Below are 144179 nucleotides of genomic sequence, written 5' to 3'. Positions count from 1 at the left end.
AGGGGGTTATGTAATGTATTGGGAGAGGGGGGTATGTAATGTATTGGGGGGAGGGGGGTATGTAATGTATTGGGGGAGGGGGGTATGTAATGTATTGGGTGGAGGGGGGTATGTAATGTATTGGGGGGAGGGGGGTATGTAATGTATTGGGGGGAGGGGGGTATGTAATGTATTGGGGGAGGGGGGTATGTAATGTATTGGGTGGAGGGGGGTATGTAATGTATTGGGGGGAGGGGGGTATGTAATGTATTGGGGGGAGGGGGTATGTAATGTATTAGATAGGGGGGACGGGAAAGATCTAACTAGGGAATTTGAGATGAGGCAATGATTATATTTGTGACATTTATATTTGTGGCCCAATGAATATTATATATATATGTGTGTGTGTGTGTGTGTAGAAGGAAATGTAAATAGAGGGGGCTACAGGGGTGAGGGAATTATATTTGTAATATATTTATTAGGAACTGTGGAGGGAAGGGGGTTGGATGAGAGCATTAAATATTATAGCATTAAATATTATATTTATGGGGTAGGAACTGTATTATATATTTTTGGTTTAGTGCAGGGGTAGGTAACCTTCAACACTCCCTTTGTTTTTTGACTACATCTCCATTAAGGCTTGCAAAGCATCATGGGAGGTCTAGTCCACAACATCTGGAGTGGCAAAGGATGTCTACTCCTGGTTTAGAGCATAGGTGTATAACCATTTGGCTTCCCCAGGCCAAAATAACCCCTTAAACTCTTAAAGGATCACTATAGTGTCAGCAAAACAAAGCGGTTTCCCTGACACTTTAGTGCCCTGAGGGTGCCCACACCCTCAGGGTCCCCCTCCCGTGGCGCTGAAGGGGTTAAAATTCCTTAAGTTACTTACCTTAATCCAGCGCCAGGCTCCCTCGGCGCTGGTGACCTCTCCTCCCTGTCTGACGTCAGCTCCCCCGTCCGACGTCACTGGAGCTGAATGCGCATGGCCGCGCGCGCATTCAAAGTGTCCATAGGAAAGCATTTCTCAATGCTTTCCTATGGACACTCTGCGCGATGGAGGCGAAATGTGCCTCCAGCGTCGCAGATGCGCCTCTAGTGTCTCTCCGGAAGACAGCCACTAGAGGCTGGATTAACCGCAAATGTAAACGTAGCAGTTTCTCTGAAACTGCTTTGTTTACATGTGAAGGGTTAAAACCTGAGGGACATTGCACCCAGGCCACTTCATTGAGCTGAAGTGGTCTGGGTGACTATAGTGTCCCTTTAACGCTGTTACGGCGTTATATGCCGTCCACATTTTAATGGGCTGTTAAGCTGAATTCTGATGACTCCGCAATGCTATGGGGCTGGTATGTAATTTTTTCCAGGGCTGGTTTTCATACCCAGTCCGGCCTTGCGTATTCCGTCTATCTATTTCCCTTTGACCTTGGTTTGTCTCTTCGTATTCCGTCTATCTATTTCCCTTTGTCCTTGGCTTGCTTTGACTATTCTTTTGCATAGCCCGGCCATTCTAAGGACCGGTATTGCAATTCTGTCTGTGCGTTAGTGTAAGGAAACCAAGTTTAGCCAAACCGAGTTCGGTAGTTTCCTCCCGAAAAGTCAGAGCCTAAGGTAGTGAGAGTTCGGTTCGGTAGTTACAGGAAACGAAATCCATGCGGAATATAACAGCTGCATAAGATAATTCCCTTGTTACAGCATACGAATTCCAAATAACAGTCAGAGTCCAGGTTCAGGATACAAGCAGAACTAACTTTTATTCACATACATGGCTTTTTATGCAGGTCCCCATGCAAGGGGACATCCCACAGGGAGGAGTAACATTTATCCAATCCTGAACAGTAAAATTATAAAACACACCCAATACAAACAGGCAGTTCCCTCCCCTAGTCCTGGAGATAATCAGGTCTGATATAGTAACAACCTAATTATCTCCAGGCTGAAAATACACTGTTTTCCCCATTTCTGGAACACCCCTTTATACCTGGGGTATCCCCACAAATCTTATGTCCCCTGATAGCCCCGATCTGGGTGACCAACATATCCAAATTTCACCCAGATCGGTTCAGGGGTTCGCAAAAACTATGGAAGTCCTTTGTGACCGGTTCACTGTGGGTGGGCTGCCCAAAATAGTTCCAGAGATTCGTGAGGTTTTGCCGGTCACTTTAGAAAAAGGGAAAAAACGAACAAAAGTACCGAATGAATTCCCCTGGCTCCTAGCAGCGATTGTTCCCCTCATTCGTGTGCATATTTGTACCGAATAGCGCTCTCCTAGCTAATCGGTATCACTAGTTCCAGCGTTCGTATGATTGAGACCGGTGTTTGGGAAGTCGAGTGTCCGATTTTAGTTCCAGACACTCGACGACCAAGTCCCGCTGCCTTTGTTTGACGAAAAAAAGATGGCCGCGGTTTTCTCTGCCACGTGGCGTTCGACAGTACGAACGCTGACCGCACACATAGAGGGTGAAAGTGATGGCGGCTTTGAAGTTAAGTGAGCCAGGGGTGGTCTCTGTTCGGCAGTCCCATCTGCCGAATGAAAATACACAGAAAAGCAAGAACTATGCAAAAAATACCGAACAATATAGTCATTTCTTCACAGTTAGGTTCCCTCAAAATAAAAATATATAAGAAAAAAAGTGTGCTGTGCTTTTTTAAATAGTAGCTCATATATACATCTCTCTCTCTCTCTCTCTCTCTCTCTCTCTCTATATATATATATATATATATATACATAAAGTGAAAATGAATTTTGTGAAAGTGCAATCGCAAATAGACTATAAAGTATCAAACTGGTAATTTTTATCCCAAAAATATTGTGTGCCCCTAACCCATAGTGCACTGTGTGATAAAACATAAGAAGAGCACTTACTCCTTAGAACTTGAGATAAGGGATTAATCAATATACCCTTCCAAATATAGGTAGTGCAGATCAGAACATAAAAGGAAAAAGATAAAAAATATATAGTGTGAAAGCATTAGAAAGTAAGGTGCCGGGGGGCGTGGCCTGAGGTCCGAGCAGCATGGCCGCCTAAACCCTGAGCTCCTCGCCACCGCGCTCCTAAAAGCCACTTACCGCACGTCAGCCGACTCTGATGGGGCGCACAAAAAGAGCGGAACACCCGCAGACCCCCAGGACTGCACCCCAGGCATCTTCCGCGGGCCCGATGGACGGGTTCCTTCAAACCCCGCTAGGGTCTAGCCGGGCCGCGCACGGCTCCAAAATGGCGCCGGTCTCCCCTGCCTCTTCAAACTCCGATCAGGAGCAGCCCACGCTGGCTGATATAAATGCCGAGATCAGGCGCCTGGCCAGTAATATGGTCACAAAGGCTGACCTGCAATCTCTCACCTCCACCCTTCAAGCCTCCCTTACCTCAGCAGTGACTGTACTGAAGGCTGACATGGAAGCACAGGACGGCCGGATACAGGCCCTGGAGGCGCAGGCCCAGACCACGCGACGCCAAACATCAGCAGCTGATACAGCACTCGCAAGACAGGGCAACATGCTACTGACCCTGCGCCGCCAGATGGAGGACCTGGACAACAGGAGCCGCCGCTCCAATATCCGGGTAAGAGGGGTACCTGAGCGGGATGGCGCAGAAAATGCGGAGGTCCTACTGACCGGGCTATTCCGGCACATATTAGGGGACGAAGCTCCAGCGGATATACGCTTTGAAAGAGCGCACAGGGCCCTGAGACCCCGAATCCGTGAGGGGGACCCCCGAGATCTCATTTGCTGCCTTCACTCCTTCCCACTAAAGGAACGTATAATGCGCACCGCCAGAACGCGCCCTACATGGCAGTACCAGGGTGCTGATGTCTCTCTATACCAAGACCTCTCCCCAGCCACGTTGGAAGCACGACGTGCCCTCAGACCCATAACAGCTGCCCTCAGGGAACGCAATATACCGTACAAATGGGGCTTCCCCTTCAGCATACAGGTGCGCCACCGCAACGAGTGGGTATCTGCACGCTGGCCAGATGAAGTCCCGCACTTTCTGCAACGTCTGGATCTACCGCCTATAGCTGTGCCGGACTGGATCCTGGAACCGCTGGATAGGGAACCCAGACCCCAGAGGCCACCCCGGCAACCGCGGAGGGATTCCAGGGAGAACCGCCCAGGCGGTCTGCCCGCCCACCCGACTAATCCAGAAGAATAAATATCTGCGACCGGGCAGAAGCCCACCTGTGACCTGCTGGCTCAGTAGGCCTACACAACATGGAATTCCAGTGAAAGGTTGCCCATAAGCTTCGCCTTAGCCGTGGCTGGCTGGCCGACCGGCGCGGATGGGCACCTGGCCCGCCACCTGAAAATGGTTTTCTCCTTCTTTTATTGTTTATTCTTTTTTGTCTCTTTGGGTGGGGGATGGGAATAGGTCTCCAGCTATTGCCGCCATGGACCGGACGGAAGGTCCCCTCATCCCACTGCGGAGGCCGGGTTACGAGCCTAACACCGCCATATGCCTCCCCTAATGCAACTTAGCCTTCAATTGCCCCCATGTTGTTTTTTGGTTCCTTTTCTTCTCCCTCCTGGAACTGGCCGGGCTGTTTTGGGAGGGGAAACTGGGTCGGGCATCACTGACTTGGAGGGGTCCTGCCATCCGCAGTGGTTGGCTGAATCCGACACAAGACCTGGGACGTCTACCTTTAGCGCTACACCCGAGCCCCCCAAGCTATCGGATACACCTGGCCTGCTCGCATCTGGTTTAAAGCTGGAATGCAGGACGCTCCGCTACAGGTCTCTGTGGGTGTGGGGGGAGTGGGGGGGGGGGCATTGTGAGGCTTGACATGCAAGGGAGTGGGGGAGGGGGAAGACATACAGGAATCACTATGCTTTAATATAGTTTTGCAGGGGAGGGGAGGGGGGTGAGAGGGGAAGGAAGGGGGGAAGGAAAGGAATGATAAAAAGAGGGGGGGAAGGGGGGGAGAAAAAGAGAGAAAGCAAAAAAAAAAAAAAAAAAGAAACGAAAGGGGGGGAGGGGGGAACAAGGGAAATGTCTCAATTCTAGGATTACATGCTACGGGGGGATTTATTGTGTTTTATGCATTTAACCATGTTCATGTATACCGGCATTTCTATACCCGACTGTCTCATGTTTAGGCATCAATGTGATAAATGATATGTCTTATCTGTTATACCTTTTTCCAATGTGATACACCTGGGCCTCCCCCATCCCGAGTACGCAGCTGATGTTAGTCCAGCCAGCTCCCTACACCACTAACACCCCTTGTCACACAGGTGACGCTACACGAGCCACAGCTGTTGGTGGTGACTTAGCCTCCTCCCAGCGCCCCCCAAGCTACACTGGACCTTATGTTGGGCGTGCTCAACTTGACCGGCCGACACCCCTGTTCCTGGACATTAGTCCCCCAGCCCGCAATTATGCTGTACTTCCACCCCATCCCACGCCCCAGCGATACCCGACGACCTACTCTGACTTGCCCCCGCCAGGACCCCGCTGTACTTCCCAAGAAGGCGATTTAAGACCCTCTTCACCCAGGTTCCCTTGTGCCACTGACACAACTTGCTAACTAAACTATCCCATGTAAGTGACTGACATATGACTAATGACGAGGAGGAATCTTGACTGCCATGGGGAAAGGCAAAAAGGGGAACAATTAACAGATAACAGGGGTGTGGGGGGGGGGAGTTGGCGGGAGTGGAGGGACAACCCTGGTAACTATGCAATACCTGGAGGCTATTATTTAACCTATTGTCTCAACTCTCGGCCTGCATGCTACGGGGGGGGGGGGGGGGGGGAGGGAGGGGGGGAATGTATTGTGTTTTCTGCATTTAACCATGTACATGTATAGCTGCATTTCTATACCCGGACGTCCCATGTTTAGGCATCAATGTGAAAAATGACATGTCTTATCTGCTATGCCTTTTTCCCACGTGATACACTTGCGCCTTCCCCATCCCGGGTACGCATCTGATGTTAGTTCAGCCAGTCTTCTAGTCCACTAACACCCCCTGTCACACAGGTGACGCTACACGAGCTACTGCTGGTAGTGGTGGCCTGGCCCCTTCCCGACACCCCCCAGGCTATGCTGGACCTACTGATGGACGTTGAGCAAGCTCAACTAGACCGGCCGATACCCCTGTTCCTGGACATTAGCCCCCCAGCCCGCAAGCATGCTGTACTCCCACCCCATCCCACACCCCAGCGATACCCGACGATCTACTCTGACTCCTACCGCCCTCACAGAAGACCGTGATATAGGTGAGGCTCGTCCCCTGCCTGGTCCCCACTTTACTCCCCCACCCCAAACAAAAAACGACGTAAGACCCCCTTCACCCAGGCCCCCTGGGACCGCTGACACAACTTGCTAACTGCACTATTCCATATAAGTGACATATGACTACTGACGAGGTGGTGGAGCGCCCGTAGGCTGCCCACGACCCTAATCTACCTCTTCATACGAGAGAGGTATCACCCCAGGTGGTGATGCTTGCCGGACACACCCACTAACCCCGAACATATTCGTGTGAACAAACCCTTCCCGCGGGGAATCGGTAGTTGGACGCGGCTGGACTTGCTCTGGCAGACCCGACTGTCGCTTGCCGCCGTGGTCACACGAAAACACCCTCCTAAGAGGGTTCCTCTGCACCTACATCTAGGTGTAGTTGCCGTCTCTCATCTGAGGCGTACACTCTAACCCCCGTTTACTACTCTCAACTCTAACTGAGGTAACGTCACCTGGGAGGGGAAAGGGAGCTAAGGTGTGACTGACGCCCCCTCCATTCTCTCACGCTCTTCCCTAACTCCTTCTTCTCATTCCCCCCCCATAAGTTTATTCATTTATTTTTCTCTTCTCCCCGCCCCTTACCCTCTCCCCGCTCCCCCCCCTGCCCGTGCGGACCACGATGCCGCGGGGAATGGCCGCGGCCTCTCGCCCCCTTGCGACCTATGAGCCCGACCCATACCGAGTTTTATCTTTGAACTGCCACGGTCTCAACATCCCGGAACGTCGGACGCAGCTCCTACGGGACCTCTACGCTAGGCGTATATCAGTAGCCTTCTTACAGGAGACGCACTTCAAGGAGGGTGCAGCCCCAATGCTAAAAAGCAAGCACTACCCCAACGCTGCCTGTAGTAACCACCCCACGGGCCGCAGGGCTGGGGTGGCTGTCCTCCTGGAGGCGAAGCTTCAATTCCGCGAAGCGGACCGTCTATCGGATGCAAATGGCAGATACCTCTTCCTTAAGGGAGATATTCACGATAGACGATACACTTTCGCTACAATCTACGTCCCGAACAACAATCAAGCTCAATACATACGCAAAACCCTCCTTAAGCTCTCTTCCTTCACGGAAGGAACCCTGATTCTAGGCGGCGACTTCAACGTACCGCTATACCCCCTTGCTGACTCGTCTACAGGACACAGCTGCATCACCCAAGGTGCCCTCCGCAACATACTGAAATCCTTACGGAACCTTCGGCTTGTGGATTGCTGGCGTGCACTGCATCCCGATGACAGGGAATACACACACTATTCTACGATCCACAAACGCTACTCGAGAATAGACTATATATTCATGCAACAAGAACGATTGTCGACAATTCAAACAGCGGAGATAGGGGCTGCACAGTGGTCAGACCATGGCCCCGTCACTATGACGATAGATTCCCCAAGGATGCGCCCGACCTCATGGACATGGAGGCTCCAAGATTCGCTACTACTAGACCCGACAATCAGGGAACAGGTGTCCGAGGAACTCAATACATATTTTACGCTCAACACAACGAAGGACCAACTCGCGACCACGATCTGGGAGGTGCATAAAAGCGTTATCCGAGGCACACTAATGCACATCGCTTCCAAAAAGAGGAGGGAATCACAGCGACACATGACCGACCTTCTGGACCGCATATCCACACTCGAGGCACAACATAAGAGATCACAACTCGAGTCGACATACGCGGAATTACTAGAAGCCCGGAGACAACTACAGACGCACATGACGACCTGTCATTATCGTTCATTGCAACGCTCGAAGGCCTTCTTTTACCAGCATGCTAACAAAGGAGGGAGGCTACTGGCCAGGATGCTTAAAGGTCCACAGGGACTAGCCCAGGTCAACAGAATACGGCAAGCTGATGGTACTACTACACAATTCCCGGATAAGATCGCCTCGGAATTTCGGACGTTCTACTCCTCACTGTATAACATTCCGCAACCGACGCAGCCACAGGAGATAGCGGATAGAAACGAAAAAATGCGGCACTATATCGAGACCTATGTGGGGCCGAGATTGCAACGAGGGGAATCGGAGGACCTGGAGATACCGATCACAGAGGCGGAGGTAGCAGGAGCGATCAAAGCAGCTAAAACAGGGCGCGCTCCAGGTCCGGACGGCTTCACCTTAGAAGCAAGTTCCAGCACATCCAGCAAGTTCCAGCACATCTTAATCCCAAAACTCGCTAATGCATTCAACGCTCTCATCGGAGACGCTCGATTCCACCAGGAATCACTGGCTGCTACCATCACGGTTCTCCTGAAGCCGGGGAAGGATCCCGAACTCTGCAGCAGCTATAGACCTATCTCCCTACTCAATGTAGATATAAAACTGCTGACCAAGATACTGTCCATCAGGATCGGAGGCCTTCTGCCGACATTGGTCCACCCAGACCAGACAGGCTTCATACCCGGGCGTGAGGCCAGAGATAGCACTCTCAGAGTCCAATCCATCCAACATCTGGCGTGACGGTCAAATGATAACCTTCTATTGCTCTCCACGGATGCTGAGAAAGCATTCGACCGGGTAAACTGGTCATTCCTTACGGCTACGCTGCGGGAGATGGGCTTTGGGGAGAACATAATGAAGTGGATAGGTGCGCTGTATCATTGCCCAAGCGCCAAAGTAAGAGTAAACGGTGCACTCACCGAACCCTTTCAGATCCGGAACGGAACGCGGCAGGGATGCCCGCTCTCCCCCATGCTCTTCGCCCTCACCCTTGAACCGTTCCTGGAAGCTGTGCGCAGATCGGATGAGATCCTCGGATTTCCCAACAAGGACGTCACCCACAAAGTGGCGGCGTATGCGGACGATCTTTTATTCATCATCAATAAGCCCGAGACCACCCTGCCTCACTTGATGTCGGCATTTGAGTCCTACGGGGAGATATCGGGATTTAAACTGAATATACCTAAATGTGAGGTACTTAACATTTCGGCCTCTCCGGCGCAGGTCGACGCACTGAAGCGCCAATTCCCGTTCAGATGGTGCCCGAACCACATGCAATACCTGGGCATCGCCCTTAATAGGGATCTAGGAGACATGTACCGGACAAACTTCCTACCCTTGCTGCAAAGAATAAGCCGGGATTTACAGGCGTGGTCGTACCCATATATTTCATGGTTCGGCCGCATAGCCATCCTGAAAATGAATATATTGCCCCGGATCCTATACCTCTTCCAAACGATACCTCTAGCCCTACCGACGGCGTACTTTCAATCGCTCCGGACCGCTATGATACGATTTGTGTGGAGCGGAAGACAGGCGAGACTCAGACAGGAGATCCTATGCCTGCCACGAGCGTGGGGTGGAACTGCACTCCCGGACCTTCGCAAATACCATCATGCTACAGTGCTACAACGGGTTTTGGAATGGCATACTCATCCAGCACACAAACAATGGATTGAACTAGATAAGAGCCACATGGGGTCGTCTCTTCTCACTACGGTATGGAACTCGAAGAGACCTCCGATGTCGCCCCATGACTGCCCCTCCACAGTGGCACAAACACTAAAAACATGGGACACCATCAGAAAACTACCGCAACTGTCTCCAACGCCGAGCCCGCTGATACAGCTGTCACATAACCCACACATAGGAGGTGGACTACCACCAGCATCCTGGAGTATCCTAGGAGGGGAAGAATCCCTCTCCATCCATAGATTGCTGAATAACACAGGCGTAATACCATTACGGGAATTGATAGACAACGACCAACCGTCCGCAATGCAAATCTTCCGCTACACACAAATTACACATTTTTACCAAACCCTACCACACAGAGAATCTCTACATAGAGACCTGACGTGGTTTGAGACACTCTGTGACCGACGGACCAACCTAGCCAAACCCACGTCCCTCATTTACCAGCATCTCCTTACAGGCCATCTGGAGAACGCGGACACCTTTCGCCGACGCTGGGAACGCATCCTGGGTATATCATTCACCGCGACTCAATGGGAAAAAATCCTGGTCCTGCACCACAAATGCTCCTCTAGCTCCGGCTATCAGGAAACTAATTATAAGCTCCTCTCGTTCTGGTACAGAACGCCCGACAGCCTACACAGGATCTTTCCGGCGGTACCTGACACTGACGGTATCAGGGAGCTATCTACTAAAAGGCTGAAAGACCTAAATTGGTCTTTCAGCCAAATTTACTAATACTAAGTAAAAATTACTTAGTATTAGTAAATAATATGCCCCTACTCGCTATACCGCGAGTAGGGGCATGTCTAGTAAGCAGTGAGCAGCCTGTGGCTGCTCACTGTAAAAAAAACAAAAACCTAATTTAACCCCCCTCCCGCCTCCACTACATCCAATTGACCCCCTAGTCCCCCCCAAATGCCCCTAAGCCCCCCACATTACCTATTTTTTATTCTTTATTTTCTGCCCCGATCTTTATTCAGGGCGCCGCCATCTTTGTGTGGGTAGGTGAAGTCCCTGGGGGACACGTCATCTGCCCACACTAGATAGACTGTGAGATTCCCGCACATGCCCAGTGAAACACCTGGACATGCGAACAGGAATTTCATCTATTCATTCATTCAGCAGATAGACGAATGAATGAATAGAAAAAATCAGACGAACAAACTAACACTGAGTATCAGTGTTCGTTTGTTCGTTCAGTTTATTACAAGGAGGGAGCTACCGGCGTGCAGCTCCCTCCTTGTAATATGTAAAGACAGAAGCGGCAGGGAGCAGTGCTCCCCACCACTTCCTAATCCCCCCATGTCCTCCCTCACTCTATGGGGGTCAATATGAACCCCATAATAGCACAAGGGAGATTCAAATCTCCCCAATGCCCCTACTCGCTATACCGCGAGTAGGGGCATGTCCACTAAACAGTGAGCAGCCTGTGGCTGCTCACTGTAAAAAAAAAAATGGTAATAAGGGGGGGGGGGACGACCTACTGTCCTCCCCCCTGGCCCCCACCCCTGCGCGGGGGGTGGAGGCCTTAATAAAACACTAAGGGGGGGCCCTACTGTCCTCCCCCCCTGGCCCCCACCCCTGCGCGGTGGGTGGGGGCCCTAAATGAACCCCCCCCATCAAGGTGACTAGGGGTCCCAAGCCCCCACCCGAAACATTCTATCCCCTACCTACCCCCCTCACCCTAAAAATAGTGAGGGGGGAATAAAATAACTAACCTGTAAAAAAAAAAATTTAACTTACCATTTGACGTCTTCTTTTTTCTAAATTCTTCTTTCTTCAGCCCCCAAAAAGGCCAAATAAAAATCCATCATACCCGTCGCAGTAAAAAAAAAAAAAGCGAGCATAAAAAAAAAATAATCCATGTTCACCCATGGAGGGCACGCCGCGTACTGAGCTCCGCAGGGCGGGTCAAGGCTTATAAAGCCTTGCCCCGCCCTGCAATTAGGCTTAGAACACTCTGATTGGTTGGTTTAAGCCAACCAGAGTGCTCTGTGTCATTTTACACAGCATGGGAAAATTCAAAAGAACTTTCCCACGCTGTGTAAAATGACACAGAGCACTGTGATTGGATGGTTTTCAAGTGCGACGGGTATGATGGATTTTTATTTGGCCTTTTTGGGGGCTGAAGAAAGAAGAATTTAGAAAAAAGAAGACGTCAAATGGTAAGTTTAATTATTTTTTTTACAGGTTAGTTATTTTATTCCCCCCTCACTATTTTTAGGGTGAGGGGGGTAGGTAGGGGATAGAATGTTTTGGGTGGGGGGTGACTATTGTTTTATTAGGGCCCCCACCCACCGCTCAGGGGTGGGGGCCAGGGGGGGAGGACAGTAGGTCCCCCCCCTTATTGTTTTATTAGGGCCCCCACCCACCACGCAGGGGTGGGGGCCAGGGGGGAGGACAGTAGGTTGCCCCCCCCCCCTTATTACCATTTTTTTTTTACAGTGAGCAACCACAGGCTGCTCACTGTTTAGTGGACATGCCCCTACTCGCGGTATAGCGAGTAGGGGCATTGGGGAGATTTTAAGGGGGGGGGGTTTGAGGGGGGGACCTGGGGGGCTTATGAAGTGGTGGGGAGCTCTGCTCCCTGCCGCTTCTGTCTTTACATATTACAAGGAGGGAGCTGCACGCCGGTAGCTCCCTCCTTGTAATAAACTGAACGAACAAACGAACACTGATACTCAGTGTTAGTTTGTTCGTCTGATTTTTTTCTATTCATTCATTCGTCTGTCTGATGAATGAATGAATAGATGAAATTCCCGTTTGCATGTCCAGGTGTTTCACTGGGCATGTGCGGGAATCTCACAGTCTATCTAGTGTGGGCAGATGACGTGTCCCCCAGGGACTTCACCTACCCACACAAAGATGGCGGCGCCCTGAATAAAGATCGGGGCAGAAAATAAAGAATAAAAAATAGGTAATGTGGGGGGCTTAGGGGCATTTGGGGGGGGGACTAGGGGGTCAATTGGATGTAGTGGAGGCGGGAGGGGGGTTAAAAAAAAAAAAACGGGATTCGGCATGACAGTGCCGCTTTAAGAACTATTCCAACATGTATTGATATTGTGTTTTGTGTTTATACATTTGCTTATCTAATGATTTATTATAATTTTATAACATGACAGGAGGCTTCGTATTTGCTTAACTCCACAGCAGCACATTCACACAGAGAAAAACAACCAATCAGAATAAAGTTAGGTACTATAAAACTCCCCTCCCCATGCATCATTTCCTCTTTCTTTGCTGCTCTGCAGTCAGTACAGGTCAGAGTACCACTGCCTCCTGCTCTTACTGGGTGGCTTTGGGATAATATTACTATTTATTCTCAGTATTTTATATTGTCCTTGAGAGATTTAATTGCTATTTATACTCAGTATTCTATATTTTCCTTGTGAGATTTTATTGCTATTTATACTCAGTATTCTATATTTTCCTGGTGAGATTTTATTGCTATTTATACTCAGTATATTATATTGTCATTGTGAGATTTTATTGCTATTTATACTCAGTATTTTATATTTTCCTTGTGAGATTGAATTGCTATTTATACTCAGTATTCTATATTTTCCTGGTGAGATTTTATTGCTATTTATACTCAGTATATTATATTGTCATTGTGAGATTGTATTGCTATTTATACTCAGTATTCTATATTGTCCTTGTGAGATTTTATTGCTATTTATACTCAGTATTTTATATTTTCCTGGTGAGATTTTATTGCTATTTATACTCAGTATTCTATATTTTCCTTGTGAGATTTTATTGCTATTTATACTCAGTATTCTATATTTTCCTTGTGAGATGTAATTGCTATTTATACTCAGTATTTTATATTGTCATTGTGAGATTTTATTGCTATTTATACTCAGTATTCTATATTGTCCTTGTGAGATTTTATTGCTATTTATACTCAGTATTTTATATTTTCCTGGTGAGATTTTATTGCTATTTATACTCAGTATTCTATATTTTCCTTGTGAGATTTTATTGCTATTTATACTCAGTATTCTATATTTTCCTTGTGAGATGTAATTGCTATTTATACTCAGTATTTTATATTGTCCTTGTGGGACTTTATTGCTATTTATACTCAGTATTTTTATATTTTCCTTGTGAGATTTAATTGCTATTTATACCCAGTATTTTATATTGGCCTTAGGGATTTAGTCTGATATATTCAGTATTGTATTTTACCCTTGGGATTTTATTCTTATATATTCAGTTTTTCTTATTGTCCTTGGGAGATGTTCCCTTATACATACAGTATTGTATAGTCCTTGTGGGATTTATTTACTACTTATACTTCAAGCTATCACTGTTTTATTATCTATATTTGGATTTGTGGGGTCCTTCGGTCACCCTTTTCCCTTGGCCTTGGCCCCCTGTCCGTTTTCCACTTTGTGTATATTTTTCATCCGCCTTGTCATGTTTCCTGGCGGAGTGTGTACCGCTCAGGGGCTTCGGGAGGCTGACTGCGAGCTTCAGGACCACGGAATTCACCTCCGGCGGTCCAGTTTGTTCTCCGGTCACGCGGTACTCGTGAGCAAACACGAGTACCCGGCGGCCGGATCTTCTTCCTCACGTGGCCGCTTCACCGCAGCCGCCTCCGCTGCGGACCACGTGTGTCCGACCTGGCGGGGGAGGGCGCGACCGCTCACGGCCCCTTCCCCGTAGGTACCTGGCTCTGTGAATGTCATTTGAGGGGGCTCTCTCCCCTTCTGTGACTCGGGGCTGGAATCAGTCCACGGCCTAAGCTATTAGTGCCCTATGAGGGCCCCACCACCCTACTCAGGATTTATCTACAGCCCAGGGGGATACCATATATTTATGTATATATATTTTTACTGGGCTGGAGAATAGTCTCTGTACAGTACACCCTGCACTGCTCTGGGGTCCCTGCAGTTCTCTGAATCTGACCGCAAAATTCTAGGTCTACCAGTTCCCTGTACAGTGCTATAGGCACCCTGCCAGTGGGTTTAACATTGGAGTTATTTAACCCTAGGTTCCCCTGTTTTTTCATTACACATATATAGAGGACTCTACCCACGCAGATTGACCCTTGCGGCTGTCAGAACACAACACCCGGTACGGCCGGCTAGGTCTGTGCCCCATTGATTGGCCTGCTATGTCTGTGCCCATTTGATTGGCCTGCTATGTCCTTGCCCTTCTGACTGGCCTGCTCTATCTGTGCCCTTTGTTCGGCCTGAGCTACTTGGGCCCGAAACCCCTTTTTGGCCGCAGGCCTGGGAGGATATCACTGAGAAAAGCCCAGTACCCACTATTGGGTGTCCAGGCAAGCACTGCTGCCTTACTATCCAAGAGGACACCAGTATACGGGCACCTCAATATGATTGGAAGGGTGAAGGCCCTAAACCTCATGCCCTGAGGGGCAAGGTTTTTTATGAGGATCCCTGGGCGCGCCACCACGGTTTACACCAACCCGGCGGCGGCACATCTCCAAAGAGATTTTCGTACAAGCAGGGACCAGTGCCCAGACGCCAACAGGGGAGCACGGTTGCCTTGCCTTCAGCAACTAACCATTAAGCTGCCTTCCAGGTATACATCTTAGGTATCGGTAGCTAGTCCTACGTCATGTTTAGCTCCTGACCCTTTCAGTTGGGTTTACTTGACTTGCTGTTCCTATCTGCTATTTACCTTCTCTCTGAGGTACATATTTACCGTTATCTACATTAGTTGTTGTTTCTTGGTTTTCGAGCCTTCCAATTGTCCTATCGCTCGGGTCGTCGAGAGGCCTGACTTGACCTCCTCCGACCTCCCGGGCTTTCGTGGATTGCGGAGAACGTCTCCAGCTTTCCTCATGCTACCGACGGTCATCCTGGACCCCACGTGCGCGCACTGGATCCGGGCGGTCAGTTGGTAGTTTCCATCATTGTTTCCGAAGGTTCCAAGGATGTATACTATTCCATCTGCCATCGGTCTGGTTTATTACCAGTTGATTCCATCTCACAGAGAGGTCTCGTGGTCAGAGAGAGACACACCTCAGGACCTAAGTCTTATGCGGATATTAGTAAATGGTGTACCCCTGCAGTTGGTAACCCTGAGTCTCTAAGGGACTCTAGTTTGGATCACAAGAGGATGCGGCCCTCCATCACCTCGAACCGAGAATGATATTTTATTTTCACGAACAGAGAGCGTACCCCTCTCATATTCGGAACCAGACACTGATTTGTTATTAAAGGGCGCGACCCTCCCTCAACCTCAGCCTGATACTGAACTGGATACAGAGGACATGTTTTGAGTGACACATTCATGTAGAGAGAACCGGTCACGGATGTAGACTCTACTGTTTGTTTGGTTATTAACGGGTGCGGCCCGCTCAGGCTATCAGCCGTACGCTGACACGGAACATTATTAGAGAGCGCGGCTCTCTCATACACTCAACGCTTGTACAGGACAACGTTGACTGCATAGAGAGGCAATCAATTAGATCTAACGACCGTGCTACCGATTTCGTTATAGAGGGCTGCCTGATCATGCAGGATATACATATTTAGACGGGATCCCTCTATTTCATCTCCTGTAATGAATCTACTGGATCCGGACCACTGTACCACACACGAGAAATACTCGGGGGGAGACTCACGCTTATTTACACATACTCATGGAGATGGTACGGCTAACGGATGAGCCTCAGGTATTACAAGAGTGCAGGTTTTGGTATATTCTGCGCTATAAAGAACAGACAATCGCATTCTGTTTTAGATATCCGGACCATTGCGAACAAACGGCGCAGACAGTTTTTCCCATATTGAGATGACATGAGATACTGAGACCTTCATGGAGCAAACGGACACTGCTTTGCTCGGGTAATAAGACTAGGGAAGGCCCACTACCCGGTCTGCAGGTACACCGTACGCATGGATCGCATGGAAAGACCGTAAAAAAGCCCGGTTGAATTGAGTGCCCTGGTCATTACAATCTTGGGATAAGATGACAGGACTGCCCTTACTCCTCTGAGCACATATCTGGAGAACATGGTTTGGAGATGGAGGGCCCTCCATCTATACTCTATATCCCTCATGGGAACCGTCTTTGTTTGGGTTTGTGCTAACCCACCTTTTTAACTACCATTAAGGAGACCTACGAGACACTACGGAGGAACCCGGTGTGCCCCGACTCCTACACGGACGTCAAGTCGGGTCACAACCTACCGCTGGAGTACAGCTCAGGATGTGTAGCAGACTCAGATAGGGCTGCCGACATTCTCAAATGGGACAACACATGATTCGGACGGTTGAAGCTAGACCCTTATTTTTTCCTTATATCTGCTCTCTGGAGTCACCTGTCGTGAGCGAAGGGACCTTACACCTTGCCGGCGTATTGGAGAATGCTATGTGTTCGCGGGACTCCAATCTAAGAAGGGAGGTATCCCTCTATAGGGAGACTTTGACTTCGGTTATCAAACTCTCATTCCCGGGTCCCTTGACCTAGGGTCTACTCTGGGAGATACGTGCCCGGACAGTCAGGGGTACTGGGACCTAGGGGTCTCACTATATTATACCCTATCTTGTAGGTGGCGTGTAGACCAGGAACCCCTACACAAATTTTGACAGGTTGGGCATGGAACAGGTTCGTACAACGGGTAATCAGACTATTTCAATCTCTCACTACAGCACGTGAGGAATCTTCGTTGTCATACAGGTCCCTATCACCATTGGATCTGTAAATCTTATCACTCTTAGACGATGACATATCTGGATGGAAATCTCAACTCCGGTTTACGTTTCCCATCCCTTTGAATATTTCCGGGACTCACTATTCCCAGAATAGTCGACCACCGTTCCACAACACAAGTTCAGTTTGGGACACTGGTCCTTTTGGAGTCCTTTCTCTGCCGCAGCCGAGGATTACACAGTCCATTTGGAATATTGGAATCATTTAGTATATGGCTAGTTTGACCACACTCTTGTCTGCATAATAAATTTATTCTCGGATGAGACATCTCACCGGGTAGGCCGTGAGGGAACGAAAGATCCTACTCGGTTCTACAGGGAGTGCAGAATTATTAGGCAAATTAGTATTTTGACCACATCATCCTCTTTATGCATGTTGTCTTACTCCAAGCTGTATAGGCTCGAAAGCCTACTACCAATTAAGCATATTAGGTGATGTGCATCTCTGTAATGAGAAGGGGTGTGGTCTAATGACATCAACACCCTATATCAGGTGTGCATAATTATTAGGCAACTTCCTTTCCTTTGGCAAAATGGGTCAAAAGAAGGACTTGACAGGCTCAGAAAAGTCAAAAATAGTGAGATATCTTGCAGAGGGATGCAGCACTCTTAAAATTGCAAAGCTTCTGAAGCGTGATCATCGAACAATCAAGCGTTTCATTCAAAATAGTCAACAGGGTCGCAAGAAGCGTGTGGAGAAACCAAGGCGCAAAATAACTGCCCATGAACTGAGAAAAGTCAAGCGTGCAGCTGCCAAGATGCCACTTGCCACCAGTTTGGCCATATTTCAGAGCTGCAACATCACTGGAGTGCCCAAAAGCACAAGGTGTGCAATACTCAGAGACATGGCCAAGGTAAGAAAGGCTGAAAGACAACCACCACTGAACAAGACACACACGCTGAAACGTCAAGACTGGGCCAAGAAATATCTCAAGACTGATTTTTCTAAGGTTTTATGGACTGATGAAATGAGAGTGAGTCTTGATGGGCCAGATGGATGGGCCCGTGGCTGGATTGGTAAAGGGCAGAGAGCTCCAGTCCGACTCAGACGCCAGCAAGGTGGAGGTCGAGTACTGGTTTGGGCTGGTATCATCAAAGATGAGCTTGTGGGGCCTTTTCGTGTTGAGGATGGAGTCAAGCTCAACTCCCAGTCCTACTGCCAGTTTCTGGAAGACACCTTCTTCAAGCAGTGGTACAGGAAGAAGTCTGCATCCTTCAAGAAAAACATGATTTTCATGCAGGACAATGCTCCATCACACGCGTCCAAGTACTCCACAGCGTGGCTGGCAAGAAAGGGTATAAAAGATGAAAATCTAATGGCATGGCCTCCTTGTTCACCTGATCTGAACCCCATTGAGAACCTGTGGTCCATCATCAAATGTGAGATTTACAAGGAGGGAAAACAGTACACCTCTCTGAACAGTGTCTGTGAGGTTGTGGTTGCTGCTGCACGCAATGTTGATGGTGAACAGATCAAAACACTGACAGAATCCATGGATGGCAGGCTGTTGAGTGTCCTTGCAAAGAAAGGTGGCTATATTGGTCACTGATTTGTTTTTGTTATGTTTTTGAATGTCAGAAATGTATATTTGTGAATGTTGAAATATTATATTGGTCTCACTGGTAAAAATAAATAATTTAAATGGGTATATATTTGTTTTTTGTTAAGTTGCCTAATAATTATGCACAGTAATAGTCACCTGCACACACAGATATCCCCCTAAAATAGCTATAACTAAAAACAAACTAAAAACTACTTCCAAAAATATTCAGCTTTGATATTAATGAGTTTTTCGGGTTCATTGAGAACATGGTTGTTGTTCAATAATAAAACTAATCCTCAAAAATACAACTTGCCTAATAATTCTGCACTCCCTGTATAATGGAATTGGTGGTGGACTTAACCCCTTAAGGACACACGACATGTGTGACATGTCATGATTCCCTTTTATTCCAGAAGTTTGGTCCTTAAGGGGTTAAGCGCATTCCTTGAGATTGGGGATCTACTTGCAAGGCCACATCGCCGGGTGACACTGGCACGATCGGAGGAGCCACCTTACACATCAAGAGTTAAGACATGGTGGCAGTGTCTTCTTGTGGCCCTAATTCCGCAAATGACCATCAACATTTTACAACTACAGGAAAATGGCTCATAGGTCAGCTTGGCAGCTCATGAACTGGCTGCTAGGAAACAGGTCGCAACCCACGTACAATAGATCTATCAGCGGATGGTGTTTTTTTCCGTACTTGGGATGCTTCGTCAGCTGGCATCATCATCGATCCGTCTGCTGTCATTTATCGCAGTTGGGAAGTCCATTTAGGATTGCTTTGATAGCTCCCGGAATAGGTACCAGCGAAACAAACAGCGTTGGATTTGTAGACTGAGCGTTAAAACTTTTTTCTGATTGGTTGTTTTTTTTTTGCTGCTGTGTTCTAGTAAAGAGAGACTTAAGCAAATACGAAGCCTCCTGTCATTAATAAAATTAAGATTGTAGGTACACTAAACCTAGCATAATCTACAATTTTCAATTATTTGCACATGCCTATATTTTTATATAAATATTGTGTCGTCGTGATTTACTTTGCAAAACGTCCTGGAACTTTTCAGTACATCACAAATTCCTGTGGGTTAACAGAATAGCTTTTTATTCTGATATATATATATGCTGGACACCCATAATATAATGTTTGTTATGAATTATGAATTCATCATTCCAAAAATCCCCCACAGTAGTGTCTAGCATGGAAGTAAGTTGATAAATAGCACTTATCATTTCCATTTTTTTTTTCTATGGGAGATCTGAAAATTCAGACTGCAATCACCTAAGGATATTATGGCGCTAGAAAAAGTGCAGAGGCGGGCTACAAAATTAATAAAAGGAATGGAACATATCAGCTATGAAGAAAGGTTAACAAATTTAAACCTATTTATTTTAGAAAAACGTCGCCTGAGAGGGGATATGATAACATTATACAAATATATTCGAGGCCAATACAAACCATTGTGTGGAAATCTATTCACAAACCGGACTTTACATAGGACACGAGGCCATGCGTTTAGACTGGTAAAAAAAAAAAGATTTCGTCTAAGGCAAAGGAAAGGTTTTTTTACTGTAAGAACAATCAGGATGTGGAATCCTCTGCCTGAAGAAGTGGTTTTATCAGAGTCCATACAGATGTTCAAACAGCTACTAGATGCATACTTGCAAAAACAGAATATTCAAGGATATAATCTTTCAATGTAGGGTAATAACTGCTTGATCCAAGGATAAATCTGACTGCCATTCTGGGGTCAAGAAGGAATATTTTGTCCTAGCTTGTTGCAAAATTGTGCTTCAAACTGGGTTTTTTTTTTTTTGCTTTTTGGATCAACAGCAAAAAACAAATGTGAGGAAGGCTGAACTTGATGGACGCAAGTCTCTTTTTAGCTATGTAACTATGTAACCTCGACGTTGGTAAATACTGGCTATTTGCCAATATATTAATGATTAGCATCTTGTTGGTAAAACTTTACAACATTGCATATGATGGTATATGGTAATAAACACACACTAAGCACCATAACCACTGACATATTGTAGTGGTTATGGTTCCAGGAGGGCCATGGCGACCCCCCCATTTTACAACAGTTTGGCTTATTACCTGGGGTCTGCTGGGTGTCACTCTCTGTTTCCACTACTAATGCCAGAAAGCTTGAATCTCCAAAGCAGGAGTTCCATTAGATCTCCTGAGCTAAATCCCACAGCGTTGAGAGCACAGCATGTTCTCATAGTTATGTTGATTGGAGTATTTCTTTAATATTATGATGAGGTGCCTAAAGGGACGCGCTAAAGGGACGCGCTAAGCACCTTAACTGTAGTGGTTTTTGTGCAAAGAGCAGACTGACAATTGTACATGCCGCTTTTTCTGTCCCTAATGCCACCGATAGTGCCTGCCACTTAGACAATCAGTCCCTCAGAAAGCCTCGTTACAGTCCTGCAATCTTTGAAGTATCAGCTTTCGCCATCTCCATGCTGTGCACGAAGACGTCGAACACTCTACATAGAGCTTCTCTGAGCCAATTCATCTCTATGAGGAAAAGCTGATTGGTGCAGGACAACAATTGCCATGTATGTGTATTAGCCCCTCTCCTACCTTACTTACTAAGTTGTAAGAATATATCAGGCTATGTAAATATATTACCAGTTTTGATAGTTTTGCCAAAGACTCACATTTGAGCGGCTAAATTCATTGAAAAGTGATGAGTGTAGAATGTGTCAAGACGAATTTCGGATAGTGTCTAGATAAAGCACCGATGACATTTAAAATAAAATGGTCCAAACAATGCAAGCATGTTTTGTCATTTATTTATTTATTTTTTTTGAAAAAAAAAAAATCTAAGAAGCGAGCATGTAAGTCTATACACAGATATTTCTATATATAATGCATCCTGACAATTTCTTCAGTGGCACACAATGTAATGGACACGATAATTCCAAACACACTCATTTAAATGCACCTCCTTCATCGAGATACATTATGGATCTTGGTTACAGAGGGACAGAAATTCCGAGACTCTTCGACAAAATCTTGGATAAATCTCTCAACCATCTAAATCATTCAATAAAATGGATACAATCAATCATTGTTTATTTTGTAATACTTAAAGAGGACCTTTTACTTAGCCAGGAACTGTCACTTACCCCCTCTATCCTGGAATCAGATAACTCCATCTTTGTCTATTGTCAATCATTGTTACAAGCTCCACACATTTTCTGTCATCTACTTGTGCATCTATTAGTCAGGACGAACATGATAAGAGGAGGAACAGAAACACAAAGGTGGAGATAAACAAAGTCCAGGAGTAGTTTGTGATTGTAGGAAAAACATCGCGGATGAGGACATATTGATGATGAGGAGAATATTACTAGTGGCCAGCAAGGAACATGGTAAATGTAGGTAAGAGATTTCCGATTCTCCTCTGATTCAGTGCGTGTCCAGGCTGCACTAGGACCGAACTGCAGTGCGAATAGCTAAATCTTTAATATATGTTTAAAGGAACTATCCATCTAAACACCATAACCACTAGAGGCCACTGTAGTGGTGATTGTTCTAGGAGTGCCCACAGAAATGTTTAAACTGTTTGCTAACCGTTTGCAGTGCAGGGCTTAGTTAATTGGCTGAGAGCGATTAGCTGAACAGCGGGCTTAACTCAGGAAAGTAAATGGGAGCTTCAATGCACTTCATAAAGGCAGACCCTGACCAGGTAGTTAAACTGTTACTAAATGGTTTGAATGCTTACATTAGATGGAGCAATGGCACCATAACCACTACAGCGCACTGAAATGGTTATGGTGCTTGGAGTGTTCCTTTAAACGATAATAGGGCATCACAAGAAAGAAAGAAAGGTTAATACAAATTATTGGTTATTGTCGTCAATCTATACTTCAATAATGTCATTTGCAAAGCAGTGACGGTTCCCTTAAACAGAGAATTCCGTACTGAGTAAGTAAGTTGTTCTATGTTGGCATCATTTAAAGAATCTTGTTTTACAAATACAGTTCCGATTACATCACTGTTACTATCTGCTTTACATAAACTACACATTATTCAGGAAATGATTGCAAATTATCACGTGATCCCATATATAATAAAATCCCAAAATTGCATCAATTTGATTTTAACCCCTTAAGGACACATGACGTGTGTGACACGTCATTATTCCATTTTATTCCAGAAGTTTGGTCCTTAAGGGGTTAAGTCAATTTACTTTTTATTCTTAATCTCCAGATTCTGCTAATATATTTTTCCGCTAGTTTCCAAGTGCCTCGCCTCCGCTTTTGAACCCACTTTCCATTTTATAATCCATTTTCATTTTTAAGTGCTAAATTCTAAAACGTTATGTTATAACCTTTAAAACATGTCTTTATGTTTAATTCAAATCCACAACTAAGCACTAACTTGCTTTAATGGTATTAAAAAAGGTACACACTTTGTTTCAATGTGTATTCATTCTGACATAGCTTCTTCATAGGAAGACACCATTAGATTATTTCAACATTTTTAAGATAAAGTAATTTCACACAATTTCACTCCATATTTCAGTATGTTTATAGTTTCCTCATAATATCAAAAGACAAAACATATTTTTAGGTTAATCTGCAAAGTTTTCTGGATGGATTGAAGCGGTTTAACTTACAATGATATTTCTTTAAAAATACTGGGTTACGTTACATTAAAAATATCCTAACAAACTGTTTAACAGCATTATCCTTTAAAACAGTCCTTTGTTTCAAAATGTAATACATTTCAGATATTTAATTTACAATTCTTCTCCACTGATGTTTTCCATCATTAAGGGATTAAGTAAATTTATGAAACTCAGGTATATCGACGACATACCTCCATATTTGAATTGTAAGAAAGCTGTATACAAAATTAAGACCTTATTAAGGTACTTGAGGTCAAACCTACAATTCTTCTCCACTGATGTTTTCCATCATTAAGGGATTAAGTAAATTTATGAAACTCGGATATATCGATGACATACCTCCATATTTGAATTGTAAGAAAGCTGTATACAAAATTAAGACCTTATTAAGGTACTTGAGGTCAAAACTTTTGTGCCTAAAGAAGGATAGACATGTCCATTAAAACATACGGGACACACACGGGATGTATGTGACAGAAAATCATTTTTTACTATCATAAGCAAAGCATTAAAGTAAAGTAAAACATGGTACAATCCGGTGGAATTTTCCCAACAGAAAAATAAATGTGAAAACAGTTTGTACCCTGCTTATATCCACTTTATCCCATTATAAAGTCATTTTATGTTTGTTATACGGCAGGAATCAGACGTTATATTTTTGCATTTTTCCATTGTCAGCCTCTTTTTCTAATTCACTGTGGGGACTTGGTTCCTCTGTAAACTGTATTCTTTGGCTTTCAGCCTCAGATTGGCGATGCTGTTGGCCATGTTCATGCCCTGGGAAGGATTGGAATTGGCACAAGTAGAAGAGTAAGTAGCCATGGCACTGGTTGAAAAAAAGAGAATGAAAACGTTACATCATTTAAATTGATTTCTTACTATTTTTATTTCAACCCTCATGTTTCAAAAAGATCAATTTGAATTAACGTTTCAATGGCATGTGTTAGTTTAGGTGACCATCGAATGATTTTGCAGTAAAACCATTGAGATAATCAGATTGCGTGCTGCAACTCAAGAGGTAGTATGGCTAAGTATTCAAGGGTTACTCCAACCACTATGACCACTTCTGTAATTCTTGGCATATTTAGCATCTATTGTCAGTGTGCACTATACGCTGGCAACAGATGTAATCTGCCTATAAACCTGATGGCAGAGTCTTATGTGTCTCCACCCTCCCACCTCCTGGTCCCGTTGTTTAATGTTTATTCAGCCTCTCTCCCTCCACACTCCCTCTCCCCTTTTCTCTCGCCTGCTCTCTGAGGCCGCTAAATGATCAAATCAAAGCTTCTGTATGTGACTGTCGACTGTAACAACGTCAGGAGGATGTGTGTAAAGCAGCGCCAGGTAAGAAAAACTTGTTTAAATCGACATATATTTATAAGGGTTGGCGTACCCTTTAAAGGGATACTATAGTGCCTGGAATTCAAAGCTGCCACTAGAAATAATGGAATTATTGCAGTTTTTCAAAAACGGCAATGATTTACATTGCAGGACTATGGGGGACATGGACACTGCACCCAGACCATGTCAATGAGATGAAATTGTCAGAGTGCCTATAGTGTCCCTTTAATATTAACAATAAATCAGATCTAATTTATTTATCTCCTCATTCAAACTTTTAAAACAAACTCAATGTTTATGAAGAATATAACCGTTTGTATTTCCTCAGACAATTTGTTGAATGATGTAAGTGTAGCAGAGACATAGTACCAAAGTATAAAGACTGATTCTACTTTTTATTTGAGAATAGTTACGTTTAATGCCAAAAGATTAGTCAAGTCTCTGTCCTCCTAAAAACGGTGCAAAATCCGACAAAATCCAAGAGGCAGAAAGTCATCCTATTGAGCAGGTATTAGTAGACCCTTATTGCAGGAAGTAATGACTCAACTTGTCACAGTACTGCTTGATGTTCTTCTAGCCAGCAGCCATACGAGGAACACGTAATGTCAACCCATTTCTATGGATTAGTCAGTCTCTCCTCCCTTGTCTTGACCCACCGCCAAGTGATGTTTACGGTGATTTGACTTTTTGCCATCAGTTTGATTTTGTTCAGAGAATAGGTTACAAACGCTTGTGTTATGGTTAAGTATTTAGGACATTTATGGTTAGGGATTGAAGATTTTTTTCTAGATTTTAGGATTAGGAATTGCAAGTATTTAGAATTCGGAATTTTAAATCACGGTTAGAAATATTAGGGATTTCATGGTTAAGAATGGATATTAATAACGATTTTAAGGAGTGGAGTAAAGAATTTAAAGTTAAAAAGGACACCAAAGCAATGTTATATTAAAGGGACACTATAGTCACCAGTGCAACTACATGTATTCCTAACCCTATATTGTTAACATGACCATCTAGCCCCCCCTGTGCCCTTCATGCCTCCACAAATATAGTAAAAATCTGACTGTATTCAAGCCAGAAGCTGTAAATCTGCATGCTGTTAGACTCAGAAAAACAAGCAGTCTGCTGACATGTGGTAGTCTGATCCAATAGGATTGGCTGAGACTGACAAGGAGGCAGACCAGGGGCAGAGCCAGCATGAGTCAAACACAGCCCTGGCCAATCAGCATCTCCTCATAGAGATGAATTGAATCAATGAATCTCTATGAGGAAAGTTCAGTATCTGCATGCAGAGGGAGGAGATACTGAATCACAGGATGCTGTGCACAGTGCTGCTCTGTGCTCTGCTGACAGCAGATCTGAGTGGATGGAGGTATATTATGTCCCTCTGGTTCACTCTGAGTGACTGCAACGGGAGGTGGTCCTAGCGTTCAATGTAAACACTGTATTTTCTCAGAAAATACTGTGTTTACATGAGAAAGGCTGCAGGGAGCTATAGTTCTCACCTGAACAACCTCATAAAGCTGAACTTGTTCAGGTGACTATAGTGTCCCTTTAATTAAGCAGATTTGGTGTATAGATCATGCCCCCGCAGTCTCACTGCTCAATTCTCTGCTATTTAAGAGTTAAATCACTTATTTTCGTTCATGCAGACCTAGCCACACCTCCCCTAGCTGTGACTGACACAGCCTCACTGGCAGAACTAATGTGGTCGCAGGGCTCGTCACTCCAAGGTGCCCGCCAGCATTTTGGTGCATCATTCCACCCCGGCGAACGGGTGCCCGACAGTATTTTGGTGTGGCCCCCGACCACGTGTAAAAAACGCAGGGCCGCATTAAAGGAGCCCATCGTGTGGCCCATGCTCTTGGGCCCACCCGATGGCAATGGATTTCTTGGGGAAATCCTTTGCCATCCCAGCAATATCAGAGCTGGGAGAAAGCTTCCTCATAGCCAACAGAGCGCTGCTCACAAGGAGAGGAGGGAGTCAGAGTCGGAGCTCTGACTTCCATCAGCATGAGGCTGCCACTGGACCCCGGGTAAGTCACTAAATAGTTTTTTACAGTTTGTGTCTGTCTGTCTGTATCAGTATATCTGTATGTGTGTGTGTGTATATGTATGTTTGTGTGTCTACATGTATGTGTGTCTGTATGTGTATGGGTCTTTGTGTGTATGTATTTGTATGTGTGTATGTGTGTGTGTCTATGTCTGCGTGTGTGTGGGGGGGGGGGCGACGTGTGGGGAGATGTACAGGGGGGCTCAGGGCAATTTTTGCAGCAGGGCCCCATAGTCTTTACTTACGCCTCTGCATGCTTTCATTATCAATTGGATGTTAACTTGCTTTAGAAGTTTTTATCTCCTGCTTAGTAAATTGAATTGTAATCAGACACATAAGGCTCCTGCAGGGTCTAGCAGAATTATAAGAATTATCAGAGCCAGAGATAATACATTCTAAAGTAAACAGACTGTGCAATAAAATAAATATTAGATCTCTATTTACAGGAAGTGTTTAGGAAGGCTGTATAAGTCACATGCAGGGAGGTGTGACTAGGGCTGTATAAACAAAGTGATTTAACTCTTAAATGGCAGAGGATTGAGCAGTGAGACTGCAGGGACATGTTCTATACACCAACATTGCTTCATTAAGCTAAAGTTGTTTAGGTGACTATAGTTTCCCTTTAAGCTTAGAGATGTTCACATTTTAGGATGTTAACTTCTGAATTGGCATTTTAGGGTTTGTTTATTTTTTCTAACGGCCTGCCTCACCTAATCCTAAAAATGAACCAAGAAGAAAATGATTCGATTTCTGCATTATAACTGTTTTCGTGGGGGGCGGAGCCTGGCATCCAAACGGAGCGGTTGTGCTGCACCTCAGCTCCTGCTCAAAACGGCACCAATTGGGGAATTTACCCCCAAAAAATGACACAAGAACATGCTGGAGAGGTGCCACTAAGTAGGGAACACCCGGGTGACACTTGGGTGCAAAAACGAATCGTGTAACCCATCGAGACCCTGCGTTGCCACCTGAGGCCTACCAGACATCGGGCAGTGGAGAGACGGCCGCTCACCACGCTGCAGACCTGAGTATGGACTCCCAGGGGTTCCCAACGCCTACCCCCCCCCCCCCTTTGGACCGATGGGGGTTATCTCGGTCCGGCATGGACAACCGGAGAGACAAACAGAGCCTGAAATCACAGCTCACGGGAGAGAAACTAAAGAGCTTCCAAACACATGGCCCACTTAAAATGGCGCCGACAAGCGAGACAAACCACACACAAGGGACAGTCATAGCTTTACTCCCGCAGCCTTGGGAGAACACAGCGAGAGCCACTGACTACCTTGCCGAGCGAACAGATTACTCTGCAAGGCTGGATGAGATATTCGACAACTTCTGGAGAAACCTGGCCCTGCGTCAGCGACAACAAGCAAAGCCTCGGCAGGCTGACAGCCCTCCTCACGGCACACGCAAAATGGCCGCCACGCCTAATGGCGGTCCCAAACGCCTTCCTGGGCCGAAGACCACCCGGAGCACGCCTCTGAGGCACCGACCACAACGCCGCAGGCTTGGCCGCTGCAGGCAGCGGCAGAACACCCAAGCTGATAGCGGCGCCCAAAGACGGGAAGACCCGGCCTCACTGAGACACCGAGTCAGTGGAGAGCAGGTGCAGGCCTTCACAACGACCTGGGGCTGGCTGATGGCCACCGGGCAACGGCGCCCCGCCGCCTCCCCGCGGACTCCCCTGGATGGGGGTGTTACCTTGCCAAGCAAGGGCATCGGCTAATAATGGACTCCCGACCCCAAGGACACTACACGGCTAAATCAGCAGTGATCAAACCGTGCAACCGACCTTGTAACGTACTGCAAGAACTTACCTGTACTAGCATAGCTAATTTATCTTTACTGAACCTACTCGTCTATGTTTGTTCCCATCTACTAGTAATCTGATGCATCATATAGCTAAGACACTATAGTTCAGATATGTCTTCGTGTTTCTTTCGGCATACTGTCTACCCTGTCTACTGCCTTACCTACTACCTAAACGTTTAACAATTTTAGGCCTGAGCTTAGGATGTAAGTGTCTGCTTAAATCCCCTTGCACACACTTCTTGATAGGGAACTTAAGCCTGCGTATGAAATGCTCACATATACACATGTATGTCGAGAATTAACCTGTTCGCAGTTCACTTTATTTGTTTTTGTTGCTGGATAGAAACAGCTGAACTGTCCCTGTATAAATGCATAATATAGAACCTACCTAACATGTGCTTCACACAGCTCTGTTAAATTAACATGTTACATACTAGACTAAACATCCCTGAGAAATTCCTGATCTTAAGTTTGGCGTTAATTCATAGCTCGTTTTAACCCATGCCTTACCATAATAATCACTCACCTGTTACTGCTAAGAACCAACGTTACTGAGTCATGTATATCATACTGAATGCCTATCATCTTGATCATTTAACTCTATTTTATACTCTGTTAAGCTTGTTTATATAATATAAAATGAGGCCGTTAATACCAGGAGATATTGCAATTTACCATGATGTGTACAACTTGTATAACCTCTGCATGTCTCCCTCTCTTTATTCTGTACCACCTTAACCATATGCCTCAATAAAATAAAGATTGACAAAAAAAAAATAACTGTTTTCGTTGGTAGTGCACAAACAGAGAAGTTATAAAATGATAAAATGAATGAAAAAATCCTCAGACACTCACTGTGATGTGTTCAAGGCAGTTTTTATTGGATCTGCAACGTTTCGACCTGGACCCAGGTCTTTATCATGTTTTAGTTTTTTCTTATAAAATGATATAATGACATTCTTGAAATTGAGACAAGTCAAGATGTACCCATTCTGGTAAAATATTTCATAAATATACGTATAACCCAAATAAAGAGAAATTGAGATTTGGTTTGACACAGGAATAAGGAATTAATAATATGAGCTTAACCAATGATTTGATAACACAAACCATGCAACTCAATTACAATGTTTTATTCAATGATGAGATTTCCCCTTTAAATCTTCTACACTTTAACCAATTACCAGTTGTAATTAACTGTCTACTCACTAATCAGAAATAAATCGAGATTTCCTGTTTGATTCAATGCTAGCAGACCTTGCTATTTCAGATCCTGCTCTTCAAAAAATTGCCGAGGGAAAACTACCAATCACGAAAAATTTGACCTGGCTTCCCCAAGGAGATCACGGACAACCATACTGACCTCGCAGATTAGCAGCATGGCCCCACACTATGCAAATGAAGTAGAGGGTGCATTTGTTTAGAGTGGGTCTATTTTTTTTAATTCTGTTTATAATTTATTACAATGTTACAGGTTTAAACCCACAATATGTTAAATATACTCACCACATATGAAGTAATTTGAAGAACATGTTCTCACCAGTCCTGGAAAAGGTAAGTTCTCACTTTGGGAGTTTGGCTCCACCCACTAGAAAGCAGGAGGCAAAAGAAATCTGCTGTCAGTCTTCGATATAGAAAGCCAGACCTTCCCTACATCATAGTGAGTCATTTTCATAATTTAGGTAAAATAGTAACTAATGAAAACAGTAATAACTAGCTATCTCCATGCAAATCCGGCCACCGGTATTATATCGGTCTGTAGAAATATCTTCAGATTACCCCATGTTCGCCCCTTGAACATTCAGTTTTCCCAAATCTAATGAGAAACGTTCCCAGTTCTCGCAGACTCTCTTCCTGTCCCATGTCAGATTTCCAATTTCCTTTTCATTTTTTTCCCAGCTTTTATCCCATCTCTCTTTCAAGGTATTGGAAATCTACCCTCCTCTGATTCTGCAGATTTAAGCCTCAAAATTTTGGGTCTGTTATGGAGACCATCAGCAGTGATCAAGTATGAAGAGGAAGCCAGCGTGTCTTCTGCAGACACAGCAGGAAATTCTATCTATCTAGCAAATGTATAGACTGGGAGAAAAAATTGACTTAAAAACGAGTCTCTCTCCCATCTGCCAATCAATCACTTGGCATAGAGTCTGTGAGGAAGAATCGAGTAAAGGGAGAGCAGAACAGACCTTGTTCTCTCCAAGCATAGCAACCACAGCAGGTGCCACGGTTACTGCTCGCACTGGCTAGGGAGTATAGGAATGTTGCCAATGAGTCCAGCGTATTGTGTCTTGCTTGAGTAAGTGCCCCCAGGGCAATCGAAGACAGGAGGTGAGTGAGGACGGACAGGAGGTGGGTGTTAGAAGCATAACCTCTGGCGGCACTGGATCAGAGATAAGGGGAGGTCAGTCCTTGCATTGGCTTCCTGTATCCAATAGGAGTCAATTCACCCATTGTACAGTGCTACGGAATTTTCTGGCACTATATAAAAATTCAAGGTACTAACCCCCTACCTATAAAGCACTGAACAAATCTAGCCCCTCTTCTATCTCCTCACAGATCCATAGGTATGCCCCTCCTCGGTCCCTCCGCTCTGCCCGTGACCTTTTCCTGTCTGCTGCTCGCACCCGTACGGCCAACTCACGCTTGCAGGACTTCTCACGAGCAGCTCCCTTCCTATGGAATAGCCTGACTCTCCCCTAGTCTTCAATCGTTTAAGAAGTGCCTTAAAACCCATCTCTTATATCCTCCCACAGTAACCTCTACCTCACATACCTGTCTCTTACTCTCTCCTAAAGGGCAGCACTCTACTCTCTCCTCCAGCTCTGCTTCACTCCCACCTTATTTGATTGCGAATTCCTGTCCTATTGTGTTTTATACCCCACCTCCTATAGACTGTAAGCTCATCTGAACAGGGTCCTCTTCATCATATTGTTCCTGTAAATTTTACTAATTGTCCTATTTATTGTTAAATCTCCCCCTCTGATAATAATGTAAAGCGCTATATATGTGGCAATAATAATAATATTAACATAGGCTTGTTCAGGTAAGCGACGTCTGTCTATCTAATCTTTGATTTCCACATTGATATGGTCTATATTGTTTGAAGAGACGGCTATAAACTTTAGGAATATTAAAACAAATATCGGCGTATACAAACGCCCATGTTAAATTAATCAATTTGATGGAGGAGAACAAACAGAGTACTTGTCTACTAAACAGAGAGCGTACGGAGAATTCAAATTGCTTTTCAAATTTAGCTAAACCGGAAGCAGAACCGGCTGAGAATTTCTCCAGTTTGTCCATTTTGACCTTAAATTTGGAATTCGCTTTAACGTCTCTCACATTAGTAAATAAACGCCTTAAAGGTCACGTCTCACTGACTTGGCATTGTTTTTATAAAATTCAAGAATTGCAAACGGTTCACAGTACAGAGCTTAATACGAGTTGGGTAAAAGCACTACCAGAAAATAGTAATTAGAAAATGGGCAGATAAATGCACATTATAAAAGGTAGGTTCTAATTAATAATTAGTTAATATACTGAAATATCTTATAGATTATACATTTATAAGGGCTAATGTTAATTAAAACTATATTCATTTAAATAATTGCCCCTTGCCACCCAGAGTAACGCCTCTTGCCAAAGACATCTGACTGTGTAGGAGAGTATTCTAAATGCGAGGGAATGTCTGGCTTTTATATAACCACAATGACCAGCAGATATCTGTTTTGAGCTCTTTAACTCAATTAGAGAACTTACCTTAGTCAGGGTTTACCCCGCCACCCCTCCTCCTCTGCATTAGGAAATAATCACTAAATTCACTAATTATCACTATCAATTAAAATTCACTTTGATTTTAAAACCATTCCCTTTTTAGTTAATAACCCTGTGGTCTTCTGACCAAAGATCCCAAAGCTCTGGCACACCTCAAACATCTCCTCTGGCAGAGAAGGGCATCTTTACTCGTCATTGTATTGATATTATAGTGGCACTCTCAGAATTCTTTCAATGAATTGGTTTAAGAGAAAAAATGCAAATAAATGAACATTCAATAAGTAAATTACGGCCTTGATTTAAAAATTTTACATACGCTTTGTCAATCGAATGAATATATTTGGATAACGTTTTAAAATGATTTCGTTTTTAAAATATTAAAATAACAAAATGTATCAAAAACAGCTAAATGTTTTTTTAAAAACATTAAATCCTTTTTAACGTTTACCTAAAAAGAAATAAATAATTTGATAACCTTATCCGAAAATATTTAAGTGAGGCCTTAGCTGGAGATGATGATCGGTCAGCGTTTTAACATGGAGGTTACTGTGACGGAACGCTGGTACGCCGTCACTTGGGCATCAAGGGCTCCTTTATTTGGGTGGGCTCCAGTGGGGAGCGGCCATTTAGACCGCACAGACTTAGACTTAGCCACAACATTGAGAGACAAGATGGCGCCGAACCAGAGACTGTGTGACCACGTGGGTGGGGATTGGGACTTACCCCTGTGTGACTCACGGAGCTGAGTCACCTATTGTTGACTGTTTGTTAATCCCTTTACCTAATGCATAATGTTTTCCTGTGTATGCAAAGTAGGCGTTCTGTGATGTTCTATTGGTTATTAATGGGCTTAGTGTGATTGGCTGTTTGTTTAGGCCCAGTTTGATTGGTTGCTGTTCCAAACCTATGTGTGTTTACTAAGGAGTTTACTTGTATATCTGGGTATGTCTAAAAAAAATTAGTTCCTGTTCTACCCTCAAACTGTGTGTCTGCTGTTCTTGGGGGTGAAGTGTTAGGTGACTGAGTCTTTGTGAACGGGCTGACATCTGTGGTTTGGTGGTGGGAAGAAGCTGTTCGGACGGGTGTGCTCAGTCGGGGCACAGGGGACCCGTCACAGTTACCATCTTCAAATAAATCCTAATTTTCAAACTGACTTCAAACAAGTTTGATGAGAGCATGTGATGCCAGCAGCCAATCAAAGTCCACAAGGATTAAACACTATTTAACATGGTGTCTGATGGTCCATAGACTGTAAATTATTTTTGATGACACGTAACCAGGGTAAATAAACCTAACATGCCATTTTTTATATTAATATGTGCATGACAATGCCAACTGTGTTTAAAATATTAGCTATCCATGAAATAAGAAAACACAGAATGTGACGGCAGATAAGAACCATTCGGCCCATCTAGTCTGCCCAATTTTCTAAATACTTTCATTAGTCCCTGGCCTTATCTTATAGCTAGGATAGCCTTATGCCTATCCCACGCATGCTTAAACTCCTTTACTGTGTTAGCCTCTACCACTTCAGCTGGAAGGCTATTCCATGCATCCACTACCCTCTCAGTAAAGTAATACTTCCTGATATTATTTTTAAACCTTTGTCCCTCTAATTTAAGACTATGTCCTCTTGTTGTGGTAGTTTTTCTTCTTTTAAATGTAGTCTCCTCCTTTACTGTGTTGATTCCCTTTATGTATTTAAATGTTTCTATCATATCCCCCGTGTCTCGTCTTTCCTCCAAGCTATACATGTTAAGATCCTTTAACCTTTCCTGGTAAGTTTTATCCTGCAATCCATGAACCAGTTTAGTAGCCCTTCTTTGAACTCTCTCTAAGGTATCAATATCCTTCTGAAGATACGGTCTCCAGTACTGTGTACAGTACTCCAAGTGAGGTCTCACCAGTGTTCTGTACAATGGCATGAGCATTTCATCAACCCTGTTACATATCTTAGTATCATCAGCAAAAAAGACATGCCTTACCATCAAGACCTTCTGCAATATCACTAATAAAAATATGAAAGAGAATGGGTCCAAGTACAGATCCCTGAGGTACCCCACTGGTGACAAGCCCAAGCTTTGAATATACTCCATTGACTACAACCCTCTGTTGCCTGTCACTCAGCCACTGCCTTACCCATTCAACAATATTGGAATCCAAACTCAAAGATTGCAGTTTATTGATAAGCCTTCTATGTGCAACAGTGTCAAAAGCCTTACTGAAATCTAGGTAAGCAATGTCTACTGCACCACCCTGATCTATAATTTTAGTTACCCAATCAAAAAAATCAATACGATTAGTTTGGCATGATCTCCCTGAAGTAAACCCATGTTGTCTCTGATCTTGAAATCCATGTGTTTTTAGATGTTCAACAATCCTATCCTTTAACATGGTTTCCATCACTTTCCCCACTACTGAAGTAAGGCTTACTGGCCTATAGTTGCCCGACTCCTCGCTATTACCTTTCTTGTGAATGGGCACAACATTCGCTAACTTCCAATCTTCTGGGACTACTCCTGTTATCAATGATTGGTTAAATAAATCTGTTAATGGTTTTCGTAGTACACCACTAAGCTCTTTTAATAGCTTTGGGTGTATTCCATCAGGTCCCATTGACTTATTTGTCTTTACTTTTGACAGTTGAAGTAGAACCTCTTCCTCTGCAAACTCACATGTAATTTGTTTATTTTAATATGTTAGCATAACAAAACTTAATTTGAGTGTGTGTGTGTGTGTATATATATATATACACACACTAGTAAATTGCTGTCAAATACAAAAAACATGAAGAATGCCTTACCTATATGGTGATGCTGTTCCCCAAGATAGGTACTCATTGGGCCTTGGTGCCGGACGGGGGACGATTGGCTGTTCAACTGCGGTGACATCTCCTGCGTAAGATTTAAGGAGTGAAGCATTTTTATTTGCTAACATGGCCCTTTCATTCCTTCTGAACTTTGCTCTTCTGTTCTGGAACCAAACCTGCAGGTGAGAGAATTGGAAACAGTTAGTTTATAAATGAATCAACAGGAAAATACAGTAAAAATTATTTTTGCTTGTTATCTAATATACCCAAGAGAACATCAACATTTTGAAAAGGTTTTTTTTAAAGATTTTACCTTTTTTTAAGATGCTATTATTAAAGACACATTCACAGTTGCATTTTCTCTTTCTCAGACTGTTTTATTACTAATCTAGAAACAGGACATGGGAATAAAATGTGTACCCAAACTACTATTGTATTCCCGAAGCTGATACTATTTCTATGTACCGCGGAACTTGGAAAGATATGTTAACAGCACAAAAAGTCAGATTATTTCATGTAATATTGAGTCAAACTGGTTTGAAACCGAAAAAAATCAGCAAAAACATATTTGAATGCATTATACAGATCATTAATTAAAATAACTGAAATATATATATATCTACATAGTTACAGACCCCTCCCACACCAGGAGTAAATGCTCCGATCAGATGCCTCTCACTCTGCTCTACGAGGATTCATCTCGGATTCCATATATATAACTCTTGTTCATTAGGAATTTATGGAATAAGTCGTTTATTGGAACGGAATTATAAACGGATAGAATTTTTACTGTAGCTGTTATTAGTTTGCAAACAGCTTTGCTGTTTAGTGAATCAGGCTGTGTTTTACTATTGGCCCGAGCCGCAAATTCCAGAAGGACACAGCCAACCGCACATATGGGCAACATAGATAAGGCAAGTGTGACAGAAATGGGGCCCCTTGAATTAAGTTATTCTGAACACAGATTTTGTATCTTATTTTTTTATACCATGTACATGTGTGTTGCGCTCTGTAAAAAGAGAACATGATGTGTGATTAAATCCACATCAATTAAATACAGCATCCCAACATATATTGTAAGTGAATGTGCATGTATGTACGTAGTGGGCATTGGATAGCATTCCCTTCATCCTGCATAAAACCATAACTTACACCTTTAAACAACGACAGACAACTTCTTGGAGAAAACAGGCCACAGCATTTATTAACACAACCAAATACTGTATAACTCCTTTTAACATATAACGAAATAACAATTATCATAAATTAACATAAACTATTTGCATATAGTCATACAGTAACCAAAGAAACCGTCCTTGCCAATCTAACTTCCCCAAGGCTCTCACCTCCCCCCCTCGGCATAATAAAAACATCTTCCTTTTCAGGGCTCCCCACCCACTCGGTGGGGCCCAGCCATAATGCTCCCCACTGGGCGACTTACAACCCAGTGGGGACACGTCCAACCTGGTACCTCCTCCAGGTTCACCATAAGAGACAGGGGGAGGATGAGACCCGGCCATTATCCCCCTTTTTCATCTAATCTACCAAACCATCCCTTATTTGGCAAGGACACACCCCCGCCTCGCTGTGACAACTCCCCGGGCCCAAAACAGCAAAGGGAGGGTGGGCGGGAAACTTGTTGCTGGCCCGGCTCCTAAGTGGCACTGAGGTCAGTCTAATCTGTCACCACCCACTTCCTCACATCTCACACTCCCACATGTAGCATATAGCCAATCATGCTTTATCCATCCCACACTCATACATGTGCCCCTGTCCGCTAAGCTGCGCACTCTCCCTGGGGCCAACACGAGGACATTTAGCATGAACGACCGTTCGAGTTGGAGAAGTTTAGTTTTGTCTGATTTGGTACATCCAAAAAAATAAAGAAAAGTTCAACACATCAGATTTTGTTATTAAATACATTTGGTTCATCTGAATTTTGTTAGATAATTAAATCCAGATTGACTGAATATTTTTTTTAACGGATGCTGGCAGGATGAGGGTGGGGAGTTGTTTCCTAATCTCATTCAGTGGGCTATGAGAGAGGGGGAATTGAAGTCTAAATTGGGGAGGGGATTCAGTCAGGATTGAGCGGGCTGTGTGTCCGCACCCTCTTTACCTCCAGCTGACGGGACCACGTGTCACCCTAAATTACTGGACCCCAATCCCACAGCCTAGAGCCGGAATAGACAACCTTCGGCAATCCAGATTCTGTGGACTACATTTCCCTTGATGCTTTGCCAGTGCAAGTGTACAAAAAATCCGGAGTGCTGAAGGTTGCCTACCTCTGGCCTACAGTATGGGAGGAAGAGGCTGTTTCCGTTTTTAACTCTTGCTGGCAATGGGGGAGGGGTTAGCGGGGGTACAGAATAACTGAATGCCACATTCATAATCACAAACAATGGGGTGAGTAGCTCCTGATTTTAAAAGTAAAGTAAATGGCAAGCAGCGAACTTTGGAATTAAATGATCTATTAAGGATTTACACTAAGGAATTCCATCCATTAAGCAATTCATTTTTTTATTTAGACTAATGAATCGCTCTTCCTGGGGAAATGCCCCCCTTGGGGTCCTGTTTTTTTTTCCACCTCCACGCTTTGTCTTTGTGGCTGGGATAGCGTTTGCAGAAGTTGTAGTTTGGTGTTTATAGTGGTCGAGAGATACATTTCTACTATTTGTTATATTTGATTTTTAACAGCCATTCATCACCCCAGAGATGTCCCTGTCCATGTGTCAGGGGGTCGTATCCCATAGAGGGAGCTATTGGGGGTAGAGACCAGCCCGGACAGCTAAAATCCTGGTAAATTCTGTCTTATGACTCGTGCCGTTCCCAGGAACAGGAAAACAAAATAGTCTTTCAGTGAGAATGTATTACCAATCAATCACATCCTACCCTGCCCTATCCCACTAAAACAGTCCCATAACTCCTATCACTCGTTTCAGTCCTATCCTACTAATCCTATCACTCCTATCCTACTAATCCGATCAGTCCTATCACATACCCTGCACGTCCGGGGCAAATTAGAGCATTGGAAGCGATCATGATCGTTTCCACCCGCTCTAAGGGTATTTCAGCGATGCCTCAATGTCAAGGAATCCTGCAATAGCCCCCCTCCCTGCCAGGCTGCTGGGTGATCACTTCCCCGGAGCGATCACTTCCGGGTTGCTCCACGTGGCGTCCGGCAGTAAGGCAGAGCATCTGAAGCCATCAGGCAGGCTTCCGATGCTATGCCGGAGCTGAGTGCCTTGAGAGTTCGAGGCTCTCAGTGAAGATTAAAATAATTAAAAATATATATAATTAACCCCTTCCCTCCCTCCCACCGTTTCCCTCCGTCCCACCATTCTCATGTACTTACCCGATCGAAGCAGTTTCCCCGCCCGTGACCGGTGTTCTGCTCCACTGGGGGAACTGTCTGACAGCCCAGACAATTACCCCCTCTGAAATAAAGTACCCCACGAGCCATGTGATCCGAGAGATTAGAGGTTATAGCAATTCTTCCTCATTGGCCAAGGAGACCTTGGTTCCCACTAATTCATAGCATGAAACTAGAAGATCCATTAGAACCAGCAATCCAAAGGAATCTCTTGTCACAGAGTCCAGTTCTCCATGATGATCCTGCCAAATTTAATTTGAAGGCTTGGAGATTGAAAAGAATGTCCTTAAATGAATGTCAGAGAGGGTAGTAAGAAAACACATCCAAAGTGTACTATAGGATTTGGAGAACATGTGTGGATTGGACAGTTTCCCTGGGTAAAGATTCAGTTTCAATAAACCTTCCTAACTTGTTAGAATTTTTACAAAAGGGACTAGACAAAGGATTGAGTCTTAGCTTCCAGGAGGTTCAGTTATCTGCCTTCTCAGTTATATTGTGATGGGATTCCAGCATGGTCAAAATTTAGTAGGCCGAAATCTCCACATGGCATATGCTAATTAGTATCTGGTGACAAACAGTTGGATGAGTCATCAGTATGCTGAGCATGTGTGGAAGTGGATAGTAAAATCCTTTGTCTTCAACAAGCCATGTGGTCTGCCCATATAAGGTGATCCTGAACATCCTGTGTGCTGATTGGTATGAGGAATATAGGAGGGGTTATACTGTATGGGAGGGGATATGCTGTTAACAAAAGTCCTATGCACCATGCTTTTGGTCTCTCAGATATTTTTGGAACAGGAGTTCATCTGAGACCCGATCGGTACGTGAATAAAGGCCTCTTGCTTCCTGAAGACCTGTGTCCATATCTCTATGTGTGGCTTCTGCGGTTTGTTCCTGTTATTCCTCCGGTAACAATATCTAATGTCCAATGGACTCTTGACCCTACAATCAAGCGATTTATAAAGGGAACCATGAGAATCAGATCAATAATTAAAAATGTCATTCCAGCATGTGATCTACCAGCAGTGCTATACAGTTTTATCATCCCTATGGGACTTCAGGTCGAAACATGTATTTCTTATTGCAATCACATCTGCTAGAAGGGCTTCTGGACTTGAATAGCCATTCAATCAAATCTTGTAAGATATGGCAGCTCTGAAAAAGGTTCGGGAATTTACTCCTAAAGTCCTCTCAAAATTCCATCTGAATCAAGAAATGATACAGTATTACCTTCTTTCTATAAGAATCCTTCATCTAAAGAAGAATCCTGTTTGCACACCTTGGATGTGGTCAGACCGCTACAAGTATATCTTGACCAAACTAAGGAATTTAGAAAAACAACCAGGCTTTTTGTTGTGTCATTTGGTTACCATAAAGGAACGGCTGCCTCTATCTATACAATTCACAGATGGATTACTTCTGCAATTTAGAAGGCCTACAAGGTGGCCGGGAGGAAGGTACCAGAGGGAATCAAGGCTCACTCTACCAGGACTGTCTCAGCATCTTGGACTTCTTTGGCAGATACTTTAATGGAGGAAATTTGCACCTTTAGATGTTACCAGCTCATCTATTTCCTCTTTTGGGAGGACATTACCCTTTAGATGTTACCAGCTCATCTATTTCCTCTTTTGGGAGGACATTACCCTTTAGATGTTACCAGCTCATCTATTTCCTCATTTGGGAGGAAAGTTCTTGATTCTGGCATAATGTTTAGATTAAAATTAGTTTTGCATTGATTAGATGCATTTGGTCCATTTATGTTTTATTCCTCCCCGTCGGTAAACTTTGGAAATCCCATCGGTGATACTGACATGGATAACAGCCAGTAAAAGAGAAATATCGTAAGTATGACGTTCTGTCGTTTCTCTTTGAGAGGTGTTTCAGTAGCTGCTAATTACCAGTCATTAAAAACTTACAGTTTTGAGAATTAAAATAGATTTTCAAACGTAAAATCAAATTAGCTAAACTCTATACATCTCCAAGTCATCTTTCCGTTTGGCTTCTTGGCCTTAAATTTGAAATTGACTTTGAATTCTTACTTTAGTGAATAACCCGGTTAGTAAAGAGACGTTAATCACTAACGATAAGAACTGGGATTTGAATCATTACCGACTTGCATTGAGTAAGGTCGGCTGATAGCTACAGATTTTGAGAATGGGAAATTATTGTCAGAATATGAATATTGGTGAAGGTTCACGGAGACGTGGACAATTTATTAAAAAACAATATTGAATGATTGAAAGAAAAGCAGTGATCCCCACGGTCTATGTTATTTAAACAGGGAAGGCTTCAACATAACGGCTTTGTCTCTTATAATATTTTTGCTTCTAGTTTCTTCAAGACAGGAAATTTAAAAGTTGCGTATCATTTAAGGCAAAGCCAACATTCTAAGCTGGGTCCTGAAATATTTCTTCTTCAGAAATCCCTTCAAGTCTTCATAGCGTTGGTTACAAAAATACAGTCTAGGTACGGGTGCCAAAACATTCAGCAGTTACAAAATAATATGGGTTAAAAGAAAAGGCTCAGGTCCATCAACATTTTCATTTATTGCATTTTACAGTTTAAAATAAATACGTATATAATTAGAAGCAATTAAAAACAAACGTAATTTCAAATTGCATTACGAGAAAATGGAAAAAAAAAATGTTCGACATGAGAGCAGAGGTCAAATATGTTCCTGCTTCGACAAGGAATCAGAGACAAAAAAAAGAGTGATTGGTAAACTCCCATATTATTTACTAATGTGAGAATTCAAAATAAATTTCAAATTTAAAGGACCACTATAGGCACCCAGACCACTTCAGCTCAATGAAGTGGTCTGGGTGCCAGGTCCCTCTAGTTTTAACCCTGCAGCTGTAAACATAGCAGTTTCAGAGAAACTGCTTCACTGAGGGTTAATCCAGCCTCTAGTGGCTGTCTCACTGACAGCCGCTAGAGGCGCTTCCGCGATTCTCACTGTGAAAATCACAGTGAGAACATGCTGATGTCCATAGGAAAGCACTGAGTAATGCTTTCCTATGGGCGGTTTAAATGCGCATTCGGCGCTGACGTCGCCAGGTAGAGGAGAGGTCGCCAGCACCGAGGGAACCGAGCGCTGGATTAAGGTAAGTGGGTTTTAACCCCTTCAGCCCAGCGGGAGGGGGGCCATGAGGGTGGGAAGGACCTAATAACCCCATAGTGCCAGGAAAACGAGCTTGTTTTCATGGCACTATAGTGGTCCTTTACAATAAGAGTAGCCATAGTTAAAGTACATCTGACTTAGAGAATTATTCCAGTTTAGCGACTTTGACCTTAATTTTACCACATGACAGAAGGCTTCATAGTTTGCATAACTCCCTTTACTCCAGCAGCACAGATCATAAACAGAACAACCAATCAAAAAACAACTACACATTCCACAAAAGGCCCTGTCAGTCTAAGTTCCTCCTCTTTCTTTGCTGCTCCTGCTTGCACAGGACAGAGTATTTGTCCTTGTGACATCTTTCTGTATTTATCTTGTTTTTATATTGTATTGTCACAGTTAAATTGCCTTATCTGCTTTATATTTCTGTTTATTTAACCCCCACTACGGCCTGCCTTTCCTATATATCACTTTTCAAGTTTGCCGACATGTAGGCAATGTGTGGTTTGGACACGGGAGAATTATTTTGTGTGTTTTACGATAGACATTCTTCTCATGCTTCTTTCACTTTTCTAAATCCTCAGCATGAAAAATGCTAAATATGAAGCCTCCTGTCATGTGGTAAAATTGTAGATCATACTAACGTAGTGTACCTATAATCTTAATTTTACTAATGTCAGGAGGTGAACATTTTCCCACCCTTGGCTTTCTTTTCGTTGGTTAATTTCAGGATACTGTAGATGCCCAACACGCAGAACTTAAGTAGAACGCAAGAAAATACCTAGGACGTATTACTGGGCCTTAGAATGGCCGGATTTAACGCATAAAGGTAAAATGCCACAAGACAGGGAAAAGACAAGACGAAGAAATAACGTAAACGATGAACAAGCCATGAGTCAAGGAACGGAGAAATCAGAATAGTCAGGAGCCAAGCCAAAGGTCAAGGAATACAGAGGTTGGATAGTCAATAAGGGAAGCCAAGGTCAGATACACAAGAAATCAATACAAGGTACGCGCTCTCGGATAACCAACTGGAAATCACGACAGGGCAGAGAAATGGACAAACTAGGTTTAAATAGCTAAAGGCGTTTCCTGTTCCTGTTCAAAGGCTGTAGGGAAACATGTGATCAAGCTAATGTGTGTAACACACCCATATTAAATTAATTGATCTGACCCTTTAACCCCTTAACCCCTTAAGGACCAAACTTCTGGAATAAAAGGGAATCATGACATGTCACACATGTCATGTGTCCTTAAGGGGTTAAGGGTTAAACAGGAAACCCTTAAATTATTCCCAGCTGCAGCGAGCGGCGTCCTTAATGATACAGACCCGGCTGCTGAGAGAGGAGAAGTCACCTCCGGTTAGTGTTTGGCAGTATTCCCCTTAGTTTGTGGGAATACTGCTTGTCACATCCTGCTCTGCTCTGTTCTGATGTCTGGACTTGGCTTCTGGTATCCAGTACTCTTTTTGCTATTCTTGCTTGGTTTTCTATTCTATGTCTGGTTTTCTTGATGCTGGGATTTCTGGGTTCATTCCTATAGTTCGTCCCTGGATTTCCCAGTCTCCAGGTTTCCTTTAAATGTTTGTTTTATTTGCCACACCCGTTTGTTTCCATCTTTCAGCAGGTAAGTACTATAGATGTGTTCTGAATCTGTGGATGTTTTAGTATACATTAGGCAGTGTAGGACCTGCCAGATATGGGGTACATTGGCGTTGTGGCAGGCTTATGCAATGTATGATCATATAGTGTGACTAAACCCCCATGATTTCCATATGTAGTACTTAGTTATTTCTCCTCTTGTTTTGCCTATGTTATCTTGTCTTGTTTTAGTTTGTATACCCAGTCCATGTAGAGTCCTGTCCAGTCATGCCCATGTTGTGTTCATGTTTTCCTCATGTCTTGTGTATATGCTCTGGGTTTAGCTTACTATCCTTCTCTGGTTCTGGGTTCTTCTAGTTCTGTTAGTCATGATTTCATTGAACTGTTTTGGGCATAGAACCATGTGCACGGTCTGTTAAATAACTGACTTTCATGAAAATCCCAAAACCCTGAACCGATCTGGGTGATTTTTGGATATGTTGGTCAACCAGATCGGTGCTATCAGGGGATGATTGTGTGTTTTCTGTGCCTGGAGATAATTGAGTCTGTACAGTTCCTGACTCAATTATCTCTCAGGCACAGGGGAGGGATTACCCTGTTTTGTGTGGGAGTGTCCTGGGTGTGTTTGCTGTGACTCTGAATTGTATAAAAGCAGGCCATCTGGCCAGATTAAAGCATTCCAGTTTATACTCCCAAGAACTATGTGTTGTGTGGTTACTGGGAGGGGAAAGGGTTAATCACTAATCACTGTTTCAGTATGTAGGATTCAACTGGGAAAGTCCTTGTAAGGAGTTGAGCTCCCAGGACTGAGTGTCGTCCAGTGCCTGGGGGTGGGCAAGTTCCCTATTCGGCTCCAGGAGGGAGCGATTCCAGGACCCCAGTCAAGCCACGGCGACTTTGGGCAGAAGTGCTGCGGTTAGTCCCCTGTTCCAGCTAGGAAGAGGTCCTTGGCGGAGGTACCCAGTCAGGGTACAGTGAGCTCCATTACAATGGACAACGTACCATTTCAGATGCCTTCCACTTATTTTTGTTTACTTTCAGTGTGATCAGTTACTTCCATGGCAAGACCCACTTCTGCTCTAGACAACTCCTCATCCGGGTTTAGGCATTCTTTTTCATAGTTCCTTATGACATGTTTTACTATCTCTGACTATATTTTTATTACTGTCACTACAAAGAAAGAGGAGGAGCTTAGACTGGCATGGCGTTTTATGGAGTGTCTAGCTGTGTTTTGATTGGTCGTTTTGCTTATGATCTGTGCTGCTGAAGTTATGCTAAATATTTGTGTCATTACTAAAATTAAGGTTATAGGTACACTATGTCACTCTGAATTCTCACATTAGTAAACAATCTTGCCATGCTTCCATATTTATGTAAGATATCAGAATATTTCCCAGTAAATCCACAGATGCCGGTATTAGGAATGAAAGCAGAAAAGAGAACGCAGTCCACCGTCATTTGGTTGAGGCTCAACATGGCTTCTATTTGGGTAGAATATGCCACAAATTATTAAAAAGAGAGATTTCTATATACAGTCTATTGAACTCCTTTGGACTAATTGTTTCTTGTAAAAGTGCACCTAGAGCAGTAGTTGTAATGAGACATTAAAGCATTAAACAATATATTTTTGATAATGGAAGGAGTGCCAGGAATGGCTGTTGTTTTGCTATTGTTTTAACTTTGCGAATTGAGTTTCAGTATGTGAAGGAGGGTTATGGTGTGGACGATGTAATCAGAGAAAAATGTGTTGTGATTTCCTAAGAGAGCACAGCACTGCTAGCCAGCATTACATCTGGCATTTTCGCTTTGTCAAAAAATCTTCTATCCAACATCCAGCCTTTTAAAGTTCCTGTAGTCAGTATGAAGTTCAGTCCTCTGTGGGTTCTTAAAGGATAAACAGATCTACCGTGAGAATGGTTATTGGAGGCTTCCAGGGTTCAATGAAGAAACATGTAAGAGTGGATTCTGGACTGCCCTTTGTCCCTTCCAGTCCACGTTCATAAGTACAAGTGGCAGACATCTGGTCCCCAAATGCATTTGAAATGATGTGAGAAATTATTAATAACTTTCCTTCCTTAATAACCAGACATCTCCTAAACGTGTCTACTGTCTTAGAAGTAACTGTCGCTATAGAGCACAGGGGCAGTGAAGGTCGATTGTCCTCCGAGTCTCAGTCATCAATTTGATTCAAAAAGGATATGGACTTGTCTTTTTCTCCACAGTGGATCTCTCACTTTTACTCAGGTTCAAACAAAAACTTACTCAATCCCTGTTTCCCTTTACACCCAATGATCCATCCCTTTCCCCCACCACTTCATATCCTAAAGCCTCACTTCTCCCTTTTTGGTCTCCACCTTCTGTATTTTGCAATTATATCCCTCCTTTATTGCTTTTTTTGCCTTCAGTAGGAGGATATGATTCTTATCTCTAGAATAGACACCTTCATGGTGTTCCCCAGTTTTGGTTGCAACAGATATATAAAATACAAACGTGATACCAAATATTCAAAGTACAGATAGAGGTCTTCATATTCCAGTCAATTAAAAAGCAAAAACTCGTATTTACCCCAAATGATATTAAAACCTTTCTAATAACTTCCATACTCAAGTATCCTACTGTCAGACTCGTTATTGGTGGCATCTCTGCGATATCATTTGTTAAACCGAGCTGTTCTCTCATTGATATAATTGCTAAGGCACTAGTCTTCCTTCGGCCTCAATATGGGTTGGCAACAGCTGTTTAAAAAAGGTGCAATGTATTTCTTAGTTTATGGCGTTTTTAATATTTATTTCTAGCCCTGGATGGCTTGCGGAACTTTCTGAAGGTATCCTGTGTCTGCCGCGTTTTTGTTTTATTTCTAGGTTTTTATCTAGATTTGTAAAATTGAAAATTAAAAACGTCACAAACAATCCTACCTTTTTGATTTTGCGATTGTGATATTTACAGCCATCTTATTTAAAATAAAGCATTATAAATATATAAATGATATAAAACATTTTTATGTTGCATCCTGTTTTAAGCACGATAAAATAAGGTATACATTTTAAGAAACCACCCATTTTTTCCTATTAAGGTTAAATCAATAAATAAAATATTATCATTGTGTAAACTTACGTGTTTTAGAGGCATTTATTTTGTTTAAAGTTAATAAGCCACGCATCCCTATAATTCAACTAAATATTCGGTTTAGAAAAATGTAAAAACATGGCAATAAAACAAGCACAGATATAGATATATTATATTACTTGAAAATGATAAAAATAGGACATTTCACAAGAAAAAACGGGCAGCAATTAACGATATAGTAAATTAACTCAACTCCAGCGAACCCGCTGAAGTTAAAGTAATTCGAGCAAACTTTAAGAGCCCCATCAAGTAATCCCAGTGAAATTTACAAGCTGATATTAGAACATCATTCACGATGCAAAAGTTATAAGGGATTGTAATCACTGTAACCGGACACCTTCTCGGGTTAGATTCATTTTCAGTCCTGGTCGGAAAGCTCTGTAGGATGATAAAATGCCTCTCCCCATACTGCCAACCCAACATATCTCAAAGCAGAGCGCTTTCACTAAAATACAATGTTTTCCCGACTATCAAATCTGGGGGCAACATGGGGACCATTAGAGTACCGCTCTCGGCAGTTTGCCAAAGGTAATCAATTCAAGCTGTACAATGCTACTCATTATTTAACGGTTTCATTCCTGTTTTTACCAACACACACACACACACACACATACACACGCACACACACATATATATATATAATCACAAGAGATAGCTTTTTAGGTGCAAGGATATTTTGAAGATTTTTGGAAATACATACCAAACACTTCAAGTGAATTATATCAGAGGATTAATATATCATGAAATAGTTTAAAAAGGCTTTTTATCATTTATGCCGTATATATATATATATTTTGTGATATAAACTATTATGCTTTATGAACTCACATCTATTTGTGGAATGATAATCTATAGTATGTGATGTTTTAGATTTCATAGCAGAGATAGTAATTTATTTGTAGGAAGAAGCATTGACTTTTTTAGACGATGCAATGACTATTATTGGGATTTTAACGAGCCTGCTCTTCAGAGACCAGATTTGGTGAGCGAAGTTACAGAAAGCAGACGCTCAATATACACATTTGGCACGTGGTTCATGGTTAATGAGGTAGACATATATTTATTGCTTCCTAGCCTGCTAATGAAACCACTTCTTTAATCCTTTTATCGCCAAGAATAAACTTTTAGAAAACAGAGTCTCGTTCTCGTAAGTCGGCTATTGATTGAAGAAGTAAAGTGTTGAACTAGAATTTTTTAAAAAGTTGCTGTACCCGTAATACAACATGGCTATGCTGAACCAACACTTAATAAGCTTCTGGGACAATTCCAGTAATCAGAAAGAAACTAATCAAACTGGCATACTTTTACGGGTTTTTGATCGTGCATAGAAAATAACAATGAAGAGAATGAGCTGAGTAAGATCGGACATTAAAAGAATTCTCCGCTACGGCATGTTTTAGTGGTTATGGTGACAGGAATTACCTGATTTGATTTCTAATGGGTCCTCCATGCACTGATCACTTCCTCTATTGAGTTGACTTAGCTTGTGCTAGGAGCTTCCTATAATTCTCCTGAGCTATAAACCCTGACTGCTCTCAGCCAATGAGCTGTGTGCTGTAGAGGTTATGGTGCGTGGAGTGTTCCTTTAATAGCATTTATGAAATTTGGACTATAGTCATTTTTAATGATAAGCATACTCAAATGGAAACGGTAGTTTCAAAATGGGGAAATTATTGCAAAACCTGATTTCTGATATTATGAATGGCTAGCTTTGCCAATGCCAGGAAAGCTAGCGCGAACACCTGAAAAAATGTAGGCATTCCTTAAAAATAAAGTCCAATAAAAGAGAATCGGAATAGAGTTCCATAAATGGTGACAACTGAAAAATAGACCTCACATTGACACAGAATGGTCAAGCAGTATGGAGCTTACAAAGTAGATCATAGGGCTTATAAAATGGATCATAGGGCTTATAAAATGGATCATAGGGCTTATAAAATGGACCATAGGGCTTATAAAATGGATCATAGGGCTTATAAAATAGATCATAGGGCTTATAAAATGGATCATAGGGCTTATAAAATGGATCATAGGGCTTATAAAATAGATCATAGGGCTTATAAAATGGATCATAGGGCTTATAAAATGGATCATAGGGCTTATAAAATGGATCATAGGGCTTATAAAATGGATCATAGGGCTTTTAAAATGGATCATAGGGCTTATAAAATAGATCATAGGGCTTATAAAATGGATCATAGGGCTTATAAAATGGATCATAGGGCTTATAAAATAGATCATAGGGCTTATAAAATGGATCATAGGGCTTATAAAATAGATCATAGGGCTTATAAAATGGATCATAGGGCTTATAAAATAGATCATAGGGCTTATAAAATGGATCATAGGGCTTATAAAATGGATCATAGGGCTTATAAAATGGATCATAGGGCTTATGAAATAGATCATAGGGCTTAAAAAATGGATCAAGTAATAACCCATTGTTAGAAGAGCATTGCAAACTCTAAACTGGGATCCTAGTATCAGGGGCGTACCCCCCCTCCCCCCCCCAACACCCAACCCCCAACTTTAAGTATAAAAAACAACCCCAAAAATGTTTAATGTGTTTAGCACTGAGCACTGTTTGTGTGTGAATGTATGCATGTTTTTGTATGGAGTATGTGTGAGTGAATGTAGGGGTGTGTTTGTATGTAGTGTTGGTGTTTGAATGCAAGCATGCATTTGTGTGTTGTGTGGTATTTGAATGCAGTGGTATGGTTATATATATATAATGGTGGGGTTTGTATGTAGTGTTGGTGTTTGAATGCAAGCATGCATTTGTGTGGTGTGTGGTATTTGAATGCAGTGGTATGGTTATATATATATAATGGTGGGGTTTGTATGTAGTGTTGACGTTGAAATGCAAGAGTGTCTGCACATTTACACATACACGGACATACACACATGCAGACACATATACACACATGCAGATACACAGAAAAACAGTCACACACAGATACACATTGACACACGTGCAGACATCGTGGTGACTGTAGGAACAATATATAGGGGGAGGGGGGGCACATAAGATACCACAGTCAAAACAGGGGTGGGCTGTTTTCTGCATGCTGGCATCTGACTACACATTTGCATATAATTCATTGACACCTCTCAATTTCAATCTCCTCTAGTTGCTATCCTTTGTGGGATTGCCATATTTAAGGACACCAAATAAGGTGCTATCTGCTAAACAGCACCCTCATTTGGTATCTTTAACTATGGAAATCTCACATACGGGCACCAATTCAGGGAATTATCTATTAAACAGCTAAAGGATCAAAATTAAAAACGCCCTTTTCTTATCATCAGTTGTTTAGTAGATAAATCCCTTATTTGTTATCCTTATGTGGGATTGCAATATTTAAGGACAGGAAATAAGGGAGCTATCTACTAAACACATGCGCAGAGATACACACAATCACACACATAATCACAGATATACACAAACACAATCACTGACCCACACACATACAATCACAGACACACAATCGCATACACACACAAACATTACATACATACACACATTTAATAATTAAGAGGTCCACCCAGCCTCGCTACCTTGCTCTAGAAGGGCTGGAGTGGATCCTCAGTCCTTGGTGACTAGTCGTTGCTGCTGGGATCTCTGTGCTCTTCCTGCACAGGTCCATCGCACGCCCTGTAATGACGCAGAGGCCGCAATGACATAATATCCCGGCTGCCGGCTCACTGCAGGGCGAAGACCGTCAGACACAGTCAGATGCACACAGTCTAACACAGTCACTCACACAGATTACAGGCAGACAGTCAAACACACAGTCACAGGCAGACAGTCATACATAAACACAACACAGTCACAGACAGTCACACACGCACACACAATCACAGGCAGACAGTCACACACGCACACACAATCACAGGCAGACAGTCACACACACACAATCACAGGCAGACAGTCACACACATACACAATCACAGGCAGACAGTCACACACACACACACACACACAAAATCACAGGCTGACAGACACACACACAATCACAGGCAGACAGTCACACACACACACACACACACACAATCACAGGCAGATAGTCACACACACACACAGTCACAGACAGTCACTCACACACACCCACAATCACAGGCAGGCAGTCTCACACACACACACACAGGCAGACAATCACACACAGAGTCACACAGACACTCACAGGCAGACAGTCACACACACACACACACACACAATCACAGGCAGACACACACACACAGTCTCACACACACACACACACAAAGACAGTCACAATCACAGTTACACACAGCACACACACTCTCTCACTTACAGTCAGCTTGGGCCAGATGAGGAGTGGATTCAGTCCCTGCTGTGGGAAGCAGGGACTCCTTCCTGCTTCCCCTCTGTGTGAGCAGTAAGAGGCTGCATTTAGCTGCGCCCCCACAACCGGCTAGAGGTTGGTGTAAGGATGTGGATGTGGCTTGAAAAATACCTCATTGAGGTCGAAACGTTGCAATAAATCTGCTTGAAGAACAATCACAGTGAGTGCCTGGGATTCTTTCCATTGGTGTAAGGATGTGGGTCTGAAAATGATCAATCGGTTTTAGTGAAAGAATTCCATTTGTACGTAACTGTAAAACACTGCTTAAAGGACCACGATAGTGCCAGGAAAACATACTAGGGGGTGGAAGGGGTTAAATTTACCTCTTTTTCCAGCGCCGGGCGGGGAACTCTCCTCCTCCATAGCGACATCATCGGCTGAATGCGCATGCGCAGCAGGAGCCGCGCGCGCATTCAGCCAGTCCATAGGAAAGCATTCTCAATGCTTTCCTATGGACACTGGCGTCTTCTCACTGTGAAAATCACAATGAGAAGCGCGGAAGCGCCTCTAGCGGCTGTCAATGGGACAGCCACTAGAGGCTGGATTAACCCTATTATAAACATAGCAGTTTCTCTGAAACTGCTATGTTTACAGAAGAAAGCGTTATTCCTAGCTGGACCTGGCACCCAGACCACTTCATTAAGCTGAAGTGGTCTGGGTGCCTATAGTGGTCCTTTAATGTAGTTGTTCTAGTAAGTATAATCATTGCCTGCAGACATTGTCATTCAGAGAAAAGGCAGTGTTTACATTAACCCTAGGTACACCACTGGAGGGGCTTCCTGGCTCAGTGCTGCATAGTACGCAGCACTGCCGTTCAGCGTCTCCACGCTCTGCATGGGGACACTGTATTTTCCTCATAGAGATGCATTTGGCCCTGCCCCCTTGCCGAAAAATGGGAAAGCATTGGATTGGCTAAAAATCGGCAATTCTGATTATGTCACCTGGGGGGGCGGGACCAGCAGACCCGCATGGCCGTAGATATAAGGTGAGTTTTAATTTCTTTCAAAGGGGCAAGCCACCTAAATGGTGGGTTTAGCACTACAGGGTCAGGAGTACATGTTTGTGTTCCTGACCCTATAGTGTTCCTTTAAATTAATTGGGCTAAACAACCAGGAAGTAACAGAACTGAGTGTAACAAGTTATCTTTATACAAGTGTTAATTTCTACTGAAATCTGTACTTTTTGTAAAATAAATAGAGAAGACACATAAAGCATTGCAACAAACTGAAATGTTGAAGGGTGTGAGAGTGTGTCTTTAAGGATCCCATTTGGGTTCCAACCCTAGTTAACTGAAAGCAGTTTTTATCAGTTTATGTTGTGGTACCATGTGGTTATGTGAAGGTTGATGCACTGAAAGTTGGGATAAAATCTGACATTGAGTTATACAATTATACCAGTAGATTGCTAACGTTGTAAAACTGTAGAGTTAAGAACAGAAACACGTGCAATTACCTGGACTCGGGCTTCAGTTAGATTTACTCTACGTGCTAGATCTTCTCGTACAAAGGCATCGGGATAATGCGTTCTCTCAAAGACTCTCTCCAGAGCCTGTAGCTGACTGCTGTTAAATGTAGTTCGGTTCCTCCTTTGCTTTCTCTTTTTCTTCTGTTCTGCATTCAACTGTTCATCTGTATAGTACAAAGAGTGCAACTTAATAAAAAAATATATAAATATCATGGCACATCGACAAAATCAAGTAAAACTTGCTCAAAACAGAAAACAGGCAGCTTGAGGTCGCTATTCCATATGTGGATGCTGATCCATTGTTGGATTTATCCCCTTGAGCACTACAATTACAATTATATAGCACCAACATATTCCTTAGCGCTGTACACTAGGTAACAGGACAAACATTTCATCCTAACAAAACATGTATGACATGTGGGAACAGAAGGTGAAGAGGACCCTGCCCCAATGAGCTTACACTAGTACGATATACAAAGACACAGACCTTGGTGTTGTACGTGGCTGGGTGGAGGAAGAGACCTTCAATGACATCAGTGAGGACAAGGAACGGGACATGGCTAGCTTGGTATCCAACCTTGTGCAAATGGGGAGTTTGCGGTTGTGCAAATGGACTGTTTGCGGTGCGTTAAACGGGGAGTTTGGTCTCGTCACACCCCTTCGCGTTCGCCATTTGTGAACGGAAAATTTTATGTTCGCGACATCACTATTGGGAAGTAATCCAATTATCTCCAAGGACAGAGGCAAAACTCCATTAGCCACATAGAATGTGACGGCAGATAAGAACCATTCAGCCCATCTAGTCTGCCCAATTTTCTAAATAATATCATTAGTCCCTGGCCTCTTATAGCTAGGATAGCCTTATGCCTATACCACGCATGCTTAAACTGATGGTAGCAAAAGACAATAAAATACATAAAAATATATAACTGTACAGCTATTGCATTAAACAGGTACATTCAACATATCCCCACATAGCTTAGATCTGAGCGCACATTATTACTGAATGGCGCTCAGATCACATACATACAGTTCATTTGCCATGGAGCCAAAGTCTTTCATACAGTCTTTCATTATACAAATGGGCTCCATGGCATAGCTATCTGGGGTATCACCGCTCAAACAGGGCAAGTACCGAATGACCCGGCTTTCGTGTCTCTGCAGGGGAAAATCAAGCGTTTCAACATGGGGCCATAGTCTAAAGGCAGCAGGTGGGCAACCAGGCTCCTCCAATGCACAGTGGTGGGGTTGGTCTCGTCACACCCCTTATAAATCAATGCACAAGCATACAAGGGTTGAACACTCCTGGAGGCATAAAAAAGTTAGCTCTCTTTGTGGACGACATCCTCGTATATGCAACACATCCAGTTACCTCCATACACCATCTTTTAGATCTCCTGACAGCATATGGGAGGGTGTCATACTATAAAAAATAACACATCTAAAACCCAAGCTTTGCCTGTCAATCTACCACATCCTGAGGTGTCCCAATTGAAATCACAATATGCTTTTGACTGGTGTACGTCATCCCTCTCATACTTAGGCATAAAGTTGGCTAATTCAATTACCTGTTTAGTGAGTTGAAATCAAAAAACTGAAAGAAAGTGCTCCTAATTATATTGTATTCTGTGTTCTGTTATGAGGATTTTGATATGAGGATTTTCCCCGCTGGCCCAATTTAGTTCTCTGATGTAGCGCATTCTTTAGATTTGCTTGTGTTGTGCAGTGGGTACTAGGACTATACAGAGAATGCTTCATCATGGCTGTCTGCCACGTCCTGCAGGTTGCCGGTCGTCCAGACATAACCCTTCAGTCCATCAGTAGACAGGCCCAGGTAAGTCTGTTACTTTTATGGCCACCTCTTTTTCTGTGTGGTCCTTCCCATTATACACTTTATTAGTGATGTGAGTTGTGGAACCCCACACCCACTCATGCCCGCCTAAACAAAATCTTATACTTCCTATACCTCCTATCTTTCTTCAAATCCTTCCTTGTGCTTACCAACCAGGAAGTAACAGGACCACTTGTCTGATTGACAGCCAGGGGGGCGTAACCATGTTCATTTATGAAAGTGCACTTTCTATGGGAATCTGCACTTTTTGTAAAATAAAAGAAGGACACACTCTTCACACATAAACATTTCTGCAAGATAACCTGCTTTAGGGTCTGTAGATTAAATTGTAACAAACTGAAATACAAATTCAGAAATAGTCGAGCTCTATTGCTTGAGATGACATTTTAGGGGGAATTTTAAATGTGGTTTGTTTAAAAGCAGTTTATGAAACAGAGATATGCAGAAAGGAGATTTTAAAAAATATCTCACTCATAGATATACAAAAGTAAAATGGACACAGCTTACAGGGAAAAATAAGAATACAACATATTCTTGAAACAATAAAACCAAACCGGCGATTTCAGCAGAGAAGTTCGGAAAATAAGGACATCAAAGAGAAAGAGACCAGCGTTGATATTGCTAAACCATGAAGGCCACACAGCAGCTAAAGAAAATTTGTAGTATAAACCAATCGAAAATGTCAAACCTTACCTAATAAAGGTAACGAGCTACAAAGAGGGAAAAGAAGAGACCAAGATAAAAAGGTTAGTGAGTTTGTTAAGCAGAAGGAAGAAGAGAAAGAGGGGTTTAATTCTGTTCACAAAAAAACTCAAGATATCAAGTAAGGAAAAAAAAAAGTATAAAACAGTATTTGCAGTCGGGGACAATAAGCCAAGTTATGTCAGCGGTGCATAAGTCTCTTGTGGTGTGCCGAAATCAAAGTTCGGGGTAGGCCTGTAAAAAGAGGGCCCGCCAATTTAAATGACTTGATAAAGGGAGTGGTGGGTGGGCTGAACCAGACAGTGTAAGCCCAGAGGAAGGGGCATAGGCCGGAATAACCCCTCCCACAACTACAGGCCCAGCCGTTCATCTATCTTGAATGGTGGGTGATATATAAATAAACATTGTATAGTAGTAAATAAAGCAGAATTTATATACAGAATTAAGTTAATTCATGTTAATAAATCACATATTAACTCACAGTCCTGGTGAGTTTGATAACATTGAATTCTTTCTACTTAAAGGGCCACTATAGTGCCAGGAAAACATACTCGTTTTCCTGGCACTATAGTGCCCTGAGGGTGCCCCCACCCTCAGGGAGCCCCTCCCGCCGGGCTCTGCGGAGAGGAAAGGGGTTAAAACTTACCTTTCTCCAGCGCCGGGCGGGGAGCTCTCCTCCTACGATCCTTCTCCTCTCCTCCCATTCGGCTGAATGCGCACGCGCGGCAAGAGCTGCGCGCGCATTCAGCCGGTCTCATAGGAAAGCATTCTCAATGCTTTCCTATGGACGCTTGCGTGCTCTCACTGTGATTTTCACAGAGAGAATCACGCAAGCGCCTCTACCGGCTGTCAATGAGACAGCCACTAGAGGCTTTGAGGGCTGGATTAACCCATTTATAAACATAGCAGTTTCTCTGAAACTGCTATGTTTATAAAAAAAAATGGGTTAACCCTAACTGGACCTGGCTCCCAGACCACTTCATTAAGCTGAAGTGGTCTGGGTGCCTAGAGTAGTCCTTTAACATTTTTCTGATTGTGTTTTTTTTCCCTAAACTTTTAATTTACGAGGCACGGAGAATTTCTAATAAAATGCACTTCACAAAAGAAACATAAAGCCAGACCACCTAGGAATTCATATCCAATTAGCTGGAGCTACCAATCGGACAGATCTGCTTCGTTCTTCTGTTACTTTGTAGTTGGGCAATTTCCTGACCCTTGACCGCTCTGTGCTCTGACCAAACATCCTGAACCCATCCATCAATCTCTGACAGTATTGGGAAATGCTCATTAATAAACAGCTTAAAGATAATTCATTTCCCAAGAGAGATATTTACATAACTTTTTAATAAAGCACTTTACAACGAATATAATAACTATATTATTGTTGATTAATGATATCATATCTATCAATGTTCCATGACACAGGTAATTTCACTCCTGATTTTTAATATTACGCTTACTTATCCCCTATATTTAACGAAATTAAAATGTATTTTAAATTAAATTTAATTTAGAAATCCACAGCTCTTTATCCTAGAACTGGACACCTCCATCGTAGCTCCCTGTCAATCATTGTTATAAGCTCCGCCCTTTACACCTGGCAGTCAGTATAGAGAGAGCCACCTCCATCTTAGCTCCCTGTCAATCATTGTTATAAGCTCCGCCCTTTACACCTGGCAGTCAGTATAGAGAGAGCCACCTCCATCTTAGCTCCCTGTCAATCATTGTTATAAGCTCCGCCCATTACACCTGGCAGTCAGTATAGAGAGCCACCTCCATCTTAGCTCCCTGTCAATCATTGTTATAAGCTCCGCCCTTTACACCTGGCAGTCAGTATAGAGAGCCACCTCCATCTTAGCTCCCTGTCAATCATTGTTATAAGCTCCGCCCTTTACACCTGGCAGTCAGTATAGAGAGAGCCGCCTCCATCTTAGCTCCCTGTCAATCATTGTTATAAGCTCCGCCCTTTACACCTGGCAGTCAGTATAGAGAGAGCCACCTCCATCTTAGCTCCCTGTCAATCATTGTTATAAACTCCGCCCTTTACACCTGGCAGTCAGTATAGAGAGAGCCACCTCCATCTTAGCTCCCTGTCAATCATTGTTATAAGCTCCGCCCTTTACACCTGGCAGTCAGCATAGAGAGAGCCACCTCCATCTTAGCTCCCTGTCAATCATTGTTATAAGCTCCGCCCTTTACACCTGGCAGTCAGCATAGAGAGAGCCACCTCCATCTTAGCTCCCTGTCAATCATTGTTATAAGCTCCGCCCTTTACACCTGGCAGTCAGTATAGAGAGAGCCGCCTCCATCTTAGCTCCCTGTCAGTCATTGTTATAAGCCCCGCCCTTTACACCTGGCAGTCAGTATAGAGAGAGCCACCTCCATCTTAGCTCCCTGTCAATCATTGTTATAAGCTCCACCCTTTACACCTGGCAGTCAGTATAGAGAGAGCCACCTCCATCTTAGCTCCCTGTCAATCATTGTTATAAGCTCCGCCCTTTACACCTGGCAGTCAGTATAGAGAGAGCCGCCTCCATCTTAGCTCCCTGTCAATCATTGTTATAAGCTCAGCCCTTTACACCTGGCAGTCAGTATAGAGAGAGCCACCTCCATCTTAGCTCCCTGTCAATCATTGTTATAAGCTCCGCCCTTTACACCTGGCAGTCAGTATAGAGAGAGCCACCTCCATCTTAGCTCCCTGTCAATCATTGTTATAAGCTCCGCCCATTACACCTGGCAGTCAGTATAGAGAGAGCCATCTCCATCTTAGCTCCCTGTCAATCATTGTTATAAGCTCCGCCCTTTACACCTGGCAGACAGTATAGAGAGAGCCGCCTCCATCTTAGCTCCCTGTCAATCATTGTTATAAGCTCCGCCCTTTACACCTGGCAGTCAGTATAGAGAGAGCCACCTCCATCTTAGCTCCCTGTCAATCATTGTTATAAGCTCCGCCCTTTACACCTGGCAGTCAGTATAGAGAGAGCCACCTCCATCTTAGCTCCCTGTCAATCATTGTTATAAGCTCCGCCCTTTACACCTGGCAGACAGTATAGAGAGAGCCACCTCCATCTTAGCGCCCTGTCAATCATTGTTATAAGCTCCGCCCTTTACACCTGGCAGTCAGTATAGAGAGCCATCTTAGCTCCCTGTCAATCATTGTTATAAGCTCCGCCCTTTACACCTGGCAGTCAGTATAGAGAGTCACCTCCATCTTAGCTCCCTGTCAATCATTGTTATAAGCTCCGCCCTTTACACCTGGCAGTCAGTATAGAGAGCCATCTTAGCTCCCTGTCAATCAAATGCTGCTCCTTTTGTCTCTGAAAATAGCCGAGGAGGAAACAATGTTTCTGCTTCTCCTCATTTGCATTGTGTGCCATGTCTGTGCCTTGACTGAACTGGATTGTAATGTAATTTGCTAAATCTTTACTATATATTTTAAAATAAAATGGATTATCACATGAGAAAAATAGCACAAGATATAAGTGATTCTCAATGCTTTATTCAATGGTGCATCTTCCTGAGAAGTCACATTTCTACTTTAAACTGGAACACTTGAACAGGTAATTATTATTATTATTTTATTATTTATAAAATGCCAGCAAATTCCGCTAGACTGTACAATGGGATGGTGTCTGCGTTTCACTCATGCGTTACTACAACTTTTCTAGAGAGCTGAATTTTGCCCATGTGGTGGTTTGGCTCATCCGAATTATATCATCGAAAAAAGTTCAGATTCAGATTCAGAAAGTGAAATATGGTCTTATGTATTATATTGTGAAGTACACTGATAGGAACATTCTTCTGCCATTTGGTTCACAGGTCAAGTGAGAAGTGACCGATTTAGGGAAAAAGAGGAGTAGTAAATCTATTAAATATATAATAAATCAACATATAAATATGGATTTATCTTTGGTCCCTCTCAAGGCCACTTCTCACTTGATCTGTGAATAAAATCAGCATTTACTCCTCAAGCTAACCATTATCCCATCAATTATCTCTTTATTTGCCTCCACTGGGCAGGATTGTGAATCACGAATCAATAGCATGCCCCGTCCATTGTGCGTTTCGTTTGGTCAATGATTCGGCCACGTCGGATCAGAGTTTGGGAATTTGGACAATCACCCAATCGGTTCAAATTCAGACGAATTGCAGTTTGGAGCAAAATGAATCTCCAAGTTTAGTAACTACTGTATCCATCTGGGCAAGAGGTCTCTATCGCCCAAGTATCTGGCATGACAGTAGGGAACCAAGAGAGAGATCACACACTAGACAACATTAAAGATCACAAGGGGGACAGAGAGAGGGGAGTCTCAAATTGGACAGCTATCATCAAGAAGGACACATGGAGAGGATTAACAATCCAACATCGTAATCTGCCTTACTTAACCCATTGACCAACCATTAAAATGTTCTGTATTGTTGGAAATTCAAAGAGAATTTCATATCATGGACAAAGTAACCGAACTGGACAAATATTCCAAGTAAGCCATGCGCCCAGTTCCTGCACTGTGTATTAAAATGTCACGGATATGCGATAAAATACATTCTGAATTCCCAACAATTCTCACATTACCGAATAACCCTGTTTGTTTTCTCTGTATTTGTGTTATTTTAGTGAGGAGATACATTTGTTTTTTTGAGATTGGTTCTGTTTTCCGTGTTTATTGTACCATCATGTTTAGTCTATTTGTTATGTTCGTTCTTCACATGTATTGTTTTTGACGTTCAGTATTTAAGTCCCTTGTTTTATGTCAAACTGTAGTGTCTCCACCTGTACTATCGGATTGTTACTTATTCATTGTTCAGTAGCGTAGAATCTAATGTTTGAGACTTTATATATGTTTTTATGATCTTGTATATGTTTCCCGATTGACCTTTTATCCTTAGGTCTGATTGGTTTTACAGTGAATGCTGTGTAGACTAACCTTTCCTTATACTTATTCAGGTGATACTCAAAAAATTAGAATATTGTGCAAAAGTTAATTTATTTCAGTAATGCAACGTAAAAGGGGAAGCTAATATATGAGATAGACGCATTACATGAAAAGCAAGATAGTTCAAGCCGTGATTTGTCATAAGTGCGATGATTATGGCTTACAGCTCATGAAAACCCCAAATCCACAATCTCAGTAAATTAGAATATTGTGAAAAGGTTCAATATTCTAGGCTCACAGTGTCCCACTCTAATCAGCTAAGTAAGCCATAACACCTGCAAAGGGTTTCTGAGCCTTTAAATGGTCTCTCAGTCTGGTTCAGTAGGAATCACATTCACGGGGAAGACTGCTGACCTGACACTTGTGCAGAAAACCACCATCGACACTCTCCATAAGGAGGGAAAGCCTCAAAAGGTAATTGCGAAGGAAGTTGGATGTTCCCAAAGTGCTGTATCAAAGCACATTAATAGAAAGTTATGTGGAAGGGTAAAGTGTGCAAGAAAAAGGTGCTCAAGCAGCAGGGATGACCGCAGCCTGGAGAGGATTGGCAGGAAAAGGCCATTCAAAAGTGTTGGGGACTTTCACAAGGAGTGGACTGAGGCTGGAGTCAGTGCATCAAGAGCCACCACACACAGACGGATCCTGGACATGGGCTTCAGATGTCGTATTCCTCTTGTCAAGCCGCTCCTGAACAACAAACAACGTCAGAAGCATCTTACCTGGGCTAAAGAAAAACAGACCTGGTCTGTTGCTCAGTGGGCCAAAGTCCTCTTTTCTGATGAGAGCAACTTTTGCATCTCATTTGGAACCAAGGACCCAGAGTCTGGAGGAAGAATTGAGAGGCACACACTGCAAGATGCTTGAAGTCCAGTGTGAAGTTTCCACAGTCTGTGTTGATTTGGGGAGCCATGTCATCTGCTGGTGTTGGTCCACTGTGCTTTATTAAGTCCAGGGTCAACGCAGCCGTCTACCAGGAGATTTTGGAGCACTTCATGCTTCCTTCCACAGACAAGATTTATTGGGATGCTGACTTCATTTTCCAGCAGGACTTGGCACCTGCCCACACTGCCAGAAACACCAAAGCCTGGTTCAATGGCCGTGGGATTACTGTGCTTGATTGGCCAGCAAACTTGTCTGACCTGAACCCCATAGAGAATCTATGGGGCATTGCCAAGAGAAAGATGAGGGACATGAGACCGAACAATGCAGAAGAGCTGAAGGCCGCTATTGAAGCATCCTGGTCTTCCATAATACCTCAGCAGTGCCACAGGCTGATAGCTTCCATGCCACGCCGCATTGAGGCAGTAATTGCTGCAAAAGGGGCCCAAACCAAGTACTGAGTCCACATGCATGCTTATACTTTTCAGAGGTCCGATATTGTTCTATGTACACTCCTTGTTTTATTGATTGCATGTAATATTCTAATTTACTGAGATTGTGGATTTGGGGTTTTCATGAGCTGTAAGCCATAATCATCGCACTTATGACAAATCACGGCTTGAACTATCTTGCTTTGCATGTAATGCGTCTATCTCATATATTAGCTTCCCCTTTTACGTTGCATTACTGAAATAAATTAACTTTTGCACAATATTCTAATTTTTTGAGTATCACCTGAATAAGTATAAGGAAAGGTTAGTCTACACAGCATTCACTGTAAAACCAATCAGACCTAAGGATAAAAGGTCAATCGGGAAACATATACAAGATCATAAAAACATATATAAAGTCTCAAACATTAGATTCTACGCTACTGAACAATGAATAAGTAACAATCCGATAGTACAGGTGGAGACACTACAGTTTGACATAAAACAAGGGACTTAAATACTGAACGTCAAAAACAATACATGTGAAGAACGAACATAACAAATAGACTAAACATGATGGTACAATAAACACGGAAAACAGAACCAATCTCAAAAAAACAAATGTATCTCCTCACTAAAATAACACAAATACAGAGAAAACAAACAGGGTTATTCGGTAATGTGAGAATTGTTGGGAATTCAGAATGTATTTTATCGCATATCCGTGACATTTTAATACACAGTGCAGGAACTGGGCGCATGGCTTACTTGGAATATTTGTCCAGTTCGGTTACTTTGTCCATGATATGAAATTCTCTTTGAATTTCCAACAATACAGAACATTTTAATTTCACCTGTATATAAAAAGTTTTTTATTTTGTGTCTGACATATTATCAGAGCGCACACACAGTGATAGATAAGGTTTGCAGTTTCCATTGAAGTCTATCGCCTGTTCTGTATGAACTAATTTTGATTAGTAGCACGTGTCACCCTTTAACTTATCTCCACTTTACCGAATAACCCTGTTTGTTTTTACCGGTCGGCAATTTTGAACACAAACGTAGTATTTTCTTCATTTTTTTAGTCTGTATTTTAAAGTAAATAATAATAATAAATTCAGGGAATTTTTAATAAGTTGAAAGAGAACAAATTAATGAATACAATTTCTCTCTTTATCGATTATACAAAAGATGCTCACCTATCCAATCAGCAAAAATTAAATTGGCAACAAACTCTGCCTGTATACTATAGTCAAAGATAATTAAATGGGATAGGTGTTCCCTTCCTGTACACAGCACTCACACTCCCCCCAACAGACCCGTAAGATCCCCCTCACGGTCAGGAAATCCTATATAAATGAACGCTGTGAGTTATATACAAGGCTCTATTCAGTGAAAGAAAGAAACTTTATGACGTGAGATCAAATCTTTGGGGAGCCATATACACAGATATAAGTCACAAATCGTTTACATTTTCTAGGCTAAATGTCAATTACGAGGAGGTTTTTCTGAACAGTAAGTCACATTTGTTATGGAAGCCTCGCAATGCACGTCCTGTATAAAAATATCACGGATATGCGTTAAAATAAATTAGAAATGCAGATTTTCCTGTGGAAGGCCATGCATAATTAGATAGTATGTTCAGCTGCTGTGTACCTATCGTAACTTACTGTATTTACTAGATTTTTATACCGACTAAACGTCTCGTATGGTATCCTCATTAATACATATTATAACAAACAGAAAAAAAGGCTAAAACAATAAAAGGCTTCAACGTAATAATCGTCCTATATTGAAATGCTGGCATTTTGGGATTTTCAATGTTTGAATTATAATGACCCCACTCCCAAGTTGCCTTAAGTTTTAAGTAGGTCCCATATGTCACAATGTCTTATTCGTCCCCTGTCTTTGCACGTTATCAGTGTCAGTATTGTCCTATATGTGAAGCACTGTCTGGCTGAGATTATCTATATTAGCATGCATAGATTGTCAGCTGCTATGGCATGCTATTCTCATGTGACGTAAAGTAACAGGTGGTGCACAGAGATATCCAGGTGGTGCAATGGGAAATATTGAGATATCTATTAACAGGAGTAGGACGGCAGGTAAGAAGTATGAACTCCAACTGTTGTGTGAGTTTGTACATGGGCTGGGAGTTCCACTCTCAATGTTCTGCAGGACTGGACTGGCCACTGGGATATTTCCTGGGGAACTGCAATATCTGAGGATAATTAGGGCGTCACACCATGATGGGTATTTTAGTTGCCCCTGTAGGGGTTTGCCAGTTTTAGCATGCTGAGATTACACTGTACATTTATATAGACATTTAGAACATGCCAGTTGTCATTAGTAGCATTGGGATTGGTGGCAAACAATGTGTGCTTCTCCAGGACATGCATAGATCTCTGCTAATGCTCTGCCATGCTCTGCAGGTCATGCAGGGATACTTGATGTAACTCCGGCAGCCGCCATCTTTTCAATCCATACATGGTATGATCCATGTATGTAGGACCATCTACACTGAGATCTGTGAGTTTCGTGCACAACAAATAACATTCATCGGTACTTCAACCTCTGGCCAAAGGTTGCCAGATCTCCTGTGCGTCCAGCTAGCCCGTCCCCAGCACTCTGAGCCAGTAAATGCCTTGTGATTGGATGAATCTGGCAATGATAATGTGATAGTGTTATTCTGCATTATTAGCCAAGATGGGAGCGGTCCCTCGGCACCAGCAAGAGCCGAAGTTTATATAAAACTGTTCTGAAATGGTTTGATATTAAACCTATAATGTGAAATGACTTTACATTCACTTTCAATTCCAAACAATTCACATTTTAGTGAATAACTCACTAAGACAATTAATTGTTCCTATATCTCCTATATTGTGCGAAGAAGTTTGATCACTCGTGTTCAATGACTATAAAACATCCTGTGCTCAGATCGCATCTCAGATGTCGAATAGGTGGGCCACAATATGGTGGAGAAATGATAACTCTCTGCTTACGGGGAGCTTGAGGCATTTAACAATAGCTGTAATATGAACAGCCTGATATTTAACATTTTAAACATTGATTGGATGAACATCATCAACATCACTGTCTGAAACGTCACATATATTTCCTGTTCATTATATTTCCAATTCTATACAAAATGAACCCAGGCTCATATTATAACCTTAACGATGCATTATTTTAATCAGAAATGGCTTGAAAGATTGCAACTACGAAGTCAACTTTTCTCTGATCTTTTTTTAGTTTGGTAATTTGGGCAAAAAGTGAAAATTCCTTTTGAATTCCCGAATAAATAAGACTTTAAAGAATGACCCTGTCTGATTCATGTCATTGTCAGAATTATTGGTAATGTAAGATTTTTTTAAATGAATTATTAGAAGGAATTTAGCTTCTCCCAATTCCATTATTAAATGTTCTCGACCCCAAAGCGAATCAAATATCTGTGAAATCCCCCTGGATACCTTTGAGACCGAACGAAGCAGGATCAGTTATTTGTAAGCTGAAATAGATCAAAAGCCAATGGACTCATTCTGTCATTTCCCCGGATAATGAATGACTTCTCAAAAACTCCATTTAAACATCTGTTCACAAAACTGTTTTTCCATCGGTGGAGAGTGAGGACAGATATGTTCTGTTTACTAAAGATAAAAGGAAAGGCCCTTTCTTTAAAGAACTACTCTGACATTCCAGATCTGGTGGTCTGCTTAAAGCAGATGTTTGGTTCGTTGTCACTGGGTAATTACGTCTTACCTAGATGCCTCCAAGAAATGCAATTGTAATTACATGTGAATTTTTGAAGTGAGTAGCTTGAATTACACAGGCCTGAATGAATGTATTAATCCATTAATCTGGTATTTAAGAAATTGACGGCATGAACCATTTCGCCTGGAATTGTAAGACCAATAGCCGTGGAGATTTCAAAACGTACTCTATTTATTATATATAGGGGGCTAATATTACATTATATATATATATTAAATAGTTTACTGCAAATATATGTAATTTAGATATTTTGTGGTCTAATATATTTATTAATGTTTTTTTTTTTTCAAATATATAGATATTTTAAGTTGAACATTGGGAAAAAGTTGCCTTTGACACAGAAATTCGAAGAATTCACAATTCTCCCACAATTCCCAAGTTGATATGCAAATTAACGGAGAACAGTTTTCCCAGAATTTTAAATTAGCACGGTGACCAAAGACCAACACAGAATTCACATTACAGCTTAGGCCTTGAATGGATGGATGTATGGCTGGATGTATGGCTGGATGTATGGATGGATGTATGGATGGATGGTTGATAGATTTGTGGATGTATGGATGGATGGCTGGATGGATGGATGGCTGGATGTATGGATGATGGATGGATGGGTGGATGTATGGATGGAGTGATGGATGGATGATGGATGATGGATGGATGGATGGTTGATAGATGGGTGGATGTATGGATGGATGGCTGCATGCATGGATGATGGATGGGTGGGTGGGTGGGTGTATGGATGGAGTGATAAATGGATTATGGCTGGGTTGGTGGATGGATGGGTTGATGGATGAGTGATGGATGGATGGATCGGGGGATGGATAGGTAGAAGGATAGATGGATGAAAGAGTAAGTGGATGAGGGAGGGGGTCAGACAGACAGATTTTATATATATATACACACACTGGGAAGTTCTGGGATATAGAGGTCACAGTTGTCCAGAGACTGGTGTAAATTGTAATTATTAGTTGTATTGGTTTGGAAGTGTAAAAGTGGCATTTCATGTTGATGACATTAGCTGCGATATTAGCACTATATTCCCATTATATTGATTCATATTGGTACCGTATGTACATGCTCAGCCCTCCCTTGAGTCCAACTCCTAGCAATTTTAGGCAGACCAGCACATGTAAGATTTAAGGAACTTAGCTCACTCCAGAATCCAAATTTAAAACTAATATTACATAATATTCCCAGCTGGCAGCTAACAATACCGTATTAATGCCTGCCCCCCGGTACGTTCTATATACACGAGAAGAAGTCTATTTGTCAGCCTGATGGATCTCGTTCCTTGTAAGAATTCTCTGAAGGATCTTTTGATCTCACACTGTTTGTGAATCACTAGATGTGCAGCATTACCAGGGCCACACTGTGGACATTATTTTGGACACTCCATGTGAATTGTGCAGAGCTTAGATAACAACCTGTGGACAGCTTCTCACCTCTCAGATCTTATTATAGAAATATGTTATATACCAAAACCACTGCAGCTTATTGTATTAATACAGCTTATTGTATTATTACAGTTATTATAACTTATTGTGTGATTACAGCTCATTGTATTATTACAGCTCATTGTGTTATTACAGCTTATTGTATTATTACAGCTTATTGTATTATTACAGTTATTATAACTTATTGTATTATTACAGCTTATTGTATTATTACAGCTCATTGTGTTATTACAGCGTATTGTATTATTACAGTTATTATAACTTATTGTATTATTATAGCTAATTGTATTATTACAGCTTATTGTATTATTACAGTTATTATAACTTATTGTATTATTGCAACTCATTGTGTTATTACAGCTCATTGTATTATTACAGCTTATTGTATTATTACAGTTATTATAACTTATTGTATTATTACAGCTTATTGTATTATTACAGTTATTATAACTTATTGTATTATTACAACTCATTGTGTTATTACAGCTCCTTGTATTATTACAGCTTATTGTATTATTACAGTTATTATAACTTATTGTATTATTACAGCTTATTGTATTATTGCAGCTTATTGTATTATTACAATTATTATAACTTATTGTGTTATTACAGCTCATTGTATTATTACAGCTCATTGTGTTATTACAGCTTATTGTATTATTACTGTCACGATTCCGGGAACCAAACACGCTAACACACACACAGAAAAGGTGCAGTACCGGACCTTAGAGTGGCCGGGCTAAGCACACAAAGAATAGTCAGGAGACAAGCCGAGTAAGGGGAACCAGAAGACAGAATAACGAGAAACAAGTCGAGGTCAAAGGGTAGGAGAAAGTCACAAAGTCGGATAAACAAGCCAGAGAGTACGTAACCAGAAACACAAGTTCAGTATCAATACTAGCAAGCAAATACCACAACAGGGCAGGGAGGAACAGGAAAGGTAAGTATTTAAATCATGAGGTTAATTCTGATTGGATAATTTCCAATCAGAATTAACAATCACAAGTGGGAGATATCTAGACCTCCCACTGTGATTGAGGCACTGTGCCTTTAACGCCAGGCCAGGTGGCTGACCACGGCGTTTATTAATGGAGGATGCTGCCTGCCGAACGCACGCCAGGAAGGGGACCGTGGACGGCTGGAGGGTGAGTGCCGCGAGCGGACTGCAGCCTCCCCTCGCAGCCGCCCGCGGGATCCTGACAATTATAGCTTATTGTATTATTACAGTTATTATAGCTCATTGTATTATTACAGCTTATTGTATTATTACAGTTATTATAGCTCATTGTATTATTACAGCTTATTGTATTATTACAGTTATTATAGCTCATTGTATTATTACAGCTTATTGTATTATTACAGTTATTATAGCTCATTGTATTATTATAACTTATTGTATTATTACAGTTATTATAACTTATTGTATTATTACAGCTTATTGTATTATTACAGTTAATATAACGTATTGTATTATTACAGCTTACTGTATTATTACAGCTCATTGTATTATTACAGCTTATTGTATTATTACAGTTATTATAACTTATTGTATTATTACAGCGCATTGTATTATTACAGTTATTATAGCTCATTGTATTATTATAACTTATTGTATTATTACAGCTTATTGTATTATTACAGTTATTATAGCTCATTGTATTATTACAGCTTATTGTATTATTACAGCTTATTGTATTATTACAGTTATTATAACGTATTGTATTATTACTGTATTATTACAGCTCATTGTATTATTACAGCTTATTGTATTATTACAGTTATTATAACTTATTGTATTATTACAGCTTATTGTATTATTACAGTTATTATAGCTCATTGTATTATTATAACTTATTGTATTATTACAGCTTATTGTATTATTACAGTTATTATAGCTCATTGTATTATTACAGCTTATTGTATTATTACAGCTTATTGTATTATTATAGTTATTATAGCTCATTGTATTATTACAGCTTATTGTATTATTACAGTTATTATAACTTATTGTATTATTACAGCTCATTGAATCATTACAGCGTATTGTATTATTACAGCTCAGTGTATTATTACAGCTCATTGTATCATGACTGCTTGTATTATCACAGCTTATTGTATTATTACAGCTCAGCGTATTATTACAACTTATTGTATCATTACAGCTTATTGTATTATTATAGATTATTGCATTATTACAGCTCAGGGTATTATTACAACTTATTGTATCATTATTACAGATTATTGTATTATTACAGCTCAGTGTATTATTACAGCTCATTGTATCATGACTGCTTGTATTATCACAGCTTATTGTATTATTACAACTCATTGTATCATGACAGTTTATTGTATTATTACAGCTCAGCGTATTATTACAACTTATTGTATCATTATTGCTTATTGTATTAATACAGCTTATTGCATCATTACAGCTTTTTGTATCATGACTGCTTATTGTATTATCACAGCGTATTGCATTATTACAGCTTATTGTATCATTACAGCTTATTGTATTATTACAGCTCATTGTATCATTACAGCTTATTGTATTATTACAGCTCATTGTATCATTACAGCTTATTGTATTATTGCAGCTCATTGTATCATTACAGCTTATTGTATTATTACAGCTCAGTGTATTATTACAGCTTATTGTATTATTACAGCTCATTGTATCATTACAGCTTATTGTATTATTACAGCTCAGTGTATTATTACAGCTTATTGTATTATTACAGCTCATTGTATCATTACAGCTTATTGTATTATTACAGCTCAGTGTATTATTACAGCTTATTGTATTATTACAGCTCATTGTATCATTACAGCTTATTGTATTATTACAGCTCAGTGTATTATTACAGCTTATTGTATTATTACAGCTCATTGTATCATTACAGCTTATTGTATTATTACAGCTCAGTGTATTATTACAGCTTATTGTATTATTACAGCTCATTGTATCATTACAGCTTATTGTATTATTACAGCTCAGTGTATTATTACAGCTTATTGTATTATTACAGCTTATTGTATTATTATAGATTATTGCATTATTACAGCTCAGGGTATTATTAGACCTTATTGTATCATTACTGCTCATTGTATCATTACACCTTATTGTATCATTACAGCTTATTGTAATATTACAGCTCATTGTATCATTACAGCTTATTGTATCATTACAGCTTATTGTATTATTACAGCTTATTTTATCATTACAGCTTATTGTATTATTACAGCTTATTTTATCATTACAGCTTATTGTATTATTACAGCTTATTTTATCATTACTGCTTATTGTATTATTATAGACCTAGGCATTTGTTTTTGAAGAATAGCAATTTAGATGAAAATCCATTCGTCTGAATTCTGAATGTCAAAATTAAAGAACGAACAAATGATGGTCAAAATTCTTCCACGCTAAATTGTTCATTCCTGCAAATTCATTAAATTGGTATCATAATGTGGGATTGCTGAACTTGAGAATACCGAATGAAGAAGCTGTTGTGTTTAGAAGATCGCTCTGTAATGTGGTAAATATGGCAATCCCACATATGGATAACTATTTTATTTAGGAAGTTATCTACTAAACAGATTAAATATCAAATTAAGAATAGGGCTTTTCTTAAAGGAACAGTCAAATAAAAAAATCAACCTATCTATATATATTTTTTTTACAATTTAGTAGCCATACCCCCAAAAATGCAATAATGCAATTACCTAACCAGCTTGCAAAAACTGCAGATCTCATGTAAACAGCCTTTGAAAGCCTTCCCCTTCTAACCCCGCCCAAAAATTATATGGCTGTCCAATCACAGCCTTCCCAATGCAGCTCACATTGCTTAGAGCAACAGCCAAGCTCTGGATATTTGTTTTCCTGCATTATTGGGACGATGCCTCTTCTTTTTGTTTGTTTTTCTACTTTTCCCTGTTCATCAAATAAAAACAATCGAGATGAAACAAAAAAAGTAGGATTCCTGGCTTAAATGAAGTAGTGTTGATCAAATTCTGGACTCACATTAGTTAGAGCCATAATCTTGGCTCTACGCTGAATAGCAAGAGTGCACTATACAGATCATTTTTTCGCTAAAATAATTGTGGGTTAAAATGATCAAAGCTAATATCCATTGTTTATTTAAGTATGCAACATCAATAACTGGAGAAATCTTTTTTTGAGCAAACTAAAAGAGATTTAAAGGGACACTATAGTCACCCGAACACCTACAGCTTTATGTAGTGCTTCTTTGTGTCTACAGTTCGTCTCTGCGGGTTTTCCAATGTAAACACTGCCTTTTTAGAGTCCAGAATCTCCAAACTCTGCATGGAGGTGCTGAATGGTCTGTGTGAGGACATACTGATTGACGCAGTGCTGCATTTTCCACACATGCTCAATAGCCTCCCAATGCCTTCCTAGTTTGATGATATCAGCTATGGAGGGAGATTGAGACCAGCATGGGTAAAAAAAGGTGAGTAAAATCCATTCTTTACTGCAAAGAGAGAGGGGTGGAGGCCTAATTCATTATTTTACCACTATAGTGTCAGGAATATATAGGTATGTTGGGTTAGTAATTCAATATCATTTTAGATCAAAGACATGTATGGAATTATCAGCAATTATTTGTGAATGTGTTCGATATAGAAGAGAAATAAAAGTTTTTGAATCTTCCATTTAGTGACTAACTTTGGAAGAACTCGTATTTGGAATATATTTAAATAATCACATGCCAAACATGTTACAACAATCTGGAGGACTGAATCAAAGGATTTAAATCCAATAAGACATGGACGAAAGCTTGTTTTTAGAAAGGTTCACTTGAGTTCAGCGTTTAGAACTAGCGGGGAATTCATAAAAAGCACTTACCAAAACCACAATACACATAAACATATATGTTATTACTGACCTTCACTGTCTGCCGTGGTATCTGTTTAAACCTTTTTAATACGTTATCATTTTAATCAGAGCTCTGGGAGATTCAGAAGGTGCAATATCCTGAAAATTAAATTGTATCTCGATAGTTTATCTTTGCTCTTATGTAGTTCTGAAATTCGATGGTAAGAAACACATTGGCGATGGGGGAACTTTCTAATATAATCCCCTTATGGAATGAAAAATACCTTATATGCTCCTTTACCCCATAGGAACCTACTGCTCCCAAAATTAGTTTAATGAGGGAAGAAAATAATGATAATTCTGGTCAAAGTAATTTAGTGTTGCTACTCATACCTCCTCCCAACCTGGACAAAATGGCACCGGTCTGAAAACCATTTAAACTATAAGTATTGAAGCAACATTCCTTCCACTATAGGAACTTTCATTTATTTAAATTGTTGTAGCGGCAGAAGCATCTGGACACCCTCCCTACCATCCGGGGTTAGAGCGTCCGGCAATGGTTTTGCCTCTTGGCTTCCAGTCCTGTTTGCTGTGCTGTACGAGGAAGGAATAACTATGCGGTCGCTGGTAAGCTGAGGGCATCTGCAGAGAAGAATGGTAGCTGAAAGTCAGAAGTGCCAGGCACTGGAACCTCAACTTCAGGGTTAAACTGTTGGCACTGGAACCTCAACTTCAGGGTTAAACTGTTGGCACTGGAACCCCAACTTCAGGGTTAAACTGTTGGCACTGGAACCCCAACTTCAGGGTTAAACTGTTGGCACTGGAACCCCAACTTCAGGGTTAAACTGTTGGCGCTGGAACCGCAACTTCAGGGTTAAACTGTTGGCGCTGGAACCGCAACTTCAGGGTTAAACTGTTGGCGCTGGAACCCCAACTTCAGGGTTAAACTGTTGGCACTGGAACCCCAACTTCAGGGTTAAACTGTTGGCACTGGAACCCCAACTTCAAGGTTAAACTGTTGGCACTGGAACCCCAACTTCAGGGTTAAACTTTTTTGCCACTGGAACCCCAACTTCAAGGTTAAACTGTTGGCACTGGAACCCCAACTTCAGGGTTAAACTGTTGGCACTGGAACCCCAACTTCAGGGTTAAACTGTTGGCACTGGAACCCCAACTTCAGGGTTAAACTGTTGGCACTGGAACCCCAACTTCAGGGTTAAACTGTTGGCACTGGAACCCCAACTTCAGGGTTAAACTGTTGGCACTGGAACCCCAACTTCAGGGTTAAACTGTTGGCACTGGAACCCCAACTTCAGGGTTAAACTGTTGGCCAAGGGTTTACCTCTGTAAATAGGAAGGTACTTGGACACTCCTATACCAAGCTTATGTTTTTATGAAGAGGGAGGGTTCCTATACATCTCTGCAATGCACATAGTGTGGAGAGTCATTATACAAATATAAATTAAGAGAGAGCAAATTGTTTGAAACATAACTAAAATCAGTATCTACCAGTCTATTAGTCTGTCCATCTGTCTGCCTAGCTATCTACCCACCCAGCCATCCACCCCATTGTATCTATCAATCAACACTACCTAGGTCGATGTCTAGTGTCTTTTCTCTGACGTCATGGGAGTTTGGTAGAGCGAGTTGACAAATTATTGAGAAGCCGGATCGGAGACCAATCACTCAGTGGCATTATGGTAAAGATTACAAATAACTTTTGCAAATTTGGCGAACATCATGCATAGATTAAATTAAATTAAAATGTAGACGTTATGCAAAAAAATGAGTGACAGCCAGTAAGCGACTACAGTCTAACAATACCAGCAGGTTTTCATACTCAGCCCTTTCGTCAAACATTGAACACGAGTTTCTGCCACCTCTGCTGATATTGACTCCCATTTACTATTTACTATTTTGCAATTTGGATATTTATCATGTAAAAACACAACAATTATTTTCATTCATTCATACAGCTATCCATATTGCCAATACAAATCCCCATTACTCTGTGTCATGCAATAGACATAGATTTGGGTGATAGAGACCTAACTAAAAAGTCTGAACAAGCGGATGGGTATTCATACTTCACGAATCGTGGCTTAGGAAAATGTCAATTCCTACACTACCAGCCAGACAGTAAATCGCCTCCCGCTGCATGGCTTCAAGGAATGGCCAGGACAGCAGCACACGCAGAGCTGTCTAACCCTTTCATTGGATAGCAATGCACCCCCCCCCCCCCCCATCCCCTATTCTAAATGCATGCACCGAGCTGTTCCCTTGGCTTTAGTTCAATCCTAATGCTGCTGATCCCACAGGTAGTGGGAGCCCACAGCACACTCACTATGCTGACATTGTGCATAAATGGAGTAGACAGTTGGTGCTTTCAACCAAACAGAACTTAACAATAGCCGCCCCAATGGAGCAATGCAAGCCAGCATACGCACTAAAAATAGTTATTCATTTGTACTTACACTATGAGGCTGTCACACCTACCGACACACCTACTGTCACACTTACTGTCACACCTACTGTCACACCTACTGTCACACCTACTGTCACACCTACTGTCACACCTACTGACACACCTACTGTCACACCTACTGACACACCTACTGTCACACTTACTGTCACACCTACTGACACACCTACTGTCACACCTACTGTCACACCTACTGTCACACCTACTGACACACCTACTGTCACACCTACTGTCACACCTATTGTCACACCTACTGTCACACTTACTGTCACACCTACTGACACACCTACTGTCACACCTACTGTCACACCTACTGTCACACTTACTGTCACACCTACTGACACACCTACTGTCACACCTACTGTCACACCTATTGTCACACCTACTGTCACACTTACTGTCACACCTACTGACACACCTACTGTCACACCTACTGTCACACCTACTGTCACACCTAATGACACACCTATTGGCACACCTACTGTCACACCTACTGACACACCTACCGACACACCTACTGTCACACCTACTGACACACCTACTGTCACACCTACTGTCACACCTAATGACACACCTAATGACACACCTACTGTCACACCTAATGACACACCTATTGGCACACCTACTGTCACACCTACTGACACACCTACCGACACACCTACTGTCACACCTACTGTCACACCTACTGACACACCTACTGTCACACTTACTGTCACACCTACTGACACACCTACCGACACACCTACCGACACACCTACCGACACACCTACCGACACACCTACTGTCACACCTACTGTCACACCTACTGTCACACCTACTGTCACACCTAATGACACACCTACTGTCACACCTAATGACACACCTATTGGCACACCTACTGTCACACCTACCGACACACCTACCGACACACCTACTGTCACACCTACTGACACACCTACTGTCACACCTACTGTCACACCTAATGACACACCTACTGTCACACCTAATGACACACCTATTGGCACACCTACTGTCACACCTACTGACACACCTACTGACACACCTACTGTCACACCTACTGTCACACCTAATGACACACCTACTGTCACACCTACCGACACACCTACCGACACACCTACTGTCACACCTACTGTCACACCTACTGACACACCTACTGACACACCTACTGTCACACCTACTGACACACCTACTGTCACACCTACTGACACACCTACTGTCACATCTACTGTCACACCTACTGACACACCTACTGTCACACCTACTGTCACACCTACTGACACACCTACTGTCACACCTACTGACACACCTACTGTCACATCTACTGTCACACCTACTGACACACCTACTGTCACACCTACTGTCACACCTACTATCACACCTAATGACACACCTACTGACACACCTACTGTCACACCTACCGACACACCTACTGTCACACTTACTGTCACACCTACTATCACACCTACTGTCACACCTACTGACACCCTTACCCTATTATGTGTTACAAACATGATGGAATTGCTTGTGCAAGTATTAATTGGTCACAAGTGCCATCCCTCAAAACTAAAACTGGCATGATAACAGACCCTCTATATGAATGTCACAAACTATTATAAGGACCATTATTTTTACATCACAAAATAAATCCTATAGGATGTAATAATAAAACCACGGAGATTTTAGAAAAAAATCTGTTGAAATGTGTGCACAAGGCCCATTTGAAGTGTAATTTGCAGTCGCATGGAATCTGATTATTTTACTAGACAATAAATATAAAGTGTGTGATGTGAATTAAAATCCAGTCTGTATTCTTACATAAAACTTAAATAGCCTTACTGCGTTAAGGATCGCTGGAAACACAGATTACACGTGATATAAATTAAAAGCAGACGTATTAGCTCAAAGGGACTCTCTGTACTCAAACAAAAACAAAATATAATCACACTTAATTATCCATTACATTAAGCCCTGGTGATGCTCTGTGATTGTCTAATACGACAAGTCTTGTGAATATTTTTTAACTCCTCTAAAAACAGATTGATTTACTAAAAAACGAAATTTGACGCTACAATGCGTTCCACTAAAGTATGCTTGCTGTACGCACTAGTATCACGGATCTTTTTACTTCTGGACATAACGCACAAGCAGAGCAGCTTTGTACCCTGCCTAATAAATCAACTTGAATATATTTAACTATAATCAGACATTTATCATTTTGTTTTACAGAGACGTTTCATAGAATTGCCTTCCAGCAATCAGCTAAGAAGCAGCTGAAAATTGCAATTATTTATATTGGCGTCTAATTGTATTCAACATGGTAAAAGAATTTGCGAATGACACTCCAAATTATGGCTTTTAAGATTCCAATTTATCATTGCCCAGAAACCACATAGTTTAATTGACTCCTAGTGACAGAATGTATCAACACACTGTACAATCCATATGTTTGGCAGGAAAAATTCCTTTCTCCAACCCTTGATCAAAAAGAGTGGAAATTCTATTGTTTTTTTTACCTTTTTTAGCGATAGTAATTAATTAAAAAGGTAAAAATTAGAACATTCAGAAATAATCAATAATCTACTGATTTCACCTGATGTCACGGTTTGGCTATTTAATAAAGGTTATTTGAAAGCACATTCAGGGATTTGGTCCACATTTAAAAAAAAGTTCCTGTGTCATACAGGCTCTAATAAAACAAATGTTCAAATCCCCGCCCCTAGCGATAAAGTGAAAAAAGTATAAAATCCATGATATTCAAACTACAGGCATCCATAGAGTTAAAAAAAAAAGATTTTTCCAGTTTTGCCTCATAAAGATATCAGATTTAACATTATTATTAAAACTAATTATACACATGATATATTTTAGTAAAAATGTTTCATTCAATTCAAGACCACAGTTAGGCATATTTTTTATCTTTTGGACAATCCTGCCATTTCTTCAGTTCTCTAAAAGTAAAAACGTCCATTACGAGAAGGATAGTGTTCAAAATGTAAAGAATACTATTTATGTTAATGTTCATACTGTAAAGAACAATTTCTGCTGCTGTAAGTGAAATCTCATTTCTACAAGTCGCAAGCATGACTTTGTGATCTTCTGGGAGGGAGGTGTGGCTAGGGCTGCATAAACAGAAACAATTGATTTAACTCCTAAATGGCAGAGAATTGAGCAGCGATACTTCAGAAGCATGATCTATTCACCAAAAACACAAAGAAAGATCAAATTGCTACGTGCCGCACTATTTAAGATAAATAAAAAACAAATTATAAACTCACAAAACAGTAGGGTCCAAAACATGAATTTTGTTCATAAATTTATAAACATCTGCCTGACTCGTGTATTGTGTAACGGGTTAAGATACATTTAAATTGATATATGATCTTTTTACATTTCTTATATACCAGTGGTTCCCAGACTTTTTAGGTTGAAGGCGCCCTTAATATTTCAATATTTTTCCAAGGTACCCCAAGTGAAAATGTCTAGGTTGTATATCTGCACAGCCCTGCGGCATTTACAGGCGCTATAGTGTAATGTACAGTGTTGGTGTTTGAAGGGGTGCTTGTATATAGTTATTGTGTTTTAAACCCCTAAGGACCAAACTTCTGGAATAAAAGGGAATCATGACATGTCACACATGTCATGTGTCCTTAAGGGGTTAATACAGGGGTCTGTTTGTATGTAATGTTTGCGTTTGATTGCAGGGTTGTGTCTGAATGTAATGTTCACTTTTAAATGTGGATGTACATTTGTGTGAAGTATTTGTGTTTGAGTGGAGGGGTGTGTTTGGATGTTTTATTTTTTGTTTGAGTGCAGGGGTGTGTTTGTATGTAATATTTTGTTAGATTGAGGAGTGTGTTTGTATGTTGTGCTGGTGTTTGACTGCTTGGATGTATGCACATACACTACCACAGATGCATATAAATACACCGACACATACACACAAATTTATATAGACACTGACACATACAGACATATAGATACACACCGACACATACACACACATAGATACACACCGACACATACACACACATAGATACACACCGACACATACACACACATAGATACACACCGACATAAACACACATGCACCCTGACACACACAAACATTGATACATGCAAACACCATGACACAGATACACACACTGATGTAAAAACACACACCCTGACACACAGATGTACATACACAGATGTGTGCACACAAACAGAAGCACACTGACATATATATATACACACATACATATGCACACCCTGACACACACGCACACTCACAAACACCCTGACACACACACACTCATACTCACTCATACACACACACACACACACATTCATACTCATACATACACAACCATACACACTCATACATGCACTCTCACTCATACACATACAAAAACTCAAACTCATACACACACACACACACACACTCATACACATGCACTCATACACATACACTTATACTCACACTAATACACATACTCAAACTCATACACACTCACACACATGCACACACTCACACACACAAGTGATTTTTTTTTATATCTCCAGCCACCCTCCTGTTAGCTTACCTTATGTGCCAGGATGGTGGCTTGGAGTCCTGCTGCTCTGGGAGTGAGGGGTCTGGAGCTCTTCATGCTCCTCTCCCCTCACGCTGTGGCAGCCTCCTCCCGTGCTATCTCCCTGCAGGATGCTGTGAGGAAGTGACAAGCTGTCACTTCCTCCCAGCCGGCCGACATTACAGGGGCCCAGTTGCAGTCTTAAAGGATCGCAGCACTCGACTGAGTCCCTGTTGAGCAGTAATGTTTCCCCAGTGCTATAATCATAGCACCGGGGAAACATTCTGCGGCACCCCTGTGAGCATGTCGTGGGGTGCCACAGCACACAGTTTGGGAACCGCTGTTATATACTATTTACATCACGAATTTAGAGTCAATAATTGCCGATTCTAGTCTAATATTTATTTTGGATTTAGTAAACAGCTATGTGAGGTAACAGTTAAATCATTTTATATCTGTTATATATGTTATTGAGGTAAATATATATTGTATGATTAAAACCAATCCAAACTTCTTTTACTCTCTGGACAGAACCAATTAATTTACAAAACTGCATGGATCCTCACAAAAACCCTTTCAGGGCGAGATGGAACTGGAAAAACCATGCTTTGAGTTCGGCTTCTCTGGATAAATGTAAAATTCTCTTTGAATTCACTTTGAATTCTCATTTTAAGTAAATAACGAGGCTTAGCGTGGTGTAATATGCCAGGACACAAGTAACAGGGAGTGGAAGATTGCAAGGCCAGGTTTTAGAGGAGAGAAGATGGAGGTGCAGACACGTAAACCTGTATACCATGTATACGATCACATAGGACACAGTCTGCCCTTCAAGTATTGAGCAAATCAAAGAAAATGAGATTTAAATCGAAATATGCCTTTTTAACAATAAATTCTATTGGTTTAGAGAAATATGTTGATATATACATCCCGAGAGTCCCTGTTTGGGAGGACAGTCCCTATTTTCCCCCTGTCCCTCTTTTCTCTCCTAATGTCCCTTTTTCTGTGTACATTTTAACTACAATAAATGTGTTTGGAAATCAGTCTGTGGAAATAGGATACAATGTTCTTGTAATAAGTTACATATTATTTGTATGAATTTTTATTAGTTTATTTAGTCACTAAAAATGTCTCAGAACAGCCCTTCCTCTGGTCACACCCCTACTGTCACCCAGAACAGCCCTTGCTCTGGTCACACCCCTACTGTCACCCAGAACAGCCCTTTCTCTGGTCACACCCCCACTGTCACCCAGAACAGCCCTTGCTCTGGTCACACCCCTACTGTCACCCAGAACAGCCCTTCCTCTGGTCTCACCCCTACTGTCACCCAGAACAGCCCTTGCTCTGGTCTCACCCCTACTGTCACCCAGAACAGCCCTTTCTCTGGTCACACCCCCACTGTCACCCAGAACAGCCCTTCCTCTGGTCACACCCCCACTGTCACCCAGAACAGCCCTTGCTCTGGTCACACCCCTACTGTCACCCAGAACAGCCCTTGCTCTGGTCACACCCCCACTGTCACCCAGAACAGCCCTTCCTCTGGTCACACCCCCACTGTCACCCAGAACAGCCCTTGCTCTGGTCACACCCCTACTGTCACCCAGAACAGCCCTTCCTCTGGTCTCACCCCTACTGTCACCCAGAACAGCCCTTCCTCAGGTCACACCCCTGTCACCCAGAACAGCCCTTCCTCTGGTCTCCCCCCTACTGTCACCCAGAACAGCCCTTCCTCTGGTCACACCCCCACTGTCACCCAGAACAGCCCTTCCTCTGGTCACACCCCCACTGTCACCCAGAACAGCCCTTCCTCAGGTCACACCCCTACTGTCACCCAGAACAGCACTTCCTCTGGTCACACCCCTACTGTCACCCAGAACAGCCCTTCCTCAGGTCACACCCCTACTGTCACCCAGAACAGCCCTTCCTCTGGTCTCACCCCTACTGTCACCCAGAACAGCCCTTCCTCTGGTCACACCCCTGTCACCCAGAACAGCCCTTCCTCTGGTCACACCCCTACTGTCACCCAGAACAGCCCTTCCTCTGGTCTCACCCCTACTGTCACCCAGAACAGCCCTTCCTCTGGTCACACCCCTGTCACCCAGAACAGCCCTTCCTCTGGTCACACCCCTACTGTCACCCAGAACAGCCCTTCCTCTGGTCACACCCCTACTGTCACCCAGAACAGCCCTTCCTCTGGTCACACCCCCACTGTCACCCAGAACAGCCCTTCCTCTGGTCACACCCCTACTGTCACCCAGAACAGCCCTTCCTCTGGTCTCACCCCTACTGTCACCCAGAACAGCCCTTCCTCTGGTCACACCCCTGTCACCCAGAACAGCCCTTCCTCTGGTCACACCCCCACTGTCACCCAGAACAGCCCTTCCTCTGGTCACACCCCCACTGTCACCCAGAACAGCCCTTGCTCTGGTCACACCCCCACTGTCACCCAGAACAGCCCTTCCTCTGGTCACACCCCCACTGTCACCCAGAACAGCCCTTCCTCTGGTCTCACCCCTACTGTCACCCAGAACAGCCCTTCCTCTGGTCACACCCCCACTGTCAGCCAGAACAGCCCTTCCTCTGGTCACACCCCTGTCACCCAGAACAGCCCTTCCTCTGGTCTCACCCCTACTGTCACCCAGAACAGCCCTTCCTCTGGTCACACCCCTGTCACCCAGAACAGCCCTTCCTCTGGTCACACCCCTACTGTCACCCAGAACAGCCCTTCCTCTGGTCACACCCCTGTCACCCAGAACAGCCCTTCCTCTGGTCACACCCCTACTGTCACCCAGAACAGCCCTTCCTCTGGTCACACCCCTGTCACCCAGAACAGCCCTTCCTCTGGTCACACCCCCACTGTCACCCAGAACAGCCCTTCCTCTGGTCACACCCCCACTGTCACCCAGAACAGCCCTTGCTCTGGTCACACCCCCACTGTCACCCAGAACAGCCCTTCCTCTGGTCACACCCCCACTGTCACCCAGAACAGCCCTTCCTCTGGTCTCACCCCTACTGTCACCCAGAACAGCCCTTCCTCTGGTCACACCCCCACTGTCAGCCAGAACAGCCCTTCCTCTGGTCACACCCCTGTCACCCAGAACAGCCCTTCCTCTGGTCTCACCCCTACTGTCACCCAGAACAGCCCTTCCTCTGGTCACACCCCTACTGTCACCCAGAACAGCCCTTCCTCTGGTCACACCCCTGTCACCCAGAACAGCCCTTCCTCAGGTCACACCCCTGTCACCCAGAACAGCCCTTCCTCAGGTCACACCCCCACTGTCACCCAGAACAGCCCTTCCTCTGGTCACACCCCTACTGTCACCCAGAACAGCCCTTCCTCTGGTCACACCCCTGTCACCCAGAACAGCCCTTCCTCAGGTCACACCCCTGTCACCCAGAACAGCCCTTCCTCTGGTCACACCCCCACTGTCACCCAGAACAGCCCTTCCTCTGGTCACACCCCCACTGTCACCCAGAACAGCCCTTGCTCTGGTCACACCCCCACTGTCACCCAGAACAGCCCTTCCTCTGGTCACACCCCCACTGTCACCCAGAACAGCCCTTCCTCTGGTCTCACCCCTACTGTCACCCAGAACAGCCCTTCCTCTGGTCACACCCCCACTGTCAGCCAGAACAGCCCTTCCTCTGGTCACACCCCTGTCACCCAGAACAGCCCTTCCTCTGGTCTCACCCCTACTGTCACCCAGAACAGCCCTTCCTCTGGTCACACCCCTGTCACCCAGAACAGCCCTTCCTCTGGTCACACCCCTACTGTCACCCAGAACAGCCCTTCCTCTGGTCACACCCCTGTCACCCAGAACAGCCCTTCCTCTGGTCACACCCCTACTGTCACCCAGAACAGCCCTTCCTCTGGTCACACCCCTGTCACCCAGAACAGCCCTTCCTCTGGTCACACCCCCACTGTCACCCAGAACAGCCCTTCCTTTGGTAACACCCCCACTGTCACCCAGAACAGCCCTTGCTCTGGTCACACCCCCACTGTCACCCAGAACAGCCCTTCCTCTGGTCACACCCCCACTGTCACCCAGAACAGCCCTTCCTCTGGTCTCACCCCTACTGTCACCCAGAACAGCCCTTCCTCTGGTCACACCCCCACTGTCAGCCAGAACAGCCCTTCCTCTGGTCACACCCCTGTCACCCAGAACAGCCCTTCCTCTGGTCTCACCCCTACTGTCACCCAGAACAGCCCTTCCTCTGGTCACACCCCTACTGTCACCCAGAACAGCCCTTCCTCTGGTCACACCCCTGTCACCCAGAACAGCCCTTCCTCAGGTCACACCCCTGTCACCCAGAACAGCCCTTCCTCAGGTCACACCCCCACTGTCACCCAGAACAGCCCTTCCTCTGGTCACACCCCTACTGTCACCCAGAACAGCCCTTCCTCTGGTCACACCCCTGTCACCCAGAACAGCCCTTCCTCAGGTCACACCCCTGTCACCCAGAACAGCCCTTCCTCTGGTCACACCCCCACTTGCATCCCTAAAGTTAAAGTGCCCCTCTTTGTCCATGTGAAATGTCGGGAGGTATAGTTGATGTTCACTGCTCCAGCACCTTGTTCAAAAACTAAAATTATGATCTTATCCCATAATATTCTGTCCAACGTATATCCCCAAAGAGCAGTTCCAATCATCACATAGGATGATTGGACCTCTTCAGTAAACTCAACAGCTACTACTTTATACGCACAATAGTTCACTGTTTATTGAACCAGACCATGTTTTCATATTGCTAAACCACGCACCACGTATGCACCATCCACAGCTTGGGCCTCTCTCCGGGGAGAAGAGAAAGCTTCCCTATTGTGCACACAATTGGGAAACAATTACATAAGGAACCTTAGAACTAACCCGGAGCTGATAGTGCTCTCAGGACGTTTCAAGGACCACACACTTTTGGTTATGGTGCTGAGACTGACCTCCCATGACTCTTAGAGCCTAAATTGAACAAACATAATGTATAGAATTTGGACTGGACACATTTTTGGCAATTTTATTAAGAAATTCTTTTTCAAGAATCTACCCAAGAATTTTACCCCAAAAATTTACTCCAAAAACCGATTTACTCAGCCTTCGAATCCATAAAATCCTGTCTGTTTATATAACGTGAGACAGTTTTTTACAAGCAAGTGAGACATCATTGACGCAGACATAAAATAACATTGAAAACAATGGTGATACCTTCGTGCTACGAACAGCACAGCCTGTGTTTTACAAAACAAATGGGAACAGAGGTTTCTATATGAAATATTTCATTTTGGCTTTATGAGTTTGAATTCCAGGCACATATCCGATTTCATGTCTTCTTTCTACATTGTAATAAATTGCGTCCTTGGAAGGGTGACATATACAAAGATTGTGGATACAGTACGTAGTGTTGAAAAATCTTCCACAATGATTTAATGCTGGAGAAATTAGACTGGGGGCGCGTGTTTGCATGTGCTATGTCTCTCGGTGTCATGACTTCATGTAGGCTACACATGAAATTATATCAAGGAATAAGAGGAATCGTGTAGTTTAAGAAATAAACAGTTTAATTTCAAACTCCATGCAACAAAAAATGCGGTTTTTAAGATCAAGAAGGAAGTACATTATCGGCACAAAACCATTAGCCTCTTTTCTGCAGTGCCTTTACTCTGTGCACTTTTTAGCATATACGGATTTTTACCTACGCATCGAATGGGGTCCATGCGCGAGTCCATATTTCTGTCTTCATAGGTTAGGACATCTTTGCAAACTCCATGCAATGTGCGTTTTGTGTGAGTACTTATACCTCGTTTCAGTATATCTTATGCTATTTAGGAGTACAAGTAATTTACTCAAATAAAAACACTTTGATTTAATAGAGAGTAATCCATTTATTTAATATTTTGCTCTTTCGTTATACACTTTTAGACGTTTTGGGGGATTAACTACTTTTGCTCCATTTTTGTTTCTGTGAAAACTGCGCGTTGAGTTACTGTGCCTTTCACTAGTTATACTAAATGCTTAACGGTGATGTAACAGATGTGCTCAAGATAACTCATGGGAGCAATTCTCAAGGATATGTCTCACAGAAAAAAATAATTATCTAATTTTGCCAAGAAAACAATTAGTGATGTGTTCGAAATCTGGCTGAGGCTGCCATGTCATTACTGGTTACAAAGTCTTACTTATTTCAATGGAGATTTACAAACATATTTCACTTGTTTCAGTAAAACAGATAAAGACTGCGATGGTAGTCACCATCACTGGGAGCATAAGACGGACACTTCAGTCCATGGGCGACTCTTATGTTTTAGTCATCCTCAGCCCATTATTGGTGCAGAGTGTGTATTATTGTACTGTCATTTGTTGAATGTCTTGTGTGCTCTCCTGTCTGTTGGTGTTCTGTTCCAACCGTCACGGGTCGTACCCCAACTTACAGGAACAGCGAATCTCACAAATGGAGGTACTAGATAGACATATTACTGGGCCTTAGAGTGGCCCGACTAAAGTAAGAAAGAGAAAGACAGCAATAGCCAAGGTCAGGAATATAGAAATACGGATAAATGGAATAACAAGCTGGGTCAGAATACCAGAAATACTTGATTGACAATGGGGTCGCCTGAGTGACATGGCCACGTTAAGGGTGGGTGTGACGTCAGCATATTTTAATTGATAAAAGACCTGCCCATCTAGCGGGCAACACCTAGTATTTCACAGCAAAGAAGATGGCTGTGTGGATTACGACCCGAGCGAACCAGAGCGAACCAGAAGAGAGAGCTGTTTGCTTGGCTAAAAGGTAAGTATGCAAGGTTTCCCCTTGTGCGGCTGCATGTAGTGACAAGGAGAGCATCGCAAGCTCCAGAATCGGGTACGTTTGCTGCACCAACTAGGTTGATTTGGCTGTGGAGCTTGTGTAGTGTCACCTGTTGGTTGTGAAAGATCTACATGTTGGTTGCAACAATTATGCGCACTAGCTGAATGGCAAGGCTAGTTAATTTGCATATGCACATAGATTTGCAGATTATGGTCTATGCAGGCAATGGGCGTATTTCTTGTTAACTTTTTAACCTTTTTAACGTTTTTTCCTGCCCCTTTATAAATATTGTATCATATAATCATTATTGCCTGTATGATTCCCCCTATGATTTTGTTATATGTATTGGATTGAGTATGTCGCCATAAATTTAACGTAATGCAGATAGGTGATATCCCTGAGTGAAAATAAAGCATAGTGTGTTAGTTCCATTGAGAACTGTGTTCCCTGTCTGGTTTGTTTTGGGATTCCAGTAACAGACCTTTCAGACCTGTTGTCTGTTTGCACTTGTCTCTGATCCCAGAGATGTGTTTAGAATGAGGTAGGCTCGAAACCCACAAGTGTCTTTTTAAAGGCTGTAACTGGAGGTGTTGATATTTCCCTGGGAGAGAAACAAAAAATATCAAAAGCAGAGAGGACGATACTTGCCTTAAAGGAGACAGCTGTAACCTGCTTCAGTTGAAGAGGTCCTCAGAGACCCCAGTCAAGCTTTGGTGACTGGGTCTGAAGTGCTCCAGGGTCCCTGGTAGCAGAGAGGAAGCTGACCCTGGCAGAGCTACTCAGCCAGAGTACAGGAGCTCTTCTCCAAAGACTAACAATCTTAATCCAGACAACCACCAGATCTTTTCTAATAAGTTGGAGGCTTCGCACGACATTCCACTTAACCAAGAGCTGTGCTAGTAAATTGCATTGCATCTAAATCTGACTTATGAGCCTACATTATATATGCTAAGCAGGTTTTTATGCGCATTGGTAAATCAACCCCAACATATTCATCAAACTCACTTCCGTCAATAGTACTACTCTGTACACATGGTAGTATACTGGGTTTGAGAGCACTCACTGCGGCCAAGGTTGGACCTCTTTATATTGACTAAGACTAGGTAGATAAGTCTTCAAAAATCAATGAAACATATAGAATGTTGAAGAAAATCCTGATATTGTTGTCATTGAGAAATTAATTAAAATATATCTGTCATGGCATGATACACTTAGAAATAAAATTCTCTTCAATTTCACCTATACTTTGTGCTAGCCAAATCGTTACCAAATATATAGATTTCTGTAAAAACGTCACTAAACTCACATATTCCCTTCCACCTGGCCGGAAGATTGCTGGCATATGCTCTACGTTGATGATGTCTGTCTGCGTGTGTAGACACCTACATTAGCTTCATCAATAGCGGCTGTTCCAGATGTGGAGAAGCCATGGAAGGCTTCCCAAAAGGGGTCAGTACAAAATACATGGATTACACCCACACAGCCAGGCTAATGGGGGCACTGGATCTATTATGAGGAGTTGAGAATGAAGTTCTATAGAAGGTAAATTAAATACACAATTCTTGGCAATTGGACAAACGGAAGATGTTTAAGGAAAGTTTGAATTTCACCAAAAGGTGCACTTCCACTTAGCATAAAAATGGCAGCAATTTCAGATAGTCATTGTGTGACTATATAGTGCTGGTCTAACATGTGCCTCTGAAAATTATTTGGTTTTCTAATGCAAAACCTGTAGCACATGTTCAGGCCACAAGGTGGCACAATTGAGTCCAGTTTGGATAGAATCAGGTATTTATTCTTCTGAATTCAATGAAATCACTTGAAGTTGGTTAAGCTACTACAGTTTGGGACAATCTTAAAAGAAAGAGAAAATACGAATGCCCCATTCAATATTCAATGCTATGATAATTTAATAAACTGGTTATTAGCACAGGCACGATATCTGTATAGGTTTGATGTTTGGAAATGTATCTGCTAAACCAAAGGTCAGTCCTTCTTCGTTGACTAGTAAAAACGACCCCCAAAAGATCTACCTGGTTTGTTAAAGTTATAGATATATTCCCCTCCAAAAACAATAACTATTTCATTGGCACTCATTTAAAATGATTCGCAGTTATTTAGGTTCTCTGGTTCGATTTGCCAGCCCAACCTATTTTACCATACGGTAGCACGAGACGCAAACTATATGTAAATATAGTTATGGATTTTTCACCAGATATGAAGAAATGAAATGAGAAGTTGTAGCTTCAGCATAAGAAAGGTTGAGCTGTGTATGTTGAATACCTTGATATTTTCTACTGCACATTGAATGTTGGCCCTTCAGTGGACCTGAAGCTTTAAAAGCCACCTCATCAATCACCCATTTATATCACTGCCATAAAACTTCAGAGAGAAGACAGGAGATCTTCTATCGGGTGCTCTGATCTGCCCTAGACTTTAATCACCAGCTGTCCAGATGAAAGGGATATCTGTTAGCTTACAAGTAGCCTTCATCTGCACTGTATACAGTCTTATCATGGTATGGAGATGTATGGGCATTAACCTGGGGTGGGAGAATGTCTGAACATTGCAAACTATGCTGGTGATCTTCAAGCATGCTGACCTAATATGTTCTCATCTTGAAGATGTAGTTTAGCATTTAGCATGTTTTATTTCAAGAAAACTCAGATGGTAATTCTTGGGTCAAGTCAGATCTCAAGTCGAACCATGTTGTGTTTTCACAGCTATTAAGATAAGAAATGAAATGGCTGTAACCAACTTCATCTGAGAAAGGCTAGGAGGTGGTCAAACTGAAAAAAAAGTAACTGGTATGGTATAAATTGATGTTTAATAATTAATAAAAGCCTCCCAAATCACACATTGTAGTGTAAAGCATAGAATGTGAAACTTTTCAGAAAAAGTGTGTTGCTTTAAAATTTTCCTTCAATTGTTGGTCAGATGTGGACTAGTGATGTCGCGAACATAAAATTTTCCGTTCACGAACGGCGAACGCGAACCTCCGCAAATGTTCGCGAACCGCCATTGACTTCAATAGGCAGGCAAATTTTTAAACCCACAGGGACTCTTTCTGGCCACAATAGTGATGGAAAAGTTGTTTCAAGGGGACTAGCACCTGGACTGTGGCATGCCGGAGGGGGATCCATGGCAAAACTCCCATGGAAAATTACATAGTTGATGCAGAGTCTGGTTTTAATCCATAAAGGGCAGAAATCACCTAACATTCCTAAATTGTTTGGAATAACGTGCTTTAAAACATCAGGTATGATCTTGTATCGATCAGGTAGTGTAAGGGTTACGCCCGCTTCACAGTGACAGACCAAACTCCCTGTTTAACGCACCGCAAACAACCGCAAACAGTCCATTTGCACAACCGCAAACTCCCCATTTGCACAAGGTTGGATACCAAGCTAGCCATGTCCTGTTCCTTGTCCTCACTGATGTCATTGAAGGTCGCTTCCTCCACCCAGCCACGTACAACACCAAGGGTCCCCGCAAGGTGACAACAAGCCCCCTGTATTTATTTATTTTTTTAAATGTACACTACTGTTACACCAGATATGAGTTGCACTGGTGTGACACTGTGCCCTGGCAGGCCCTGAAACGCACACGTGTGAAGGAAACTGACTGCTATTATATTAAAGTCAAAAAAGTTTTGGTTTTTTTTATTGCTATTGTGACACCAGATATGAGTGGTGGCACTGGGCAAGTGGGCACAGTATACACTGTGAGCCTGACACACACGCTGGCAGGCAGGCAACTGCAATTAGATTACACACAAAAAAAAAAGCAGACTGAGGGTGGTGAGGCTGAGGGTATTGGGGAGGGTGGGGAGGCTGAGGGTGGTGGCGGTGGTGAGGCTGAGGGTGGTGGGGGTGCTGAGGCTGAGGCTGGTGGGGGGTGCTGAGGCTGAGGGTTGTGGGGTGCTGAGGGTGGTGGGGGTGGTGGGGAGGGTGGTGAGGCTGAGGGTAGTGGGGAGGGTGGTGAGGCTGAGTGTGGTGGGGAGGGTGGTGAGGCTGAAGGTGGTGGGGATGGTGGTGAGGCTGAAGGTGTGGGGAGGCTGAGGGTGGTGAGGCTGAGGGTGGTGGGGAGGGTGGTGAGGCTGAGGGTGGTAGGGAGGCTGAGGGTGGTGGGGAGGGTGGTGAGGCTGAGGGTGGTAGGGAGGCTGAGGGTGGTGGAGAGGGTGGTGAGGCTGAGGGTGGTAGGGAGGGTGAGGAGGCTGAGGGTGGTAGGGAGGGTGGTGAGGCTGAGGGTGGTAGGGAGGGTGGTGAGGCTGAGGGTGGTGGGGAGGTTGGGAAGGCTGGCTGAGGGTGATGAGGCTGATGGTGGTGGGGAGGGTGGTAGGGAGGCTGAGTGTGGTGGGGGTGAGAGAGCCTACCTTTAGTCCCTGGTGATCCAGTGGGCTCCCTGGTGGTCTGGTGGCCACTGCTCCCGGTCTGCAGCTCCGCAGAGCTGCAGACCATGTAATCTCGCTAGACCATCAGAGCGTTGCTGTGGTAACCCACGGCAACGCTCTGATTGGCCGGTTTTCGCAAGACACATGGTCTGCAGCTCTGCTCACTGCAGAGCTGCAGACCGGTGTCTGCGGTGGCTGGCCAGGCAGCCAGGAGGGGCCTCGCACCCGGCAGCATACCGGGCAAGCCGCCGGGCCCCCTCCTGGTGTCAGGTCCTCGGTCAGTGACCAAGGACCTGACACAGTCTGCCCACAGGCGGTTTAGGCGGCCGTAAGGCCCCAGCCAGCGCAAGGCCTTAGGCGGCCGCCTAAACCGCCTAATTAGAGAGCCGCCTCTGACGTGCAAGGTACACCTTAAACATGACAGCCCTCTTTCACAACAATGTACTGCTATACCCTCAGTGCAACTAGCCATGATATACGCACGTTCACCTAGCATGCTCAAATAAAAAAAGAATGCAGCTTCAGAATTAATCTAAATTGTATGCTGTCTAGGAGGAGGGTGGGTCTGCTGCTGATTGGCTGGAATGTGTCTGCTGACTGTGAGGTACAGGGTCAAAGTTTACTCAATGATGACGAATAGGGGCGTACCGAACATCGCATATGTTCGCCATCCGTGGCGAACGCGAACACGCTATGTTCGCCAGGAACTATTCGCCAGCGAACCGTTCGGGACATCACTTATGTGGACATTTACTGATTATCGGTAAGATTACGTCTTACATAAATAAATTGTCCCACTGGCTTGTGGGAAAATGTTAAATAAAATTAAATAAAATAAAAATTAATATCACAATTTCCAGTATTTACTAATAATCAGAATGGAGCTTGGATAAGAGATTTTTATCGAACAGAGAAGTAATTTGTTTTTAACATTCTTTATTTATTTATTTAAAGTTTGTCAAATACAAGTTACAGAAAAAAAGTACATTTGGGAGTAAGAAAGAACTCATCAAAAATATGAACAAACTTGTAATGAATAACAACTGAGTCAGTGGTTGTGTAGGAGTTTTCCGACAGATCCATTATTACATTAGAGATCACATTTCCATGGCACGATAATGAGGAGTACAGGAAGGATGTAAGCCATGGAGAGAGTAAGGGCAGTGAAGGGAGAAGAATGTATGTAACTCAATTAGGGCACACAGAGGGGTTCAGAGGTAAGGCTGTGTTTTGGTGTAATCCGTTAATGCCAAGTTTGGCAATACCTCCACATGTACCGACATCTAACGACTGCCCCAATGAGGCTTCCTGATAGAAATGAAGACATTTCTCATACAAGTGAATTTTGGTTACAAGTTCATTCCATTCTAATTTTTTGCTAACCCTTATTTGAACTTTTGAGTGATCCCCTGTAGCAAACACAAAAGCAAAAGGATTACCAGCTCACTCGGTTATTAGATTTTAAATCTTGAAAGTATTCTATAAATAGCAGGGTCAGAAATGTTTGTTTATGTCCTGAAGCAAATGCTGAACTCTGCATTTAATAAAAAATTTTATTAAACAAAAGACAGAGAAATAGGATTTTTTGAAAAACGTAGTTCAGAAATGAAGGAACAAATCTATGCATTGTGCATCAAACATGTGATTCATAAAATGAGTGAGGGTAAAACCTTTCTTTATGAGTCAACATAGGGTGAAGGAGATCATCTATGTCTTCATCTCTTGGTACTCGGTATCCCTCACGTGTCCTTCAATGATTGATACTGGTTGATCTCCAGGTCATGGTGGTGTAAGAACCAAATGAAACCAAATTGGTAGGACTTTTCTTGGTTATCATTGTTTTTTAGGGATATAGCCAGCCCCTGTAGGCTTTTATCTTCTATCTGCTCCACGTTCAAAGGTTCAGTATCAAGGATGTGATTGGATACATGACTTCAAATTATGATTTTTTTATACTGAGTATGTAGATACAGTTTACGAGAGAATACACAAGTCTTCATTGTATAAGATTGTATTTATCTAGTTAGCAATGAAAGAATCAGGTTCAATGAAGGGGGGGAAAAGGACATTTCCAGGTCAAACTACTCGGTCTATTTGTCAATGCTACACAAGTCTACAATACGCAATGCAGCAGGGTTCTAGGATGTTCGGACCATTCACAGATTCCGTTTTGAAGCCAGTATATGCAAAAGTAAAATGTCTCTTCTTTCAACCAAGAATGAAAAGCATCAAAATAAAAAGTTGCCAACGCATTTTGCTGCCAACAGCACTTTGTTATTGGTATTTGGAACTCAATTGCTCTTACCGTCTCTCCCTGGGACTCCTGTTGTACTCTGTACAGAATTATTCAAAAACGCGTTGGCAATTCAAACTAAATTCGATGCAAATTTTCAAATTCAAAATAGACAAATGGAAATAAATGCTCAGTTAACTAGAATCTCAGTTTGGCTACAGCGGCCTAGAATTTCAATCCACTTATAATTCTCAATAATTCGTACTTTAATGGATATCCCTGTAAATGGTGGGTTGTCTGAAATTCTGGACGACACAGAGTTAATCACTAAATTGTAAATTCAAAGTAAATTGAAAAAAAAAAAAATTGGGAACCAAAAAAAGACAACTGAAAACGTAGCTGTCTTGGAGAGTTTCTTCTAGTTTGCGATTTGGGCCTGAAATTTTAAATTCGCTTTGAATTCACATTTTAGAGATTAAGTCTGTGTGGTAGGAGTCAAGAGTTCTGGAATTTCCAGTTTAAAAGAACACCTGTTAAAATTTTAGATTTATGGCCCCTTAAAAGCAGTTACTACCTCTAATTCCGTGGAACAATCATGTTCTTGCAGCCGCTCCACTCTACAATCGAGAGATCATCCCCGGCCTCTGGCCATTGAAATGCTTGTATTAGAGAAGCAGAGGGACATGGTGCCCATGTGAAGCAGTCTCCACATTCGAGAGATCATCCCGGCCTCTGGCCATTGAAATGCTTGTATTAGAGAAGCAGAGGGACACGGTGCCCATGTGAAGCAGTCTCCACATTCGAGAGATCATCCCGGCCTCTGGCCATTGAAATGCTTGTATTAGAGAAGCAGAGGGACACGGTGCCCATGTGAAGCAGTCTCCACATTCGAGAGATCATCCCGGCCTCTGGCCATTGAAATGCTTGTATTAGAGAAGCAGAGGGACACGGTGCCCATGTGAAGCAGTCTCCACATTCGAGAGATCATCCCTGGCCTCTGGCCATTGAAATGCTTGTATTAGAGAAGCAGGGGGACACAGTCCTCATGTGCAGCAGTCTCTACATTCAAGAGATCGTCCCTGGCCTCTGGCCATTGAAATGCTTGTATTAGAGAAGCATGGGGACACAATGCGCATGTGCAGCAGTCTCCACATTCGAGAGATCATCCCGGCCTCTGGCCATTGAAATGCTTGTATTAGAGAAGCAGAGGGACACGGTGCCCATGTGAAGCAGTCTCCACATTCGAGAGATCATCCCTGGCCTCTGGCCATTGAAATGCTTGTATTAGAGAAGCAGGGGGACACAGTCCTCATGTGCAGCAGTCTCTACATTCAAGAGATCGTCCCGGCCTCTGGCCATTGAAATGCTTGTATTAGAGAAGCATGGGGACACAATGCGCATGTGCAGCAGTCTCCACATTCGAGAGATCATCCCTGGCCTCTGACCATTGAAATGCTTGTATTAGAGAAGCAGGGGGACACATGTGCAGCAGTCTCCACATTTGAGAGATCATCCCGGCCTCTGGCCATTGAAATGCTTGTATTAGAGAAGCAGAGGGACACAATGCGCATGTGAAGCAGTCTCCACATTTGAGAGATTGCCCCGGCCTCTGGCCATTGAAATGCTTGTATTAGAGAAGCAGGGGGACACAGTCCTCATGTGCAGCAGTCTCTACATTCAAGAGATCGCCCCTGGCCTCTGGCCATTGAAATGCTTGTATTAGAGAAGCATGGGGACACAATGTGCATGTGCAGCAGTCTCCACATTCGAGAGATCATAGCGGCCTCTGGCCATTGAAATGCTTGTATTAGAGAAGCATGGGGACACAATGTGCATGTGCAGCAGTCTCCACATTCGAGAGATCATAGCGGCCTCTGGCCATTGAAATGCTTGTATTAGAGAAGCAGAGGGACACGGTGCCCATGTGAAGCAGTCTCCACATTCGAGAGATCGTCCCGGCCTCTGGCCATTGAAATGCTTGTATTAGAGAAGCATGGGGACACAATGCGCATGTGCAGCAGTCTCCACATTCGAGAGATCATCCCTGGCCTCTGACCATTGAAATGCTTGTATTAGAGAAGCAGGGGGACACGGTGCGCATGTGCAGCAGTCGTTGTGACCCACTCCAGCTTTAAGGAACGTCTGAAATGAGGCAGGAAACCTTCTCAGCTGTCTGGTTGACAATTGGGTGGAGTCACCAAGGCAGTTTCTAAAAGTGCTGATTTCTTGAGAAATGATCACTTTTCTAAAAGAAGATAAAGCCGAGTGTTCCTTAAAGGGTTAAAAGCAGCAGCGATTACCATTTATGACTGGTCCAAACATGTGTTGGGAGTTTCTCTAATGAATCCTCCCCAAAGGTTTGTGGTTGGATAAAATGCTTGAGAGCAGATGTGTTCTATGAACTCATCCTGAATTATGTGGATAAAGTAAAAATGTCCATGTATACGTCCGGAAGTGAAGGTGTGACAGTGTGAAAGGATCAAATAAACCTCTGAGGTAAGAAGATCTAGTGAAGAAGATACAACATCTTTTATAGCAATGGATTTTCTTTCTTATACGAAATTAAGAAACACTGTCTGATTGACATTATTCTAAACAGAACTCCAATCTAGATTTATTAAATACTGCGAGATTTATTCACTAAACAGTAAATTGGAGTGAGCTGAAAACAAAGTCACAACATTTAGTTAAAAAGTGCTGATTTCTAATAAATATCCAACTCCGTTATAACCAAAGCTTAGCTTATTTAGTTTGCTGTTCAGTCTCCATAAACCCTTAAAGGGACACTATAGGCACCCAGACCACTTGTACTCATCGAAGTGGTTTGAGTGCTGTGTCCCAGGCCCCGTAACCCTGAAATGGAGATTTTTGCAGCTTTTGATAAACTGCAATAATTACCTTTGATGGTTAACTCCACTGCTGGTGGCTATCAGACAGCCACTAGAGGGACTTTTGGGTGGTTAGGTGACTTACGGTTGCTTAACTGACGATGGGCGTCCTCACACTCTGCCCGGGGAAGTCCTGATGTCAGTGCGGCAGAGCCGAACCAAGTAAGTGATAAAGGGGTTTTTAATGGAGGGGGCACTATAGGGAGCTATAGTGTAAGGAAAACAACTATAGTTCCCTTTAAACGCACTTTTTGCTCAGTGCTTCCAGTCTTTCACATCTGTGGAAATCGAAGGAACGAAAATAGAAGCCAGTTCTAGAATAAACACGTTAGCTTTTAACTATTTGAACACGATCGTCTTTCTGGATCATAATGAGATGCACATGTTTGCCTCAGGTAAAACATTTCTAAATATCAGGCATGTGCGTTTAACCCATTTAAATCACAGTCACTAAAACGCAATATGTTGGAGGTCATTTATTCTTCGCACATAAATAGCTGGAACCAATTTTACATCAAGCAGATTTTATCCATTAAACACCCGATTCTGTGGACGTGTGTGTGTTTGTTAGTAAATAGTTTTCTTACCATATCGCATCCTGTCTTTACCAGTAATTCGGGGCGATAAGAATAAAGGTCTTTTCCTGAATTAATTACTGGAGGAAGATGAAGTGGTTTATTCACTAAACGGTCAAATCTATCTTAAAGGGACACTCCAGACTGCTAAAGCAATTTATCTTGCTAAAAAGCTTTGTGTGTGACTGGTGCATCATCCTTTTTCTTTTTTCCACATTTGATAAAAATTGCAGATTTTAAAAGAAAGTGAAACTTTAACAAATGACCCTTGTTAATCAGCTGTCACTCAGATAAGTGGTCATGTTACTTCCTGGTTTGGTTAGCTCAGAGTGAGATAAACACAAGAGGCAGCAATTGCCCAGAGCACCTGCCTTGCAAAGACTTCTCATTATTATTCCTAAATCAGTTACTATGGTCTCTATTTATGAGTAGGGGAATTATTCCTAAATCAGCTATGTGACAAACTACCCTTTGCCACTGGATTTTGGAGGAGCCTGATTACCAGCCTCCTGCCCTATGACTATGACCCATGGCTAACACTGTGTTCCCAGATGGTAAAAAGGCTTGTTCGTGTCTTTTTCCCTGTGTGGTACCGAACAGCCGACCACCCTGCCTGTGGAGTGTGCGGCTCGTTAACCACCCAGAAGCAGTGGTTAACCGCAGCTTAACTGACGAACGGCTGGGTGGCCGGCATTCGTTTTGAATGAACACGTGGCGGCGGCCATTTTGTTTAGCCGAACGCGCTCAGCTGTGTTTTGTCGTCGAATGCCTGGAACTATTTTTGGATACTATTTCCACAAACACAGCTGAGTCTTCTACCTTCCGTGCGTTCGGCTAAATCCATACGAATGGAGCACTGTTCTAGGGGAATAAACTAACGAACGAGACGATTGCACTGAAGCTATGCACGAACGGATCCGTTGGTGCAATTTGTACTTTATTTGATGGAGAAGATAGACCGACTGCACAGCCTAAATCGATGGAACTCTTTTGGGCATGAAAGCCATGCTTTCGGCCAGTCAAATGACTTCCATGGAATTCGGAAACCCCTATGTTGTTAGCCCAGATCAGAGCTATCCAGGGAGGTATGATTAATGTGGATATGTTGTTGTTTCTGTGTTTTGGGTAAAACTGTATATTTTCTGCCTGTGTGAGTTAGCCCATTGTGTTTAGTAATTATATCACAGGCAGAGGGGAGGGTTTGTGTACATTAGCTGGGAGTGTCTAACTGTACAATACTGTGTTGATTGGCTGTTGTAACCTTGTGTCTTGTGTTCCACAAGGTCCACATGGGTGGTAATCTTGTGGAGAAATGTGTATATAAGAAAGGCCTGTATGCTCATTAAACCAGTTCTACTTGACCCTCAACTCGCAGCCATGACTCGTGTTTGGAGGGGACAGCTATAATCACTACACTGAGCTCTTGTAAGAGCTTGTTCCTGATCCTGCTTCGCAGAGGTTCACCCACTGGAACCTAAAGCCTTGTCGTAGGTCCTTAGTTGCGAATAGTGTAGGAAATAAGTAAATTATAAGATATTTACAATTGTTTACGTAAATTATACAGTTCTTGTTCTACGTGTTTTTATAAACAGAAATTTAACGGTTTTCAAGAACATTTTCCTACATAAAACCGTTCCACATCCCACTGCCTAATTTGTAGTAAAGTGGGATTTTTTTCCCGATCTAATCAAAAGATCAAGAATATATGACTCGGCTCAGTTACACGGGTATTGACTTTCTGTGCTTACATTGGCAATATGAACACTGGATGTGTATATATACTAGTAATTGCAAGGCAGCAAGTCCATCCAAGTTGGTTGCAAACATCTAATTGGCGATAGTAATTTCATGTATAGACTCGTTATTTTCATCAAATCAACATTCAACTTAATTTGTAAGTAAATTACGTTGGCTTATCTTGGTTTCAGTTTGTTGTTTCTTACCCACAGGAGATATTCTGATGTGAATGTCAAGGAGTCAGCAGAGAATTGCAAACCTAAAGAGACACAGACCACTTCATCTCAATGACGTTATTCAGGAATGGCGATGTTTTCATTGCAGGGTTTAAATGCCTCTAGTGGCTTCCAATGACAGAGTAAAATTCTATCAGACAGTTTTATAGAGACCGTCTGATCTGACCTGTTGTCACGCATCGCACTTTCCTATGGAAAATCATTCAATTGGTTGAGATCATCGACCTCTGAGCTCGGCCAAGGAAGTGGAGTTGTCCCACCGAGACAGGTGTTGCAAAGGAGGAAAGGTTAATAAAATACCGATTTGTACCCCCTGCAGGTTTGGACCGGTCACCTAAATGTCCAACAGAGCACTATAGCATTAGGAATACGCATTTGTATTTCAAACTCCATGGTGCTTCTTAAGGTAGCGGAGTTGCAGAGGTTTTTATTTATTTATTTTTGACTATTCTATTCTACAATTTACAGTCCGAACAATTTATGGCTCATTAAATAACTCTGTCTAGATCTCTTTCAAATGTATTTTCTTGCCTTTCACAAGGTGATTTCTTCATGGAGAGCCCAAAATTAAACCGATTTTGGGATTGTGCCCTCGATGCCTAGTTGCTGCACACTAAGATGTACCAGGATGGCAGGGTCATTTTAAGACCCCAAATGCTGGCTGAGTTTGGCAGTCTAGCTGGAGATCCACCCAGCAAGAAGGCTCTTTGAACCACTAATGTAACCAATCTCTGGACTAGACACACTGTGATAGATTTTATATTTAACACTGATTTATACATAACGCCGCTCCTACCTATTCTCCCAAATACACAAGTATGTCCCGTCCAGGCCCCCATGTTCTGCTTAAGATTTCCGACTATCTTCTTTACTCACACATCTGATGCTCACCTTCAAGACTTAGCTAGGGTTTGCACCGTTCCTATGAAACTCCTAGTGCTTTATTAGACTCACCCAATCTCCATTCCTTCAAAAAAATTTAAATATTAGAAACTCCCTTCTTTAGGAACCATATCAATTATACTGTTAACCGTTTTCCTCCACGCACCTTGCAACCCACCCTGCTTCCTCTCCTGCAACTGTGTCTTCTAAAAAAAATAACCTTCACTGAGAACTATTCTAATAACCTACATTTCCCATAAATGAAATACATCCTACCATTATCTTGTGTGCCATTTTACCCCACTCAACTGAGAAGGACCCATAACACTCTCTGTTCCTTTGTGTCCAACTAGTCTTGTTCCAAATACATGTCTGTTAGTCCACCTATTGTACAGCACTACGGAATTTGTTGAAAAATGCTTTAGACTTGAGAAAGGGAGGTTCTCCCGAAATCTTGTCATTAATAAAATGAATTTAATCCTTAAAAAAGGTATTTTACAAATCGATATATATTGAGAGCGAGAGAGAGACTAGACAGAGGAGAGGCCTCAATTTTATAAAACATATACAGCTGTCTACACTGCTATATTGTTACAGCACCGCACAAGGTTGCAAAAAAAACCCGCAATATTGGCATTTCAGTCGTACTACATTAGACTTTATATATATCGGTTCTGCATTAGCTGCATATCTCAAGTTGGACTTTGAGGGGTCTTTCTTGGACACAGAAACTCCATAAATCATGTTCTCACAACTATCCCAGAGTTCCCAACTCAACATTGTCTTTCTTTAATCTGGTTTAGTCTCACCACAATCTTTTTGGTGATATGCTTTCAGAGAAACCCAACTTCCGTTGGAACAGGTACTATACTGATGGTTGGTTTCTGGTCACAGTGTCCATTGCTCATGGTATCTGCAGAAATAAAACATGAATTCTATGATATGATGACTGAGTTAATTTGCAATTCAAGCTGGGAACTCTGGGATAGTTGTGGAAGCACCATTTCTCGAGTTTCTGTGCCCAAGAATTAGTTCCAATAATCCAGGTTGAGATTTGCATGTGATGGACACGAGTGATTTCTCTCTTTGCCCTGGGAAAGTTTTTTTATCACGTTCAGTGTCACCACAATCTTTTTGGAGAGAAGATATTACAGAATAAAAAGTCTACAGAGATACATTATATAAGACTAGAAGCATTGCTTTTATAGTTTAGCCTATTGGGTACGGTAAATTCGAGGCAGGCCGGTTTTACCCACCTCTAAATACAGCTTATATCCCCGTAGAAAGCTGTTAAAATGTATGGAAATTAATTTAAGACATGCTGGCAGGGCTTAGTCACATGGGGAACCCGTTAAGTCCAGGAAGACTGCTGTAAATTAAAGGAGTCCATCAAGCCACCCCTCACATAAACAGAGAAAGGTGACTATTGTAAATTACAAAAACTGTTTATCTATTAAACATTCATTTTAACTTTGATTACGATATTAAAACCACATGACTTGAAATAAGACACACATGCTATAAAATAGTAAAGAATTATGTATGCTGTAACTGGATATACTCATAGCTGTTTTCCATTTGCCGTTACTACTCTTTCCATAACTTAAAGGACCACTATAGGCACCCAGACCACTGCAGCTCAATGAAGTGGTCTGGGTGCCAGGTCCCCCTAGTTTTAACAATAATAATGTCTGTATTATTGATAGGTAGTATAATAATACGGGGAATGTCTGTATTATCGATAGGTAGTATAATAATACGGGGTATGTCTGTATTATCGATAGGTAGTATAATAATACTGGGGGAAATGTCTGTATTATCGATAGGTAGTATAATAATACGGGGTATGTCTGTATTATCGATAGGTAGTATTATAATACGGGGTATGTCTGTATTATCGATAGGTAGTATAATAATACGGGGTATGTCTGTATTATCGATAGGTAGTATAATAATACTGGGGGAAATGTCTGTATTATCGATAGGTAGTATAATAATACGGGGTATGTCTGTATTATTGATAGGTAGTATAATAATACGGGGTATGTCTGTATTATCGATAGGTAGTATAATAATACGGGGTATGTCTGTATTATTGATAGGTAGTATAATAATACGGGGGAATGTCTGTATTATCGATAGGTAGTATAATAATACTGGGGAAATGTCTGTATTATCGATAGGTAGTATAATAATACGGGGTATGTCTGTATTATTGATAGGTAGTATAATAATACGGGGTATGTCTGTATTATCGATAGGTAGTATAATAATACGGGGTATGTCTGTATTATCGATAGGTAGTATAATAATACGGGGGAATGTCTGTATTATTGATAGGTAGTATAATAATACGGGGTATGTCTGTATTATTGATAGGTAGTATAATAATACGGGGTATGTCTGTATTATCGATAGGTAGTATAATAATGCAGGGGGTATGTCTGTATTATCGATAGGTAGTATAATAATACGGGGTATGTCGGTATTATCGATAGGTAGTATAATAATACGGGGTATGTTTGTATTATCAATAGGTAGTACAATATGGGGTATGTCTGTACTATTGATAGTTAGTATAATAATACAGGGGGAATGTCTGTATTATTGATAGGTATTATAATAATATTAATATGGGGGTATGTCTGTATTATTGATAGGTAGTATAATAATGGGGTATGTCTGTAGTATTATTGGTAGGTAGTATAATATGGAGTATATCTGTCTGTATTATCGATAGGTAGTGTAATAATACGGGGTATGTCTGTATTATCGATAGGTAGTATAATAATACGGGGTATGTCTGTATTATCGATAGGTAGTATAATAATACGGGGTATGTCTGTATTATTGATAGGTAGTATAATAATACGGGGTATGTCTGTATTATCGATAGGTAGTATAATAATACGGGGGAATGTCTGTATTATTGATAGGTAGTATAATAATACGGGGTATGTCTGTATTATCGATAGGTAGTATAATAATACGGGGTATGTCTGTATTATCGATAGGTAGTATAATAATACGGGGTATGTCTGTATTATCGATAGGTAGTATAATAATACGGGGTATGTCTGTATTATCGATAGGTAGTATAATAATATGGGGTATGTCTGTATTATTGATAGGTAGTATAATTCCATCATTCCACCCCCTCCAGCCTTACATGTGTATCATTACCCCGCCACCCCTCCATGCTTCTAAATCCATCCCCCCAGACATCCATGTGTCTTAATCCTACCCCCAGACCCCCATGTGTCTCATGAGCTCCCTCAGCCCCCATGTGTCCCATTAGCACCCAGCCCTCCATGTGTCCTATTAACCCTCTCTCCCAGCCCTCCATGTGTCCCACTAGCCCCCCAGCCCTTCACGTGTCCCTATACCCCCCTCCCAGCCCTTCATGTGTCCCTATACCCTCAGCCCTTCATGTGCCCTTATACCCGCCTCCGAGCCCTTCATGTGTCCCTATAGCCCCCTCCCCATCCCCCATGTGTTCCTATAGCTCCCCAGCTCCCTTGTGTCCCATTATAGCCCCCTCCCCAGCCCCCATGTGTCCCATTATAGCCCCCCCCCCCCCGTACTTTGCTTTAGCGTGGTCGAGAAGGCTGACATCGGTAGAGGAGTTTCTGTTCCCCTTCCCGGTCTGACAGGAAGCAGTCATGTGCTCTCTATGAGAGCACTTCCTATAAGACTGGGTAGGGGAACAGAAGATCCTCTACCGTGATCTGCCTGCTCAGCCACGCTACACTGTTTGACCGGCAGGAGGGGAGCGCATCCCCTCCTGCCAATGACTGGCGTGCCAGTCTGCAGTAGGTGGCCGCACACCGGCCCGATAGTATGCCCTGAGGGAATGTCTGTATTATCGATAGGTAGTATAAATCGGTGGGTATGTCCATTACCGATAGGTAGTATAAATCGGTGGGTATGTCCATTACCGATAGGTAGTATAAATCGGAGGGTATGTCCATTATCGATAGGTAGTATAAATCGGTGGGTATGTCCATTATCGATAGGTAGTATAAATCAGTGGGTATGTCCATTATCGATAGGTAGTATAAATCGGTGGGTATGTCCATTATCGATAGGTAGTATAAATCGGTGGGTATGTCCATTATCGATAGGTAGTATAAATCGGTGGGTATGTCCATTATCGATAGGTAGTATAAATCGGTGGGTATGTCCATTATCGATAGGTAGTATAAATCGGTCCGTATGTCCATTATCGATAGGTAGTATAATAGGTGGGTATGTCCATTATCGATAGGTAGTATAAATCGGTCCGTATGTCCATTATCGATAGGTAGTATAAATCGGTGGGTATGTCCATTATCGATAGGTAGTATAAATTGGTGGGTATGTCCATTATCGATAGGTAACATGGCTATGTGAATGTATACAATAAAAACCATAGAAAAGTGTTACTTGTTTACTATCCCAAATCCTGGCATCTTTCAATTACTGAAGTTTTTTAGTATGACTCCAATGGCCATTCGGTGTAAGCTCACCTGCCACGTCAAGGAAAGACTCATTAACCCTAAACATGGCAATCATAGGGCTGTGTAAAACGAACGCTGCCGCCCAGCCCATGTGTTCCCGATTAAGGGTTATTAAATATGTAGGGGTTTCATTAAATACCTCTTTCTTTTTCTGAAGCTGAAGGAAGCAAGGTGAATTGTTAGTGTAGGACCCACCTAAGAGGTTTTGCCTTGACGTGGCAGGTGAGCTTACACTAAAATGGTGCCGATACTAAAAATTGGAAGGGAAGACCGGGATAACTAGACAATATGTCAGCAGTCCTAGGGACATAGTATTAGCTTATAATTTGTGTGACTCATTAATAGGTCACAGGATTGATTCACATTTTATAATTCCCTATTCAATACAGTCAAGTGAATAAACCCTCAGTCTATATATAAATATCTATTGGCATCTATCTGCTAAGAAAAGATGGAATTTGATGCTTTTGCAAAATGAAAAGTAAAGAATAACCCAGATTCTGATCCCAGACACCAAAACAAATATCCTAATCTCCACGTAAATATTTAATAGTGTTTTCTCCGAAAATACCGAATCGCAATGAATTGGTATCTGAAGAGAAAACCAATCTGTCTAAAAGAGCCGAGCTGTGACTATATCGGAGTGGGAGAATTTTGTTGTCTCCGTTTTACAATTCAGTTTTGGATTCATTTAAATCAGACATGATTCCATTGTGTTATAAGAGCTTTCCGAATAAGTTATCTTTGTAAATCACCATTAAAGTCTACGGGAATTGTTGTAGATAAATCATTGGGAACGTTTTTCAAACAGAAAGGGAAAAAAAATGGTTTCTAAAATGAATACATTTCGTTAACCGTCATAGTCTGTTGGGCATTTTCGAGGTCTCCTGACCTTCATAACATCTAAATCCAATCTAGATTTTATTAATGAAAAATAATGACAAATAAATGGATTTGGAAGGACAGGAGTTTGCACAATGTGCGTAGTAAGAACCAACTCCTGATGGAAAAATATTTATACCCCATGTTAAACCGCAAAATCCCCAGAGTATGCAAAAAATGTCAAGAATACGATATATCTGCATATCATTAGGCAATTCTTAAAAATCCCCTTAAGAGCAGCAGCCTTGAAGGATTGCATGCTATATACTCAAATAATCGGACAACTTTGCCTTTGGGACAAATATTTTACCACTTTTTATTTCCCCTCTGATTCAGGTTTTTAGGTGCCTACAGTGGGGTTTACGCAAAACAAACACCAGATTAAAATAGACAAACTGACTTTAAATGAGCTGGGGAGTTTTTCCAATCAGCTCTTTTTCCAAAATTTCACAATTCAAATTCCAATTCACTGCAAAGTAGTGTTTGGTGAATAAGCCTCTTAAACATCGACAGCAAGTCCCGAAGAGAAGTTGTTGAGATTTTTTGAGTGATTAACTGATCTAATGGCTCTCAGACACACGTGAACTACGGAGCAATCTTGGAACCACATTCACCGGCATTAAAATTGTGTCACGTTTGCAACGGACTTCGGAGATACTGCTCAGATTTATTTTTAAAAAGCCACGAAGGCCAGACACTTAGTTGTTTCCAAACGTACGTACTATATTGAGGGCGTTCGGGTTGGATAAAGTCAGGCCAATTAGCAATTGCAACCAATGTATGTCATGCAGAAAGCTTATTGGCTCAAGTCAACGATTTCAAATATTTTCCATAAAAATTTAATTAAAACAAACTCGAACAAGCTCAGCACAACTATGGAAAAAATATTGAAAAATGACATAGGACACTGAAAGCAGCAGAGGGCTAGTAATACAGATTTACTGCTCACCGCACTTAGGGCACGAAAGTAACATCCCTCGGCTAATACACGATCTGGTGGAAACCCTTGGAGCTTCATCAATTATTACATTATGTCACTGTTATTTTCATCTACATTTTCAAAGTCAGGTAGCAAACGCCGAAGGTGCTGTTTAATGAATTGACCCCTGAAATCCATACACAAATAAAACGTGTATAAAAATACATACGTAAATAATATAGATGAACACAACAGTTTATCTAGCCCACAAAAAGGTCAGGCACTAAAAAAAAAAACAACACTAATGGAATGTTTTCTATATAAACTGTAAGTGAGGCAAATAAACCATACCAGATTTAATAAACAGAAACATTTCCTGTAAACGCAGGCTCATTTTCTCGTTGATTAACAGTACAAGTATTGAAAGAAACATTGGTCACAGTTCGAGTAAAATAACATTAGTATTCTCCGGCTGTCTTTGCAAAACATACATTTAACCCCAAAAACGCATTTTTGTATAGTTTTGCAGAGATTTCCAATCCCAGAAATGTTACATTAATTACGTTAAAGCAAAAATACTATTCCCCAAACGTAGCGTTCCAACGTTACGAATAACTAATCCGGGAATTCCGAACCGAAGCATATCGACAAAATAGTTGATCTTAAAGACAAAAAAACTAACGAAACCAACTGAAGTCACGGCTATTTTGCCATAAATTGTTGAATCTGAATTATAACTGTCTACGTGTTAATGTTAAAGCTGGTCCAGCGGCCACGTGCTTAGAATAGGGATAACACATACTTGTAGATTATTCTTATTATTAAAATGCGATTTGTTGGAGTACGAAGTTAGGGCAAACTAGCATATCAACATCAGGCTATTATAGCCTAAAAACGTAGTGACTTTCAGGATTATTCAATAAACTGCGAATTGCCCAGAATTATAAGTGAATTCGAAATTTCAGATTTTACAGCCACTTGAAAACATTAAAATATTTACTTTGAATTCCAAGCACTTCCCACTTAATTTAATAAACCCATAATTCTCTATCCACTGGCATCCTAAAAAGTACAAGAGATTTATTTTTAATCTTTATAATTTTGTTTCTTTTTTGTTTTTATGTGAATGTTAATAGACGGGTTTGTTAGCCTTGTTTAAAGAATCGGTAGCCAGCTTAGTGAAATCTGTTGTATACACCCGATACTGACTGCTTTGTGAAGATAACCTCTGATCTCTGTTAGATCTTAAACATTATAAATAGTTTTGTGAACTAAACAGATTCATTAAAATATAATAAATGAAACAAAACTCCTTGTTCTCCTGATTAAAGAACTGGTTTAAGGTAAGAAAACCCAAATTTAGGCAGCAGAGATAAAACAATCAATAGTGACATTTCACAAGATAACATGGTCAAACTGTTTTTCTGCCTTTCCTCCCCCCTTATAATTTGCATTCCTCTGTCACATTTGCTGTCACATTGGTATAGTCACAGCTCACTGAAGGACCTTTATCAAGTTAGTGTGTGTGCGTGTGTGTGTGTGTGTGTGTGTGTGTGTACCGTGTGTGTGTGTGTGTGTACAGTATGTAGTGTGTAATTTGTTAACACAATAATTTGATTAGTAATTTAAAATGTATGTGATTTTCTTGGCCCAGATTGACATTCCCCTTTTAAAATGCTAGAACAATGAATATCTGTATGCCTGTACGTATATTATTATTTTTTTTTTTATAAAGCGCCAACATATTCCTCAGCGCTGTACAATGGTATGAGTGCTGCCGGCAAACAAACAAATATAAAATGTATCACATTCCACTCAACACAACACAAAAGAACAGATCGCAGTGTGGAAGGATGGATAGACAGACTGACGGATGGATGAATTACAGGCAAAAAGAATAAAAATAAATAAATAAAATTCAGGACGACTGATTTCTTAAGCGATTTATGTAGGCAGGCAAGTGATATCCCTTTTGGAAATGTTAGTACATAGGAATCAATTCTGCAGTGTTTTACATTTCTTATAAAACGTGTTTTCTTAAGATTAGTCACATTTTAGTTCCAATAAATCTGAGAATATAACTGGGATGAAAAGTTGGCCTTTATTTAATTCACAATGCACGAGCAATTTACATTTTTTAATGTAGCAAAACTGCAAAATATGTTGAAAACCAGTGATGTTTCTAATTCGGCAACTGTGTCCAAAAATGTGAAATGGCCTTTCAATTGTCAGCAATTCGCTCTCAGTGAATGGAGTTTTTATAAACAGTGCAGTGTCTACGTATGCCGTATATATCCGCATCGCCTCGTTACCTGTCCGATCCATGTCTCTAATATCGAGGCATCATGAATAGGTCTACGTTTATCCCTATCACCGAAAATCAAAAGAAAGATTTATTAAAAAAAAAACAGTAAACCTTTCGCAGAGTTATTCGCTGTGCTGCGAGCGCTCTGGATTTTTCAAAGTAAATTTAATTTCTATGTTTTCGAAAAAAGTCGACTTTTATTTTCATTTAAGATATTTGGCCTAAATTTGAAAATCCCTTTTAATTGCCAATAATTCACTCTAGTGAATAACTCAAATAGTATAATCTTTGCCATAAAATAAAGCTTTTGAGATGTATTTATTGCTGAAACCGTATTGCTGGATGCCGAAAATCATGGCATCTTTATAAATCTCTACAAACGACTCTTTCTAAGGCTTCCTCGGTACTGCAATGATTAACTGGGCTGCAAGCTGATCCTTTTAGCGTGGGCATTATAGCAAACCGATTTATTAAACATTGATGGGATTTCTTTCAATGACCATTCAAGCTTTTCTTTAACGGAGTTTCACTCGACACGTCAAGGCTGGGTCTAATTGACTGCACTCCCAATTTTATGGCTACATATGTTTCCTTGCAAAGCACTTATTAAGACAGTGTGCTTGTACTAATTCCCAGTGATATAGTACGCTTGACATTCCAATTTTATGGTGGAAAAACACTCAGTCATTTTTTAACCCATTCGGTACCGATAACCTCTCACAATGCACAGCAGTTGCGAAGTGAGATGGGTGTGTTCAGCAAACATGTAAATCTTCGAGACTGTAATCTCATTCGGGCAGTCAATCATCATCTACCGTTCCAGTCAATCAGTTCAAGGCATGAATAATTAGTCTTGTTTACCTACGGTACAGTGCTTCTCAATATAATAATAACAAAGTATTTAACCAGGAAAGGTACATTCAGATTACTCTGTTTTTCAAGTTATTAAGTCCAACATCCAGGGGTTGTTACTATTACCCAATTTAATGGTACTCATTTTATCTACCTCGGAAGGATAAAGGGCTGAGTCAACACTACCAGGATTTAAACCATTTAATATTAAAAATAAAGATATTTATTGAAGAACATCTATAAATATAATAAGTGGATAGCAACCCAAGTGTTGAACAAATTCTACTGATGATGCATTTGCCCACTGAGCTATCTCACCAGTCTATGTCAGTGCTAAATAAAAAATTCAGTCCAAGATGTGCCATTCAAATGTCAGCTCAATATATATATTCTATAATCAAACCAACTGCACTCACCTAAACATGCATTCGGGGTAACCCTGATCGTATGTGTAGTGTGGGGGGGGACTCGTACAATTCCAGATTGAAAAGTAGTTCAAACTCAATAACTAAAGTATGTATAGGTATATGTAAAGATAAATGTACTCTAACATATACTACACATTCAGAGCTAAGACCAGCAATGAGCATCCATAGAATAACAGACCAACAACGTTTCTACCACCTTATCTCATAGAAATCCCGGTAGAGTGAGGTCAATATATACTGAAGAAACAAGGCTGGTTAAAAAGGGGGATTATGCACTAAACTATGTTATACCAATTGCTCTTAACCCTGTTATAGGTCAAGAGTATACGTGTAACGGCAAGTAAAGAGGTTGTAACATCTGCTAGCTCGGTACCTGTTAACACCATAAAGTCTGGGAAAAGATCCTAAACGAATCAATTAGTTACAAGGTGTAAAACAGTGAAGTGTTTTATATTAAACATTGAGAATTAGTTACCAATAATACCAATAGCCAAGCTGTTTCTCCAAAGGCACCTAAACTATTACACATGCCTAATTTACTAGCTAGCTGATAACTAATGAATGGACTGACATTTGCTTGGTTAAGAGGTCACCATAATAGGTCAGTACCAAACTGTAGTACAGGATAAAGCATTGACATATGTGCATCTCTCTAAGCAAAAGATAGAGCCGAGCCCCAACACGCGGCTACGGTGACTTAAAATTTTAAAATTACTTTGAATTCCCATAAATTCAGACTTTAATAATTTTATTTCATTTATTTTTTAGTTAGCCCTGCAGATATGCGTTAATAGATTATCATGTTCCCGGGATGGGAAAGGGTATAAAACGAATGGTAGAAAGTTGCATTTAAAGCTCTTCCAGTGGGGTGCTTTAATGGGAATTAAATTAGACGTTTTAATTTAGACATCAGCATGTGTTAATAAAAGCTGGATATACAGAATTTAACCCCTTGGGGAATGGTGGCGTTCCGTACAATTTTTTTTTATTTCTAAAAAATCCTATTTAAGGTAAGGAAGCCAATAATGGTAACAGAGAGGCAATTAAAGTGGCTAAACTAGAAAAGGAGAAATTGATGGCCAAGGAATGCAAAACGAACCCCTAACAATGTTTAAGTACATCAATTCTAAAAACTTCTTTTTTTTATATATATATATTTACTAATGAGGATCCTATGGCAGCAATATGCAATGTCAATCTGCCGTTGCTAAGGCCAGTAAGGTTTTGTCATGTATAAATAGGGGCATAAATTCTCGGGATGAAAATATAATTTTGCCTCTTTATAAATCGCTGGTAAGACCACACCTTGAATATGCTGTGCAATTTTGGGCACCTGTTCTAAAGAAAGATATCATGGCACTAGAAAAAGTGGAGAGACGAGCTACAAAATTGATAAAAGGAATGGAGCATTATAGCAATGAAGATTACAAAATCACAAAATTTTGGTTACAAAAAGGTTACAAAATTTAAATCTCATTCGTTTGGATAACATTAAAAAAATATATTGGGGGCCACTACAAACCATTGTCTGTAAATCTATTCAAAAACAGGACTATACATAGGACATAAGGCCGTGCGTTTAGACTGGAAGAAAAGAGATTTAGTCTAAGGCAAAGAAAATGATTTTTCACTGTAAGCACAATAAGGATGTGGAATTATCTGCCTGAAGAGGTGGTTTTATCAGGGTCCAAACAGCAATTGGATAAATACTTGCAAAAACATAACATACAGGGATATAATTTCTAATTAGTGGGGTAATAGCTGCTTGATCCAAGGATAAATCTGACTGCCATTCTGGGGTCAAGAAGGAAATTTTTCCTAGTTTGTTGCAAAATTGGAAGCGTTTCAGACTGGGTTTTATTCCCTTCTTTTGGATCAACAGCAAAAACAAATGTGAAGAAGGCTGAACTTGATGGACGCAAGTCTCTTTTCAGATATGTAACAAAAAGGAAATGACGTAGTGTATTCAACTTTAGATTGTGATAACAGCAGAATGTAACAAGCGGTCCTTAAGGGGTTAATAAAACAGTTCTTTAATACTTAATGAGATTTATGTTGTGAGCATTAAGATGAATTCTATACTTACTATCAGTGAAATGACTTTACCATACGAGCATTGTGTGCGATGGGATTATTAAAATACCCATAAATCAGTTCTCTGTGACTTTGATACACATTAACTTTGATAGATTAAACAAAATATTCTTTCAATTCTGGGAAGTTGGAAAAAGGAATTGTAGCCACTTAGACGAGTGTTCACTAAAGCCTGCAAATGGAGAACTTGCCCAAAAACAGCTGATTGAAATTCAGTTTTCTGTTCATAAATTTGTTTTAACGAATATTCACAGAATGATCTAAAACTGTGTAGAGGCCTACAGAAGCACAGCATTTTCGAAAGGGCTACACGGGATTAAACCATACAGAGATATATGGGAACGCTGGCAGAACGCAATGTATGGAAACGCTCACAGAACGCAATGTACGGGAACGCTGGCACAACACAATCTACGGGAACGCTGGCACAACACAATCTACGGGAACGCTAGCAGAACACAATCTACGGGAACGCTACCAGAACACAATCTACGGGAACGCTGTGTCATGGGTGGCGGTCCGGAGACCGAGACCCCTGAGTGCCTGATGATGGGGGGAGTCTCAGCGTGGAAATTAACCATCAGGGCCTGGTGCAGGGTAACCACATGCCCCCTGGTGTTGATCCCAAGAGCTAGGAGCTTGGAAATAAGCAGACCTCCCAGGAGCTGAATAGGGAGGCTCTGCAGCAGACATGTATCCAGTACAGAAACAAGGCAAGACTAGGACAGGCATCTAACAAGACAAGACTAGAAGAACCCAGAATCGGAGCAGGACAGAAAGCAGAACCCAGAACATGTACACAAGACATGAGGGAAACATGAACAGGGCAGGACAGGACTGTACATAGACTGGGAATACAAGACAAAATAAAACAAGACAAGAGATACAAGGCAAAACAAGAGGAGACATAACTAAGTACTATATATGTAAAACATTGGAGATTTAGACATACATAAATGGCCAAGATGTATGCAGCCCACCAACTGCGGCAAAGTCCTTTAATTAAGGTGGGTCCTATCTACCTAGATATGCATGACGAAATAAACAACAATAAAACACACACAGCACTTACCTGCAAGAAAAGGGCAGAGGACTTGTAGCAACTGCCTGCAGGAACCAACTGAAACAAAAGGAACGGGTGTGGCAACAAAAACCAAACATTTAAAGGAATCCAGGAGACTGGGAATTCCAGGAACGGAATACAGGAATTAACCCAGAAAACCCAGCATAAAGAAAACCAGACATGAATAGAAAACCAGAATAAACAAGAAAAACTAAATAAGAATTGTAAAAAGAGTACTGGATACCAGAAGCCAAGGCCAGACATCTCCGCAGAACAGAGCAGTATGTGACACGGTGGCGGTACACAATCTACGGGAACGCTGGCAATACGAAATCTACAGGACCGCTGGCAGAACGCAATCTACGTTAAAAAAGAAAAAGGAAGCACAACAGGAACATGCATTTTGCAGCAATGGTGCTGCTATAGTGAGCAAGATGTATACAGAATACAGATTAAGGAAAAACGCACTCGAGTACATTTCTAAACTCTATTAGCAGGGAATTCCCATATTTCTTTGCCGAGCTAAGCGATTGTGCATAGGATTATATAATCTAGGATTGTAGATATGAGATCTCTATAAACGCTCACAGTAGGGGATCTCTATAAACGCTCACAGTAGGGGATCTCTATAAACGCTCACAGTATGGGATCTATATAAACGCTCACAGTATGGGATCTATATAAACGCTCACAGTATGGTATCTATATAAACGCTCACAGTATGGGATCGCTATAAACGCTCACAGTATGGGATCTATATAAACGCTCACAGTATGGGATCTATATAAACGCTCACAGTATGAGATCTATATAAACGCTCACAGTATGGGATCTATATAAACGCTCACAGTATGGGATCTCTATAAACGCTCACAGTATGAGATCTATATAAACGCTCACAGTATGGGATCTATATAAACGCTCACAGTATGGGATCTATATAAACGCTCACAGTATGAGATCTATATAAACGCTCACAGTATGGGATCTCTATAAACGCTCACAGTATGGGATCTATATAAACGCTCACAGTATGGGATCTATATAAACGCTCACAGTATGGGATCTATATAAACGCTCACAGTATGAGATCTATATAAACGCTCACAGTATAGGATCTCTATAAACGCTCACAGTATGGGATCTCTATAAACGCTCACAGTATGGGATCTCTATAAACGCTCACAGTATGGGATCTCTATAAACGCTCACAGTATGAGATCTATATAAACGCTCACAGTATGAGATCTATATAAACGCTCACAGTATGAGATCTATATAAACGCTCACAGTGTGGGATCTCTATAAAGGCTCACAGTGTGGGATCTATATAAAGGCTCACAGTATGATCTATATAAACGCACACAGTATGGGATCTATATAAATGCTCACAGTGTGGGATCTCTATAAACGCTCACAGTATGGGATCTATATAAACGCTCACAGTGTGGGATCTATATAAACGCTCACAGTATGGGATCTATATAAACGCTCACAGTATGAGATCTATATAAACGCTCACAGTATGGGATCTCTATAAACGCTCACAGTATGAGATCTATATAAACGCTCACAGTATGAGATCTATATAAACGCTCACAGTGTGGGATCTCTATAAACGCTCACAGTATGAGATCTATATAAACGCTCACAGTATGAGATCTATATAAACGCTCACAGTATGGGATCTCTATAAACGCTCACAGTGTGGGATCTATACAAACGCTCACAGTATGATCTATATAAACGCTCACAGCATGAGATCTATATGAACGCTCACAGTGTGGGATCTATATAAACGCTCACTGTATGGGATCTATATAAACGCTCACAGCATGAGATCTATATAAACGCTCACAGTATGGGATCTCTATAAACGCTCACAGTATGGGATCTATATAAACGCTCACAGTATGGGATCTCTATAAACGCCCACAGTATGATCTATATAAATGCTCACAGTGTGGGATCTATATAAACGCTCACAGCATGAGATCTATATAAACGCTCACAGTATGGGATCTATATAAACGCTCACAGTATGGGATCTATATAAACGCTCACAGTATGGGATCTCTATAAACGCTCACAGTATGGGATCTCTATAAACGCCCACAGTATGATCTATATAAATGCTCACAGTGTGGGATCTATATAAACGCTCACAGCATGAGATCTATATAAACGCTCACAGTATGGGATCTATATAAACGCTCACAGTATGAGATCTATATAAACGCTCACAGTATGGGATCTCTATAAACGCTCACAGTATGGGATCTATATAAACGCTCACAGTAGGGGATCTCAATAAACGCTCACAGTATGGGATCTATATAAACGCTCACAGTAGGGGATCTCAATAAACGCTCACAGTATGGGATCTATATAAACGCTCACAGTATGGGATCTATATAAACGCTCACAGTATGGGATCTATATAAACGCTCACAGTATGGGATCTATATAAACGCTCACAGTATGAGATCTATATAAACGCTCACAGTATGGGATCTCTATAAACGCTCACAGTATGGGATCTATATAAACGCTCACAGTATGGGATCTATATAAACGCTCACAGTATGGGATCTATATACACGCTCACAGTATGGGATCTATATAAACGCTCACAGTATAGGATCTCTATAAACGCTCACAGTATGGGATCTCTATAAACGCTCACAGTATGGGATCTCTATAAACGCTCACAGTATGAGATCTATATAAACGCTCACAGTATGAGATCTATATAAACGCTCACAGTATGAGATCTATATAAACGCTCACAGTGTGGGATCTATATAAACGCTCACAGTGTGGGATCTCTATAAACGCTCACAGTGTGGGATCTATATAAAGGCTCACAGTATGGGATCTATATAAACGCTCACAGTATGGGATCTATATAAACGCTCACAGTATGAGATCTATATAAACGCTCACAGTATGGAATCTCTATAAACGCTCACAGTATGGGATCTATATAAACCCTCACAGTATGATCTATATAAACGCTCACAGTGTGGGATCTATATAAACGCTCACAGTATGGGATCTCTATAAACGCTCACAGTATGAGATCTATATAAACGCTCACAGTATGAGATCTATATAAACGCTCACAGTATGAGATCTATATAAACGCTCACAGTGTGGGATCTCTATAAACGCTCACAGTATGAGATCTATATAAACGCTCACAGTATGGGATCTCTATAAACGCTCACAGTGTGGGATCTATACAAACGCTAACAGTATGATCTATATAAACGCTCACAGCATGAGATCTATATAAACGCTCACAGTGTGGGATCTATACAAACGCTCAAAGTATGATCTATATAAACGCTCACAGCATGAGATCTATATAAACGCTCACAGTGAGGGATCTATATAAACGCTCACAGTATGGGATCTATATAAACGCTCACAGTATGGGATCTATATAAACGCTCACAGTATGGGATCTCTATAAACGCACAAAGTATGGGATCTCTATAAACGCCCACAGTATGATCTATATAAATGCTCACAGTGTGGGATCTATATAAACGCTCACAGCATGAGATCTATATAAACGCTCACAGTATGGGATCTATATAAACGCTCACAGTATGGGATCTCTATAAACGCACAAAGTATGGGATCTCTATAAACGCCCACAGTATGATCTATATAAATGCTCACAGTGTGGGATCTATATAAACGCTCACAGCATGAGATCTATATAAACGCTCACAGTATGGGATCTATATAAACGCTCACAGTATGGGATCTCTATAAACGCTCACAGTATGGGATCTCTATAAACGCTCACAGTATGGGATCTCTATAAACGCTCACAGTATGAGATCTATATAAACGCTCACAGTATGAGATCTATATAAACGCTCACAGTATGAGATCTATATAAACGCTCACAGTGTGGGATCTCTATAAAGGCTCACAGTGTGGGATCTATATAAAGGCTCACAGTATGATCTATATAAACGCACACAGTATGGGATCTATATAAATGCTCACAGTGTGGGATCTCTATAAACGCTCACAGTATGGGATCTATATAAACGCTCACAGTGTGGGATCTATATAAACGCTCACAGTATGGGATCTATATAAACGCTCACAGTATGAGATCTATATAAACGCTCACAGTATGGGATCTCTATAAACGCTCACAGTATGAGATCTATATAAACGCTCACAGTATGAGATCTATATAAACGCTCACAGTGTGGGATCTCTATAAACGCTCACAGTATGAGATCTATATAAACGCTCACAGTATGAGATCTATATAAACGCTCACAGTATGGGATCTCTATAAACGCTCACAGTGTGGGATCTATACAAACGCTCACAGTATGATCTATATAAACGCTCACAGCATGAGATCTATATGAACGCTCACAGTGTGGGATCTATATAAACGCTCACTGTATGGGATCTATATAAACGCTCACAGCATGAGATCTATATAAACGCTCACAGTATGGGATCTCTATAAACGCTCACAGTATGGGATCTATATAAACGCTCACAGTATGGGATCTCTATAAACGCTCACAGTATGAGATCTATATAAACGCTCACAGTATGGGATCTCTATAAACGCTCACAGTATGGGATCTCTATAAACGCTCACAGTATGGGATCTATATAAACGCTCACTGTATGGGATCTATATAAACGCTCACAGTATGAGATCTATATAAACGCTCACAGTATGATCTATATAAACGCTCACAGTATGAGATCTATATAAACGCTCACAGTATGGGATCTCTATAAACGCTCACAGTATGGGATCTATATAAACGCTCACAGTATGGGATCTATATAAACGCTTACAGTATGGGATCTATATAAACGCTCACAGTATGGGATCTATTTTGCATTGTTTGTATGATATTAATAACTACGTTATATTGAGAAGTCATATGAATATATTTATCTATTCAATAATTGCTGCACACACTGTGTAACCTTTGACAGTTACAATTTGTTTCTAAATCCTTTGTTTTATAATGTGTTAATCTAATATATTTTTATTTAAATATTTCTGTATTGTTTGCAGTCTGATACTTTGTAAAGTCTTATTTCCTGTACTTGTGCTATCAGTATTAAGTTACGCCAATATTTCCTCCCTGTGTTTATATCAGGGTTGGAAGCTTCAACTTACTGCTAATCCCCTCATCATTGCAATAGTAATCAATTCTAAATTAACACTGACTGGCATTATTAGATTGGATCGTCCAATTCACTCAACAGGGAACAGTTTGTATATATATATATATTTTACATAACTATTTCAGAATTCACTTTATATTTTTACCTCTACAAGTGATGGGTTGTCTACCCCTACAGGTGATGGGTTATCTACCTCTACCGGTGATAGGTTGTCTAGCTCTACAGGTGATGGGTTGTCTACCTCTACAGGTGATGGGTTGTCAGCCCCTACAGGTGATGGGTTGTCAGCCCCTACAGGTGATGGGTTGTCTACCTCTACAGGTGATGGGTTGTCTACCCCTACAGGTGGTGGGTTGTCTACCTCTAAAGGTTGTGGGTTGTCTACCCCTACAGGTGGTGGGTTGTCTACCTCTACAGGTGATGGGTTGTCTACCTCTACAGGTGGTGGGTTGTCTACCTCTACAGGTGATGGGATGTCTACCTCTACAGGTGATGGGATGTCTACCCCAACAGGTGATGGGTTGTCTACCCCTACAGGTGATGGGTTGTCTACCCCTACAGGTGATGGGTTGTCTACCTCTACAGGTGATGGGTTGTCAGCCCCTACAGGTGATGGGTTGTCTACCTCTACAGGTGATGGGTTGTCTACCCCTACAGGTGGTGGGTTGTCTACCTCTAAAGGTTGTGGGTTGTCAGCCCCTACAGGTGGTGGGTTGTCTACCTCTACAGGTGATGGGTTGTCTACCTCTACAGGTGGTGGGTTGTCTACCTCTACAGGTGATGGGATGTCTACCTCTACAGGTGATGGGATGTCTACCTCTACAGGTGATGGGATGTCTACCCCAACAGGTGATGGGTTGTCTACCCCTATAGGTGATGGGTTGTCTACCCCTACAGGTGATGGGTTGTCTACCCCTACAGGTGATGGGTTGTCTACCCCTACAGGTGATGGGTTGTCTACCCCTACAGGTGATGGGTTGTCTACCCCTACAGGTGATGGGTTGTCTACCCCTACAGGTGATGGGTTATCTACCTCTACAGGTGATGGGTTGTCTACCCCTACCGGTGATGGGTTGTCTACTCCTACAGGTGATGGGTTGTCTACTCCTACAGGTGATGGGTTGTCTACTCCTACAGGTGATGGGTTGTCTACCTCTACAGGTGGTGGGTTGTCTACCTCTAAAGGTGATGGGATGTCTACCTCTACAGGTGATGGGATGTCTACCTCTACAGGTGATGGGATGTCTACCCCAACAGGTGATGGGATGTCTACCCCAACAGGTGATGGGTTGTCTACCCCTACAGGTGATGGGTTGTCTACCCCTACAGGTGATGGGTTGTCTACCCCTACAGGTGATGGGTTGTCTACCCCTACAGGTGATGGGTTGTCTACCCCTACAGGTGATGGGTTGTCTACCCCTACAGGTGATGGGTTGTCTACCCCTACAGGTGATGGGTTGTCTACCCCTACAGGTGATGGGTTGTCTACCCCTACAGGTGATGGGTTATCTACCTCTACAGGTGATGGGTTGTGTACTCCTACAGGTGATGGGTTGTCTACTCCTACAAGTGATGGGAGAATATCTGGATAGTAATAACTGATCTACTTTCAGTATCCCCTTCTATTGAGAGATATCTATTAATTACACTTTTTTTTCTCCCCAAACTCACGGTTTGCCCTGATTCCAGCTACATGTAACACATTGATGTCAGCCAGTGGTTGAACATTCTCTGACGGGTTCATTTAATGCTCAGGAATTACTGTATAACTGGTTTATTGATATTATCACTGTGAATAATATATATAGAACAGACCTAACCTCTATAATCTGATTATTCAACAGTTACACTCATAAAGCTACAAAGAAAGTACACAGACAGTGTGTGAGCAATAACACACAGATACAAGCTCACACACACACAAACACACACATCTAAACAACTATACAAACTCATACTTACCCCAAAAAACACAACTATACACCTACACAAACTCTCACATACAATTATACAAACACAGCACTATGCACCCATACAATTACACACACATTCACATACACAATCCAATTACACAAACACACACAATCATCTATACAAATTCAGACACCTGTAAAACATACTTACACAAAATAAAAACGATACAAATTCACCCAAAATCAGAAGCACAAACATCTCTACAAACACACATCTGTGCAAAAAATTCCAATTAAAAAAACGACACCTATCTAAACATACACACTAACACGTCTATAAACATATCTCTAAAACCGACGAATTTGGTTTCTATTAATTTTATCCCCATAAAGACAAATCGTTTATCAATTCTCCACAAGTTAAACGTTTAATAAATAAACAATTCTAAATACACAAAGATAGCTCCACAAGCCCCCTCACATGACGGTAAACGGCAAAATGTTACTGTTTGTAATTAATGCCAAAACGATTAATTAAACGTTCAATTAAATTCGGAAAATATCTCGTATTATCCAAACATCTAGCAAGGCGAGCTGTGTTATGGTGGGGTGAATGCTGTCTGTACAAAGTCATTGTTTGCATTGTGTCTAAATAAAAGCCCCATTTTAATGATGTCGTTAACGTCAATGTTTCACTTTATATTTTAATATTAATCACTCTGCATATTCAATCCCTTTACTTCCAATACATTGCACATGTTATTATTTTAATCTTTGATGCAATTCTTCCTTCCTTGTAAAACGGGGTTCAGGGTGGGGAGTAAGGTCAATTCTTTACACGTTTTGTGGTTAAAAAGTGGTGAAAATAAAAAATATAATGTGATGTATATAATGGTTCGAAATGGCAGAAATATACGATATTTAGAGTTTAAAAAGAAATTCAATTCTCGCGTTTTCTATCATGTTATCCTAATTACAGTGCCATTTTAATATGATTCTGTATTGGCATTGGGCACAGGGTAAATAGTCTGCTTGCTGGGAGTGGAGGTTGGGCAGAACATGAAGAGTCCATCTGCTGTCGGTCAGTGATTAGTTCATTAAATGCATTTGTTCAGCCAATAAACCTGCAGGCTGCAGGGCAGAACTGTTTGTGTGCTATACAGGATCATGGGGCATAATCTGTGCCCTGGACTACAGGGTGTATGGGGCAGTCAGCACCCCCATACTTCTAATCAATATCTGCTCTATTCTAACCGGCTTCTAGGCAGAGGTTAGAGATGGTTAGTGTATACAGGGTGTATGGGGCAGTCAGCACCCCATACTTCTAATCAATAACTGCTCTATACTAACCAGCTTCTAGGCAGAGATTAGAGATGGTTAGTGTATACAGGGTGTATGGGGCAGTCAGCACCCCCATACTTCTAATCAATATCTGCTCTATACTAACCGGCTTCTAGGCAGAGATTAGAGATGGTTAGTGTATACAGGGTGTATGGGGCAGTCAGCATCCCATACTTCTAATCAATAACTGCTCTATACTAACCGGCTTCTAGGCAGAGATTAGAGATGGTTAGTGTATACAGGGTGTATGGGGCAGTCAGCACCCCCATTCTTCTAATCAATAACTGCTCTATACTAACCGGCTTCTAGGCAGAGATTAGAGATGGTTAGTGTATACAGGGTGTATGGGGCAGTCAGCACCCCATACTTCTAATCAATAACTGCTCTATACTAACCGGCTTCTAGGCAGAGATTAGAGATGGTTAGTGTATACAGGGTGTATGGGGCAGTCAGCACCCCCATACTTCTAATCAATAACTGCTCTATACTAACCGGCTTCTAGGCAGAGATTAGAGATGGTTAGTGTATACAGGGTGTATGGGGCAGTCAGCATGCCCATACTTCTAATCAATAACTGCTCTATACTAACCGGCTTCTAGGCAGAGATTAGAGATGGTTAGTGTATACAGGGTGTATGGGGCAGTCAGCACCCCATACTTCTAATCAATAACTGCTCTATACTAACCGGCTTCTAGGCAGAGATTAGAGATGGTTAGTGTATACAGGGTGTATGGGGCAGTCAGCACCCCATACTTCTAATCAATAACTGCTCTATACTAACCGGCTTCTAGGCAGAGATTAGAGATGGTTAGTGTATACAGGGTGTATGGGGCAGTCAGCACCCCCATACTTCTAATCAATAACTGCTCTATACTAACCGGCTTCTAGGCAGAGATTAGAGATGGTTAGTGTATACAGGGTGTATGGGGCAGTCAGCACCCCATACTTCTAATCAATAACTGCTCTATACTAACCGGCTTCTAGGCAGAGATTAGAGATGGTTAGTGTATACAGGGTGTATGGGACAGTCAGCATCCCCATACTTCTAATCAATAACTGCTCTATACTAACCAGCTTCTAAGCAGAGATTAGAGATGGTTAGTGTATACAGGGTGTATGGGGCAGTCAGCACCCCATACTTCTAATCAATAACTGCTCTATACTAACCGGCTTCTAGGCAGAGATTAGAGATGGTTAGTGTATACAGGGTGTATGGGGCAGTCAGCACCCCATACTTCTAATCAATAACTGCTCTATACTAACCGGCTTCTAGGCAGAGATTAGAGATGGTTAGTGTATACAGGGTGTATGGGGCAGTCAGCATCCCATACTTCTAATCAATAACTGCTCTATACTAACCGGCTTCTAGGCAGAGATTAGAGATGGTTAGTGTATACAGGGTGTATGGGGCAGTCAGCACCCCCATACTTCTAATCAATAACTGCTCTATACTAACCGGCTTCTAGGCAGAGATTAGAGATGGTTAGTGTATACAGGGTGTATGGGGCAGTCAGCACCCCCATACTTCTAATCAATATCTGCTCTATACTAACCGGCTTCTAGGCAGAGATTAGAGATGGTTAGTGTATACAGGGTGTATGGGGCAGTCAGCACCCCATACTTCTAATCAATAACTGCTCTATACTAACCGGCTTCTAGGCAGAGATTAGAGATGGTTAGTGTATACAGGGTGTATGGGGCAGTCAGCACCCCCATACTTCTAATCAATATCTGCTCTATACTAACCGGCTTCTAGGCAGAGATTAGAGATGGTTAGTGTATACAGGGTGTATGGGGCAGTCAGCACCCCCATACTTCTAATCAATAACTGCTCTATACTAACCGGCTTCTAGGCAGAGATTAGAGATGGTTAGTGTATACAGGGTGTATGGGGCAGTCAGCACCCCCATACTTCTAATCAATAACTGCTCTATACTAACCGGCTTCTAGGCAGAGATTAGAGATGGTTAGTGTATACAGGGTGTATGGGGCAGTCAGCACCCCATACTTCTAATCAATAACTGCTCTATACTAACCGGCTTCTAGGCAGAGATTAGAGATGGTTAGTGTATACAGGGTGTATGGGGCAGTCAGCACCCCCATACTTCTAATCAATAACTGCTCTATACTAACCGGCTTCTAGGCAGAGATTAGAGATGGTTAGTGTATACAGGGTGTATGGGGCAGTCAGCATCCCATACTTCTAATCAATAACTGCTCTATACTAACCGGCTTCTAGGCAGAGATTAGAGATGGTTAGTGTATACAGGGTGTATGGGGCAGTCAGCACCCCATACTTCTAATCAATAACTGCTCTATACTAACCGGCTTCTAGGCAGAGGTTAGAGATGGTTAGTGTATACAGGGTGTATGGGGCAGTCAGCACCCCCATACTTCTAATCAATAACTGCTCTATACTAACCGGCTTCTAGGCAGAGATTAGAGATGGTTAGTGTATACAGGGTGTATGGGGCAGTCAGCACCCCATACTTCTAATCAATAACTGCTCTATTCTAACCGGCTTCTAGGCAGAGATTAGAGATGGTTAGTGTATACAGGGTGTATGGTTCAGTCAGCATCCCATACTTCTAATCAATAACTGCTCTATACTAACCGGCATCTAGGCAGAGATTAGAGATGGTTAGTGTATACAGGGTGTATGGGGCAGTCAGCACCCCATACTTCTAATCAATAACTGCTCTATACTAACCGGCTTCTAGGCAGAGATTAGAGATGGTTAGTGTATACAGGGTGTATGGGGCAGTCAGCACCCCCATACTTCTAATCAATAACTGCTCTATACTAACCGGCTTCTAGGCAGAGATTAGAGATGGTTAGTGTAAACAGGGTGTATGGGGCAGTCAGCACCCCATACTTCTAATCAATAACTGCTCTATACTAACCGGCTTCTAGGCAGAGATTAGAGATGGTTAGTGTATACAGGGTGTATGGGGCAGTCAGCACCCCCATACTTCTAATCAATAACTGCTCTATACTAACCGGCTTCTAGGCAGAGATTAGAGATGGTTAGTGTATACAGGGTGTATGGGGCAGTCAGCACCCCATACTTCTAATCAATAACTGCTCTATACTAACCGGCTTCTAGGCAGAGATTAGAGATGGTTAGTGTATACAGGGTGTATGAGGCAGTCAGCACCCCATACTTCTAATCAATAACTGCTCTATACTAACCGGCTTCTAGGCAGAGATTAGAGATGGTTAGTGTATACAGGGTGTATGGGGCAGTCAGCACCCCATACTTCTAATCAATAACTGCTCTATACTAACCAGCTTCTAAGCAGAGATTAGAGATGGTTAGTGTATACAGGGTGTATGGGGCAGTCAGCACCCCCACACTTCTAATCAATAACTGCTCTATACTAACCGGCTTCTAGGCAGAGATTAGAGATGGTTAGTGTATACAGGGTGTATGGGGCAGTCAGCACCCCCATACTTCTAATCAATAACTGCTCTATACTAACCGGCTTCTAGGCAGAGATTAGAGATGGTTAGTGTAAACAGGGTGTATGGGGCAGTCAGCACCCCATACTTCTAATCAATAACTGCTCTATACTAACCGGCTTCTAGGCAGAGATTAGAGATGGTTAGTGTATACAGGGTGTATGGGGCAGTCAGCACCCCCATACTTCTAATCAATAACTGCTCTATACTAACCGGCTTCTAGGCAGAGATTAGAGATGGTTAGTGTATACAGGGTGTATGGGGCAGTCAGCACCCCATACTTCTAATCAATAACTGCTCTATACTAACCGGCTTCTAGGCAGAGATTAGAGATGGTTAGTGTATACAGGGTGTATGAGGCAGTCAGCACCCCATACTTCTAATCAATAACTGCTCTATACTAACCGGCTTCTAGGCAGAGATTAGAGATGGTTAGTGTATACAGGGTGTATGGGGCAGTCAGCACCCCATACTTCTAATCAATAACTGCTCTATACTAACCAGCTTCTAAGCAGAGATTAGAGATGGTTAGTGTATACAGGGTGTATGGTTCAGTCAGCATCCCATACTTCTAATCAATAACTGCTCTATACTAACCGACTTCTAGGCAGAGATTAGAGATGGTTAGTGTATACAGGGTGTATGAGGCAGTCAGCACCCCATACTTCTAATCAATAACTGCTCTATACTAACCGGCTTCTAGGCAGAGATTAGAGATGGTTAGTGTATACAGGGTGTATGGGGCAGTCAGCACCCCCATACTTCTAATCAATAACTGCTCTATACTAACCGGCTTCTAGGCAGAGATTAGAGATGGTTAGTGTATACAGGGTGTATGGGGCAGTCAGCACCCCATACTTCTAATCAATAACTGCTCTATACTAACCAGCTTCTAAGCAGAGATTAGAGATGGTTAGTGTATACAGGGTGTATGAGGCAGTCAGCACCCCATACTTCTAATCAATAACTGCTCTATACTAACCGGCTTCTAGGCAGAGATTAGAGATGGTTAGTGTATACAGGGTGTATGGGGCAGTCAGCACCCCCATACTTCTAATCAATAACTGCTCTATACTAACCGGCTTCTAGGCAGAGATTAGAGATGGTTAGTGTATACAGGGTGTATGGGGCAGTCAGCACCCCATACTTCTAATCAATAACTGCTCTATACTAACCGGCTTCTAGGCAGAGATTAGAGATGGTTAGTGTATACAGGGTGTATGGGGCAGTCAGCACCCCATACTTCTAATCAATAACTGCTCTATACTAACCAGCTTCTAGGCAGAGATTAGAGATGGTTAGTGTATACAGGGTGTATGGGGCAGTCAGCACCCCATACTTCTAATCAATAACTGCTCTATACTAACCGGCTACTAGGCAGAGATTAGAGATGGTTAGTGTATACAGGGTGTATGGGGCAGTCAGCACCCCATACTTCTAATCAATAACTGCTCTATACTAACCGGCTTCTAGGCAGAGATTAGAGATGGTTAGTGTATACAGGGTGTATGGGGCAGTCAGCACCCCCATACTTCTAATCAATAACTGCTCTATACTAACCGGCTTCTAGGCAGAGATTAGAGATGGTTAGTGTATACAGGGTGTATGGGGCAGTCAGCACCCCCATACTTCTAATCAATAACTGCTCTATAATAACCGGCTTCTAGGCAGAGATTAGAGATGGTTAGTGTATACAGGGTGTATGGGGCAGTCAGCACCCCCATACTTCTAATCAATAACTGCTCTATACTAACCGGCTTCTAGGCAGAGATTAGAGATGGTTAGTGTATACAGGGTGTATGGGGCAGTCAGCACCCCATACTTCTAATCAATAACTGCTCTATACTAACCGGCTTCTAGGCAGAGGTTAGAGATTGTTAGTGTATACAGGGTGTATGGGGCAGTCAGCACCCCATACTTCTAATCAATAACTGCTCTATACTAACCGGCTTCTAGGCAGAGATTAGAGATGGTTAGTGTATACAGGGTGTATGGGGCAGTCAGCACCCCCATACTTTTAATCAATAACTGCTCTATACTAACCGGCTTCTAGGCAGAGATTAGAGATGGTTAGTGTATACAGGGTGTATGGGGCAGTCAGCACCCCATACTTCTAATCAATAACTGCTCTATACTAACCGGCTTCTAGGCAGAGATTAGAGATGGTTAGTGTATACAGGGTGTATGGGGCAGTCAGCACCCCCATACTTCTAATCAATATCTGCTCTATACTAACTGGCTTCTAGGCAGAGATTAGAGATGGTTAGTGTATACAGGGTGTATGGCGCAGTCAGCACCCCCATACTTCTAATCAATAACTGCTCTATACTAACCGGCTACTAGGCAGAGATTAGAGATGGTTAGTGTATACAGGGTGTATGGGGCAGTCAGCACCCCCATACTTCTAATCAATAACTGCTCTATACTAACCGGCTTCTAGGCAGAGATTAGAGATGGTTAGTGTATACAGGATGTATGGGGCAGTCAGCACCCCATACTTCTAATCAACAACTGCTCTATACTAACCAGCTTCTAGGCAGAGATTAGAGATGGTTAGTGTATACAGGGTGTATGGGGCAGTCAGCACGCCCATACTTCTAATCAATAACTGCTCTATACTAACCGGCTTCTAGGCAGAGATTAGAGATGGTTAGTGTATACAGGGTGTATGGGGCAGTCAGCACCCCATACTTCTAATCAACAACTGCTCTATACTAACCAGCTTCTAGGCAGAGATTAGAGATGGTTAGTGTATACAGGGTGTATGGGGCAGTCAGCACCCCATACTTCTAATCAATAACTGCTCTATACTAACCGGCTACTAGGCAGAGATTAGAGATGGTTAGTGTATACAGGGTGTATGGGGCAGTCAGCACCCCATACTTCTAATCAACAACTGCTCTATACTAACCAGCTTCTAGGCAGAGATTAGAGATGGTTAGTGTTTGCAGGGTGTATGAGGCAGTCAGCACCCCATACTTCTAATCAATAACTGCTCTATACTAACCGGCTACTAGGCAGAGATTAGAGATGGTTAGTGTATACAGGGTGTATGGGGCAGTCAGCACCCCATACTTCTAATCAATAACTGCTCTATACTAACCGGCTTCTAGGCAGAGATTAGAGATGGTTAGTGTATACAGGGTGTATGGGGCAGTCAGCATCCCATACTTCTAATCAATAACTGCTGTATACTAACCGGCTTCTAGGCAGAGATTAGAGATGGTTAGTGTATACAGGGTGTATGGGGCAGTCAGCACCCCATACTTCTAATCAATAACTGCTCTATACTAACCGGCTTCTAGGCAGAGATTAGAGATGGTTAGTGTATACAGGGTGTATGGGGCAGTCAGCACCCCATACTTCTAATCAATAACTGCTCTATACTAACCAGCTTCTAAGCAGAGATTAGAGATGGTTAGTGTATACAGGGTGTATGGGGCAGTCAGCACCCCCATACTTCTAATCAATAACTGCTCTATACTAACCGGCTTCTAGGCAGAGATTAGAGATGGTTAGTGTATACAGGGTGTATGGGGCAGTCAGCACGCCCATACTTCTAATCAATAACTGCTCTATACTAACCGGCTTCTAGGCAGAGATTAGAGATGGTTAGTGTTTGCAGGGTGTATGAGGCAGTCAGCACCCCATACTTCTAATCAATAACTGCTCTATACTAACCGGCTACTAGGCAGAGATTAGAGATGGTTAGTGTATACAGGGTGTATGGGGCAGTCAGCATCCCCATACTTCTAATCAATAACTGCTCTATACTAACCGGCTTCTAGGCAGAGATTAGAGATGGTTAGTGTATACAGGGTGTATGGGGCAGTCAGCACCCCCATACTTCTAATCAATAACTGCTCTATACTAACCGGCTTCTAGGCAGAGATTAGAGATGGTTAGTGTATACAGGGTGTATGGGGCAGTCAGCACCCCCATACTTCTAATCAATAACTGCTCTATACTAACCGGCTTCTAGGCAGAGATTAGAGATGGTTAGTGTATACAGGGTGTATGGGGCAGTCAGCACCCCATACTTCTAATCAATAACTGCTCTATACTAACCGGCTTCTAGGCAGAGATTAGAGATGGTTAGTGTATGCAGGGTGTATGGGGCAGTCAGCACCCCCATACTTCTAATCAATAACTGCTCTATACTAACCGGCTTCTAGGCAGAGATTAGAGATGGTTAGTGTATACAGGGTGTATGGGGCAGTCAGCACCCCATACTTCTAATCAATAACTGCTCTATTCTAACCGGCTTCTAGGCAGAGATTAGAGATGGTTAGTGTATACAGGGTGTATGGGGCAGTCAGCACGCCCATACTTCTAATCAATAACTGCTCTATACTAACCGGCTTCTAGGCAGAGATTAGAGATGGTTAGTGTTTGCAGGGTGTATGAGGCAGTCAGCACCCCATACTTCTAATCAATAACTGCTCTATACTAACCGGCTACTAGGCAGAGATTAGAGATGGTTAGTGTATACAGGGTGTATGGGGCAGTCAGCACCCCATACTTCTAATCAATAACTGCTCTATACTAACCGGCTTCTAGGCAGAGGTTAGAGATGGTTAGTGTATACAGGGTGTATGGGGCAGTCAGCACCCCCACACTTCTAATCAATAACTGCTCTATACTAACCGGCTTCTAGGCAGAGATTAGAGATGGTTAGTGTATACAGGGTGTATGGGGCAGTCAGCACCCCCATACTTCTAATCAATAACTGCTCTATACTAACCGGCTTCTAGGCAGAGATTAGAGATGGTTAGTGTAAACAGGGTGTATGGGGCAGTCAGCACCCCATACTTCTAATCAATAACTGCTCTATACTAACCGGCTTCTAGGCAGAGATTAGAGATGGTTAGTGTATACAGGGTGTATGGGGCAGTCAGCACCCCCATACTTCTAATCAATAACTGCTCTATACTAACCGGCTTCTAGGCAGAGATTAGAGATGGTTAGTGTATACAGGGTGTATGGGGCAGTCAGCACCCCATACTTCTAATCAATAACTGCTCTATACTAACCAGCTTCTAAGCAGAGATTAGAGATGGTTAGTGTATACAGGGTGTATGGTTCAGTCAGCACCCCACACTTCTAATCAATAACTGCTCTATACTAACCGGCTTCTAGGCAGAGATTAGAGATGGTTAGTGTATACAGGGTGTATGGGGCAGTCAGCACCCCCATACTTCTAATCAATAACTGCTCTATACTAACCGGCTTCTAGGCAGAGATTAGAGATGGTTAGTGTAAACAGGGTGTATGGGGCAGTCAGCACCCCCATACTTCTAATCAATATCTGCTCTATACTAACCGGCTTCTAGGCAGAGATTAGAGATGGTTAGTGTATACAGGGTGTATGGGGCAGTCAGCACCCCCATACTTCTAATCAATAACTGCTCTATACTAACCGGCTTCTAGGCAGAGATTAGAGATGGTTAGTGTATACAGGGTGTATGGGGCAGTCAGCACCCCATACTTCTAATCAATATCTGCTCTATACTAACCGGCTTCTAGGCAGAGATTAGAGATGGTTAGTGTATACAGGGTGTATGGGGCAGTCAGCACCCCATACTTCTAATCAATAACTGCTCTATACTAACCGGCTTCTAGGTAGAGATTAGAGATGGTTAGTGTATACAGGGTGTATGAGGCAGTCAGCACCCCATACTTCTAATCAATAACTGCTCTATACTAACCGGCTTCTAAGCAGAGATTAGAGATGGTTAGTGTATACAGGGTGTATGAGGCAGTCAGCACCCCATACTTCTAATCAATAACTGCTCTATACTAACCGGCTTCTAGGCAGAGATTAGAGATGGTTAGTGTATACAGGGTGTATGAGGCAGTCAGCACCCCATACTTCTAATCAATAACTGCTCTATACTAACCGGCTTCTAGGCAGAGATTAGAGATGGTTAGTGTATACAGGGTGTATGGTTCAGTCAGCATCCCATACTTCTAATCAATAACTGCTCTATACTAACCAGCTTCTAGGCAGAGATTAGAGATGGTTAGTGTATACAGGGTGTATGAGGCAGTCAGCATCCCATACTTCTAATCAATATCTGCTCTATACTAACCGGCTTCTAGGCAGAGATTAGAGATGGTTAGTGTATACAGGGTGTATGGGGCAGTCAGCATCCCATACTTCTAATCAATAACTGCTCTATACTAACCGGCTTCTAGGCAGAGATTAGAGATGGTTAGTGTATACAGGGTGTATGGGGCAGTCAGCACCCCATACTTCTAATCAATAACTGCTCTATACTAACCGGCTTCTAGGCAGAGATTAGAGATGGTTAGTGTATACAGGGTGTATGGGGCAGTCAGCACCCCCATACTTCTAATCAATAACTGCTCTATACTAACCGGCTTCTAGGCAGAGATTAGAGATGGTTAGTGTATACAGGGTGTATGGGGCAGTCAGAACCCCATACTTCTAATCAATAACTGCTCTATACTAACCAGCTTCTAAGCAGAGATTAGAGATGGTTAGTGTATACAGGGTGTATGGGGCAGTCAGCACCCCCATACTTCTAATCAATAACTGCTCTATACTAACCGGCTTCTAGGCAGAGATTAGAGATGGTTAGTGTATACAGGGTGTATGGGGCAGTCAGCACCCCCATACTTCTAATCAATAACTGCTCTATACTAACCGGCTTCTAGGCAGAGATTAGAGATGGTTAGTGTATACAGGGTGTATGGGGCAGTCAGCACGCCCATACTTCTAATCAATAACTGCTCTATACTAACCGGCTTCTAGGCAGAGATTAGAGATGGTTAGTGTATACAGGGTGTATGGGGCAGTCAGCACCCCATACTTCTAATCAATAACTGCTCTATACTAACCGGCTTCTAGGCAGAGATTAGAGATGGTTAGTGTATACAGGGTGTATGGGGCAGTCAGCACCCCCATACTTCTAATCGATAACTGCTCTATACTAACCGGCTTCTAGGCAGAGATTAGAGATGGTTAGTGTTTGCAGGGTGTATGAGGCCGTCAGCACCCCATACTTCTAATCAATAACTGCTCTATACTAACCGGCTACTAGGCAGAGATTAGAGATGGTTAGTGTATACAGGGTGTATGGGGCAGTCAGCATCCCCATACTTCTAATCAATAACTGCTCTATACTAATCGGCTTCTAGGCAGAGATTAGAGATGGTTAGTGTATACAGGGTGTATGGGGCAGTCAGCACCCCCATACTTCTAATCAATAACTGCTCTATACTAACCGGCTTCTAGGCAGAGATTAGAGATGGTTAGTGTATACAGGGTGTATGGGGCAGTCAGCACCCCCATACTTCTAATCAATAACTGCTCTATACTAACCGGCTTCTAGGCAGAGATTAGAGATGGTTAGTGTATACAGGGTGTATGGGGCAGTCAGCACGCCCATACTTCTAATCAATAACTGCTCTATACTAACCGGCTTCTAGGCAGAGATTAGAGATGGTTAGTGTATACAGGGTGTATGGGGCAGTCAGCACCCCATACTTCTAATCAATAACTGCTCTATACTAACCAGCTTCTAAGCAGAGATTAGAGATGGTTAGTGTATACAGGGTGTATGGGGCAGTCAGCACCCCCATACTTCTAATCAATAACTGCTCTATACTAACCGGCTTCTAGGCAGAGATTAGAGATGGTTAGTGTATACAGGGTGTATGGGGCAGTCAGCACCCCCATACTTCTAATCAATAACTGCTCTATACTAACCGGCTTCTAGGCAGAGATTAGAGATGGTTAGTGTATACAGGGTGTATGGGGCAGTCAGCACCCCCATACTTCTAATCAATAACTGCTCTATACTAACCGGCTTCTAGGCAGAGATTAGAGATGGTTAGTGTATACAGGGTGTATGGGGCAGTCAGCACGCCCATACTTCTAATCAGTAACTGCTCTATACTAACCGGCTTCTAGGCAGAGATTAGAGATGGTTAGTGTTTGCAGGGTGTATGAGGCAGTCAGCACCCCATACTTCTAATCAATAACTGCTCTATACTAACCGGCTACTAGGCAGAGATTAGAGATGGTTAGTGTATACAGGGTGTATGGGGCAGTCAGCACCCCCATACTTCTAATCAATAACTGCTCTATACTAACCGGCTTCTAGGCAGAGATTAGAGATGGTTAGTGTATACAGGGTGTATGGGGCAGTCAGCACCCCATACTTCTAATCAATAACTGCTCTATACTAACCGGCTTCTAGGCAGAGATTAGAGATGGTTAGTGTATACAGGGTGTATGGGGCAGTCAGCACCCCCATACTTCTAATCAATAACTGCTCTATACTAACCGGCTTCTAGGCAGAGATTAGAGATGGTTAGTGTATACAGGGTGTATGGGGCAGTCAGCACCCCATACTTCTAATCAATAACTGCTCTATACTAACCGGCTTCTAGGCAGAGATTAGAGATGGTTAGTGTAATAAAAATACTCATTTAGATAGTATATATAAACAAATCATATGTCTTATTTATCATACAACCAAGATATATATAATATAATTTGTTTATTTATTGTACACCCAGGATATATAATATAATATAATTCATGTATTTATCATACTCCCAGGATGTTTATATATATATATAAAATTAATTGTAGTATATATATATATACACACACACACACACACACATATTACAATTTATATAATATATGTATCCTGGGTGTATGATAAATAAATGAATTATATTATATTATATATCCTGGGTGTATGTTAAAGAAATTAATTGTATGATAATATATATATATAATACAATTAATTTCTTTAATATACACCCAGGATATATAAGATAATATAATTCATTTATTTATCATACTCCCAGGATACATATATTATATATATTGTAATTGTGTAATATTGTGCGTGTGTGTGTGTGTATATATATATTCAGTTGTAGTAACGTGCACTCACAGGACTTCATAAATAACCCTATAGGGGTCGAAACGTCGATTGATGATATTTCTACACATGTAATTCACATTTACGAATAAAGCACGTCGTTTATGAAGTCCTGTGAGTGCACCTTACTACAACTGAATATTCATACCCACGCTGAGGTTTGCACCAAGCCAAGAACATTGGAAAAAATTGTGTGAAGGGTGAGTGCCAAGACTCTCTCTCTCTCTCTCTCTCTCTCTCTCTCTCTCTCTCTCTCTCTCTATATATATATATATATATATATATATATATATATTACAATTAATTTATTTACTATACATCCAAGATAATATATTTATTTATATAATTCATTTATTTATCATACACCCAGGAGATATATAATATAACAAAATTAATTAATTGATCATACATCCAAGATATATATAATATAATAAAATTCATTTGTTTATCAGACACCCAGGAGATATATAATTTAATATAATTAATTAATTTATCATACACCCAGGAGATATATAATATAATATAGTATAATTTATTAATTTATCATACACCCAGGAGATATATAATATAATATAGTATAATTAATTAATTTATCATACACCCAGGAGATATATAATATAATATAGTATAATTAATTAATTTATCATACACCCAGGAGATATATAATATAATATAGTATAATTAATTAATTTATCATACACCCAGGAGATATATAATATAATACAATTCATTTGTTTATCATACACCCAGGAGATATATAATTTAATATAATTAATTAATTTATCATAAACCCAGGAGATATATAATATAATACAATTTATTAATTTACTATTAACATTACTTATACATTTACATCCAGGACACAAATGAAATATATAGTAAATGTTTTATATCTAGGACATATAATAGATATATACCATAAATACCTAAACTCTAATAAATGTAATCTACAATAAATATATTTACTATATATATATATATATATATATATATATATATATATATATATATATATATATATATTTGTGTGTGTGTGTGTATTCACTCAATATAATACATAATGTATGAAATAAAAATAGTATACTGTGCATATTCACAACTATATAATAGATCTATTACGTATTACTTATTATACATACATAACAATATATAATAGACACTATCGGGGACAATTAACACATATATTATATAATAGACACTATCTCTGGGACATATATTATATAATAGACATTATATATCTGGGACAATTAACACATATATTATATAATAGACTATATATATATATATATATATATATATATGGGACATATAATTCATATATAAGCATTATGTATCGAGGACATTTTATATTGAGGACCTATAATATATATATTATATAACAGACACTAGTTATAGAGATCATATAATACATATATTATATAACAGACACTAGTTATAGAGGTCATATAATACATATATTATATAACAGACACTAGTTATAGAGGTTATATAATACATATATTATATAATAGACATTTTATATCGAGGACATATGAAACATATATTACATCCGGCGTGTATCCAGGACATATATAACTGTATCCAGCAGTAATAATGAATATTCTACCCATGCCGGGAGAGCGGTGTAATTGACAGATATAATTACTGCTATGGATCATGAATGGAGTCAGGGATTTAAATGGTGAATCAGTCACCCAGTGCTAATGTGCCAGTTCTGTTTTGTATTCATGTGTTAATTACCCCTAAGACCTCACTGGGTCCTTTAACTGCCTGTTATGGCTCCTGTATTTGTTTAATATTGGTCCTCAGACCTTGCAGTGTATACCCAGCATAATCATATTACAATATATTGGTACATGCTGGAAAATTATATTATCACTCATTATTACATACTGTATACTCATATGCGATAATATAATTATACAGCATGTGATAATTTAATTTTACAGCAGGTGATAATAGGTGATTGTATGATTATAAAGAATGTAATAACTATGGTAAAATAATACTTATACATCATGTAATAATATGATTATACAGAATGTAATAATATGTGATAAAATAATTATATAGCATGTAATAATATGATTATACAGAATGTAATAACTATGGTAAAATACTTACACAGCGTATAATAATAGGTGATAATACAGAATGTAATAATATGTGATAAAATAATACTTATACATCATGTAATAATATGATTATACAGAATGTAATAATATGTGATAAAATAATACTTATACATCATGTAATAATATGATTATACAGAATGTAATAATATGTGATAAAATAATTATAGAGCATGTAATAATATGATTATACAGAATGTAATAATATGTGATAAAATAATTATATAGCATGTAATAATATGATCATGTAGCATGTAATAATATGTGATAAAATAATTATATAGCATGTAATAATATGATCATGTAATAAAATGTGATAATATAATTATACGCCCTTGAAAAAGGCAGCCCGTTGGGTTACTTCGTGCTTCTGCCCTATTAGGCTTGTGAGAACTCTGATAAATGATTACTGTTGATTATTCGTTTGCCTGTTTATTGTCATTTTGTATTTATTTGCAATATGCATATATAAACTATTGTTGGTTCATTAAATAATTGTATAACATTATTTCTAATGTTCTGGTGTGCACTCTCTTTCTTCTAATATGGATGTTTTATTTTGGTACTGGAGGGAGTACCAGTGAGGAATAGCACCCAGGTGGATATTGTTTCGGCTATTGTATATTCCCTCCATACCCTGTTTATTGTATAATATAATTATACAGCATGATGATGTGATAATATAATCTGATTATAATATAATTCTACAACATGCAATAACATGTTATAATATGTTTATACAGCATATAATATGTGATCATAATGATAAAACAGATAGTTATATAATTATAATATGACCATAGAACATGTAATAATGAGTGATAATATAATTATACAGCATGTAATATTGTGTTATAATATGAGTCTAAAGCATATAATAATGTGTGATATTCTAATTGTGATTTGATATCATTATTTATCACATATCATTACATGCTGTCTAATCATATCTTAATCATATTACTGCATACTATCACCGATTATTCCATGTTGTATGATCATATTATAAGATATTATTGCATGTTGTATAATCATATTATAAGATATTATTGCATGCTGTATGATCATATTATAAGATATTATTCCATGCTGTATGATCATATTATAAGATATTATTGCATGCTGTATAATTATTTGATTACATATTATTACATGTTGTATGAGCATATTATAAGATATTATTGCATGTTGTATGATCATATTATAAGATATTATTGCATGCTGTATGATCATATTATAAGATATTATTGCATGCTGTATAATTATTTGATTACATATTATTACATGTTGTATGATCATATTAGAAGATATTATTCCATGCTGTATGATCATATTATAAGATATTATTCCATGCTGTATGATCAAATTATAAGATATTATTGCATGCTGTATAATTATTTGATTACATATTATTACATGTTGTATGAGCATATTATAAGATATTATTGCATGCTGTATAATTATTTGATTACATATTATTACATGTTGTATGAGCATATTATAAGATATTATTCCATGCTGTATGATCATATTATAAGATATTATTCCATGCTGTATGATCATATTATAAGATATTATTGCATGCTGTATAATTATTTGATTACATATTATTACATGTTGTATGATCATATTAGAAGATATTATTCCATGCTGTATGATCATATTATAAGATATTATTGCCTGTTGTATAATCATATTATAAGATATTATTGCATGCTGTATAATTATTTGATTACATATTATTACATGTTGTATGAGCATATTATAAGATATTATTGCATGTTGTATGATCACATTATAAGATATTATTGCATGCTGTATAATTATTTGATTACATATTATTACATGTTGTATGAGCATATTATAAGATATTATTGCATGTTGTATGATCATATTATAAGATATTATTGCATGCTGTATGATCATATTATAAGATATTATTGCATGCTGTATAATTATTTGATTACATATTATTACATGTTGTATGATCATATTAGAAGATATTATTCCATGCTGTATGATCATATTATAAGATATTATTCCATGATGTATGAGCATATTATAAGATATTATTGCATGCTGTATAATTATTTGATTACATATTATTACATGTTGTATGATCATATTAGAAGATATTATTCCATGCTGTATGATCATATTATAAGATATTATTGCCTGTTGTATAATCATATTATAAGATATTATTGCATGCTGTATAATTATTTGATTACATATTATTACATGTTGTATGAGCATATTATAAGATATTATTGCATGTTGTATGATCATATTATAAGATATTATTGCATGCTGTATAATTATTTGATTACATATTATTACATGTTGTATGAGCATATTATAAGATATTATTGCATGTTGTATGATCATATTATAAGATATTATTGCATGCTGTATAATTATTTGATTACATATTATTACATGTTGTATGAGCATATTATAAGATATTATTCCATGCTGTATGATCATATTATAAGATATTATTCCATGCTGTATGATCATATTATAAGATATTATTGCATGCTGTATAATTATTTGATTACATATTATTACATGTTGTATGATCATATTAGAAGATATTATTCCATGCTGTATGATCATATTATAAGATATTATTGCCTGTTGTATAATCATATTATAAGATATTATTGCATGCTGTATAATTATTTGATTACATATTATTACATGTTGTATGAGCATATTATAAGATATTATTGCATGTTGTATGATCACATTATAAGATATTATTGCATGCTGTATAATTATTTGATTACATATTATTACATGTTGTATGAGCATATTATAAGATATTATTGCATGTTGTATGATCATATTATAAGATATTATTGCATGCTGTATAATTATTTGATTACATATTATTACATGTTGTATGAGCATATTATAAGATATTATTCCATGCTGTATGATCATATTATAAGATATTATTGCATGCTGTATAATTATTTGATTACATATTATTACATGTTGTATGATCATATTAGAAGATATTATTCCATGCTGTATGATCATATTATAAGATATTATTGCCTGTTGTATAATCATATTATAAGATATTATTGCATGCTGTATAATTATTTGATTACATATTATTACATGTTGTATGAGCATATTATAAGATATTATTGCATGTTGTATGATCATATTATAAGATATTATTGCATGCTGTATAATTATTTGATTACATATTATTACATGTTTTATGAGCATATTATAAGATATTATTGCATGTTGTATGATCATATTATAAGATATTATTGCATGCTGTATAATTATTTGATTACATATTATTACATGTTGTATGAGCATATTATAAGATATTATTCCATGCTGTATGATCATATTATAAGATATTATTCCATGCTGTATGATCATATTATAAGATATTATTGCATGCTGTATAATTTTTTGATTACATATTATTGCATGTTGCATGATCATATTAAAATATATTATTCCATGCTATATAATCATATTATAAGATATTATTGCATGTTGTATAATCATATTATTCCATGATGTATGATCATATTATAAGATATTATTGCATGCTGTATAATTATTTGATTACATGTTATTCCATGCTGTATGATCATATTATAAGATATTATTGCATGCTGTATAATTATTTGATTACATATTATTCCATGCTGTATGATCATATTATAAGATATTATTCCATGCTGTATGATCATATTATAAGATATTATTGCATGCTGTATAATCATATTATTCCATGCTGTATAATCATATTATAAGATATTATTGCATGCTGTATAATTATTTGATTACATATTATTCCATGCTGTATGATCATATTATAAGATATTATTGCCTGTTGTATGATCATATTATAAGATATTATTCCATGCTGTATGATCATATTATAAGATATTATTGCATGCTGTATAATCATATTATTCCATGCTGTATAATCATATTATAAGATATTATTGCATGCTGTATAATTATTTGATTACATATTATTCCATGCTGTATGATCATATTATAAGATATTATTGCATGTTGTAAGATCATATTATAAGATATTATTCCATGCTGTATGATCATATTATAAGATATTATTGCATGCTGTATAATCATATTATTCCATGCTGTATAATCATATTATAAGATATTATTGCATGCTGTATAATTATTTGATTACATATTATTCCATGCTGTATGATCATATTATAAGATATTATTGCATGTTGTAAGATCATATTATAAGATATTATTCCATGTTATATAATCATATTATAAGATATTATTGCATGCTGTATAATTATTTGATTACATATTATTACACAGATTATGAGATACTGAGTTAATAAGGATATGTCTCCGCCGATAATGTGTGGGATATTGGGACAATAATAATAATAATAATAATAATAATAATAATAATAATAATAATAATAATAATAATATAATAATTCCCCCCATGGAATATTTCACTAAAGCTGACAAAGATCACATTTTATTCACATTAAATCCAAGTTCCCCAAACTCGCCTTTTGGTAAATAAGCCCCCACTATAATGATAAAAAGGAGATAATGAATTGTGTAAATCATTTACCAAACATCGAATCTCAGCGAATTCAGAATGTTACCAAACACAACTTGTTCCATCAATATCGCCTTAATGTTTCAATCCGATGTTTAGTAAATATGAGCCACTCAGTCTCCCCATTAGATCTAATCTGCATATCACACGATTAGTTAGAATTTAACACAAACCCCACCCGCACAAAGGAGAGCTCTTTAATCCAGAATTAACCATGATTTCACAATCACGGCAGATTTACTAAACATCGTGTGCGATGGAGGGGTTAGGGATAAACTTCAGAAATTTAGGTTTTTAATTCTTCCTCCTGTTTCTCCAATTTAACGGGCTTTCCTGCCACCTCTGGGTGACTCACATATTGTTTAGGAAATAAACCCTAACACGCAGGCTATAATAATCAATATATAATAATCAATATATAATAATCAATATATAATAATCATCAATAAGGTAAACATTTTGGGCAATATGATACACGTTGGGACATTGTTTCCAGTTGAGATAGTTTAGTTTAAATGCGTCAGTTTTGCAGAGAACGTCAAGTTGGTTGTTAGTGAATAGAGAGTAAAACTCACGCCTGTATTGGGTGTACCTACCTTTCTCCATAATCTTCAGGCACTGATTATTCCATCCTGAGGGAACTTAAAATATACTATCTATATATATATATATGTGTGTGTGATATTGGAGACACTCTAGTGGTAGAGAGGACACTCATGCCCCTAACTCATCTTGCAGACCATGAAGGTAGGTAGCCGAGGACCTTCCTAATGGCATCATCGTATCCACGGGGATCACTTACTTTCCTGCTGTGGAGTGTCACTTCCACTGGTCAGCCCTGGAGACTCCAATAAGCTCCTACCGGTTTCAGCAGAGGTGTCCTCAGTTTGAGATCCCACCATGTCCCCAGCTTCCTCCAGATCCAACAGGTGACTTACTGAGAAGTTCTTTTTAGCCTGTAAATTGTCCAGGTTTGAGGTGATAGGGCTGTCTAAGCGACTGGCCAAGGTGGACTGTCTGTCCATAACATGGTGGTTATAGCTGGAAGTCATGATTTCCTTAACTCAAGTTTGGGGTGATGATGGTGGGAAAAAAATAAATACAACGATCAGGATGGGACTGTAGAACTGACCCACCTCCTGGTGTCCCACTAAACTTGGAGTTCACCACCCGAAGTCCTCAAACCTCAATAAATAATCCGAAATTGCCTTGTGATAACCTCCAGAATTGTGTCTGTTTTCCTCAGTGTAATATGTAGGCAAAATGTATCAGATGAAGAACTGTGACTTAGTACATCTCTTCTCCTTTAATCCAACAGCCATTGAAGTCCAAAGCAGATCTTTCTCATGCTTGATGCATCTTGAGTCCAGAGTGAGTTCCCAGTCTCTTCCTTCCCCTCTCCCTCTCTCTGCTCTCTCCAATTTCAAGACTGACTTGAATTTCACAAAGAATGATGTCTTGCAGATGTAAGGAAAAAAAAAATATCCCCAGTTTTCTCTTCTCCTGGAAAAAAAAAAGGATTTAAAGAGTCCAGATATTTTTTCCTCCTTGCAAATGTTCCTTCTTTTGTTGGATCAAGAAAGTCTTTGGCACATCAAACACCACAGACTGGCATGGAGGGGGAGACTTTAGGGAAATAAATGAAAATTGGACACCCTGGGGAGGGCAGATCAGCCTGTAATTACGTGGCAATGCCTTTGTGCTGTGTCTGAAGTTTCCCAGATCACCCCCTTTATCCTACATCACAAATTCTCTCTCCCCTTCGCAGACCAACAGCAGCACCAACTGGAGGGCCCTCTGATTAGCAACTTCTCCAAGAATCTGCCTTGACCAGGGCTTGGATTGCTTTCTAATTATCATCCCCTGGAAGGAGGGACATCTACATACAGTCAGGCACTTCAAACACTGGGGTTTATTGGAACCTGAATTAACTCCTTGTGAATTGTTTCAAGTCCTGTTTGGGGGAAAAAAAATCACATTTGCATATCTTTAATAAGAACTGCATGGACTACTGAAAATAAATCCCCTAATTCAAATCAGCAGAGTTTGTGTCTGTTTTTGTATGTTTGTATGTGTCTCTGTGCATGTGTCTGTTTTTGTGTGTTTGTGTCTCTGCGTGTCTGTGCATGTGTCTGTTTTTGTGTGTTTGTATGTGTTTCTGTGTGTCTGTGCATGTGTCTGTTTTTGTGTGTTTGTATGTGTCTCTGTGTGTCTGTGCATGTGTCTGTTTTTGTGTGTTTGTATATGTCTCTGTGTGTCTGTGCATGTGTCTGTTTTTGTGTGTTTGTATGTGTCTCTGTGTGTCTGTGCATGTGTCTGTTTTTGTGTGTATGTGTCTCTGTGTGTCTGTGCATGTGTCTGTTTTTGTGTGTTTGTATGTGTCTCTGTGTGTCTGTTCATGTGTCTGTTTTTGTGTGTTTGTATGTGTCTCTGTGTGTCTGTGCATGTGTCTGTTTTTGTGTGTATGTGTCTCTGTGTGTCTGTGCATGTGTCTGTTTTTGTGTTTTGTATGTGTCTCTGTGTATTTGTGCATGTGTCTGTAATTGTTTGTATGTGTCTCTGTGTATCTGTGCATGTGTCTGTTTTTGTGTGTTTGTATGTGTCTCTGTGTGTCTGTGCATGTGTTTGTATGTGCCTCTGTGTGTCTGTGCATGTGTCTGTTTTTGTGTGTTTGTATGTGTCTCTGCACATGTGTTTTTATGTGTCTCTGTGTGTCTGTGCATGTGTCTGTTTTTGTGTGTTTGTATGTGTCTTTGTGTTTCTTTGCATGTGTCTGTTTTTGTGTGTTTGTAAGTGTCTCTGTGTGTCTATGCATGTGTCTGTTTTTGTGTGTTTGTATGTGTCTCTGTGTGTCTGTGCATGTGTCTGTTTTTGTGTGTTTGTATGTGTCTTTGTGTGTCTTTGCATGTGTCTGTTTTTGTGTGTTTGTATGTGTCTCTGTGTGTCTATGCATGTGTCCGTTTTTGTGTGTTTGTATGTGTCTCTGCGTGTCTGTGCATGTGTCTGTTTTTGTGTGTTTGTATGTGTCTCTGTGTGTCTGTGCATGTGTCTGTTTTTGTGTGTTTGTATGTGTATCTGTGTGTCTGTGCATGTGTCTGTTTTTGTGTGTTTATATGTGTCTCTGTGTGTCTGTGCATGTGTCTGTTTTTGTGTGTTTGTATGTGTCTCTGTGTGTCTGTGCATGTGTCTGTTTTTGTGTGTTTTTTTGTGTCTCTGTGTGTCTGTGCATGTGTCTGTTTTTGTGTGTATGTGTCTCTGTGTGTCTGTGCATGTGTCTGTTTTTGTGTGTTTGTATGTGTCTCTGTGTGTCTGTTCATGTGTCTGTTTTTGTGTGTTTGTATGTGTCTCTGTGTGTCTGTGCATGTGTCTGTTTTTGTGTGTATGTGTCTCTGTGTGTCTGTGCATGTGTCTGTTTTTGTGTTTTGTATGTGTCTCTGTGTATTTGTGCATGTGTCTGTAATTGTTTGTATGTGTCTCTGTGTATCTGTGCATGTGTCTGTTTTTGTGTGTTTGTATGTGTCTCTGTGTGTCTGTGCATGTGTTTGTATGTGTCTCTGTGTGTCTGTGCATGTGTCTGTGCATGTGTGTTTGTATGTGTCTTTGTGTGTCTTTGCATGTGTCTGTTTTTGTGTGTTTGTAAGTGTCTCTGTGTGTCTATGCATGTGTCTGTTTTTGTGTGTTTGTATGTGTCTCTGTGTGTCTGTGCATGTGTCTGTTATGGTGTGTTTGTATGTTTCTCTGTGTGTCTGTGCATGTGTCTGTTTTTGTGTGTTTGTATGTGTCTCTGTGTGTCTGTGCATGTGTTTGTATGTGTCTCTGTGTGTCTGTGCATGTGTCTGTTTTTGTGTGTTTGTATGTGTCTCTGTGTGTCTGTGCATGTGTCTGTTTTTGTGTGTTTGTATGTGTCTCGGTGTATCTGTGCATGTGTCTGTGTTTGTTTGGATGTGTCTCTGTGTATCTGTGCATGTGTCTGTTTTTGTGTGTTTGTATGTTTCTCTGTGTGCCTGTGCATGTGTCTGTTTTTGTGTGTTTGTATGTGTCTCTGCACATGTGTTTGTATGTGTCTCTGTGTCTGTGCATGTGTCTGTTTTTGTGTGTTTGTATGTGTCTCTGTGTGTCTGTGCATGTGTCTGTTTTGTGTGTTTGTATGTGTCTCTGCGTGTCTGTGCATGTGTTTGTATGTGTCTCTGTGTGTCTGTGCATGTGTCTGTTTTTGTGTGTTTGTATGTGTCTTTGTGTGTCTTTGCATGTGTCTGTTTTTGTGTTTGTATGTGTGTCTGTGCATGTGTCTGTTTTTGTGTGTTTGTATGTGTCTCTGTGTGTCTGTGCATGTGTCTATTTTGTGTGTTTGTATGTGTCTCTGCGTGTCTGTGCATGTGTTTGTATGTGTCTCTGTGTGTCTGTGCATGTGTCTGTTTTTGTGTGTTTGTATGTGTCTTTGTGTGTCTTTGCATGTGTCTGTTTTTGTGTTTGTATGTGTGTCTGTGCATGTGTCTGTTTTTGTGTGTTTGTATGTGTCTCTGTGTGTCTGTGCATGTGTCTGTTTTTGTGTGTTTGTATGTGTCTCTGTGTGTCTCTATACCTCTATGTGTCTGTATGTGAAAGTCTCTGTGTGTGTGTGTGTGCATATATGCTTGTGTATGTCTACATATTATCTGTGTGTCTGTGCATGTTTGGTTTTACATATGTAAGTGTATGTCTCTTTGTGCGTGTCTTTTTTATTTGTGTTTATTTCTGTGTCTGTGTATTTCTGTGTGTATTTGTTTTTGTATGCATGATTGAGTCTATTTGTATATATTAGCGTGTCTGAGTATCTACTTTATGCAACATTACTCTAGACTAACTAAAAGTTTAGAAAATGCATTATAACACCACATACATAAACTACTATATATTTTCATAACAGTCATCATGCAAAATGCAGAAGCAACACATTCACAAATAAACAATTTGAAACTTAAGGGGAGAAAATACCCTTCCTCCCCCAGCCCTGCCTTTACGAAACGTGTTTATTATAATGTTTACATTGTGTTTGTTAAATAAAGAAAAAAACCTAATTAACATATTCTCTAACTGTGTTCTAATAGATCAGGCCAGAGAATCTCTGCTTCATTTTACTTTCATTCAAAGCAGTTAATGAATGTCTGCTGGACCCAAATAAGAGCAGCATGGTTTTAGCTCAGTGAGTCCATAGAGCTGTGCCCATAGTACATAGAATGTGCCCATAGAGCGGTGCCCGTAGTACATAGAATGTGCCCATAGAGCTGTGCCCGTAGTACATAGAATGTGTCCATAGAGCTGTGCCCCTAGTACATAGAATGTGTCCATAGAGCTGTGCCCGTAGTACATAGAATGTGTCCATAGAGCTGTGCCCATAGTACATAGAATGTGTCCATAGAGCTGTGCCCATAGTACATAGAATGTGTCCATAGAGCTGTTCCCATAGTACATAGAATGTGTCCATAGAATGTGTCCATAGAGCTGTGCCCATAGTACATAGAATGTGTCCATAGAGCTGTGCCCATAGTACATAGAATGTGTCCATAGAGCTGTGCCCATAGTACATAGAATGTGTC

The 144179-nt window shown here is 41.2% G+C and overlaps 1 protein-coding gene across 2 annotated transcripts; it reads right to left on the bottom strand.

The window, feature by feature from the left end:
* Positions 1-23988: 23988 nt before the first annotated feature.
* Positions 23989-140404, bottom strand: PRRX1 (paired related homeobox 1). 2 transcript variants are annotated; one of them, XM_063427609.1, is made up of 5 exons: positions 139406-140404; positions 52348-52523; positions 35305-35486; positions 30234-30315; positions 24264-24347 (listed from the first exon to the last, which is right to left on the bottom strand). In XM_063427609.1, the coding sequence occupies exons 1-4, from the start codon at positions 139653-139655 to the stop codon at positions 30264-30266; spliced, it is 660 nt and encodes a 219-aa protein (XP_063283679.1). In that variant the 5' UTR covers positions 139656-140404; the 3' UTR covers positions 24264-24347; positions 30234-30263. The 2 variants fall into 2 exon arrangements, with proteins under 2 accessions (XP_063283678.1, XP_063283679.1); XM_063427608.1 differs by lacking the exon at positions 30234-30315 and having other exon boundaries at positions 23989-24347.
* Between the last annotated feature and the right edge of the window lie 3775 nt (positions 140405-144179).

The sequence above is a fragment of the Pelobates fuscus genome, chromosome 7 (genome assembly GCF_036172605.1).
Source record: "Pelobates fuscus isolate aPelFus1 chromosome 7, aPelFus1.pri, whole genome shotgun sequence".
NCBI classification, from domain to species: Eukaryota; Metazoa; Chordata; class Amphibia; order Anura; family Pelobatidae; genus Pelobates; species Pelobates fuscus.
Note: the sequence above shows the minus strand (reverse complement) of the source record. Positions and strands in the feature narration are given on the sequence as shown.

What these genes read in the sequence shown, in the direction of transcription:
- PRRX1 (XM_063427608.1), bottom strand. Translation starts at nt 139,655, where the DNA reads ATGACTTCCAGCTATAACCACCATGTTATGGACAGACAGTCCACCTTG. An exon ending in TGACACTCCACAGCAGGAAA is followed by an intron (nt 52,524 to 139,405) that starts GTAAGTGATCCC and finishes TGTACTATACAG; the next exon opens with ATGAACAGTTGAATGCAGAA. An exon ending in TAACTGAAGCCCGAGTCCAG is followed by an intron (nt 35,487 to 52,347) that starts GTAATTGCACGT and finishes TCTCACCTGCAG; the next exon opens with GTTTGGTTCCAGAACAGAAG.